The 135,562-nt window shown below is 37.3% G+C and overlaps 14 protein-coding genes, 1 long non-coding RNA gene and 1 pseudogene across 29 annotated transcripts; 8 read left to right on the top strand and 8 right to left on the bottom strand.

The window, feature by feature from the left end:
- Nucleotides 1–14,403: 14,403 nt before the first annotated feature.
- Nucleotides 14,404–20,348, top strand: LOC117613305. 3 transcript variants are annotated; one of them, XM_034341923.1, is made up of 10 exons: nucleotides 14,404–14,518; nucleotides 14,743–14,813; nucleotides 15,098–15,369; nucleotides 15,721–16,381; nucleotides 16,517–16,716; nucleotides 16,809–17,050; nucleotides 17,481–18,349; nucleotides 18,558–18,628; nucleotides 18,826–18,896; nucleotides 20,045–20,348. In XM_034341923.1, the coding sequence occupies exons 2-7, from the start codon at nucleotides 14,793–14,795 to the stop codon at nucleotides 18,170–18,172; spliced, it is 2,088 nt and encodes a 695-aa protein (XP_034197814.1). In that variant the 5' UTR covers nucleotides 14,404–14,518; nucleotides 14,743–14,792; the 3' UTR covers nucleotides 18,173–18,349; nucleotides 18,558–18,628; nucleotides 18,826–18,896; nucleotides 20,045–20,348. The 3 variants fall into 3 exon arrangements, with proteins under 3 accessions (XP_034197814.1, XP_034197825.1, XP_034197818.1); XM_034341927.1 differs by lacking the exon at nucleotides 15,098–15,369 and having other exon boundaries at nucleotides 14,475–14,518; nucleotides 20,045–20,347; XM_034341934.1 differs by lacking the exons at nucleotides 18,558–18,628; nucleotides 18,826–18,896; nucleotides 20,045–20,348 and having other exon boundaries at nucleotides 17,481–17,559; nucleotides 17,738–17,876.
- On the bottom strand, nucleotides 19,761–21,954 carry LOC117613324 (leucine-rich repeat extensin-like protein 3). The gene has a single exon (XM_034341941.1). The coding sequence runs from the start codon at nucleotides 21,832–21,834 to the stop codon at nucleotides 20,176–20,178; it is 1,659 nt and encodes a 552-aa protein (XP_034197832.1). The 5' UTR covers nucleotides 21,835–21,954; the 3' UTR covers nucleotides 19,761–20,175.
- A 2,109-nt stretch (nucleotides 21,955–24,063) lies between these two features.
- On the top strand, nucleotides 24,064–30,180 carry LOC117633995 (probable E3 ubiquitin-protein ligase RZFP34). 4 transcript variants are annotated; one of them, XM_034367911.1, is made up of 13 exons: nucleotides 24,064–24,345; nucleotides 25,915–26,586; nucleotides 26,710–27,264; nucleotides 27,356–27,443; nucleotides 27,571–27,630; nucleotides 27,742–27,774; nucleotides 28,045–28,122; nucleotides 28,261–28,304; nucleotides 28,571–28,611; nucleotides 28,702–28,784; nucleotides 28,899–28,990; nucleotides 29,085–29,196; nucleotides 29,282–30,180. In XM_034367911.1, the coding sequence occupies exons 3-13, from the start codon at nucleotides 27,134–27,136 to the stop codon at nucleotides 29,390–29,392; spliced, it is 873 nt and encodes a 290-aa protein (XP_034223802.1). In that variant the 5' UTR covers nucleotides 24,064–24,345; nucleotides 25,915–26,586; nucleotides 26,710–27,133; the 3' UTR covers nucleotides 29,393–30,180. The 4 variants fall into 4 exon arrangements, with proteins under 4 accessions (XP_034223802.1, XP_034223798.1, XP_034223790.1 ...); XM_034367907.1 differs by having other exon boundaries at nucleotides 25,680–26,586; XM_034367899.1 differs by having other exon boundaries at nucleotides 24,064–25,489; nucleotides 25,680–26,586.
- A 135-nt stretch (nucleotides 30,181–30,315) lies between these two features.
- Nucleotides 30,316–33,001, top strand: LOC117633982 (pentatricopeptide repeat-containing protein At3g62890-like). The gene has a single exon (XM_034367866.1). It carries the CDS (start codon nucleotides 30,419–30,421, stop codon nucleotides 32,975–32,977), a length of 2,559 nt encoding a protein of 852 aa, XP_034223757.1. The 5' UTR covers nucleotides 30,316–30,418; the 3' UTR covers nucleotides 32,978–33,001.
- Nucleotides 33,002–33,089: 88 nt separating this feature from the next.
- LOC117633989 (FCS-Like Zinc finger 11-like) lies at nucleotides 33,090–35,762 on the bottom strand. 2 transcript variants are annotated; one of them, XM_034367873.1, is made up of 3 exons: nucleotides 35,513–35,762; nucleotides 33,715–34,794; nucleotides 33,090–33,614 (listed from the first exon to the last, which is right to left on the bottom strand). In XM_034367873.1, exons 2-3 carry the CDS (start codon nucleotides 34,749–34,751, stop codon nucleotides 33,467–33,469), a joined length of 1,185 nt encoding a protein of 394 aa, XP_034223764.1. In that variant the 5' UTR covers nucleotides 34,752–34,794; nucleotides 35,513–35,762; the 3' UTR covers nucleotides 33,090–33,466. The 2 variants fall into 2 exon arrangements, with proteins under 2 accessions (XP_034223764.1, XP_034223773.1); XM_034367882.1 differs by having other exon boundaries at nucleotides 33,175–33,614; nucleotides 33,715–34,912.
- An 8,300-nt stretch (nucleotides 35,763–44,062) lies between these two features.
- Nucleotides 44,063–47,004, top strand: LOC117614327. Of its 4 annotated transcripts, none has more exons than XM_034343099.1 (4): nucleotides 44,063–44,252; nucleotides 44,387–44,438; nucleotides 44,546–44,699; nucleotides 46,678–47,004. In XM_034343099.1, exons 1-3 carry the CDS (start codon nucleotides 44,168–44,170, stop codon nucleotides 44,694–44,696), a joined length of 288 nt encoding a protein of 95 aa, XP_034198990.1. In that variant the 5' UTR covers nucleotides 44,063–44,167; the 3' UTR covers nucleotides 44,697–44,699; nucleotides 46,678–47,004. The 4 variants fall into 4 exon arrangements, with proteins under 4 accessions (XP_034198990.1, XP_034198988.1, XP_034198989.1 ...); XM_034343097.1 differs by having other exon boundaries at nucleotides 44,546–44,708; XM_034343098.1 differs by having other exon boundaries at nucleotides 44,064–44,252; nucleotides 44,546–44,703.
- Nucleotides 44,534–50,467, bottom strand: LOC117614326 (potassium channel KAT3). Its single transcript, XM_034343094.1, has 13 exons — nucleotides 50,216–50,467; nucleotides 49,889–50,104; nucleotides 48,618–48,779; nucleotides 48,466–48,523; nucleotides 47,925–48,242; nucleotides 47,496–47,735; nucleotides 47,315–47,413; nucleotides 47,172–47,204; nucleotides 46,081–46,266; nucleotides 45,772–45,849; nucleotides 45,508–45,577; nucleotides 45,293–45,427; nucleotides 44,534–44,924 (listed from the first exon to the last, which is right to left on the bottom strand). The coding sequence occupies exons 1-13, from the start codon at nucleotides 50,395–50,397 to the stop codon at nucleotides 44,821–44,823; spliced, it is 1,881 nt and encodes a 626-aa protein (XP_034198985.1). The 5' UTR covers nucleotides 50,398–50,467; the 3' UTR covers nucleotides 44,534–44,820.
- Nucleotides 50,468–52,109: 1,642 nt separating this feature from the next.
- Nucleotides 52,110–75,635, bottom strand: LOC117616720. Of its 2 annotated transcripts, XM_034346154.1 has the most exons (36): nucleotides 74,363–75,634; nucleotides 73,631–73,775; nucleotides 72,683–72,949; nucleotides 72,378–72,545; nucleotides 72,064–72,279; nucleotides 70,920–71,014; nucleotides 70,361–70,535; nucleotides 69,511–69,932; nucleotides 69,078–69,201; nucleotides 68,755–68,853; nucleotides 68,575–68,646; nucleotides 67,482–67,619; nucleotides 67,058–67,211; nucleotides 66,544–66,911; nucleotides 65,018–65,481; nucleotides 64,594–64,935; nucleotides 63,791–64,015; nucleotides 63,267–63,357; nucleotides 63,043–63,120; nucleotides 62,587–62,877; nucleotides 62,259–62,456; nucleotides 61,550–62,038; nucleotides 61,009–61,170; nucleotides 60,505–60,834; nucleotides 60,305–60,387; nucleotides 59,983–60,087; nucleotides 58,906–59,134; nucleotides 57,594–57,959; nucleotides 56,641–56,742; nucleotides 55,961–56,104; nucleotides 55,146–55,234; nucleotides 54,575–54,657; nucleotides 54,362–54,477; nucleotides 53,472–53,557; nucleotides 52,819–52,918; nucleotides 52,110–52,461 (listed from the first exon to the last, which is right to left on the bottom strand). In XM_034346154.1, exons 1-36 carry the CDS (start codon nucleotides 75,301–75,303, stop codon nucleotides 52,396–52,398), a joined length of 7,623 nt encoding a protein of 2,540 aa, XP_034202045.1. In that variant the 5' UTR covers nucleotides 75,304–75,634; the 3' UTR covers nucleotides 52,110–52,395. The 2 variants fall into 2 exon arrangements, 1 of the variants encoding a protein (XP_034202045.1); XR_004584179.1 differs by lacking the exons at nucleotides 52,110–52,461; nucleotides 52,819–52,918; nucleotides 54,575–54,657 and having other exon boundaries at nucleotides 74,363–75,635.
- Nucleotides 75,636–76,874: 1,239 nt separating this feature from the next.
- Nucleotides 76,875–77,593, top strand: LOC117615421 (annotated as a pseudogene).
- A 3,123-nt stretch (nucleotides 77,594–80,716) lies between these two features.
- Nucleotides 80,717–83,578, bottom strand: LOC117620557. Of its 2 annotated transcripts, XR_004584806.1 has the most exons (4): nucleotides 82,536–83,578; nucleotides 82,393–82,466; nucleotides 81,499–81,586; nucleotides 80,717–80,940 (listed from the first exon to the last, which is right to left on the bottom strand). It is a non-coding gene; the product is annotated as an uncharacterized LOC117620557 (long non-coding RNA). The 2 variants fall into 2 exon arrangements; XR_004584805.1 differs by lacking the exon at nucleotides 80,717–80,940 and having other exon boundaries at nucleotides 81,276–81,586; nucleotides 82,536–83,572.
- A 16,834-nt stretch (nucleotides 83,579–100,412) lies between these two features.
- Nucleotides 100,413–104,782, top strand: LOC117614662 (DDT domain-containing protein DDR4). 2 transcript variants are annotated; one of them, XM_034343545.1, is made up of 11 exons: nucleotides 100,413–100,820; nucleotides 100,913–101,023; nucleotides 101,844–101,930; nucleotides 102,029–102,066; nucleotides 102,162–102,243; nucleotides 102,476–102,582; nucleotides 102,662–102,821; nucleotides 102,974–103,066; nucleotides 103,181–103,304; nucleotides 103,601–103,643; nucleotides 103,958–104,782. In XM_034343545.1, the coding sequence occupies exons 1-11, from the start codon at nucleotides 100,635–100,637 to the stop codon at nucleotides 104,529–104,531; spliced, it is 1,605 nt and encodes a 534-aa protein (XP_034199436.1). In that variant the 5' UTR covers nucleotides 100,413–100,634; the 3' UTR covers nucleotides 104,532–104,782. The 2 variants fall into 2 exon arrangements, with proteins under 2 accessions (XP_034199436.1, XP_034199437.1); XM_034343546.1 differs by having other exon boundaries at nucleotides 100,666–100,816.
- A 119-nt stretch (nucleotides 104,783–104,901) lies between these two features.
- On the bottom strand, nucleotides 104,902–106,333 carry LOC117613885 (acetylglutamate kinase, chloroplastic). The gene has a single exon (XM_034342495.1). It carries the CDS (start codon nucleotides 106,023–106,025, stop codon nucleotides 105,039–105,041), a length of 987 nt encoding a protein of 328 aa, XP_034198386.1. The 5' UTR covers nucleotides 106,026–106,333; the 3' UTR covers nucleotides 104,902–105,038.
- An 889-nt stretch (nucleotides 106,334–107,222) lies between these two features.
- Nucleotides 107,223–110,714, top strand: LOC117615128 (aspartate--tRNA ligase 2, cytoplasmic). Of its 2 annotated transcripts, XM_034344139.1 has the most exons (10): nucleotides 107,223–107,807; nucleotides 107,893–108,000; nucleotides 108,151–108,264; nucleotides 108,382–108,672; nucleotides 108,761–108,871; nucleotides 109,062–109,115; nucleotides 109,711–109,790; nucleotides 109,906–110,021; nucleotides 110,106–110,220; nucleotides 110,398–110,714. In XM_034344139.1, the coding sequence occupies exons 1-10, from the start codon at nucleotides 107,301–107,303 to the stop codon at nucleotides 110,522–110,524; spliced, it is 1,623 nt and encodes a 540-aa protein (XP_034200030.1). In that variant the 5' UTR covers nucleotides 107,223–107,300; the 3' UTR covers nucleotides 110,525–110,714. The 2 variants fall into 2 exon arrangements, with proteins under 2 accessions (XP_034200030.1, XP_034200031.1); XM_034344140.1 differs by lacking the exon at nucleotides 109,062–109,115.
- Nucleotides 110,715–111,900: 1,186 nt separating this feature from the next.
- On the bottom strand, nucleotides 111,901–121,445 carry LOC117624870 (DDB1- and CUL4-associated factor homolog 1). The gene is made up of 14 exons (XM_034356368.1): nucleotides 120,826–121,445; nucleotides 119,638–119,716; nucleotides 119,376–119,492; nucleotides 119,086–119,264; nucleotides 118,226–118,994; nucleotides 118,046–118,143; nucleotides 117,466–117,889; nucleotides 116,745–117,347; nucleotides 116,403–116,585; nucleotides 115,807–116,316; nucleotides 114,921–115,031; nucleotides 114,637–114,755; nucleotides 112,909–114,535; nucleotides 111,901–112,752 (listed from the first exon to the last, which is right to left on the bottom strand). Exons 1-14 carry the CDS (start codon nucleotides 121,092–121,094, stop codon nucleotides 112,054–112,056), a joined length of 5,787 nt encoding a protein of 1,928 aa, XP_034212259.1. The 5' UTR covers nucleotides 121,095–121,445; the 3' UTR covers nucleotides 111,901–112,053.
- A 970-nt stretch (nucleotides 121,446–122,415) lies between these two features.
- On the top strand, nucleotides 122,416–125,915 carry LOC117630796 (endonuclease V). 2 transcript variants are annotated; one of them, XM_034363580.1, is made up of 9 exons: nucleotides 122,416–122,688; nucleotides 122,776–123,040; nucleotides 123,199–123,261; nucleotides 123,556–123,595; nucleotides 123,953–124,017; nucleotides 124,117–124,233; nucleotides 124,529–124,657; nucleotides 125,016–125,090; nucleotides 125,261–125,915. In XM_034363580.1, exons 1-8 carry the CDS (start codon nucleotides 122,498–122,500, stop codon nucleotides 125,070–125,072), a joined length of 927 nt encoding a protein of 308 aa, XP_034219471.1. In that variant the 5' UTR covers nucleotides 122,416–122,497; the 3' UTR covers nucleotides 125,073–125,090; nucleotides 125,261–125,915. The 2 variants fall into 2 exon arrangements, with proteins under 2 accessions (XP_034219471.1, XP_034219480.1); XM_034363589.1 differs by having other exon boundaries at nucleotides 125,225–125,915.
- A 27-nt stretch (nucleotides 125,916–125,942) lies between these two features.
- On the bottom strand, nucleotides 125,943–129,010 carry LOC117630789 (glucan endo-1,3-beta-glucosidase 5). Its single transcript, XM_034363568.1, has 2 exons — nucleotides 127,918–129,010; nucleotides 125,943–127,240 (listed from the first exon to the last, which is right to left on the bottom strand). The coding sequence occupies exons 1-2, from the start codon at nucleotides 128,259–128,261 to the stop codon at nucleotides 126,112–126,114; spliced, it is 1,473 nt and encodes a 490-aa protein (XP_034219459.1). The 5' UTR covers nucleotides 128,262–129,010; the 3' UTR covers nucleotides 125,943–126,111.
- Between the last annotated feature and the right edge of the window lie 6,552 nt (nucleotides 129,011–135,562).

The following is a 135,562-nucleotide window of genomic DNA, read 5'->3' as shown; positions in this document are numbered from 1 at the left end:
ATTAGATCTTTGTATAATCTGCTATTTTAGGTGGATGTATCCGTTTGAAAGATATATGAAAGTGCTGAAGGGGTATGTTCAGAATCGTACTCGTCCCGAAGGTTGCATTGCTGAGCAGTATATAGCTGAAGAAGCGGTAGAGTTTTGTAATCAGCATTTATCTGATGTTAGTACAGTTGGAGTGCCTTCAAGCCAAAAGATGGGAGTTTCAAAGCCATTATCAGGTTGCACAGTGAGTGTAGTTGATCAAGACCTGTTGAATCAAGCACATCTATATGTCTTGGAGAATACAGAGGAAGTCCTACCTTATATCGAGTACGTATGAGTTTTATTCTTCAAGTTTCCATTTTAAATTATTTCTTATGTTTATCTTATATATTTGGGACCGTAATGCTTGAATTTTTCGTGTCATGTAGGCAACATATGATCCACATCAAGACTCCTTATCCAAAATTTAGAAAGAGAACAAAGTGGCTGCAGGATAAGCACAATAGCACTTTCATTCAATGGCTACGCTTCAAGGTATATGTTGTTGAATAACATATTTCTTTTTTAATTTTCTTCTTATTTCTATGTTAGATTGAATTAAGATTTGATTAATTTGCAGGTTCAAAGTGAACTTGAGGAAGACAATAATGGCGTACCAGAAAATTTAAGGTGGCTAGCAACTGGTCCAAACATGGCAGTGCCATTATATAGGAGCTATCTTATTAAAGGTATTAAATTCAATATCAAGGCACAAGATGATGTGCGGACAACTCAAAATAGTGGAGTTTATTTACTTGCACAAACCATGCAAGTTGTTAGTGCCAAGGATAAAAACCCAATTCTCTCAAATATGGGTTTCTATGGTGTCATTCAAGAAATTTGGGACCTTGACTACCAAAAGTTTACAATCCCAGCCTTTAGGTGTGATTGGATAGATAGTTCTGGTCTTGTAGTCGACGAACTTGGATTTACCCTTGTAGATTTGAGTAAAATTGGACATAGGAATGACCAATTTGTTTTGGCTTCTCAAGTCAAACAAATATTTTTTTTTGACGACCCGATGCATCGTGGTTGGTCGGTAGTTTTATCAATGCCTAATAGAGAATATAATGATGTTATTGGTGATGAAGTCTTAGGTGATGTGATAATTGAGTGTGAGCCATTTACTAGAGGGATGCCAAATGTTGACACATTTGATGAACTGGTGGGGGAGTTAGGTGGTCAAAATATTCGAGATGGGTGTGAAGATATATGGATTGAATGATGCTTATGTAATTGGCAGTGTATGACATTCATTTTATAATATATTGTAATGTGATTTCTTCACTTTCATTATACAGGTTTTGGCCACAAAACAATCAGTGCAAAAAATACTGGATCCAGATTAAATCATTATATTCTGCATAAAAAACAACTTCTGTTCAAATAAAACACGACGTTATGGTTAACCATTTATTCAGCATATTTACCGACGCCTTAAAGCAACGTAACAATGAAGAACCACGACGCTATTGTGAAGCAATTATCCAGGATCTCACGTCGGGGAAGGATTAAGAACAGCCATGTAATCCAAAATAACACGACTCCAATCCCATAATACCGACGCCTAAAAATGAGATTAAATATCTGAACATTAATTTAGAACCGACGTGGTTTATTAAATGCGTCGTAAATATTGACGTTGTTTAGAAGTTCAACGTCGTCTACATTAATAAGTACGTCGTGAGTACTGAATACATATAAATACAACGCCGACTATATAAATGCCACCGACGTTGTTTCGCATTTCAACGTCAACAACATAAATACATACGTCGTAAATAATGACACAGACAGCTATATCTCCGTCATCTTTTTTAGACCAATCGAAGTGGAAAACTTATTTCACGACGGTCTTTTGTAAATAAGAGACGTAGTAGTTTTCAATAACGTCGCCTTCTCATGTATTTAAAGACGTAGTAGTTTTCAATAAGAGACAGAGTAGTTTTCAATAACGTCGTGAAAATTATATTTAACGGCGTAATGTTTTAAATATCGCCGTTGTATGCCTATCTTGCGGCCTTTTTCTTCTAATATGTCATATTTTTCCTTTTTAACGACGGTGATTTGTTTGTGTTGGTCGTCTATTCTCATCCTCGACTATTTTTAAAAACTTATGCAGACTAAACACGCCTGTTTTTATTTTTTTTCGACGTTGTTTTATTTAACAACGTCTAATTTATCGTCGTTGTTGTTTCTGAAAATAGGACGTAAAAATTTTGTAATACGACTCTCATATATTCGTAACCGACGTTGTTTGTTTTTTTCAACGCCTAATATATAAATACATACGTCGTAAACAATGACACTGACAACTATTTCCACGCCATGTTTTATAGAAAAATCGAAGTGGAAAATGTATTATACGACGGCTGTTTTTATATATTCGACGTAGTAGGAATCAATAACGTCTTCTTCTAATTTTCTTAAAGACGTCATATTTTTTGTTGTCGTGAAAAGTATATTTAACGGCGTATTATTTTAATTTGCGTCGTTGTATGTCTATTTTGCGGCCTTGTTCTGTTAATATGTGTCATATTTTTCCTTTCTAACGACGGTTTTTTTCGAGAGTTTGTCGCCTATTCTCATCCCCGACTGCTTTTTTCGTTCTTTTTGTAGAATAAAGACGTCGTTTTTTATTTGTTGATGACGTTTTATATTTTAACAACGACGGTGATTTAGCGTCGTGGGTTTATGAGGGAAAAGATGACGGTGGATTCCACGACCACTGAAAAACTCAATACACGACGGTGATTTACCGTCGTCTTTTTGCTTATTTGTAGTAGTGCATATTGATACAGTTGATCAATATGATAGTGATGGTAGTTTGAATGATATTAGTGTTGAGGAGTAGGATGAGTGAATTATGTTTTTGTTTTGATGTTGAATAAATATTTTATGTTTTGGGATTGATTATTATGTTTTGAATGACAATTAGTACTTATATTTGATTATATTTAAAAGATTGTTATGGTTGAATAAGAATTAGTTGTACAATTTAATCGTATTGTATTATTCATAAATTTTTCCTATTAAAATAACTTCATGTTCAAAAGGCTTACACCTCAATACTTCAAGGCTTACGCCTCGAGTAGCAGTACTAAAAACGCCTCGCCTTTGAAAACATTGATATTATGTTCTTAGCAATTGGTCGAGTAATCATGACCAACGACCTCACATGTAATACGTTGAATCACATTTTATATCTGTAAGCTAGAAAACTTACCGTGAATATGAAACTATATATAGCCTCGCTCAAGCATTTCTTTGAGAAAGGGAGTTCTCCTTGACATCATGTTGATAAAATCTTGAGACATATACAGTTTCTCAGCCTCAAAATCGGCAGGATCATCTGCTTCGAGCTTGTGGCAGTGAAGGTGGAGAAACTTACAATGTTCGAAAGATGTTTGATCGACCACCAAAAGAAGTTGAGAAATCAAGCCTCAAAGTTGAAAGGTCCCAATCGAGCACTCTTCTTTTCCTTTTTCTTTTTTGGTTTGTGTGAAAATACTTGCCTTATTATGATTCTTGATTTCTTTTGTTTACTAACACATAATGAATAAACAATTCTGGGAGCTTTAGAACATGATATAAATATTACGAGGAATGCTAGCAACCTTCTCTCTAACCTTCTCTTTTGGACCTTCTCCCTTTTACTCATGACAAGTGTCACTTCTCTTTCACTTAAACCAATATTTTAATTACACAAAAGAACATTAATTGTATTTCCGTATTTGGCCTTTTTATTGTTCAAAATAATCAACAATAAAAAAAGGGGTTCTTCAATCACCCGATCCCCACCCCAACTCGCCTTGGCCCCACCTCTTCCTCCTCCTTCTCCTCCTCCGGTAAAACCCAACAGTCAACAGGACGACCACACCCACAACTCATCTCTCCTTCTCCCACCTGCGCAGCCACGCCCACCTCCCACCCCAGCCACTAATTTAGTTTTCCCACCCACCCAACAGCCACATCCATTTTCCAACCCACCCATATTTGATATTTATTTTATTTTATTTTATTTTACAATACCTCCTTCTTCACACATCTCTGCACAAAAATATGAATATGATGATTTTGTCATCTTTGTATTTTGTTATTTTGCAAAAACCCAAAATTCAGGGAGGATGGTGGGCTAGAACCGATACATAGAGATTGGGGATGTAACACCCCGATCCCAAATTTCCCCAAATTTAACCCTTATTTAATTATTTAATTATTTAAGGGTATTTTAGTCACATTTTTAACCGAAGAGAGTTTGGGACCGTGACTGGTATTTTTGGATAGGCCGTACTAAGACGAGTTCGTAGACACGTAGTGGGCCCAATTCGGAGTTGGAACGAAGAAGTTACGAGCAAAACAAGTTCAGTGGCACAATCGTAAATATTTCGAAATGGGATTTTTTTTATAAAAAAATCTGGTTTCTCTCTCTCTCTCTCTCTCCCGCGATCTCTCTCTCTCTCCGTCAGCTCTCTCTCTCTCTCTCCTTGTATCTCCGGCCACCGGCCGCGGCTGCGGTCGGGACCGGTGCCAAAAGAACCGGCTCGGCCTCGGCGTCACGACCCAGCCCTCCCCCGAGATCGGCCGCCGCTCCAGCCGCCGGAAAACGGCGATTTTCGCCCGAATGTCGCCCGAACTTCGCCGCCGCCGATCTCCCTCCTCCGGCCGCCATTTCTGGCGATCAAGGTATGAAAATTCATCCTCTCTGTATGCTCTAGCTGATGGTTGGGTAGGAATTGATCGATTCGTAGCGTAGGCAATTCGATTTTCGAATTGAAAATCGGCCGAACTTCGGCCGCCGTGATCGGCCATTTCCGGCCACTTTTTGGGGGTTGCCCAAGAACAAAAGTGACTCCAAATGGGGTGTTTTACCTAGGGTAGGAGTTTGGAGTCTCGGTTCCAAGATTTTCCGGCGAAGTTTTATCGCTTTGGACACCCGGTCTGCCCGCGCGTGTGGCGGCGCGTGGGCCAGGGTGGTGGCGTGTCTCTGTCCAGTTTTGAGGTCCTCGTGCCGTCACGAGCGCGTAGGATTTCGCGGATCTCAATTCGGACGTCGTTTGATTATCGAACGGATATCGCCTATTGGGCGTTATCCGGGTTCGATAGGTTGGGACCGTTGGATGGCCCCGAAAATAATATATGTTAAACTAGGTATTTCTAGGATCGTGTAGGAATTCACGGATCGTGAATCGGGGCCCCGGATGTCCCTATTTAATATTTTAAAGTTTATATTTTATATTAACCGTTAGATCGTGCGATCGTGAGCGATCCGACCGTCCGATCTGAACCAAACTTGCAGGACGAGTGTCCTATATGTTATAGAACCCATAGGAACTTCCGGATCGGAATTTGGAGGTCGTAGGTCCCGTGGGCCCGTTTGACCAGGGTTAGGGTAGTTTGACCCTTGGTTGACCGTGAGTCTTCCGGAGTAATCTCACCTTCCTAAGGGGATTATCTGGTGCTAGACTATTGTTGGGGTTTACGCAATATTAGAATATTTGTATATTTATAGAATTAGAATTATATGTTTGTACAAGGGTACAACAGAGTCTAGAATACCAGTTGGAGTGCTATATGCACTACTTTAAGTACCTTCCCGGATTTTGGATGTACTACGAGTACCACCAAGTGAAAGTTAGGTCCCACGTGGCGTAGGTTATCCGGCGTTGGGACAGGCCCCATACGTGGCGTTGGTTGTACCGGCGTATGGGGAGATATTGTAGTATTGTGTTGAGGTCGCACGTGGCGTAGGTTATCCGGCGTGTCGACAGGCCCCATACGTGGCGTTGGTTGTACCGGCGTATGGGGAGATTTATGATATAATGTTGAGGTCCCGCGTGGCGTAGGTTATCCGGCGTTGGGACAGGCCCCATACGTGGCGTTGGTTGTACCGGCGTATGGGGAGTTATGTGATATGATGTGTAGGTCTCACGTGGCGTAGGTTATCCGGCGTTGAGACAGACCCCATACGTGGCGTTGGTTGTACCGGCGTATGGGGAGATATGTGATAGTATGGCATGGTCGCGCGTGGCGTAGGTTATCCGGCGTGTTGACAGGCCCCATACGTGGCGTTGGTTGTACCGGCGTATGGGGAGATTATGTGAAATACAGAGAAATGAAATGAGGTATCGCCTAAGTGTGGAATTAGGTTTTATGAGAGAACTACGTGTGGCTTGATCCCTCAAGGAGGGTACGTAGGCAGCCTAAGGTTATTAGGTGCAGCCGCAGACTAATTATTAGTCATAATTTGTATTTGAATTGTTTGGTAGTTGGTTGAGAATTATTGGAAGGCCGAAGGCCATTTATATAAATTGCATGAAATTATATTGTGCATGCTGCCAGTTGGTGATATAAATTGTGTTTTTATGCAGGTTGAAATTTTGGGAAATGTCCAATTTATAGGGGAGACTCTGCCGAAATTTCGGCAGAAAGTCTCGGTCTTTAGTGAAAGGGTCCGGCATCGGGGTGATGTCAGGAATTCCAAAGGATTTGTCTCGAATTATGGGAAAATTCGGGGCGGGTCCTTTCAGGAACCTACCGACTAAGAGACTCCAACGACAAGACCTTCGGCCATCCTTGGAACGTGGAACATCTCAAATACTACTACAAGTGACCTAACCTACGGCATGTCCGAACTGTAACCGCTCACAATGTATTTGTTCTTCAACTGAAATTAAAAGTCTTCGGCACAATTACTTCGGCCTCTCTTTGATTGTTCTACTAGCCCACAGCTGCTAATAGTGTTAACGTCCTACGGCATCTATATTAGCCTACGACAATAAATGATTTTCGAAGTTTTTACCCTACAGATCCCTTCGGGACTTGTCAAAATCGAAGTTAACATTCGACCGCGTCCTTATTAGCATACGGCAATAAGCGATGCTCGATCGACAATTAGCCTACGGCAATTAGCATACGTTATAAGACGATCGGCAATTAGCGTATGGCAATTAGCATACATTAAAAGATGCCCTCGGCATCAAGTTAAAATTCAAATTAAAGGATGCCCTCGGCACCAATGTGTTCGGAATAAAATGAAAATTAAAAACTAAAGTACAAAAGAAATGAGATGCCTTCATGCTTCATCACCGGCGTCAGCCTCGGCGGACCCGGAGCCCTCGGCAGTGTCCTCCCCTTCATAATCCTCGATCATTTCCTCGGTTATTCCCTCCGGAAGGGGAGGAGGATCGGCAGCAAAGTTCAGGTTTAGCTTCTTCCCGGGGTTGTACCGTTTGAACCGGTACAACAGGTCCGCCATTTTTCGAGCCCACTTCCTTATCCAGGAGAGCAGAGAACTCTTCAGACGAGCGGTACCCCTGGATAGCCGACTGAACGGCAGCCTCGATCTCCGCTGCCTTGGCCCGCTCGGAATCCTCCAGAGCAACCTGCACCGCCTCCGAAACCGCCTCGGCATCCCTCGCCGCCGACTGCGCCGCCTCCAAGGCCACCCGCATCTCCTCTACCTTCGCCCCCGAAGCGAGAGCCTGCCGTTCGGCAGCCTCTATCTCCTTGAGCAGGTGGGCGTGGTCCTGGAGTGCCTTGCCCGCTTCGACAACCTTGGCCCTGCTGTCGTCGTAGGCTTTTTCCGCCCGCTCGACAGCAGAGATGGCTCGCTTGACGCAGAGCCACATGTCTATGGATGCCTGCACGAAACAGAGTCAGAAGCGTGCCCCACTTGGGCACAAAAAAAAAATGAAATGGAGGACGAAAGTAGAAGGAAAATCTTACCGAGGCCTGAAGACGGAAGGCGCGTCCGGCCTGCTCCCGAAGAAGCTTCTACGGCAGTTCGTCAATCTCCGACAGCTCCATCTGAGAGCCGAGGATCATGTGATTGACAAACTGCACCGTCTTCGAGGGGCAGGCGATGGTGACGGCCTCGGTAGGTCCGTCCTCGTCCTCCACCGTAAGGAAGGCCCTCGAAGCCTTAAACAGACGGCCTCGCTTGGAAGCCGGCGAGGCTTCCAAATCCACTGTCACCGGCCGCTTCCCGGCAGCTCTGGAGGCGCCGGCTTCGGTATTCGACTGCCTCGGCGCGGAGGCATCGGCAGCAGGCCATGCGATGGGCTCGGCGCCCAGCTGCCACAGGCGCTCCGCGAGGGTCACGTCCTCGGGATCAGCTGCCTGCCGAACGGGAGACGCCACGGGCTGCTTTTTCTTCTTCTTGCCCTCCAGGCCCATCATAAGGCGCCTCCTGGAGAACTCGTTCATCTTCTTGCCCTCGGCAGCCTTCCTTGCATCCGTCACTGGTCAAAAATAATCGGTCAGATGGCATGCCAAAAACAAACAATACAAAAAAAAAGGGGATCAAAGTATACTTACTCTCGGCAGGGTTGACGAGGCCGGCTCTGATAAGATTGTTGGTGAAGAGGAAGCACGGATAAACTCGCTCGGCAGCAGGCACCTTCAGCCTCACTCTGTCGAGCTGCCGAATCTCACTCTGTTTAGGGTTCGGCTGCTTGAGTTTACCTGTTAGAAGAGAGAATTAGTAAAAAAATAAAATAAAATATAAAAAGTGGAGATAATAGTCGGACTACCGATCGGTAACTCGAAAACCTATCGGCAATTTGAAACGTCGTGGGTACCGAAAACCGTGGGGGTACTCCCGATGGCGATTCCTAATCACCGGAGAGTAGCACCCGTCGATTCCTCCACGACTTCTGGGAAGTCGGCACCGAGCTGATGAAGTGCCCTCGCTCGGAAGCCTTCATGCAGTTCGCCTGAACCCAGCCACCGTGATCGGCACTCTTGGATTTGGTGATGCTGTACAGGTATGAGAACTGCTCGTAGGAGGGCTTCCCCTCCCCGGCAATCCCGAACGCAGCTATCACCCCCATCAAGGCCACCCAAAAGTTGGGATTGTACTGGCCTGGGGCGTACCCGATCTGGGCAAGTATCTTCTGCACGGCAGGCTTCAACGGCAACCTAACTCCTTGCAGAAGCACATCGGTGAAGAAGGTGACCTCACCATACCCAGGGTCGCTGAGGGACTCGGTAGGACTCGGAATCCTCATCTTCACCGAGTCCGGGATGAGGTACTCGGCCCTAATCTTCTCCAGCTCCCGTTCGGTCATCTTGTTGGGCTCCAGGTAATCGACCCCGAACAGAGCCTTCTTGGGTACACCCACCGGTATCCTAGACCGCTCCCGGTGGATGATCGTTACCCTCGGTCCAGAAGGGCCGACAACGCCCTCATCACGACCGGAGGTGGAGGCCTCCGGCTGATGCTCAAAGGTACCGACGCGGGTACCGTCCTTATAGACCGCGGCCAAGGGAAGCGGTTGCCCCGTCATAAGTCCCTTGCCGATGCCGTGGGTGGGAACGGAGTTCACCTCCTCACCGAGTATCTCAACATCGGTGTCCTCTCCACCCTCGGCCTCGAGGCTCGCCGCCCCACTAGACGTGTCCCAGCCCGATGACAACTCCTCATCGAACGCATATGGCTCACTGCCGAAGGACGACTCGCTAGCAGACATCTACAAAAAAGGAAAGTAAGGCTAAGGCCGTGTCATAAACTACCATACCGATTCCTATGTCGCTACCTATGGCTCACTAGACCACCAAAGGAAAATCTTACTAACGATCGGCTAGCCTATGCCATGAAAATACGTACAGATAAATAAAGTGAAGGTATTTTTGGGAGTACCGAACGGTACCTTACCTTGGGTAGTAAGGGAAGATTTGACTGCCGAATGGAGATTTCAGAAATCGCCTTGAATGCCGAGAATTTTCTGTGAAAATCGCCTGGATTGCCGTTCACTCTCTTCGAAAATCGCCTGCACAGAGCTCTCGCGTCAACTCTCAAATGCAAAGTGAGCTTTACGCCTGGAGCAGCCTCTATTTATAGGGAGAGGGCTGCAACGGTAAGCCTCGGGAAACCAAACGGCTCATAAATGCGACCGTTAGGCGTCACTTCATTAGCCACATGTCGCCCGGTGGATGGCGATGTGGACTGCACGCCAGGCACGGAAGACGAAGCATCTCTGCATGCCAGGCACGGAAGACGAAGCGTCTCTCTGCCCTCACCCTTCTCAGCATCGGCGACCCTTCGGGTCTCAGGGGAGTCTCTTCCAAACGAGCTTACCGAACGGCAGGGCACCTACGAACTGCCAGGGAGAACCAAATTCCCTTCCGAAGGACCTTCGGAAGAGAACTTGGGGGACTATTGTTTATACCGGAAATAAACGGCCTATGACCACCAAACACGTGGACGGGATCAATATTTTTCACAATGGCCCTTCGGCAAGAGCCGTGCCGAAGCTGTACATCTTGACTCTTCTCTTGCAGGACACGTGTCATGCTCACAATCCGCTTCTACAGTCCCATATCAGAAATATGAGCATAGTGCACGCCTCCCAAGGCCTATATAAGAAGACCCCTATCCTCAAAAGGAAGGAGGAGAAACCAACGGTACGCTACCGCTTGATCTGTAATCTAATATTTACTAAAACCGTACTTACTTAAGCATCGGAGAGTCTTCGGCCGGTACCACACCGGTATCCCAAGGTCTTACCGAACGTGTCCTTTTGCAGGAACTCGATCTCCCGAAGGCAAACGACCTTCCGAAGACATAATATCACTAAGTTGAGCGAGCCACGTGTCGAACCACTTTTTCGCATCAACACTTGCTATGGTGCAAATTTTAGGCCATTGAGTTAATCCAGGTGTACCTTCCTTTTCTCTAGGAAATAAGATGATATTTTCGTCTAAAAATGACCTCTTTCCAAAATGACTTCTTTTCAGTCTTCTGTAACAAGCCATTACAGAGCTTGATTAGCAAGCCTTCCCCTTGTATAAGTTATGTTGTACATAATACAAAGAGAAATAGAATTGTAACTGGAAAACCTTTCTTCTCATACTTTTATTCTTGCATGGTATCAGAGGAATCGATTTTGGTTACCTCTGCATAACGTTGTTCTTGCCTTGTCTCTACTTAACCTTGCGATTACTTTGCTACTACATTGTCCCTACCTCTACCCTTGTCTTTGTTGTGACAATAATCCTTATTTGTGCTCTTATTTGCTTTGCTTGGTTGTGCACTTGTTGCTCTTCTTTGCTGTGTTCTAGCTATCTTCAGCTGTATTTATTTACCTACTTCTCTAATGGGTGACACCAACGACTCAACCAACACCGACTCCACCACGGCCGACTCCACTAAGGCTAACTCCTCAACTCCACCAGTCTGTTCCTCTCACAACTACTTCTCTCAAATTACTCCAGATTAGCATATGGGTCCAACTACTCTACGTGGTCTGGTCTCGTAGTGTTCGTTTGGCCATTACTGCTCGTCGTATGGCTGGTTTCATCAATGGTAAAAACATTGTCCCTGCCATTAATGACTCTAGCTATGATGCTTGGGAAGAAGACAATTTTTTGGTGCAGTCATGGCTCCTTAACTCCATGACTAAGAATGTACGTGTCTTATTTGATCACTGCCCAACTGATTGTGTGGTGTGGAAAACAACTCGGAAAACCTATGCTGTCACTCAAAATAGCTCCAAGTTGTACCAACTCCGTCATTAGTTGGTTACCACCGTTCCAAATGGTGAGCCTGTGACTGTTTTCTATGAAAATAACATTTAATATGGTAGGAAATCGATAGCCTCCATCCCTGCAAGCGTACCAATCCTGATGATGTGGCTCTTCACCAACAAGCACTCAAAAGGGTACAGTAGAGGCCCATGTAAAGGCCTAATTGTAATCAAGGCCGATTATGAGATTTTGAGGGCCCTGTATAAAACTTCAACTGGAGTTCTCACATAATTTAATATTAAAATATTTAAAAAAAAATTGTCATTACTTAATGTCATAAAACAATTTTTTTAATAACTAAAATTCATCATCACTTAACATGTAATAACAATCACAAATCAACGTCATAAATTTTTTAATATTTTTATTTGATAAATTCATAAATGTTAATAAGAGTTAAAGAGAAAAAAGAAGGCATGAATTTTTGTTTTGGTTTTGTTTTGAGTGGAAACTTTTTTTTTAAAGTAGAAATCATATGGGTGTGATATACAGTTGTTAGTTTAGTTGGATCTTTCCCCTTTATTTTTCACGTGCTTCTGTTTTTTAAATTATTTAAATTTTGTTGTTATAATGAAAAAGGAATAAAAATATGAATATGCACTAGAAACCATCTCCATCAAATATACTTTTGTGTCAATGTGTTGCACGCTTGAGTATATATAAAGTTTTTATAAAGTAAAAAAAATTTCAGGGGCCCTCAAAATTAGGGACCTATGCAGTAGCGCCACTTGCACCATATCAGGGCCGCCTCTAATTGTAATAAATAATGCTCTAAGCTATTGATAAACAAAAGAGATACTTAACTGAATTGCTTACCTGGCATTCCCGTGCCAGGAAAGTTTTTCTCATAATGGTGATGGCAAAAGAATCATTCTACAAGAAAATCTCTGGCCTACACGAAACTGGACAATCAATTAACCATTTGTTAGACTTCTTTTTTTTTTTTTTTTTTTTTTTAAATGACGACAAAGGGGGGAAAAACCCCAAAGAACAACCTACACCAGCAAATCAGTAAATGGTTAGACTTTTTTTGGTTGACATCTATTTCATCATTTTTTTTTTTCCTTTCAAAATGATCATGTTGGAACAAACAGCTAGCATAAAGTCTTTATCCGGGCAGAGATCATTTGTGAAGCATTGTATACGTTCCTTTTTTGTTTAAAATATTCTTTTACTTCTACAATATTTAGTATTATATAAATTACTTGGATATGTTTGGGCCTGCGTGCCTCTGCGAGTCTAAATTCTGATGCTTGTTTTGTGAAAAAAAAAACAGAAAGATAATGAAGTTGTACTTGGGTGGGTTAGCACAACTAATCTTATAATTAATGATGATTTCTTCTATCAAGTTCTAGTAGGATGAGCCAAATTGATTATTAATTGTATTTAAATAATGCAATAAAAAACCCTAATGACAGTGATGATTGCTTCAATCAACTTCAAGTAGAATATTTGTACGTGCATAACCTACTTTAAAAAAACCCTTTAAAAAATTATTTTAAAAAAAAAACCCTAATGAAAGAAAAGAAAAGAACCTGAAGTACAATAAAAATTGAAAGATATTGAAGTGTAAAAATACGTCTACGCACATCTGTATCATGTCATGCAGTCTAAACACACTTCTCTGATTAGGGATTAGAGGTTTAAAATAATAAGAAGCCTTAACATGATTTATGTGGTAGTGAATATTTTCTTTATTTAAATATACGATTTTTAAATTTAGTTGGCCCTATTTTTGGAGATCAATGACGAAAATGCAATTTAGGGTACAATCTCATTCTATCGACAAAAATGCAATAGGATGTATATGTGGGTTATAAGTTATAACAGTTAAACAGAGCAATTCGAATTCCTTTTATTTTGGATTATAATAGTTGAAAGTGGTTTAGATTACCTCTTGTATCATACCTAATGACCCGCATACAATCAAAATTTTTTTTTTTTTGTTTCTCCTATCTTATCACGTCATTTGACTCATTTCACACAAAAAGTTTCAAAGTGTGTCACACATACAAAGAGACAAACACAATCAGAACATTTGTTAATTTTGGTGTTTTGAATCTACCTTCACTACCTCACCTAATTGAGTGCTAATTAAAAGGTCATCCTAGCAAATAGGATTATAGGTGGAATTATTGGTGTTGGATTAATTGGATGGAATGCTTATTGGACATTAATAATGTTGGATTTACTTTCGTTTTGCTGGACGACGCATTATCCCTTCTTGGAAAGAAATGGTGGATTAAAAAAGTAGTGAAGTAATGCAAACTTTTTAGAGCCGTGGAAGCCGTACAAGGTGTATAGCTGCATGGACAACCATTCATGCGAGTCCTTAATTTTTATTTTTTATTTTATTTCAAAGATGAGAAGAACGAGAATCAAACTTTGACATGAATAATAATAACGCTACCACAAGTATAATTATAAAACTTTTCAGTGTATGGACCTTTCTTTTATCTTTAAGGAATGCTAAAGACAATAACTAACCAACGTGTACGTAACTTTCAGCTGTTAATGTATGTATGTACTGTTATGAAATTCATTTACATCAATGATTGGAAGTCTCCTGGTGCGTGTAGGAGATTGCCCTAAGCACTGTCCTCTTCTTTAAAACCGAAAAAGGAAATATTATAAGTAGGAGCCAACTTTTGAATGTGAGGCTCGGTTGGGCTGGAATTAACATTTCCATATGAGCTGGGCTAGGCTAGAAAAGATGGGCCCATATTTTTTGATCTGGCCCAAACATACATCTGATCCCTCCAAGCATATGGTTTGGGTTGGACCCATTTTGAGAGCCCAAAAAGGAAAGAACGACAGAAGAACTGAGGTCATTTTGGTAAATTAATAGCTTTGTCCGATGCACAGTGATCACCAGAAGGCAAAAACTCCGACGCTCCACTGAAACTTCGAAGACCTCAAATCACTCTTCCATGGCTTTCCATTCAAATGGCAGCCTCTAGAGGTAGATATCCCTCCTCAATCTTACTATCTGTTTTCCTTAGCTTTACTTATTTCTTTTTTACTCTTTTTTATTTTTATTTTTCACATGGATTTTCTTTGTGTTGATCTTTTTGCATTTTTCTCAGCTGCTCCTTGGTTTTCCTCTTTCCAGGACTCTCTGGAATTTTTTTTATTTATTATTATTTTAGTTTTTATGTAAATCTTAACTTGATAATTCATTTGCAGTATAAAAGTTTCAGAATTTACACTTTTTGAGCTAGTGGAGAAGGAGAAGCATGAAGGGCCATGAACACAAGGTAAATTTTATTCAATTTCTTTTACCTGAGCAATCTTTGAAGTTCCTACTGTACTGTCATCTTAAAATTCCAACCATTTTATTTTGTAATCTCAAGTAGCTTTGCATTTTGCTTGTTTAAGTTGGTAACTTGGTGTTATGTAATGGTAAGTGAAACCTTATTTGATTTTGTAAGGCAGAAAAGGCAGCATGAGATTAGCACAGACCAATTATTCCAAAATCTTAGCTTGGATTTTTGTGCTACAAAAATTAGAAGAGGTGTGATTTGGTTTTATGTGATCACAGATTCCAAGAATGGAGGACATTCTTAACCTTCCAGTACAAGATCCTCCATGTGCGGAGTTTTCTGCGGCTCATATCAAATGGGTAAAAGTAGAAGGCGGTCGCCAAGGTGGCGATGATATTGCCCTAATCCCATTTGCTAGAGTGGGTGATTTTGTGAAAGGAGAATCTTCAAATGCAGAATGCCCTGCTAGCTTCCGCATTGAGTCAAGAAGGAGGAGACCTGAGGGCAGCATCAGCAAGCCAAGGGTTGACGGCTATCTTGAGTATACACTGTGTGTTGTCTTTGCTCTTCAGAATCCACTAGGCCTTCCTTTCTTTTCTGTGTTTGTTGGGGTTCATGGAGTTCTGGTCTTAAATACCTCCTTTTGACCTTTCGAACCTTCGACTGAGTTTCACTGCTTGATTCACTAGTTTCTGCGCACCTTGAAAATTAGGAATTCATTTCACATTTAAGCTCATTAACCATAACTTAGAGTTTATTAATATTCATGAATATAACTATTAAATTAAACTTGCGAATATAGGTAACTGTAATGTGCTCCATAAACAATTAAATTAAATGCATTCAAATGATTTTCAACTTAAATTTGAGAGACATAATTTTGTATATGGTTATTCATCAGATACTGGTGTTCTTATGGTCCTGAGGATTACCGAGAAAATGAATCTGGTTTGGTGGATGGTTCTAGTACAAAGCCTGCATCCGGAAAGGGAAGCAGGCCTGGGAGGCGTCACATGATGAGGGGCTGCATCTGTCATTTTACTGTAAAACGCTTATATACCCGGCCACTCCTAGCTCTCATCATCTATAACCAGAGAAATCATGTAGACAAATCAGGATCACCTTGTCATGGTATACTTGATCAGGATGCTATGGGAACGAGAGCCATGTATGCTCCACGAATTTCAGAGGAGCAACGCCAGAAAGTGATGTCTATGCTTTATATCGGAATACCTTTGGACAGTATAGTTCAGCATCACATGGAGATGGTCGAGGGGCATGGGGGACCTCATAACCGTGATGATTTTCTAAGTCGTAATGATGTTCGTAACATGGAAAGGGTGATTCGCAATTCTTCTCATGAGTTGCATGAAGATGATGAATGCAGTATAAGGATGTGGGTTCAACGCCATCGCAAGAATGTGTTCTATTTTCAAGATAGCTCTGGTTCAGAACCATTTGTTTTGGGGATGCAGACAGATTGGCAGCTGCAGCAGTTGGTCCAATATGGACATAATGGTTACATAGCTTTCCATTCAACATTTGGCTTAAAGAAACTTAAGGTATCATGATTGCTTCTTATGTGAATTTGATATTTCATGCTTTTGTTTTTTTTTTCCTTATTGTTTTTGTCTTCAAGAATTAAACAAAACAATTATGATATCCGTATCCTTATTGTTTTTGTCCTCTCTTAACAGTATCCCTTGTGTACATTACTTGTTTTCAACGCATCACGGGATGCAATACCAGTTGCTTGGGTCATTACCTCGTCTTTTGTCAGTCAAGATATCCATAAATGGATTGGGCTACTGGCTGAAAGAATCCAAACCAAGGATCCAAGATGGAGACTCGATGCCTTTTTAGTGGATGATCCTTCCTTTGAAATTTCTATAATAAGGTAATAATATTAGTGTGGCTATGTAGTTTAGTCTTAGAGTTTTGTTTATAAATTGAATTGAATTTTTGCTGCAATTGTTTCTTTATTTGCAGAGAGGCTTTCCAATGCCGGGTCTTATTATGCATCTGGCGTGCTCGGCATTCTTGGATAAGAAGACTTTTAAAGACATGCTGCAACTTTGATGTGCAGCGAGAAATGTTTAAGCACTTAGGCTGGCTTTTGTATTGCACAAGAAGGCCAAATACTATGGATTCAGTTGAGGAGTTTATGCAAGTATTTGTTGATCAATGTGCCTTTATGGATTATTTTAAGAGTCGATGGTTACCAAATATAGGTATTTTCCCATTTATGATTGAGACCTTTAATGCATAAAATAAAAAGAAGACATATTTTCTCTTACCTGGCCAGAATACCTGTTTCTGTCAAATGAGCTATGCCTTCTCCTCATTGGAGTGTTGGCTTTTGTCTTTAAGCTCCGTTTGATATCATTTTGCATGCCTTGTACTTTATATAGCTGGTCCCAAACCCATTGAGAGGAGGGTTAGTGTAGCCTAGTTGTTAGGTGACACATGTGAACTATGTGGTCTAACTTACAAACATGAATCCTGAAATGTGATATTCTTAATATTCAAACTTCAGTTTTACAAAATGCAGTTGATGTGCTAGAGGTTGTGATTGCTGTTGTAACCATCACAATGGCCACTTCAAACATTGTTATATTGTTCTTTCAAACATTGATATTTGCATATGCTCATGTTGTGCAGAGTTGTGGGCCAATGGCATAAGGTCTCTTCCTGTGGCTGGTCCAGAGCCAAATGCTGCAATCGAGTCCTATCATCTAAGGTTGAAATCCAAGCTTTTCAATGAACAATATGTTAATTCTTGGTCAAGAGTTGACTGGTTAATCCACACACTTACAACTGAATTTCAATCTTCATATTGGTTAGACCAATATAGCATAGAGACTGGGTATTTTGAAAACTTGAGGGACAAATCTTTCTCAACAAATGCTTGGTATCAGGCTTTGCAGATCCTAAATGTTGATGTCATACTGGATGAGCAAAATCTCCAGTATGCAAAAGTCATCTCACAAACAGACAGAAGCCTGGCATACACTATTTGGAACCCTGGTTCTGAGTTCTCATTGTGTGATTGCCCTTGGTCAAGGCTAGGAAATCTCTGCAAGCATGTCATCAAGGTGGCAATCACATGTAAAAGTCGGCAGGTTGCAAGACCATTATTGTCTGCCCAAGTTTATCGGCAGGCCTTGCTTACCCTTCTTCAAAACCCCCCAGATGATCCTGTAGTTCTTGACCATGCCATTTTACATGCAACCCGCTTGCAACAGGACATTAAAGGCTTGGAAGTATTATCTAATAGTGGGTTGCTCCAGCCTTTACCTTCAGAGATTAGTTCTCATGTAGCAGACAATATACTTTTTCCTCGTCTCCACTGATTAGGCCATCAAAAAGGAGATGGAAACATGCACGAGGCTTGAAGTTATGATCTTTGATCTGGCGCATGGTTAAGACTTGATGTACAGTTCAGACTGTACCTCAGTGAGCTTTGAAATGCTTTGGTATTCATGACTCTCCCTGTCTCTTTCACTCAGATGCAGACTTGCATTATGGAGGTATTTATATCTTTCATGCTTCTGATTACAACTCTCCTTTTTCTCCATTTCTCATGTGTTTGTTGAGAATAAAATCAAGGAAAAATAATTTTTTAAATCAAATTCAGCTTTTCACGTAGTTTGATATTTCAATTATTATTTAGACTATGCATTGAATTTTTCCTTTCTCAAGTGAAAATGAAGATTCTTGACTTTCTTTTTCCTGCAGCAAAAGATGGAACGCAGATTTTACAATTTCTTATTCAGAGTCGTAAATATTGAAGCAGAGCATTGTAGAAGGTAATAGTGAGACCTAACTTTTCAAAACGGTATATTTGTAAGCAATACCTGGAAATTTGAAAAGAATCCAGAAAAAGAATTTCCTCTCTCCAGGGTTGGCTGTAAAAAAATGGCTATTTAAATTATACTTTAAAGGCCATTTTTTATCAAAAGTTCATCAAAGAAATTTTTAGCCACAACTTGTGAACTCTGTGCAGTTTGCAGGAAGAAGCAATCAGGTGTAAGGGTGTGATGTGTAGTTTTGAAAAATTTGAAGACCGTGTTGAAGGTAAGAAAAAAATTTCCTACTTGAATATCAGTAACTAGAAAAATCCTTGATTCTCTTTACATATTCATCTTTTTAAGACTCAGGTAGTTCTATAAATGTTTTACATTAAAAACTCTGAAATAATTCTTTAACATGTAATGCTTCAAGAGGTAGAGAAAGAAGGCTAATGTTTACGTTCATATTTTCGTAGGAAACTAGGATTTACGTTTCATTTCTCATCCTTGCTTTCTTTTCCTTTTTTTTTCTTCTTTGTTTTGTTTTTCTGCTGGACTAGATATCAGTTTGTTAGTTTTCCATTAATTGTCTGTTCTCACAGCAAGCAGATGGGACAAATCAGCAGAAAGAGAGCCGCTTTTTTTTTTTTTTTTTTTTTTTTTTGAGGACCTTTCCTATTGAAAGGGGCGATAGCATATTAAACTCACACACACAACACGGATGCTAGGAATCGAACCCAGGATCTTGCCTGAGGGAGTAAATACTCCAAACCACTACACTAGTGGGTCCTTTGCGAAAGAGAGCCGCTTTAAAGATGAGGATGTGACAAAAACTGGGGGAGGAATTCAGTCGCTCCTGACTGTTTTGTTTGGTGGTTGGTCGACCATTTAAGTTTCAAGGCAACACGTAGAATTTTACCTTTTGCCCTTTTACCAGTTTAAACCAGTAATATGACTGGAGAACTCAATGTGCTTGAGGCCATTTTAGTCACCTGATGGAACTTAGTTGCAAGGGTTTCAAGCTTTGTTTGGCTAAATGGTTCTAAGATCTTTAGTTGAAAGAGATTTCAATTGGGACCGGAAGAAATCCAGCATTGCATATTTTATTCAATTTGAGTAGAAGTGTGTGCTTTAATTTACCATTTAGCTCTGAAAATAAGCAAAGGGAAAGCTCTTAATATAACAGAAATGTAAGAATCTAGAGAGCTTTGTAATTACATTCCAAGTAGCCTAGTACTTTATCTTCCAACTTATTATCTACTTTTAAAGACAAGTCCATAACAATGTAAATAAATAGAGATTTTTTTTTTTGGTTGAAAAAAAAAATTAAGAAAAAACCTTCACTATGCACTGTCTCGTTCCTCTTGTGTTCACCTTCACCTTGTAACATGATTTGATGACCTTGTTCTGTATTGCCTGCGTCTCTGGTTGCAGTGGTAGAGATCATGAATTCGTGGCAATTATTTTTAATGTGGAAATTCGTTTCCAAGTCATGGGACTTTAGTCACTCTAGTGTATCAGTCTCTAAGCTGTCTGGGAAGGTGGAGAAGAAATGGAAGGAATCACTAATAAAACAGTGGTGGTGGTGGTGAGGCATAGGAGACACCGATAGTTGGTGGCAACGGGCCATCATACACTGGAGCTGGCGGTGAAGGTGGAGGTGGAGAAGGTCTCATACATGGTGGCGGAGATGGAGGTGGAGAAGGTGAAGCGGGTGGTGGAGAATAAATGGGTGGTGGAGGCGGCGATGGATGAGAATTAGAGGGTGGAGGTGGGGGAGAATGTAGGGGAGGTGGTGGTGACTTGCGATGAGGAGATGGTGGAGGATCAGAGGGTCGAGGTGGTGGTGGGGAATGTGGTGAAGGAGGTGGTGGGGAGGGAAGGCAAGGCTGTGGGGATGGTGGCGGTGGTGGTGGTGGAGGAGGAGGAGGAGGAGGAGGAGGTGATGGCGATGGAGGTGGTGGTGATGGTGATGGAGGTGGTGGTGATGGAGATGGTGGTGGTGGAGGTGGTAATGGTGGGGAGGGAGGAACAGAAGGACGGCATCCAAAAGAACTACAACGAACACCCTTAGACAAGGCCAATTTACAGTGCAACATGGTTCTCTGCTTTGGCCTACGCCGCAAGCAATTCTTGCTGTCATCAAACTTCTCCAATTTCAAACACATTGGTGGCTCACTAGTGAAGAAGTTGTGCTCAAAGCTAAAGTTCCTCAGGTTCTGAAGCTCACAAACGCTCTCAGGTATGTTCCCTCTTAGCATGTTATGAGCCACATTGAGCGTCTCCAAGCTCACCATTTCACCCACTGCCTCTGGCAACTCACCGACAATCCGATTATAGCTCACATCAAAAACAGTCACATCCTTCAGCATCCCTATTTCCTTTGGCAAGCACGAGTGGAAGCCGTTGTTTGTGAGCACCACTTCGTTCAAATTCTTGGACATGTTACCAAGGCTGGCTGGCACACACCCATGGAAGTTGTTGTTTGCAAGAACAATAACTGAGACTGGCGAGTTCCCCAAATTATCCGGCAATTCGAAGGAGAACCTGTTGTGGTTGATGAAGATTGCATCTAGATCTTTATCAAACAGTTCCTTGGGGACCTTACCTTCAAACTCATTGAATCGCAGGTCCAGGAATTTTAGCTTTGGCAGTCGAAGAACAACAAGAGGGAACTTCCCAGCAAAGCGGTTGTTGCTCAGATCAAGCTCAAAAAGCAGCTTCAGTTTGCTGAAACTCTTCGGGACACTGCCGCAAAACCGATTGGAGTTGATGTGGAACAATGCAATATCTGAGAGCAGACCCAGCTCTTCAGGGAGGTACCCTGCAATGCCGCCGTGGTTCAGATCAATGCCGGCCACAGTTTCGACTGACGGGTCGTCTAGGGCTCGGGAGCAGAAGACTCCAGTGTAGCTGCAGACATTGGATCCAACCCAGTTGGATGTTTGGCCCAGAGGGTCTGAGAGCATGGCTTGTTTCCATGCCTGGAGGGCAACGTAGGCACTCCTGAGTCTTGGGTTGTGAAAAACAAGGGAGGATGGGACTGCCACAAGCTCCCCTCTTGACCCATCTTGGTCAGTGTAGAACAAGAGCTGCCTCTGATTAATATGAGAAAGTTTTAACTCTCTCAGGCCTGCATTAGGGTTTTGGGCAGTGGAGCCAAGGCAAAGGATCAGTATCAAGAAAGTAGAGGGTAGAAAAATGTGTTGAATTTCTCTCTTCATCACATACAAGAGATCACATCTATGGGGTTTCAATTTCTTGGTTTTGGTTTGCTCAGCATTTTAAGAGAGAAAAAGAGAAGATTTTGGGGATGGGAAAATGATCAAAATCCACAGTAAAAGCTCAGAGCCACTGAGTTTTTGTAAAACTTTTTGTGTATAACAATTGTGTTCACTGTGCAAGACAAGTATGTCAGAGGAGTGGCAGGTAGGGACGTTGAGATTTTGCTGGAACCGATGAATGCATGATTCTTATTACATCTGTATAAAATGGAACCAGTCAAACGGAAACACCGGTTTTTTCTGGGACGGTTCCCGATTCTAACTCTCTCATCTTGGACTTGATCAAGTTTTTCACACCAATTTAGGGGCCTGAGGGTGTTAGTTGCAGATATAAGAGAATTTTAAGAGGCTCGTAAAGGACCCTTAGTGAGACATAATTAAGAATTTGACTACGCGTATTAGACCTATATGCGGTTGATAATCGTTTACACGCGCGTCTGAGTTAAAGTTAGTGTTAGTTGTAGATATAAGAGAATTTTAAGAGGGATAGTAAAAGACCCTTAGTGAGACATAATTAAGAATTTGACTATGCATATTAGACCTACATACTGCTAATAATCGTCCATAAGCACATAATCAACTGAGTTAAAGTTAGTTATCCATACTCGCAAGAGTTATTTATATTAACACCCCCTGAGGTTTCTTGTGTTTGTACAAAACCCCCTCATGTCTCAAAAATTACACGAACACCCTTGAGGTTTTAGTTTGTTTTCATAAAACCCATTTTCGTTGATTGTTTGTCCAAAAATTGATGATTTCATTGAAAAATAACATATGCAAATGACAAAATTAACCTTAATGAAGTATATGCAATTTAATCTCAAAGGCCTACTTCGACATTTGGAGAATTTTTTGTATAAAATCATCAATCTTTGAATGGAAAATGAATGAAAATGAGTTTTGTGAAAACAATTTAAAACCTCATGGAGTGTTCATGTAATTTCTAAAACTTAAGGAGTTTTGTGAAAAAGTCGAAAACCTTAAGGAGTGTTAGTGTAAATAACTCTACTCGCAAACAATTTTTTTAGTGTAATTATCATTTCCTAACGTTTTCTTTTCTAACTTCAATTTTCACATATCTCGAATTGAATTGGATTGAAACATATCTTTACTACCTATCACAAAGTTAATGGGACTTGTCTTTCATTTTGAATTTAGTTATATTGAAAATTTAGAAGAATATTGGATTTCCAATTGAGTTACAAATCATACTACCAGGATCATTTCATATTATAATATAGACACAATACCATGACAGACCCATAAAATACACCTCTTCTTGAAAAAATAAATAGACGCAATGTGTAATGAGTCTAAAGTATTTCACATTCATAAGGCATTGAGATCGATTGAGAAAGTTAGAAGTCTTGAATTCAAATCTTATTGTTTAAAAAAAAAAAACTATATTAGGTCATGTAATCGTAGATTTGATTTCACAACGATGAGCTAGACGGAACACAAAATATATAATTGAAATTCATCAAACTGATTCACGTTTGGATCCAGTTGAGCAAATCAAGGTGAGCTTAGAATGATTTCCAAGAAACTTGGCATTCCTATGAGAAATCAATATTATAACATTATCATAAAATGTTCTAAATCATAATGGTCTCCCAATTCGCAGGATCACTTCTCTCACCAACATGTCACGATGTCTAATGGAGTTATCACAAATCAATGCTATATAGTATTCATTTTATTGGATAAACATGAATTTGGAGATTTTCTTAAATTAATTAATATTTTTTTAAATATCATTAAATCCATCCACGTCAACCTTAACACGTGGCATGCAATCAGAAATTTTTACCAATTTAAGTAACACGTGTCGTCGTTGCGCTTAGCTCAATCTAAATTCCAGACCAGACGTGTACGCTTCGATCATGACCGTTGAATGGTCAAGTTCTCCTAACGAGAAGAAAGAAACATAATACTATTCAACGTCACCGACATTCAAAGCGAAGCTTTCTAATACATGTGTATGCACGTTAATTAACATACTCTCTCTCTTTGGACCCGTCCGATTTAATACCACGATATCCACACCGCCAGAGTTACGCTACGCACAGTTATACAATGGGCGCGAGTGCTCCGGATAAAATCTGATTATCTTAATTTAGAAAAAACGGAGATATTTTCAGGCAATTTACTGCACAAGCTGTCAATTGAGAAGCAACAGAAAGAAACCGGTGGACCTGACGCTTTCGTTTTCGAAGGCTCTGGAAACGATCATATCTTCAGGGAGGCTATAAATTTGGCTTCGTTTCGAATTCTCTCTCTCATCTTCGTCTCTGCACTCTGTATATCGGTATCTCTCTCCCTCTCTCTCTCACGTACACACACGCACATAGATTCTAAAGGCGAGCCGGAGCTCCGGACTGTCAAGAGGATCCCGCCGTTTGTTATCGGATTCGGATCGGCGACTGCACCGCTTGTCGTTCCCGATTGAAAGTTCGTTATTCTTTAAGAAATCCATATAATTAGTAGTCTGTTTTGATCTGAATGGCTTTAATTTTGCGTTAATTGTTCACATCGTAGGTAATTTGGTGCTGCAGTTTTTTAATTCTGTGTGTTTGTGTTTGTGTGCTTAAGCGTTAGGTGTGTGTGATATGCTATCGTGTTAATGCTGAGCTTTTGATTTCGCAGTAACGTATTTTCAATGAATTGTGTTTATGCTTCATTTTTCTGTTGCTGTATTGTTCATCATGCATTGCGTGGATTGCTGTGGATTTGATTTGGTGAATGGTTTTATGTTCCATCTTGTGCTGTTTGAATTTGTGTTGTTGGTTTTGTGATGATTGTTGACTGGTTGACTGTGACGAATTTGGTTGTTGCTGCTGATGATGATGATGACGATAATCGATATGTTTGGTTTAGCTAATTTTTGAAAGAAATGTGATGGCTGCCTTGGTTACTTCTTCTGGTAGATAATCTTTTCCGTGCATGAAATTTATGTCCAAGATGAAATGCTATGTGAGACCATTGGTTTTCCTTGGGAAAGAAGCCACGTCTAACTTTTTGTTTGTAATTTCTACATTTCGTTTATTTGTGGATTCATCATTAGTATTACAGAGGGAGAGGAGGAAAATAGAAAATGGGTAGCTGTGGAACATGATGCATTTGTTTTGTATCATAGGTGATTCTACTCAACAAGGTCTTTTTTGTTTCTTTTTACTGACGGTGCACTTTTTTTGGTTGAGAAACTAGAAACAAAATTAGGGCGGTGAAATCTCTCTATTACTTGCCAGTTGATTTCAGCCAACTGTTGAATAATAACATACCCAAACGGACACGTGATGTGACTGGGTTATAGTAGGTCTTTTTTTATTTGGACGAGGATTTATAGTAATTGGATAGCAAATAGAGTTCATGCTTGTGGGGTGAAATGAATGGCAATTTGGTCCTTTTGTTGTGGTTGTTCTATATAAGCTTCTGAAATAGGCGTGTGAAGTGAGTATTGTCAGCCATCATTCCCTCTTTATGGCCCGTGCATCTCGTTTGGTGTACCTCAGCCTCTTGTTTCTGAAGCAGCCCTTGTTCATCCAGAAACACCAAGGTTAATGTTGTTGGGCCTTCCTCCGGACCTTGGTTTCAGGTACTGAGCTATAGTAGCTCGTTATAGATAACCGTTAGGGCCTTTAAAGTATAGGGCTTCAGTGTTTTGGGGTGTTAACTACCAGTGCAAGTGGAATACTTAAGGATGCCAGTTCTGGATTTCATAATGCAAATGATAAAAGAAAGTATTACCTGATATATTTTCTGATATTAATTATCGGCCTTTTCAGTTTCTGTTACTGAGGATGGGAAAACATTACAGCTTGTGTTGAGTCTACGGCTTGGTTGCAGCTTGAGGCTTGTGGATATTTGTTAAAATTTAAGGAGACTGCTTTAACAAATTACCTAAGATAATTTTCTTTGTTTTTAATTGGGTTGCATTGAAAGGTAGGGCAGCATACGGGGGGGCTTATTCCTTTGGGTTTTTCTTTTATGTTAATATTGAGTTTCGGCAGTATTCTGCAGGGCTGTTATATCTGTACCAGAGGTGAAATTTCCAACTCCAGAGTGTATATGCTGGTTTATCAGGGTTCTGATTGAGGGGTTTGAACGTCTTACCAGTAAATATGGTTCTTCACATCTCCATCCGAAGATGTCAGCGTATATTTCTAGTTAGATCTTGTGGTCTCCTCTTTCTTGGCGCCTATATCCATGTACTACCCCATTGTGAATATTCCGTACTGAAACTCTTTGTAGCGGAAACATCATTTTCTGAGTTGTCTTATCTGCCCCCTTGTGCTAATCTGAGCATTTGTCTGCTCTTGGTTATGAGTTTCAAAGCTCATACTCCAAGTACATTGTTCATTTCATCCCTAAACCTGTTATTAAAACTCGTCAAGTTGTAAGTAGTTTAGTAGAGACAAGAATGACAAGAATGGTGCTCCACTTATCTGGTTAGGGACTTAGCCTTGCATGGGTGCTGTGGTCCTTGAAGGAGAGTTAATTTTCTCTAAAGGAAATCAAGAGATGAAAGTTGTGATTCTTTTGTAGTTCATAACTCAACTATATAGATGATGAGAGAACTCCACAAGTTTCAAGCAGTGACACTCAAAGTCTGACGGTATAGAGTTTTTAAGATTTTGCCTATTGGGTAAGTTCAGTACTCGAAGCAGACATGGTGGATAATTTCCATTTAAGGTAGGCCTGTCTTCTATGGACAACCAACACAACACATTTCTCCATCTCTCGCACTCTTTCCCCTATTTTGTTACAAACATTTTAAAACGCATTTGATTGTGTGATATATTGCTTTTACCATAGGTTGGGGTGTCAATTCGTCGTGCCCAGTATAGTTGGATTTGGTTCTGGGACTTCTTCAAGGAATCAAGTGATGCAATGTTATCGCTTACTTTCAACAGATGGAAGCTCTGGAGTTCCCCAGCGCTGCATTGTAGTTATTGTTTGGGATGCTTATAGATCTACTTGTTTTGATGAATCCTCCTCTTGGAGAAATGCTGATTGGAGCTGTTCAACCTTGCTTGGATTTTGTTGTTGCTGATTTCAAATGTCTGCAGCATTATAGAAGAAAGCAGAGTTTCATGGGGTGTTTGCCTGGCTTGATCGGGTGACTAATATGCCCTGAGGATTAATCATTGTTGCTAAATATTTTTGTACATGCAGGTGCTTTAGGCCTTCTGCAAGCTTCTAAATATTATCATATCAATTTGGAGATAAGCAACATAGAATGGTTAGACAGAACAAAATGGAGGATGCCCATTTGAATCTATCGTGCATGCTCACTGTAGAATCAAAAGTAGAATCAAGGGATACTGGAAAGGCCACTGAATTGTTGGAGAGAGGACACATGGAGTATGGGTAATGTTCTTATTCATCACTCTGCTTGTTTCATTCCCTCCCCTGTCACGAAGAAACATTATGATATTGGTTTCCTTTTCTTCTTCTGCAGCTGTTCGCACTACAGGCGAAGGTGCCGCATTAGAGCTCCTTGCTGCAATGAGATTTTTGATTGTCGCCATTGTCATAATGAAGCAGAGGTGAGTATTCACTTTGTACAATTTCAGAGAATATTCCAGTAGGAATAATTCTGCCTTTCTTATGTTTTTATTGATAATTCTTTTTTGAGTTGTGCCAACTTGTATTGAATTTCATATTGGTGTACAGAACAATATCAATGTCGATCAGAAGCATAGGCATGACATACCACGTCATCAAGTCAAACAGGTAATCCATGTATGAGTTGGTGTATATCTTCTCCTGTCGTTGTTTGAATTTTAATAGTTAATTTTATTGTTCTGCTTCGGAAGCTGACAAAATACCTGCATGTTACTTCAGATGATATGTTCACTTTGTGGCACTGAGCAAGAGGTGAGTTTTGTTTTATTGACAGATTTATTTACTTATTTATTTATTTGGATTTTGTATTAAGTCATTAAACTTGTGAGATAGGGTTGTGTTTGACGTCAGTATTCTAGTAATTAATTCGTTAATAATTAGGATATAGTGGATATTGTTGATGCATTATGCATTAGCTGAACTTAAGATGTTTTCTCGATTCTATAATTAAGACAAATCTTTAATTCCAAGACATGCTTGCAAGTTTCTGTAGTATCTTATGTTGGTTGCTTTCATTACCAGGTTGGACAAGTTTGTGTTAACTGTGGTGTATGCATGGGGAAATATTTCTGTGGGACTTGCAAGCTATTCGATGATGATGTGAGTGCTCGACTTTCTTTAATTCTGTTCTACGTTATATGTCAGGATTTTTATGTGAGTTTGCCATGGAAGTTCATGATACTTTCTTTCAAGTAATCAGCTTGTGTAGCAAGCTAATCCTATTTGCCTTCTTTGCAGACATCTAAGAGACAGTACCACTGCAATGGATGTGGAATTTGCAGGTAAGATTCTCTTGACCTTGTTAAGGCTGTGTGCAAAAATGTTTTGGTAATCTCCTTTTGGTATTATTTGTTTAGCACTGAACACGATAGGGGACATCCATGTTTCTATTCACTAGAGAAAATATTCTTCCATGCATCAGTTTTTTTCTGGCTCAGCTGCACTTTCTGCTTGTCTGCCTTCACTTCTTTCTTTGTTGTGTTGTGTTTATGTCTTGTTGAGCTTTAATTCTTTAGTGTTTGACTCGATAGTGCACTTTTTGTGACAGAATCGGAGGGCGTGAGAATTTCTTCCACTGCTACAAGTGTGGTAAGCAATGTGTGCTTGTTTTTCTCCAAAGAAACTAAGCATCCTGTTTATTATATTGTACCATGACTGATGTTATTATCTTCTTGTTAGGCTGCTGCTACTCAATTATGTTAAAAAACAGCCACCCTTGTGTGGAGGGAGCAATGCATCACGACTGCCCTGTTTGCTTTGAGGTAAGACTAGCAGTTACAAATTCTTACAACATTCTTACAACAAATATTTAGTTTGTTGTTTTGGGGTTATTGATGCCTGCCTTACTGGAGTATAACATACCTGGTGATCTGCAGTTCTTATTTGAATCAACAAATGATGTTACGGTGATGCTGTGTGGACACACTATTCACAAGGATTGCTTAAAAGAGATGAGGGAGCATTATCAGTAGGTTGCCTGGCAGCTATGTTATTTTGATTCCTTTTGTTTGGCTAGTTGAGTAGAATTATCTAATTCGCCGGTTGATCGTACTTTATGACAGATATGCGTGCCCTCTTTGCTCCAAATCAGTTTGTGATATGTCCAAGGTATGGGAGAAATATGACATGGAGATTGCAGCTACACCAATGCCTGAACCATATAAAAACAAATTGGTACTCTTTCTCCTCTCTCTACACACTTTCCAAGTGTACAATGTGTGGTTAGAAGTCATTCTTATTTCGTGATTCGCTTCAACAGGTCTGGATCCTCTGCAACGACTGCGGGAAAAGCTCACAAGTGCAGTACCATGTTGTGGCCCAGAAATGCCTGAACTGTAAATCCTACAACACTCGCCAAACGAGAGGCTGAGCTAGTTGGCTATGGTTGCATCAGAATTGATTTTGGCTTTGGCTATTATTGTGCAGCTACGTGTGTCACAAGACTCGCAACAAAGGGCTCCGTACACTCTTTTGACCACCTGGCTGTATCAGTGACAAAGGGAATTGTGGTCCTGCGATTGTCCTGTTGGAAACCTGTGGCTGAATGCACCGTTGCGATTCGCTTTTTGTTTCTGCGTTTCTTTTCCTCATCTATTTATTTATTTACTTCTGTATGTGTGGTTTCACCTTGTAATTAAGCCAAGAGTAGCCATGATGATTTCTCGATTTATCATCTGGATGGATGATCTCTTGTTTTCCTCTGTAATCCTCTCGTCATTCTCAATTGCGTTTGGTTATTCGAACAGTATTCCCCACTCCGGCAAATGCATTCAAATGGTATCCACTCCTGCAAAGGCACCGCCCCTGAGCTTCGGTTCACCTGTCTCTGTGGATGGAGGAGTGGGTATTAAGAACGTTGACATGTTTGAGACAAAGTGGAGGGAGTTGATTTGGAAGAGGCACAAGTTCATGTGGAAAAAGACAATCGTACCCCTTTTTAGGCGCAGTTTTATGCATTCAACTCGTACAGCTGGGTCATTGACCATGGTTTTCCTATAAACTAATCTGATTCGTGTAGTGGTTATAGAATTTGGAAATTGATAAGAGGGCGTTGGCCTGCAGGTTTTCCTCACTATGAAGAAGATGATTGTTATTTGAATTAAAGAATATGAAAAGACAAGAAAAGAGGTGCTTGACAGTACAGCATTTTCAGAGGAATTCTGATGAACATTTTCTACTGTAAGATTAGGACAAAGCATTTCTGCTGGTGCTTGTCTCCCTGCTATTGCTATCTAGCTCGGTTGCTAACTTGAACAAAATAATTCGAAGTCCTAATTAATAAATATCATCCAAATGAAGAGCTTGAAACGAATTATGGAAAATAAAATCTTATCCATAAAGTTACCAGTTGCTACAAAATGAAATTTGGAGGGAACCAAGTGCCAAATATTCCAAAATGGCCGCAGCCCTTCCTGCCATTCTCTCAAGCCTGTCTCTCTCCACACAAAAACCAACCAAAAATCAAATCTGTAATCAAGTTCCAAGAACAAACTGCATCATCTCCTTGTTGAAATCCTGTTCAAACCTCAGAGAATTTGCACCGATCCATGCCCGTTTGGTCACCACAAACCTCATCCACGACCCCTTCACCGCCAGCCAGGTTCTCTGGTTCTTCATCACCATCAAAGACTTTGATTATGCTCGACTAGTTTTCAGTCAAACCCATCAGCCAGAGACCATTATTTGGAACACCCTTATGGAAAACAGACTCAAAAATGGTTCTTTTGGAGATGTGCTTTCAACTTACTGTAACATGGTCACTCAAGGTGTGCCTCTGGATGCATCTACTTTCCACTTCTTGATTCATGCTTGTTCTAGACTTTTGGCCGTTCAACAGGGGACTGAGATCCAAGGCCGGATTTTGAAAATTGGGTTGGGGGATAATATGTCTTTGATTAACAATTTGATGGGTTTGTATTCGAAATGTGGGAAATTGGATGAAGTGCGCAAAATGTTTGAGATATTACCTCAGAGAGATGTGATTAGTTGGAACACCATGATATCATGCAATGTCCATAAGGGAATGCTTTACGAGGCTTTGAATCTATTTCTGGAAATGCAGGCTAATGAAGAAGTTGAACCAGATGAAATCACCATGCTGAGCTTAGTTTCGGCTTGTACGAAGCTCAGGGATTTGAAAATGGGGGAGAAGTTGCACCAGTATATTGAGGAAAATGAATTGGAGATTGGTGGGAATCTGTTGAATTGTGTGGTGGATATGTATGTCAAGTGTGGGAAAATGGATAAGGCACTTGAGATTGTGGGTAGATGCAAGCCTGATATTGATGTTGTTTTGGGGACTATTATGGTTGGTGGGTATGTAAAATCTAATGAGATACATGCCGCTAGGTGCCTGTTTGACCAGATGACAGAGAGGAACTTGATTTCATGGATGACGATGATTTCAGGTTATGTTCAAGGAGGTTACTGTTATGAAAGTCTGGAGTTATTCAGGCAAATGAGAAAAACATATTTGAGCCTTGATGAGGTTCTTTTGGTCACGGTACTTTCAGCATGTGCTCATGTGGGAGATTGCAAGTTAGGCAAATCCATTCACAGTCTGATTTTCAAATATGGAATGAATGTTGAAGGGTTTCTTGGGAATGCTCTGATAGACTTGTATGCCAAATGTGAAAAACTGGCTGAGGCTTGCTTAGTTTTTGAGCAGTTGCCTTGCAAGAGTGTTGTGTCTTGGAATTCGATGTTGGATGGGTTCTGCAGAAGTGGAGATATTAAGAAGGCTAGACTCTTCTTCAATGAGATTCCTGAGAAGGATGTGATTTCTTGGAACACCATGATCAACTGCTATTCCATATCTCATCGATTCGGAGAAGTGTTTGAGTTATTTCGTGCAATGCAGAGTTCAAATGTTCAGCCGAACAAGATCACATTGGCCAGTGTTCTGTCTTCCTGTGCTAGTGTTGCAGCCCTGAATTATGGCATTTGGGTGCATGTTTACATAAAAAAGAATCATATTGAGTTGGATATTATGTTAGGAACTGCTTTGATTGACATGTATGGAAAGTGTGGAAGCATTGAAGAAGCCTATGAGATATTCTCAGATATGACTGAAAAAAATGTGTTTGTGTGGACCGCTATGATAGCAGCACGTGCCATGGAAGGGCAAGCCCAGAAAGCTATTGATCTCTACTCAGAAATGGAAGCTCTAGCAATAAAGCCAGATCATGTCACTTTCGTAGCTCTTCTATCTGCTTGTAGCCATGGAGGCTTAGTCAATGAAGGGTACACATACTTCAACAAGATGAGTAGTGTCTACAGTATTGTTCCTAAGATCCAGCACTATGGGTGTATGGTTGATCTCCTAGGTCGAGCCGGACGCTTAGACCAGGCAGTGAGGTTTATTGAAAGCATGCCTATCAAACCAGATATCTCTATATGGAGTTCCTTGTTGAGAGCATGTGGAAGCCATCAGAATCTAGAATTGGCAGAAAAAGTATTTCAAGAGCTCATAAAGATAGACCCCCTAAACGATGCTGCTTATGCTCTTATTTCAAATATATATGCAAAAGCTGGCAGGTGGGATGATGTGAGCTGGGCAAGAAAGAAGTTGCATGAACTAGGAGTGAGGAAGCAACCAGGATGTAGTCTAATAGAACAAAATGGAGCTGTGCATGAATTTACAGCTTGGGATTTCTCAAACCCTCAATCTGCTGAAATTTATGCTATGTTGGATGAGATAAAGGGTAGATTGCAAAAACAGGACCTAGTAGAAACATCATCTCATCATAGTGAAAGATTGGCTGTTGCTTTTGGTCTTTTAAACAACCCCCCAAGAACTCCTATCCGTGTAGTTAATAATCTGCAGATTTGTAGAGATTGCCATTCAGCCATGAAACTAATATCTCAGGCCTACAACAGAGAAATTGTTATCAGGGATAATTACAGATACCATCGGTTTGTAGATGGAAATTGCTCTTGTAAAGATTATTGGTGAATTCAGATCATAATTTGCAACCTATGCTCAATAGTTTTTCATCTTCATCCAAACTCTAAAAATTTACAAAATTAATCAAAATGTTAAAGATGAAGGGAAAGACAAGAAGTTGTATATGTAATAGTACTTTATATTCAGTCAAAAACTGGTTCAAGATTACACAGCAACTCTGGTCGCAACAGAGACTTGAAGTAGGGAGCCAAAAAAGTCGGCTTATCACCCTTCTACATGAATTACAAGGAAATAGCACTTTGATGGCATACATCATCAATGTCTGATTTTATGGAAAGCAAAACTAGTTGAGCTGAAACCAACATTCACCAAGACCATGAAAGCTGAAACACAGTTAACAAACGAGTGAATTTACAAAACGATCATCCATGGCTGCCAAGCGATGCACACAAACAGCTCTTTGTTAACAGATGATCAGCTGCGTCCGCGACGGGCTCATCAATCATGGGCACGGTGGCTGCAGAAGAGAAGTGTCTCTTACTTATCAGCAATGATGCCAGTTTCAAAAAGTTCCTCATCTGACTCAAGAGGTTTCTCAGAAGACTGGTCATTGCATTTTTCCAATTCCTCATCAATTAAAATCTCCTCAGAGCGGCAACTCAAACTGCAAAATGCTTTCTCACCCCTGAAAGAAATCAAATGTTAATAAGTATTTCCAATTCCTCTACAAAATGCTTTGCAGATCATAACATGGCTAGTAGATATGTCTGTTTCATAAACTGTACCTGTATATGTAGATGTCTTTCCCCTCTTCCAATTTCTTGTTACAATAGTAGCAAAAGCTCAAGAAATTGTTTGAGGGGTACTGGACAAAATTCCCCAAGCTCGTGCCCGGGCAGGCAAATCCAATTTCCTTTCCCTCATTCTTACCAAAATTGCTCAAGTCATTAGAGTGACATCCCAAAATGCAGTCACCAAAGATATGAGTTTTTTTGGGATTGGCACCATGAGAAATTACACAAGTATAATCCTCAGAAAGCTCAATCTCACTAGCTGAGAGAGACCCAACTAACCCATTGCTAGACCCAATAGATCCAGTATTCATTTGGGTGGCTAAATTTGGGCTCCCTCCAATAAATGGTTGGGTGGTTAAACTTTCCATACAAAAATTTCCAGAAGTGGAGTTAGGGTTAAGGTTGCTTAAACCTGATAGGGTTGAAAATGCCCTACCAGAATCCAGTGAACAGGACCGGATTTTTCCAAATGACTCAGGCTCTGTTGGGGATTCTCCAATTTCAAAAAGAACATCAGAACTACCCTTCTCTAGAGGAGATTTGATTTTGGAATGAGGGAAAACTGCATAGTTCTTAGGTAGAGATTTAGGTGAAGCAAAAGAATTGGTATTGGACTGAGAATCTGGGGTTTTAATCCTCATTCCAGGTCCAAAAAGAATGTTCTTACTCTCTGATGAACGAGGGACTTTCCCAGAAAACTTCACATCATCATCAAAAGAATCTATGATGCTTAAGCCTACTTTACTGCTACCCCAGCTCCTCTGCTGCCCATCACTGTTAGACCGTGGGGACCTAAAGGGGTTGCCCAAATTTGAAAACACCCTAAAATCTAGAGGAGAAGTTGGGCTCCTAACTGAATCAGAATCTATTAAACCCTTAGAACTCAACCCCACAAACAGACCAGGAACACTGAAAATAGAGTTGCTTTTGGGATTGTGTCCCAAAACATCAGACCCAGCATCAGCAATTGGCAAATGACCCATTTGGTGTTGATCCTTCTGAATTGACCTGCTCCTCTTCCTCAGCATTATCTCAACTATCCCAATTTTGGGAACCAAAAGCCCCCCTTTTCTGTACCAAAAATCAACAAGGTTTAAATCAATACACTATTTTACCATATTCAGAAGTTAATAAAGATTCAACAGTTGATAGTCATCAAGAAAAGAGTATCATCGGCGTAATCCATGAGCTGCATTGGGCAAAAGAAAATATATGAAATATGATTAAACCTCTCAGATACACAGAGAACCTGATGCTTTCAAAGATTGAGATGAAATAATTTTTTGCCTAGTGGTTTTGGATCATCCAAAAAAACATATTATAAGATTTTTTTTCCTATTTTGGGTCGATTAGAGCATTAAAGGAAGTCTGAAATGACAGAGAAATGTCTAATCAAATGTAAGGTCGAGGAAAATAGCCTCCTTGGTAAAACTAAAATGTAGAGGCAAAGAGGGGTTCAATCCCTGAATATCATTAAAGCATTAGCGAATAATAAATAAATAAATCAACTTAATAATATACAACAGATAAAACCCAGATAAAAAAAATCCCAAGAAAGTACAGAGAAAACCCTTAAAAGCCGATTAAACATGCATAAGAAGACGATCAATGCCCAAGAACACTAAAAGCTTGAATCTTTTAGCTCAATCGCGCAAAACCCAGAAGAAAAAAAAAGAAGAAGAAGAAGAAGAGAAAAATATAACAAAAGGATGATCTTGAAGAACCCAACATTGGATTGTAAAAGAATGAGTCACACAGATAAAAATGACATAAAAGAAGAAAAACCCACCTGGGTTCTAGCTCTCTCCTTTCAGCTCTGGAAACTTCAGAGAGATATATGGTTTTCTGAGGGAAAGAAGCCCAAATGTAGTAAAAATAAGAAAGTTTTTTTGTTTGTCACAAGCGGTGTCTCTATGTGAAACTTGTTCTGCACTCCTTTCTCTCTCTCTATTTGGTGCCTCAAAATCAGCGAAGCAGTGAGCTTCTGAAATACTCCTCAGTCTCTCTCTCTCTCTCTCTCTCTCTCTCTCTCTCTCTCTCTCTATGACCTCTATTTCTCTCTCTAGAATAAAACAATGTATGTATGCAATAATGTATTTTGCCCACAGATATGCATTTGTACGTATTTTACCAACTTTTGCCACTACATACATCCTTTCCTCCTCTTCTATTGCCACCTCATCACCAAGTGGTTTTGGGTTTGGACCACATTCTTTATCAATTTTTGACAGAATCCTCAAATGCATGTCACTGACTTATTGAATTATTTGGAACTCAAAATGCCTCTCAAATCTCAATCTAACCAATAATCAACTTGCATTAAATTTTTGTTAAATTTGCAGCTTTCGTGATTAAGAGCATTTATTATTCCGTTCAAAGTCTTAATCCGTATCTTGTCTCTTAATATTGTTTTATTAAAGATGTATCTACATTAGATCCTTAATAATGCGCTAGCTGAAAAAATGATTTCCTAAGAGCTTACCTTTTTTGGTAAAATAACAATTACTGACAAAGTTTAATTCTCGTAGTTTTTCTTTTTTTATGTTATAAAAAGACGATTGAATTTTATTAGATTAATAGAAATAACATAACAAATGACATATTCTGTAAAGGAAGCCATTTCAATAACAATATGACAAACATTGGTAAAATTTCCCCAATTACCTGAGTCATTTGAAAAGCTGAAACGATCTGTGGAGAATTACTCTCGAAAATAACTTTTCTATAACCCCTCTCAACTACCATAATTTCTTTGAATCTAGTCCAATGACATTAAGAACAAAAACTAACCGATAACCAGTATGACTCTTCTAACTAGCAGACATTTTAGATATATTAATTACATCTTAATTGATTTTTTTATATACAAACGAGGAAAATTTATGAGAGGAAGATTTGAACTTAGATACAATGGGGCGGGCTCATTGCCTTAATTAACTGGCTTAATTCATGACTACAATCAAATTTTACATGCGTAATAATTTAAAATTAATTTTAAAAAATATGATAAAACAAAAGTTAAAATTTGTTATTTTTTTGAAGGAGGTGGGTAAGATTTACATCAGTACATGTTTAAGAGAGTTACTGAGGTGGTGAAAGTAAGTGGGGGTGGGGGTGACTTGGCATAATTGGAGGGTAAAGTAGTGGAGAGAGGAGGGTGAAATGGGTCAAAGGGCAATTAAAAAAAGAAGAAATGGTTCAGTACTTTCTTCTTTACCCTTTCTTGCTGAGTCACACGAGACGACAAAAATGACTTGTGACTCGTGGTGCCTTTCTATTATGACTGACTGACAGACCACCACGGCTGTTAACGGGGGGCAGTTTGGCTGATTTGACGGGGTAGTTTTTTATATTTGATAAAATAAATTACAAAAATTTAAGAGCTATAAAATATGGGGAGGGCCAATCTCTATTTACAAAAATTTACACCCTCCTTTCGCTTTTCACAAACATTTTGTTCGTACCTTTCATGCTTTGTGTTTATAGTTGCACTATCGGGCACTCATAGCATGAACGTCTCAATCATGATTTATATTATTCTTGTACAATCTTGATTTGTGTTATAAATTGGCATAGCAAGGTTTTAAATTTTTTGCCATGTCATGTATACTTGTGTACCGATATAAATTATGGAAAAAGTTATATGCCCGGTTGATGTAATAATTTTTATATTCACAACACTTGTTACGTGATTAGATTATTACGTAATGAATAGTGTATATACAAGAGTCGCATCACCGGAGTATGTAAGGTTTTTTGTTGTTGTAATTATGGAGAAAAAATATATAAAGGATATGTCATATACAAAATGTTAAATTTAAATTTAATAGACTATATAGAAATTTGATACTTTGAAAAAAATAGACATAGAGCACGTGAGGATTAAAACTTTAAAAGAAAGTAAATACTTGTGAGATTCACCATGAGAAAATATTAAAATAACACTTAACATCAAAATGTTATGTGATGTCAATTTTAATATGTCTTTGTTGCATGTTGAAACAAATTTCTCCTTTAATGCTTAGCGTTTTATGTTCACACGACAATTTGATATGTCAGTTAAAGATACTTCGGATGTGAAATCTATTTTAACTAATGGGGTGTTTTATTTTTGGGTAAAAAATGGGGTTTTTTTTTAGAGCATCTCCCTTTGAGATGTTAAATCCTATATGGCACTTTTAGAGCATCTCTAACCAATGTGTCAATGCCACATGGACACAAAATAGCAAAATTTGAATGTTAAAGCTGCTCCAACCGAGTAGTCAAATCCTACATGGATTTAAAGGCTAGAAGAGATATGTCAAAAATAACATATCAAAAAGTTTGATGTCAAATATTATTTTAAGATTTTTTTAGTCATAGACCCCACTATCATTTACTCTCTTTTAAAATTTTATGAGTTATATGAGCCCCATTTGCTTTTAAAAAATAAAATAATATGATATTTGGCATTTCGAGTGGAATTAATTTTTTTCCAAAGTGTCAAATTGCCACATAAGTCATCAAATTCAAATTTAACATTTTGCATTTGACATTTCCTTGGGAGATACTCTAGTAGGTATAAAAAATAATTAAGACTCACTCCAACTGAAATGTTAAATCCTATGTGGAATAACATTTCTTTCTATTGCTGTTACTTTTTGTTGTTTGACCTTGTGATGTTATTTTATTATTTTATTATTATTTTTCAATTAATGTGCCTCGATTGAAGTAAATCAATAAACAATATGTAATGAAATAATATTTTAATTTGACATATCGGGTGGAATGTAAAACTCTATAATATGTCAAATTTCCACGTTAGTCATCAAATTCAAAATAATAGCAAGAGAGAAATATTATTCCACGTAGGAACATTTCGGTTGGAGTGAGTATCATCTAATTTTTCTACCTACTAAAAGTGCAACGTTGGATTTAACATCTCCCTTAGAGATGCTCTTAGTTGAATTGGCCCAGACCTTTGGTGTGCTTCCAAGTTAAAACTCACATGATACACGTGTGTGTGAGTTTCATGCCACCCTTTCATAAAGTTGGCAAAAACAAAAAATTCTACTTTAAAAATCAGGCTTCATTTCAATCGTCTTTAAAGAAAACTAATAGAACAATTATTAATGATTTGGTTATTTATTGAAACGATCACTTTTCATTTTATTTGTATTATTGATGCATGTATATGGAAGACAAACTGCAATAAACATGGTTAGTTTGCATTTTCGTGTCTTGTTTCCATTGGCTTTGTAATTAGTATCTTATAACCCCCATAATTACTAATAATTAATACTTCTTGTGCATTATTATTGCAATGTGTTGAAGAACACAAAGACATTTAGTAAATTTAGATTTTAGCCATAAAAAAAATTTTACTTTTAGAAAAGTCAGAATTTTTTTCAAAAAGACAAAAAAATCCCTCAATTTTCAAACAAAAGACATATAAATGTAAAGGATTTCTTAGGAAATCTAAAAAATAAACGAGGGCATTTTTGTCCATTTTGACTTCTTTTAAAAATATTTCTCTCCTCTTTGACTTTTTTCAAAATGTCCAACATGTCCTTTGGCCTTTATTTAATTTGACACGTGGTGGTATGTATCAATGTAATGTGACATGACATCTCTTCCACTCTTTCTCTAGTACTTCATTGGAAGTTAACGGCGGGTTTAGAACTTTAGATGCAACCAAATGAATGAAACCAAACAAATATAATGGAAAAATAAGTAGGACCATTTCCATTCCAAAAAATTATGACATGCCTTTAAAACTAGGGGTGGCATATTAACCAGAAAACCAGGTTACGGGACCCAATTGGTCGTTTCTTCTGTTTATATTAAGAAAAGTCAAATATTCTCACAAACCAATCCAGACTGGTTCATACCAAATTATAACCTCACTTTTGAGTTTCTCTCTAAGTCTCATTAAAGTGACATTTCCTTCATTTTATTGTTTTGGTGTAAGTTTTATTGGCTGTTTTTTTTTTTTTTTAAAAAGATCATGATATATAAATCACATGATCTCTCTCACAGCCCAATGGCCCAGCTTTTAATAACATAATACTAATTATAGCTAGTAAAGTAGCTTAAATTGTTAAAGGCTGTGACTAAATTATTTTCTACCAAAAGCATGTCATATATTAATGCAAAAGAGTTGATTTGGACATTGTACATTGCTTAACTATTTACAACTTGGTCTTTGTTTTCCTTACCATGTTTATTTCATGTGCTAAATTCACCTTTTTTTTAATCTTTTGCTCGATGGGGGAACACATGGGGTAGTTAGGGTAATAATTACACGCATTTGGTCTTTGCTTTTCCTAAATACCCTTTTGAATTTGATGCGAGGTGGAATTCATTTTTTTTTTACCTCTTTGACTATGTCAAGTGCATTTTACCGTCAAAATGATTAAACAAGAAAAAAATTGAGACTTTTTTTAGTTTGCCTTTAATTTCTCGTAGTCTAATAAAAATCTAAAATTCAATTTTGATAAAAAAAAAAGCGATAGAGTTTTATTAGATTAATTTTATATTTAAAAAAAAAGTATAAAGGACATATACTGACTGTAAAGGAAGTCATCCCAATAACAATATCTCAAATTCATTTGAATCATGATGAAGATGTGATTCAATCTTTAGATAAACAATAGTTAATTTTATCAACCCTACTAACCCCTTCGAGAAGTAAGAAATTGTCGGATTTATTAGAGCATACGTTAATGTTGGTATTTCTCAATAGTCAAGAGTGATTTGTAATTAGAGTAAACGTTTTTACTGGACGGAAAGTGCTATGCGACTTACCACCCAAACCCCAAACGAGATAAACAATACGGCAAAATGACCAATTAAATGCCTTGGACCAATATTTGTTTAAAGTTAAATCAGCTAACCCATTCAAGTGGTTTAGAGCTCTTCAATACCGAGTAATTTTTGGACAAGACCATTGCAGTATTATGTGGTGTTTTTTATTTATAAAAATGCGATATAATTTTATTAGATTAATAAAAAAAAAGAGTATAAATAACACAGACCGTAAAGAGAGTCATCTCAATAGCAATATAGTATACACGTGGTGTTATATCCACTAGTGTTATAATATATATTTCATATTTTACGTTATAAAGTATGAATTGGCCACCCTCATATTATAACACATGAAATAATTACATTTTTTTAATAATATTTTAGTAACATACAATAATTTTATTTCTTCGTAAATTATGCACGTTTGAAAATGATATGGTGGGCTCCACATATACATTTGAGATTTGTTGAGTGTTTATAAATTCCATGTTATGATAAAAGGTTACTAATATTGCGATGACTTATAAAAGTCCAACATCAAATTACAAATCCACATGTGGTACAATTTTTATCCATACATAAAATGTTTTGGATTGAAGCCAAGCTTAGCAGTGCCTAGACAATGACTAATTTTTCACATGTTTTTAAAGGTTTTTATGTATCAATAGTGTAATCCAATAATTTCCATGTTGTGTGTGTGTGTGCATATGAGTGAGTTTAAGCTCTTTTTTTCTTTCTGAGATTTGAGAAACATGCCAATAAATACATGGGACCACAAACAAATGCAAAATTATTGTAAATTGGATTATTCACAACCCCCATGAAATAAAACCAAAGCACCTTTGAGTGTTTGGTGGAGCCATTACCTTTGCCCTTTCCCCTCCCTACTCATGCTATGCTATACATTGATTGTAAAAATGTCTTTATCTTATCTAATATTTTCCCAATCAAACTTATTTTCGAACACGAAAAATAAAGAAAAAAAACAGGATTGGGAGCTTAAATAGCGAGGAAGGGTGAGGTAGTGGAGAAATTTTTATATGTTCCAGGTACACCACATGTATGATGTACTATCCAATACATATAGATCATGTGGAATTGTTCTCCAACATATTGCATTGCTTTTTATGATATGTGGCTGACTGCATTGAAAATATTCCACTTGTTTTACTTCTATTGAAACGATGATAATAAATTGATGATTCGGTTTACTCCAATGTTAAAAAAAGGAAAAAGAAAAAGAGGATTGAGAGATGATAGATATTAAAATAGTTGTGAAAATTTATAAGGCTAATTAGGAATTGCATAGACTTTTCCTTCAATCAAAAGTTTTGAATCTTTATTTATTTATTTGTTATAAAAAAAAACATGTTACTTTATACGACAATAAATTTAATATTTTATGTTTGTTTTTGGTCAAGCATAAATTATTAGTACCAAACTTTCGTGGACATTATACTTTATGATGATTTTCATGACTTTTTATTTAGACCTTTTTTTTTTTTTTTCGTTTATGAGTTTTATTTCGGAAATATATACCTTTGCAAGATTTAAGCCCACAACCCAATGCGAACCCAAGGCCCATATTTAATCTACGCCGTATGAGTAAATATACGATGAAATCGTATTTATACGTACAGAGAAAAAATACGAACAGGAAAAACGTATCTGAACCGTCCACCGACTCCTGGGATGGGATGGATGGACCTTGGATGGGGATCTGTGTAAAATCATGCGGGTCCCACGTGAATAAAAGGACTGCAATGAATGTACGTTTCACTTTTTTCTGTGGTGCTTTTACTGCTGCTTCTTCTTATTTTATTTTCCAAACAAAACATAGTAAATGACGTAATACTAAATTACTTAAACAACAAATAAATAATAATAATAAAAGCATACGTGTGTTTTAATAACGGCTAATTGTATGTAATTACAAAGCCTTATATCCTCGAAGTTTCCTACTTACCCAACAAAAAAAAAAAAAAAGATTATATATCACGCTAGCTACCTCCACAAGTTCCAAAAAATTCCAAGTGTAAGGAATAAACAAATATATGAGAGGTTTTTCAAAAATATATTTATTATAATAATATGTTTTTAAATTACCTTTTTCTTCTCCTCGGTAAACGCTACACATAGATATGTTCACGTGGACACAGTGTTGGCCTGTTGGGGGTATTTGCGTCCCTCTTCGAAATTTTATATTCAATTGTTCGGTGAATTTAAATTTTTTTTAAAAAGGGATCCAATATTCAATATCTAGTTGCTTCAATTAAGGAAGGCAATGAAGTGAAGTGCATGTAAACAATCAAGAATTTTGATGTGCTTCCTATTTAGTCCTCGAAATCTCCGGACGGGTCCTTTAAGTATCATATATGATGTTAAAAATTTTAAAATAATCTTAACAAAATTCGCACGGAATGTCACTAGACTAAATCATGAAAGGCGGAGCTAGAATTGTAAAATTAGAGGGGCCGAATTGTAAAATTAGAGGGGCCGAAGTAGAAAATACAAGTATATAAAACACTTAAGTATTCAATACTTACATGTTTAGAGCTAAATATTTTTAATAGGGTCATGCCTAATTTATTTTAAAGAAAATTTTAACTTAAATTTTAAGTTATTTATTACAAATTCTATATATTATATATAATATAATAGATGAGTGATAAAAATATGAGGGGGCCAGGGCCACTCCAGGTCTAGGAGTGGCTTTGCCACTATTTGAATAAGCACAATTTCAAACTCAATAGGTTTTTAGTTCCCTCCATCTTCCTGGTGTATCAATTAGCAATTAGCCCGGTTTAGGCTATAAATCCACATCTCTATAAATAGTTAGCTAACCACTTTTCAATTAAGCCAAACAGCGCACATAAATATTTTTTCTAATTCCATGTCCCAAACATTTGGGACTAGGAAAAAACAAAAACAGAAAGAAGAAGCCTTATCCACAATCTAGAAGAAATGTAGATAAGGTGCAAGGTGTTTTTTTCACTCCACAGTTTTGGTCTAAGCTTTGAAAAAAACTAGTAGTCATGGGCTTGGGCTAGGAGTTTTCAATATGTTTCTTTATTTTGTATTTCTAGTGCTATCTGTTTTGCATTAGGTGTTGGTTGTTTTGGATGTAGCTTCTAGCCTTTGCTTATGCTTTTGTATTTCTATTGTTGGTTTCTCAGTTGTGTTGTGTTTCTTTAACGTATTCATTCTTGCTATGTGTGGTTATGTTGGGAGTTACATTGTTGATGTCGGTGTAGTCTCCTTGGACTAATCTTTGATGGTTAATGTGCCTCCATCTTTGTATTAACCCTAAAAATTAGATATCTATATCCTAAAAATTGGGTATATTCCTTCAGGTTATTTAGGTGAATAATGATGGGTAATAGAGTTCAAGCTTGTATAGAAATATAAGTAAAATTATGTAATTGCAATCTCTTAAAATCATAAATAAAATCATAAGTGAATTAAAATCATAAGTAAAATAATGTAATTATAATTTATTAAAATTATGAGTAAAATCATATAATTACAAATGCGGCTGAAATCCATTACATTAAAATCATGTAATTACAACCTATTAAAATCTCAATTGGATACACCCGCCTTAGCCTTTGCAAAGCTTAAAATTACACACACAAATCCACTCATCTACTGTTCAATGGCGTCTTCTTCACCATCGCAGCCGGATCTTCAGCTCCAACTTCAACCGGAGACCGAGTCTCAGATGTCATCTATCGTCTACGGTTAGTTCATTTCTCCCTCGCACAATTTCATTGTCATTTGCGATTTCTTAGCGCGGTTTGGTTTGAGGTTTTGAGATTTTTGAGTGCCGATGAAATCTATTTGATTTGAAAAAAATTTGGATCAAATCGTGCAGAGATTTCACAAGAAGTCCAGGGCGCAATGGAGAACATGTTGAAGATGATGAGGTTAGTTTTCAAAGGCTTTTCAATTTTGATTTTAATTTCAAGGAGCTGTTTTATCGCTCTGCATATTATGAAGTTCTGATTGCGATCTGTTTTTATTTTTTTGGTAGCGAAATTGATGAGAACTCTGCCGGAATAACCGAAGAGATAGAGAAGTGCAAAGAGCAGAGTCTTGAGAAGAAGAGAGGCTTGGAGGAAGCCAAAGAACAAGTTGAGAAAGCTGCTTATGCCGTTCTAGAGATGCTCAATAACAGAGCATAGCATGTAGGTGCTGTATGTTCTTCTTCCAATCTTCATCTTTGACATGAGTTACGCTATATAATTTCATTGATAAGGTGACTGAAACTGATTAGTGATCATTCATACATCATTTTCATGTTCATGTTCAAAAGATGAACAAGTGATCGTTGTCTCTTAATGCGTCTAATTCTTCGACCTGTGAGCCGTCCCCCATCACAACTGTGCTTCCTCTTTTTCCCAACTTTTTCTCTGCATTCACAAAAACAAAAAACAAAATGCTATCATTGATGTGAATTTATGAATTTGAATTTATCTTCTTTTATGTATGAATTTGAATGGCAGCCCAATAACTCAATTCTGAGATGATTCTCATATTATATATATATTCTATATTGTTTGGCAATGTGTGAAATCATTGAACTCTCTGGCCTTCTAGGGGCTGATTTTAGATTCTCATTCGTTCAAATTTGTAATAGCCACGTATCATCCAAGACCATCTTACAGTATTTTGGAATTGGTTAGCTTAGTCTTCAATAAATATCTTGGTATTGTTTTAGAAAAGAAGCATTAGTAAAAGAAGAGTTTTTTAGAGGTATGGGTATCAGATTTGGTATTACCTGCTAATCTCAGAAGGTCTTCCATTGATTCAGGCAAATGAATGAGTTTTCCATTCGTGTCACCTTCATCTGGATGATGTCCGTGAATTATCACTCTTAGGGTGATTGCCCCTGGAGTAGAAGTTTCGTTTGTCTCTGTACAAATGATAGCAAACCTATTAATACATGCAAAGATTGAATTTAATAGTAAGTGAACATGGCACAAATGCTATTACCTTCCATATTTGTATCTCCATGGAAATTCACCAGCTCATTATATTGTGTATTCTCATTTGCTTGTATATGCTGCAATGAAAATGTAGTCATCATCATTAGCATGAAATGAAACTACTCACTACTGGCTTTTACGTTGGTGAGAATTCATAATATTTTCTTCGATAAACAAATACCTTGTGAAATACAATGCAAGCTAAGGAAAGGCTAGATAAGTAGACTTAGATTTACAGTCTAGGTATTCTGTTAAAAGGGGAGATGTGTACCTCTATATTCAGCTCATCCAGCGATTCTGTTAGAAATGGGATTTCTTGTAGCATCTCTTGTTTTAAGTCTTTCAAGTGCTGAGAAGAAAAGAGTCAGTGTAAACAAATGCCTATGCATGATAGGGTTAGTTATATATCTTAAAAGAAGGAAATGAGAGCAATGGATATTCAGGTTACAGTACAAAGCTAAATTTGCTAGCTGATAATACTCAAGTTATAAGGTGGTATTGTTTAAGAAATTTCTAAATGGTTGAATAACAATGTTATGATAATTATGAGGGGACAAATGAGATAAATAATGTTACGAACCTGAATGAAGTTTTTGATCATTATCATACCGTCTTCATTCTGTGGCTGTACCATTTCCTTGAAATGATGATGGCTGATCCGGATAACCTGAGAAAGCTTTTTTGTTCTCACTGTAAAAGGTTGGGGGGTATTGAAAAATACTCCAATCTCCCCTACCAAGTCTGCAGATCCTAGTTTTGACAAAAACTGAAAAATACAAGCTAGTTTAATCAGGAAAATATATATAAGAAAAGGGTTCAGATAATTAATTCTGCCCATCTGCTTCTCACTGTCAACATTGTTGTAGTAGCTTGTCTCTATGATAGAATCCTTAAATCTTCCGAGAGTTGATTCATACGTCACCAGGTAGTTTGTTTTACATGTTAGGAATCTCCCAATTGACATTCTTTTTTTCCTTTAAAGGTGGGAGAAGAGATAGATATTTCATGGTTTCTGCTTTACCATACCTGTGATTCTGTATTTCAACTCCATATGTATAGCATCCTTTAAATTGTAGAGGAAGTCTGATATGAACCATTTTTAAATGACAACGATCTCCTTTCCTGAATATGGTTTAAAGTTGATATTTCGATAATCATTGTTCATTTGCCTCTGCAGGTTATTGGAAGCTTAACAGACATAACTCAATTTGTGTATAGAGAGACACATTAGGAGCTGTTAGCAGTCTCAGATACTACTTAAGTGAATTTAGTTCAAAATACATGCTTAAGTCATCTGACTATCGGTTTTTTCTTAATTTGATTCTTGGTTTTGACATCCTACAATGCCAAGAGGTGCCCCTTGTTCATAGCTAGCCACTCTATCGCTGCGTTATAACATAGCCCTTATTTTGTTTTGCTACATTACAATAAGTTCTTAAACTCTTCGGTCTTTTGTGTTTACCTGGAGATTACTTCTTCATGTTGAGAAATTACAGTTAAAATACCACGTAGGAACATAGACCCAGTTTCTGTATGAAAGAGGCAACTTACCATCCCCACCGTTTGTTATCGGGGACCTTGAGAGCCGGTAAATTGCATCTTCCATACAGGAGAGGTTATAGACCCCGAAATAGTGTATTGAATAGATCATAATGAAGTGTTTAAAGATACCTGTTCTGTGCCGTTCTTGTATTTCAGCACGTCCTGCAGTTTCAAATATGATGTGCAATTAAATTACGTTTCTTGTGTATATATATATATATATATATATATATATATAGAGAGAGAGAGAGAGAGAGAGAGAGAGAGTATACCAATGCTCCAAATACTAAAATGTAAAAATCTGTTGGAATTTCGTTTTGTAAGATGATATCAAATTTGGGTGGAAAATATTCTGCTTTCATCTCCGACGCCTGCAATAACAATGTCTCTGGTAAATTGGTAAAACAAAATCCTATTCTGGGTTAAGATTCAGAGGGAAGAAAATGGTTATACCAATTGAACAGTGAGGTGCTCAGAGACTCCTTTGAATAGGTACGTTTTCTCGACGGTTCTGCGGAAGAGATGCTGGGAAATGCTGGATCTGATTGCTTTCGGAAGGTCTTCTAGCACTTCTTCTTGCTGTAACTCTGCTGTCTTGAACTTGAGTTGCATGTGTGCCAGCATTTGCTCTTTCAAGCCTTCTGGGAGCCTGTTCTTCCTTGCGTATCTGAATATTTCATTGATTGCATCCCTCTATATATAAACCATAATTCAACAGAATATACAATTAGTCACCCAAGTTAGTCTTGACTATTGAATCTCATTTATTTAAGTGAAATGCTAGCGTTAATCATTTACGTATAGGTAATTTGGAGAGTTGATGTTTGTGGATTTCATGGTGAGTTTTACACACATCAACAGTTCAGAATGAGAAAAATTTACCATGAATAAGGTTCGGACTGCGCTATGGACGATGAGATTGGTCATGTTTCCAACCAAATAGGCAAAGAGGCCAATGTTGAATAGCATATAGAAGATGCTGAAGATCTTCTCCCCAGAGTTGACTGCATGCAAGTCGCCATATCCAACGGTGGTGAGGGTGACAGTGGCCCAGTAGATGGAATAGGTGTAACACAACCAGATGCTTTTGTGCTCAAAGTCATTGACTTGTGTTCCAATCCATGTATTCGATAATGTTTTGTGATGGGTGGCCATCCAAAAGTAGAAGCAACCTGCTGAGTGCACCGCAAATAGTGTAACCTGTGCTCATGCATGGGAAAAGAGAGGTTAAGTATGAAACCTGTTACAATTGATCTAATATGCTATGTTGTCAAACTATTAATCAAGACTGTTGATTATTTAGATTTCGGTCTAAATGTGTGATCAACTTAACATGTTGAATATCAAATTGTATCAAATAAAGCGAAATGTGTGGTGAACATAACATCTTTGATATCTAACTGTGTCGAACGAAACTACTTACACAAATTAGTTTGATGTATCTTATCCAAAAGTAACTAAAGCGTGTGTCCTTCTCTAGCCTGCAGGAAATTAATTAAGAGATAATTCTTGATTAGGATCTAAAATCAAATGTGAATTATGTGTGATTAATACATTATGCAGCTAGTTAGGTACCTTTTGAAGAGTTCACTGACGCGCCTAAGACGCCAGAGACGAAGCAAATTGAGGAAGCCAAAGACCTGGGCATAGTGCGAATTGCCAGTAAACATTCTGTATATGAGCTGAATTGGAAGAGTTGAGACTACATCCATTGCAAAATATATGCTTATCACATACCTGTACCCAACAAAGAGGAGATTGTATTACCATCATCATCATTTCAAATTATCTTTGGAAATTGTTAATTCCTCGTTACATCTTTTTCAGTATCAAGATCACATGGTGTTATCAATTCATTAATATTATAATGTGTATATATATTTTATTAATACTATATCACTATAGGTCCATCAAATATCAACTATATCATTTATTAATTTAATAAAATATATATTAGTAACACCACGTAACGATGTGACTGTCTTACCCAAAAAATTTCCAATGTGGTAGAAAATAGGCTAAGGCCGATTTTGGACAAAAATAAAAAAAATATAACAAAAAGTGCTGTGCCAAATGGTGCTTTGGATTTTGATGGGCTGCCTTACTCAAGTGTCCCCAGATGCTAACCGAATCTTATCACGGGCCGCAAGGCTATGGTCTATAATGGGGTATAGGGCTAGGCTACCCGAGGGACAATTTTTTTTCTTTCTTTTCTTGTAAAAGCATAAAACGGGGCTCAAAGCAAAACGTATTAGGTTAGGGACGGTAATTGTTAATATGGCAAATCATTAATTAACACAAACATAAAAACGGCACGACTTTCTAATATTAAGTAAACCAATTTTATGTTTGTTCTATAAACTTGTCTTAATCTCATATGTTTTGAAGACATTATTTACATTAATTTGTTTCAACTTTTTTAGAATATAATTTTCCTTCCAAATCTCTCATTAATTTGGATTAGTGGATTTAAGCTCAAATTTTTTAAAAACTTTGCATATTAGTTTCCACTTAAATCCAAAATCAAATCTTCTTCTATATCATGTTATAAATGGTATCCAATTTTTGTTGTTGATTCTTTCCTTAAACTGTAATTTCTGTTTGAGTAAAATGCAATTTTGGTCATTGAGTTTTACCCTTAAATGTCTCACCTATTATAACATATATTTTTTTTGAAAAGCCTATGGGACAACGCCAAGAACAGTTTAAAAGAGATTATAAAAAAATAAAAAAAAACTGCCTTTATGACCATGAATCGCTCCTAAACTTTTCACGTTGATATGTTTTTCTAGCAATCAATTTGGAGACAAATGGGAGCAAATTCAGGAGAGGTATATGCATCATACCTCAAAGCAATTTTCTTGTGATCAAGCACCAAAAGGTAAGTTGACTTGTCCAAGTAAGCCACGAAGAACGTTAGGACTATATCAACGGCGAAGAACGCATCCACCACCAAATCAACGGGCATGAGAGCCCCCGTTGCCACTTTCTTGAAGGCTAGCTCAAACGGCGACGCCCATGCTGAGTATATCACCAGTAACACCAAGAACGCCTGCCACCACCTGCGACGTCACATTCAAACATACACATCGAATGATCTTTTGCCAGTTTGTGAATATATATATATATCTTGTCACGTTGTCAGACAGTGAATATATATCTTGATACTTTACCGGTATCTCCTGTCGTAGGGAGCAATAACAAATTTCTTGAGCTGCAAGTGCCCTTCATCGACCACAGTTCCAAAAGCCGGTAACATGCTGCTTGAGACTGAGGCCAAATTTCTGATTTCCCCACTGGACCGCCTTCGGAACAGCAAAGGGAGCGGCGAGGTTGTTTCCGTCCACGACGTCATTGTTGAGAGAGAGAGAGAGAGAGAGAGAGAGAGAGCTCTTTTTGCCTCTTGTTTATGCAAGTCTACGATCTCGTTTAATTAGAATAATAATATAGCCATGTATAGCTTCTAGTATTCTGTGCAAGTGCTAGGCCTAATTATTATATAATAGGGGTAAGGCGGTAGAGAGCTATCAAACCATCTTATATTATTCATTGTTGTAACATAATTCGCGTGAAGACGGCAGATTTAGGGAATTAATTGTATCATATTCCTTTGCTTAAGGCAAATCCTATAAACTATTAGTGTCGTCTTAATGTCTTGCCTTATTTGGTCAATTCGCACCGTCTTCATAACTTCCTATATTGGATTTTTTACCATTGGATTTTTTTTTTTCTTTTTCATATCAATAATATTTTGTCAATTCGCAAAAATTATGGTAAAGTATTGAGATATCATCAAAATTGACTTTATGACCTTCTTTCTTCATATTGAATATCCGGAAGTGTTGGCCTAAGATTCTAATTTTTTGTTAGACTAGTGAGGCTGACTTTGTTTGTATGCACTTATATTATAATACGTGAACATCATCATCTAGATTATAATACGTGAACGTCATCATCTGTTAATTCTTTGACTGAATGAACGCGAATGTCATGCCCGTGGCCAAATCGTCATATATACATATATATAAAATTCGATATTATTCATTGAGCTTAATCTGAAAACCTGTTGTCCCACGTCAGCATCACATGTTTTCGTCCTTTCACACCTAATTTTTGACTTGAGTAAACTAAAGTAGGACGTTTTTAGTTTGATAGGCGGCCTTAGGCTAGGCCTATTGACATTTTGCCTTGCTTTAAGGAAAAAATAAATAATAAAAAATACCTTATGTGTAATCATAAATGGTAGGTTCTAGTGATTTATTCTGTACCTGAAAATAAAAGTCGAGTGGTTTTATTTTTGTTGAAAATGCTGATGTGGTCTTCACGTTTTACCAATTTCAGTCAGATTTCCAATTTTCATTGATTTTGTTAAGGGGTATTCTAGTCAAAATGGCCACAACAGCTCAGCACGTGAATGTGCTTTTTGAAAAAGATAGTCAAACTTCAATGGTCAAATACAATGTCCGAGTCTCACTATTAAATTTTGGATATAAGTAATGGCGTATTATTCATAAACCGATCATAGCGTCTATAAATTATTTTTTATGAACAGTAAAATATAATCTTCATTCTGCATAGCGAGAGAAAGGGAGTCCAAGATTTCTTATAGAAAATAAGAAAAATATGGAATTAAAGATCCAAGATTTTACAAAACATCAAACTCTGACAAATAAAATGAAAAAATAAAAAAACACGGGGCAAAATTTAAAACAAAAACAGAAACATATACAAAGATAAGGCTATTCTTCTTTCCCATCTATCTATAATCTATCTACAGCCGCAGGCACTCCTCTATAATCTATCTATCTACAGCCGCAGGCACTCCTCCCAACTTTGACTCAACCAACTGAAATCAATGATGAAGCAAAGAAACACCGTATCAAGCTAGTTTCAATTCAATTCTACACCACTCTTTCCAATTAGACTAACTTTCATGCCGCATGCGAGAAACTTGTGCACTCATACTTGCACGAATTATTTTCGATATCCGTTCGGCCTTTTCATATGATGTTCCCTATGCATGTTTTCAAACTTGAGCAAAGTTGCCGAACATTCACAATAAGACACAGCTAACTCAATGCGTCAATAGCAGCTTCGGCAATGCCGGTGGGACAATACAAAACAAAAATTTGTGGCAGGAGCAAACGCCAAGGAAGACAAATGCCTTATGTGTTCAAAGTTCATGTATCACCAGTTATCAGATTCAGCACCACGCCGTTCTAGTAGCAACTGGTTCCACTATCTTTGACCAGGCTCCATGGCTTTCAACCTTTCTGAGTGCAGCAAAGTTTGAAAACTAACTAAACAAGGCCAACCCTAATTTGTATTGGTCGTAATTTCCTCAAGCAACATTTCACATGTACTGGGCCAACCATTGTTTACACATATCGAGCACAGGAAGTGCATTAGCATGTAATGCCTGCAAAAAATGTTGGCATAACTATATGAATAAATATAGTATAGGAGCGGGTGAGCTGATTTAACAAGAATCAAAGACGTAAAACCGGGTTTCAATTTTTAGGCAAAATATTTATATTATATTAAAAAAAAAAAACTCAAACTGTAATCCAAATGTAATTGTTTTTGGATTCCAAACCAAAACAGCCCTAAACAAGTAAAAAACATAAACACCTATAATGTCCTTTTTCCATGGATTCTTTTGTGATAGGCGCATTATCATCTTCTCTAATCTCCTATGTCTGCCACATCACAGTTTTAATAGATGAAAAGTATAGTGTGGGAGATATGGGAGATTTTCTGAGGAAAGAAAGGTAACCTGATGAGCTACATATTGGACATCAGCTACACTGCCACTACGAGAAGCAATTTGGAATGCACTTTTTAGACGACCACAAACCACACAAGCCAGAACCTTCCTGCATATACAAGTCAAATACAAAAAAAGCACGGAACAAATTTCTCAGCACCAAAGTTCAACTAATCAAAGTTAACAGTATCCCAGTGCCGTAAAACTAAAGCAGCTAACTCAAGAATGACATTGTTAATTGCTTGGAAAAATTGACCCAAAAAAAACATTATTTCAGCATTCATCCAAAGACTTGTTCTATACAGTAATTATTGAGTGCCGTAAAAAGAGACCACATACGGAAGTATGCAAGTAGAAGCCAACAAAGGATGGGGCAGGCATATATGGTCATAAATGTTGAGGTCTGGATCCATTAATTATTAACTTGATCAATAACCACAATGGTAAAGTGATACTTTTGAACAATAATGGGAACCTAAAGCAGGTCTCAAGCAGCAATGGGTTAATGACACTGACAGATCACCACCAATACTATGAAATGCCTTAAAAAGTAAAAACACATAAAAGTTAATAATTTAATGTCCTCAAAATCTACTTAAAATCACAGATCTTCTGTACAGTTATGAATAATGACAACAAGGAGTACTGAAAGAAACCATTACCTGTGGCTACTGGTCAACATGTCAATGAGACGGTCAGGGCGTTCTTTGTGCTTGTTAGCATATACGTTAATTGCAGCACCCAGGACCTACATCAATTCAAAAATACACTTTTTATTAAATTTAGAAACAAAGAACAGAAATTGAACTAGTTTCCAGCTTCCACAAAGAGTAGGCTGATTGGGAGACACAGAAAACCAGTTTTACAACAAAATTACAGTTTAGAAGTATGCAAGATATAAACCTTAGGCTGAAAACATGTTGCCAGCTAAAATTTTATTTCAAGAATCAGTTTATTATTAATCTACCAATGATCAGAATAATTTAGAGTTATTTCAGCTATCTTTGAATTGTTCCTCTTCCGTTAGTAGAAAGTTTGAAATAATACTGAGGATGACGAAATTCTCACCATTTTCCTCATTTATTGTGGTGATTAGTAGTCACAAGCTACCTTTGAATTGGGATGTCTTATAAGTGAGTTAATCGATAATTGCACCAGATATAGCCAGATAAAACACACACAAATACATATTGCAATACTTGAGTGAAAATAAAATTTTCTTTTCCTTTTGGTCTTACAATACAATAAGAAGTACATGACCAACAACTCCTCATCTAGTTTACTTCAAACTAAATCTACTGAAGAGCATCAATGAATGATGATTCAAACTATATAAACTCTTTCAATTTCAAGACGTTTTTCAGTTCTCCAATTTCCATGCTCTCTTTGTATGTTTAGAATAAAAATTTTGATTAGTCAAAAACCATCTATGTTATAATCATTTCAACTCTTAAGCCAACTAAAACTAACCCAAGAAACTAATAAACTGTAAGTTTTCTAGTCATTTTACAAACAGTACATACAATCTACTAAGAGATGTAGATCACATTACCTGGTCCCAATCATCATCATCAATGGTCCCTTTTATGTTTCTAAAGAATTCAGTCAGTTGACTACCTCTTTTTCTCTCGGCGAGAGATGCAGCTACCCCAGCATATATATCCACAGCTGAAATTTATGAGAAGATGCATTAATCCTAGAAGCTAATCAATTACTTCATGAGAGAAAGGCGGGATTGAAAATGAAATCATTATGCAATGGCTACCTGGAAGATTGAATTCATAAATCACTTGGAAAGCCAAATCAAAGTTCTTTTCCACAAGAGACTCAGCAATTTTGCACCTTCTCCTGCAAAAAGGAGGTGGAGAAGGTGTGACTTTCCTCACCATCATATCAAAATATTTCACAAGTACCATATACCATGGCAGAAGAACATTTTTAAAGAACATGACACCAACAATCGTAATAGAACCCCCAACAGGCCTAAGGTCAACTTTGTGACACATTCGCATTAAGGAAGACAAACTAAAAGACAAATGCATATTAACTACCGACGACACGCTGCTCAATAGTTTTTTCTTTAACTCGCTAACATGAATTGATATTAATTAACTATTTCAGAAAACAAAACTGTTTAAAACCCCTTGTAGAAACAAAAGACATAATGTCTTTATAACTTGGAATTCTAGTCATGCTTGTTGCTTGTGCAATATATACAAATATATGAAAATACAACGCAAAAGAAACAGCTTGGGACAGTGAAGTGATTGGTTTCTTCACTATCATAAAAAACTAAAGAGATCACTAAGCCCAGCAGTAAGTAAAATGACTCGAACCTGAATGTTTCAGGATCATTTGGATTTCCGAAAAGTGAATGTTTCCAATGAGGTCCATCTGAATCGTTATAGGATCTCACAACTTCGACCTGCCATACAATAAACCCACAGGAAACATGAGAGACTAATACCAAACAAGCTGTTTACTGAATTAACTAGATTCTGGATATCAGTTCCAACCAAATAGATACATATTCATAAGTCAGATATTCGTTTGATCCATACAGATTACAATGTACTAAACTACCATGGATTTTTTTTTTTTTTTTTTCTTCATAAAATTAGATACCTTAGGCAGGGCCAAATCATCAACACAGTTCACAGTATTTTAAATTGCCATAGAAAATGTAGTTTCTTCATAACTTATTAAGAAGCAGATAACGGTGCGTCTATTTGGCAACAAGCTCTCTAAGTTTTCTGGTAGTGTGCATGTCTTGGTCAAATGTGCATATATGTGAGCATGCCCTTAAGCATAGGTCAATGAATCTCGTGATGGATTAATTCTCATGTGTATCTCTTCTCCAAATCTAACTTTAGACTGTTTCCATCTCTGCTTTTGAGATTACACATGGCAATTAGATACCCACTTGTCTGTGCATTTTCACTCACAAAATAATGTGCATACAAGTAACTTTAAGAATGCCAGCTGTCTCTGTTTTTCAAAATTACGGGAACCGTCTATCTTTAGAAAAAGGCACAATCTACTTGCCAGTGGATTAATCAACATAGAGTCAAGAAGGGCAGGCCCTGACCTATCAAGAAAAAACTAAGCTTACAGTGTTTAAGAGAGTATAGTATTTGAATCATGTAATCACCTGAATTGCTACCCGAGCCGAAAACTTGACAAGTCCTTCTTCAGTGAGCTTTTCAGAGGCACTTTTTCCTCTAACACCCTTCGTCACAAGCTTAGTAGAATCTCCACCTTTGTATCGTGCTGATAACGCTTCATCAAAGTGCATCTACAACCAACAAAAGATAAATGAACAACATGACAAACATATACAGGCAACTACTACAAATTCAGTACATTTGAAACACTAACATGTTTAGGTAACTAATACGCACACACAAAGGTAATATCATTTTTATACAATGATTGCATCACCAGGCTCTTCAGAAGTGAAACATAATCTGGACGTATTCAACAATTGTTATTATGAACAATTCTAAATTTGTAAGCCAAAGGTGCTATCAGGGTCAAAGCTTTCCTGTGAAACATATACATTTTATCAGCAATTCTCTAAAATGTAATTTACCTGTCAAGCATTAATCGAATGAATTAGGGAAATGTCATCACACTTTGGGAAGCTTGATTGGATAATAAAACTGAATAAAAAACTTCTAACCTACACTTGCCCAATCTACTGCAAACTTAGACCTAATCCCAAACGATAGGGTTGAAATTCCCCTGCCATTATACATCCAAATGCATAGGAACAATCCTGCAAATAGTTCAACAATTAAGGTGGTCCAAAAGCAATAAATAAAAGCATACCTTGGCATTTTCCAAGTGTTTTATAGCTTCCTCTTGCAAAGATGAGTTCATAAACAATTGGATGCAGCAAAGTCCAGCAGCAACGTGGTCCTTCTTAATAACCTGAAAGATGGAGTAAATTTCTGAATTCAACTAAAAGAAAATAAAAATACAAAATGATGAACCTTCAAGCAATAAATTCTAACAGGACATTTATAAGATCAAAACTTCCCCAAGTTAAATGTATACTGCAAACAAATAAACAATTAAGTGAATAAATAGTGAAAAAAAGAAGATGGAACACTGATCAATATGGTTCGTCCTGAAATTTTAGGTAATAAAACCATGCCTTGTTCCTTTTTCCATTAACTATTTTGATGAAGTCTTATGCGGGGTGGTAGACATAGAAGCTTGCCCTCTTTATTCAGCAAGACCATGGTGTTTTACAAGAAGACTGTCCGCCTTGGAGAAAACATCTTTATCTTTTATAACGGTGGATTTAAAAAGGTTCTTGACCCAATTAAGGATGAAGACTTTTCTCAAATCCAAGGAGGGAGACACTTGGGTGCTCAAGAGTTTTTAAAAACTCCGTAGTTAATGGGTTGCAAAATAACCCCACTGTCCATTGCTATAGCACCATGGAAGGATACAAGCATGGACTTTGTGTTGGGATAGTTTACAAGTGGAAGAAAAAATGGACCAGAAGATTGGAATAAATGCTTATGAAGAATTCTTGATAAAACACATGAACAAGCCACGTTTAGTGGGGTTGCACTGAAGAAATATAGGCGCTGATAGTATTTGGGTATCATCAGCCCTCTACTTACTGTGTAAGAGGGGTCGCACTGCTTACTATTTGTGTCATGCAACGAATATTATTAATATGTTGAAGACACAACAAGAAACATCTTTAGTTAAATTGTTATACTATCCTCATTTCAGTACAAGTAAAACCCATTAAGTGAAAACTTTACCTGAAACTTGTATAAATAATTGAAATGCCTATGAGTTTCACAATAGATGCAAATACGGGCAAGGGCTGCAGCAGTATACTGGTTTACTGCTACATCTTTCGGGTTTGCAGATGTCATTCTTTCTGAAATCACTTCTTCCAAAATAGGCATTGTGCCATAACCAATACACAAATCACACAAATCGTCAATAGTCCCATAATCAGTTCCCAAAGGGTCTGGTCTTTGAGGGGATGAGGACGAAGATGCCACCCCCACTGTTGATGGCTGAGGAGGTGGGGCAACAGTATTTGGAGGAAAGAACAGCATGCAAGCATCATTGTAATGGCCATGCCTAAACATGAAATTGAGCAAATGCTGTCGTGCATACTGCAAAGGGTTGCAAAAAGTTACATACAAGAACCTGATTATATGAACAAAAACATAAAGTTTATAATTGGCAATAGAACTGGAGAAGGAAGTAGCAAGAACACTACCATTCATAACACTAAGATACAAACAAATAAAGAAAGAACCACCTAAATATGTAATATCAATTGTGTTACCAAACAAAAACAAATAAAACAGAACTTCTTATGATATGTGTGTCGGGCAACATCAACTGATATTAGTAAAAAAAATCCAAAAAGCAGTTAAGTTTGCACCATTTAAATAAATTTTCAAGATTTTGTTTTTGGTCAATCCTAGTGTTGGATTGAATGCTCTAATCATGAACATAATATTAACCAAATTTAAGCTCAATCCAATACAGGCAACCATCCAATCACGAAGGTTCAACATTGACCTAAAGAGACTCATTCAAATGCAATAATTTTGTTTTAAAGAAAATAGGATTTTAGTGAAGTAGGAAAGCTAATTACAAAGAGTAATCCACAATCTCAAGAGAAAATATAAAAAACAATAAAGAACAACTCAAAATGGTAAGCTAAAAAAAGCTCAAAATTCGAAATATCTAGTCTCACTTCACAGCTGCTAACAAATCCAACATTATAGTCTCACATTCAAATGCAGTATCACCTAAATATTTAGAGATATCAGATAAATCTGAAATTTGGTAATGTGGAGGACATCATTAAACGCAATGGTAAGATAGGCAAAAAGGAAATACTACAAAAATTAGCAAGTAATATAAGTAGCTCATGATGAGATTCCTTAGTCATACTGTTGTTGATGTATGTGACTGAAAACAAAACGTCAAAATGCAAAGTTTAAACATTCAGATGCTTGTCATTTAGAATCTGTAAACTGGGATGCTAGACATAAATGTATCAAACTTGAAACTCTAGCTTGAGCATAGAAGGAAGTTGCAACTTACTTCTTGTAAATAGTTGACACACTCAACATACCGAACGCTGTCTAAGTTGCTGCGTGGTCCATCTTCAAAGTCTGAAATATATGTGGAATTATTATTTGCAGATTCATGAGAACGCCTGGATCTCTCTGAACGAGGAAATGTGGAAGGCAAGTACAACACATTGAGATATGAATCAGCAGAAAGCGAATCATCCAAGATTGTTGGTGCACTTTTAGCCAAATGTTCATACCTGCAGTATAAGTTGCATTTTCAGTTTATACATAATGACTAGCTTCAGAAAAGTGTTTCTTCTCCTGTCCTTTTGTTCATTACATGAGAAAAATTCAAGCATAGATTTACTTATTCAGAATCAAAATTCCAGTGCACAGAATACATAAGGTACCTGATACATAAGCAAAATTCTATTGGAAATGTCATACAGGGTCATGTTCAGAAACTCAATTAAAAAAACCAAGACCTGATACATGAGCAACACTACAGTGCCTCTCATCCCAGGCCCAGGGCCACACAAATAGATGTCAATCTTAAAATATATATATATATATTAAATTAAAGAAAAAATGCCTTTCCCATTCCAGGAAAAGGGCTGCTACATACATCATGCACGCGCAATGGATAAACTCAACTCTTCTTGAACATTACCTCATCTCAAATTTAACAACTTCAGATTGGCAAACAGGCTCAATAGCCTGTAAAGAATCTTGAAGCCTATTACTTTCAGTTTAGTTTAGGACTTTCTGCATAGAGTTGAGTTTCTTCTTTCTCATGCTTATTGTAAACCTTCACATCTACGAAGATCGGATTCTAAAACCTTCAATGATAATGTGTTCTTTTAAGTTGTTATTAAGGCGAAATAGCCTAGTGATAATGTGAACTGCATTTTTTTTAAAACAAAGTCGCAGCACATGTTCAGCAATACTGCCATTAGGAAATAGGAGGAGCTATCAAACTCCTATAGAAACCTTCTAAAACCTAGCCTAGCTTGAAAAAAAACCTGTCTCAAACCCCGGCTCACACAGCATCCCGCTCACAAGTTAAAAATTTAATTTCTGATTTCAAAGCTGTATTGCATCTTACATGGAACGAACAGCTGAAACATCAACCGGCGGACCTCCCTCGATTGTATTGATGATCTCGAGAATGACAGGCGCAGGATCGGCCTTGTATAGCTGAAGAGCTTGCCTAAAAATCAGAAGGGGGAAAATGACATTAATAAGCAACTGTACCATATATATATATATATATATATATATATAGAGAGAGAGAGAGAGAGAGAGAGAGAGAGAGAAGGGGAAACATAGTTCATTTCTATCGATCAATAAAGCCATAGCATTTTTATGCCAAATTCAAAAAAATAAAAATCCTTAGCCTTTTTATGCCAAATATAAACTAAACATACTTGAACTTCACACGAGCTTGTGCATAGTGCTCCATCCGAATCAAAGCATGTCCCCATGCATTCCAAACAGGGACAACATCAATCTGACAGAAGCCCCACATATTCATAAGCTCAACATGCCTTAAATAATCACGCCAAAGGAAAAACATACTCTAAACAAAACAGAAGAATTAACAGCAACTTCCAGCTACGATACTTACCTTGCACTTTTTGCATGTATATACAGCCATGCTGTACCGTTCATCTACAATCAACCTATCACGGAGACAGGCAGATGACTCTTTATCGGCAATATCATCTAGAGAAGCAGCAATTCCGGATCCCAGAAGGCTCTGGAGCAGCTCAGCACGTCCTAGCCAAATGTCTGCCTGCAAGAGAACTTCAGATAGCTCATCTGTGGACTGACTGCCCACACTGGAGCTACCAGCATCAGAGGATGCATCATCAGCGTCCCTACTTCTTTCAGAATTACTCGACAAATCACTACCACCCACAAGCTTTCTCAGCAGGGATTTAGCATAAAGTAGCCCCTGTAAAAGCATGTGGTGAGAACTAGCATTGCAATCTGCATTACCAACTAAACTGCACATAAAGGTGATTGCATAACAAAACCATAACCCTGTCTTTACAAGGCAAAGATACATGATCTGCCTTTGTTGGTTATGGAATTTTAACCATGTTGTAAGAGCTTACTGAAGGTATACCTGTACAAACGTCTCAGTGGCATGATATGCTCGACCAATTATTTCCATAGATGCATTCTCTGGCAATTGTTGGGAGCTCAGCACATTCTTCATCTGATTAACACACAAATCCAATGCACTCTTTGCAGAGACAGAGTCATCAGAACATAGAGAAAGCAGTGCCTACAAAAATAAATACCAAACTGTCAGCCAAGCAGCATGCCTAAACAAGATCCCAGCATGCTGAAGAACCCACTACTTTAACTGGATATACAAGCATAAAATGTTACAAATCAGAGGAAAACGTCATACAGGGAAAGTGTATAATTAAGCTTGCGTGCCCTTATGAAATTGGCAATCCTCAGAAGTTAGAATACCGATGTAAGATTAACCCATGGATTCTCCCATAATATCTACATATGAAATGGAGCAAATGGCAGTATGAAACATTATTAGCTTTATGGACAGCAAGGAACATATTTAGCTTTACTGTCTTTATTATGTATCTAGGGGTGCTTTGCAAATTAAAATGCAAAAGGTATAGCCTATTTCACTAGAATACCTTGAAAAGGGTAATGTCAGGGGCACTTTCATATCGGTGAGATGCACGAACAGCTTCATCCTTCGTTGAATCACCAGTTAGCATCCATTCTTCAGAAATTGAAATAGCAGGAAGCCGTTCTTGCCCATCAACAGAATATGATGAAGCACGATCCTCCTGGATACCAGCCATGGCCTCCCAAGCTACTTTTTCCGATGATGTCAATCCAGAACTCTTTCTTTTACGGTAAACATCTTTTGGGGCGGCCCTGTCTCCAGTATTTCGTGGAGCCCAAGAGAAAGCTCTGCGAGCCTCTTTTTGCAAGTTATTTAGACTGCTAGTGAAAGAAGACCTCACAGGAGCACCTGTTCTTGTTTTCTGCTTTAATCTAGTCCCCGAAACAGATACTCGATATTCTCTTGGAGGTGAGCTAATACTGATAGCAATAGCTTTAGCAGCGTAGGCAATAATGACATTATTGTCTCTCAACAAAGGAAATTCTTTGAGAATCTGTTAAGCAAAAAAATGTTGATTAAGTAACAGCATCAGAGAACTACAAACACAGAAAAACATGCAAAACACCAAACTGGATAAGGAATCGCAATCCAAATTTTATGCCTTTCATGCAGTAAGTAGTGACAAATGATCTTATGGTATTCAAATCTTTCTAAATACAAAATATGCTAGACATTCGTGTGTGACTGAAGGAACTTAAGAAGTGATATCTAACCAATGCAGCAGACTGTAGCTGTTTCCTCATCAGAAGAACCTCAAGTATCAAATGCGGGTGCTCGTGCAAGGAAGAACATCTTTGCTGCCATGGCAACGGCAAGGCAGCCAGAACACGAAGACCTAAGGCCCATGAGTTAAGCCGAGAAACCTCAACATCTGAAAGATTCCCTTCTCTTCGCTTCAGGAAGAAATGAACCTTTACAAAAGTAAAAAATAAAAATAAAAATCACAACTAAGAGGTATATGAAATTCAAAACTCAAATACTATACTTTATGAGATCAAAATAAATTTCCAGCAGAATATTGCCAAAAAGAAAACTAATTACAAGCAGCTGCTTTGACCGCAAATCAGGTAAAAGCTGCATTGCACCCATGGCAACTGGTAGAGCATCATCTGAGTCACGTAGGGAAGAAAGAAATCGTGAAGCTTCTGCTGGACCTCCACCACTGAGAGGATCTGCAGTCAAAAGTTTTACAAGTTGCCGGCCCTGCAGTTCCCTCCTCAATTCTATGGATAATCCTGCACTTTCAGCCACTTCTAAAGCAGCAGAAACAGCTCCTTTTCCAGCTAATCTAAGTGCTAACCCCTCAGGATCTTCCTTACACTCTGCTTCAACCTGACATTGGACAAATAAAAACAAAAAGAGAGAATAAAACCCAAATTAATACGATATCCATGCTACCATGAAATAAATAAATAAATAAAAACTAGCAGAACTATGCTCTTAATATCTCTATCATTTTCACTTCTCATTTTAGTCCACAGAGTCCAGAATTTTAACCTCTTGCCAGCTGCTAAAGTGCTCATCTGCATTTAGAATGTGGCTGTACCTCTGCAAAGCTTGTCTCATATGCATGACCTATGCGTCCAAAAGGAGTACATCATCAACCAAAAATAGTTGAAAAATTAATGCAAAATAGAGAACCCTTATCAAGCTTCAGGTAATCGAGACAGAGATTTAGCAGTAATAGAATATAAGCAACTTATCAAATCAAAAAGCAGTACCTCCTTCCTAATGGGATCATTTTGAGGTAGGTGGCAGCTGCACATTGTGAGAACATCCAAAGCAGCATCCAACTCCCACCTATGCATATACCTGGAATAAAACTTGTAAGACTCTAGAAATTCTATGGAAAGAAGCACGTAATTGTTCCTATATACCATCAGTGCAACAATGGGAAAAGGGTTTAGCTGATTTACAACATGTAATGCTAGGAACCAAGCCGAACCAAAAAAAGAGACTAAGATGGAACGAGTGGGGAATTGACTCTTTCCAACTAACAGGAACACAAGACATTTTCATTAAAGACCGCAATAGATTCATAAACTTCCTGCATCACTTAAAAATTAATAAAAGGCCATGTATATAAATCTGAAATATCAAATAGGAACATTTTTATTACTAGAACCAAGCACTGCTCCACAAATGTAAAAAATAAAGATGATAGATGCCAAAGGAAAATATCTTAATATATTTCATATCAGCTAGCATTCACCAACGGAACTTATAAACCCATGACATTACATACTTGAGAGCAAGTCTAGCAGCCACTTGTTTATCCTTCAACCGCAGGCAATACTGCCAATTATTGCTCCAGATACTATTGCCTCCATAACCCTGAGAGAGTCCAGCGACTGAATGATTTTCTTCCCCACATTCAATGATTAGCTGAAGTAATTGATCTGAAGCTCCATTACGTAGAAAGCGATCAGAAAGTGCAAGAGCATCCATGAGTTTTCCTTCATCTATCAATCTGTTAATTGACAGCAATCAGTGACTGGAAAGAGTAATGCCACCTTCAATTGTCAGCATGATGACAAAATTATCCTAAAAGCAAACAAAAGAAGAACAGAATTGACACCAATAACACACCCTCCCTCCAAAAAAATAAAGGGCAATTCCCGATAAATATGCTCTCCAAAACCAGATAATTTATACACGAAACTCCATAGAAACTAAAGACGCTAATCCAACATATGCATGCATATATTTCTCATAAAATTCCTTATGTCTGAAAAGTCTTCTTTCACTCTGCTTTTTCAGCACTAGAACCAGTCATACGATCATGCTTTCTGTCTAGTGGAAGATTTCTGAGTATGCATCTTAGAAGGTCATACAATTTGAAAAATTGACTTAGCAATGTGAGTCCCACCTTAGAATTCAAAGTAAACATGCCAGAATGTATAGCAAACATTTATACAGAACACCAGCAGAAGACAACAATAAAATCAGCTGAAGAAGTGAACAAGTATTGAGACCCAAAAAGGAAAAAGAAGTGAACGAGTAATTGTTTATTTGAATGAATGTTGAAACAAGACAGAACTACAATACCGCTGTACAGCTTTCTCATATGGTTCTTCATTTTCCCAATCAAAAGAAAGGAAAACTGAAGTGTCAAGCTCAGCAACGTCAGATTTTGAAGAACCATCCCAAGGTTCAGTAGCTGCACCATCTTGGCCACTGGCGTCTGGTAAAGCTGTTGAAACACTACTGCTACCAACAATGTCATCAACTTCTGACTCAGTATCACTATCAATCTCACGTAGTCTCTTGATGGCTCTTGCTTCAGCTCTAGCCTCACCACCATCGGCAGTTTGCTTAATGGTTACAGCAAACTCCGAAACTCGATGAAGGTTAGTTTGCATTTGTATCCATCGGTTTAAAGTTGGGAACCTGCACGTCAAAATAACAAGTAAAAACTAGGAAACCATGATGTAAATGACAAAGGAAAATAATTTACAGGCATGAAAGTAACCTCTCAGATTGATCAAGAGCAAACTCATAAAACAACCGATCAACATCAGGTGCCTGCAGCAATCCACCGTCCAAGGAGCTCGATATAGAAGAATCACTGCCATTGTACAAAATGGTACTCCCAAAAACACATGCTAAGACCGCCCTCACTGGGGATAGTTTAACCAAATGTTTTACTATATCTAACTCTAAAGGGTATAGAGGGATTCCAGGCAATGATGAGGAACGGCAGTAACTATTAGGCTTCGCTTCTTTGAAAGAGGGGGACAATACTTTATTTTCTGAGCCACTTTTAGGGAAGGTGGGAGTGACCGGAATGCAAGCCCACCCATGACCAGATCGTGGGGGATAAACTGGAGGTACACATGCTGAAATTACTTCATGGACAAAATCTGCACACATAATCTCAGCTACCTTACCAGCTGCATCAGTGCTGCCTCGATCAAAGACAAGACGGGTTAAAAGCTGCAAAATACAGTAGCCATACATGAGCATATCAATAATACAGCAGAAATAGAAATTTGCCAACTCCTAACATAAAGAACTTGTCAGCTTTCAAGTTAGTCCAAGTCAAATAGATCATGACACATAATTAAGAACTATGAGACCTTCAACAATCAGATTTCATTGGTATCAAATTAAACAATAAAAACAGACTGGCAAGTCCTGCATCAAACAGAGCTAGTAATACCCCTTTATATATCATTGCTACCATTACATTAACGATCCATAAAAACCATGTATTTCTGAAAATTAAAATTATTACACATATCTATCTAATCAGTTTTTCATGAGACGAATATTATACTTGAATAGGTTCTAACAGAAAAAATATAGTTTTCAAATACCCCTTTATATATCATTGCTACCATTACATTAACGATCCATAAAAACCATGTATTTCTGAAAATTAAAATTATTACACATATCTATCTAATCAGTTTTTCATGAGACGAGTATTATACTTGAATAGGTTCTAACAGAAAAAACATAGTTTTCAACTTGTACAAATATGAGTAACATGGAAAATATAATTTGTATTGCATTTCTTTTTCCTCATTTTCATTAATTATACATTCTCTTCTTCTTTTTTTGTATAAGAAAAAACAATCGTATTCAAGAAAAAGATACTTTTGACAACCAAACAGCAGCATGGGATAAAGTTAAAACTTTTTGTCTTCATCAAGTATACATTTACTGTTTCAGCAAGTGGGACATTCCTGGTAAACAACATGAAATGCTACATACAAAAACTAGCACAACTACTTATCAGTTCCACATTTGCTTCCATTATAGATGTGCCTAAAAGTCAATATAACATAGTACTTCATGTCGCATCTACAATAGTTGTAATTGTATAGTTTGAGGTTCTCTTTTGAAATTAAACCTAAGTATCTACGCAGTTCCTGAAATTAAGATGCTTCCAAAAATATCCGATTGTTTGAACCAAATCTCAATTCCAAAATTTTATTGAAAACAAAACGCAGAAAGCAAAGAATTCTTCAATAACACAGAAAATAATCTTACATCTTTGGGCCACTCATACACGAGTGAAAAAAAGTTGAAATCATGAGTTGTATCAGTTCCATCAACTATGTCACCAATTGCAGCAATATGGAGAATAAACTGTGAAAGATATGTCATGGGTTTGGTACTTAATGAACCAAAAAATCTCTTCCCACTGTCCTTTACATCATAACCAACAGGCTGCACACTTGTTTCTCCAATTGCAGAACTTGAAGGTATCTGCTTGGCAACTCTTAGCCCAAGTCCAAAAACTCCATCCTTGTCAAGATCAGAAAGAACCTTCTGTTCAGCAGATGGGCCTTCTCCTTTATAGAAATTTAGCTCTGTTTCTTCATCAGCCACAGCTCTTGCAAGATTATGGAGCTTACCTGTGTGAAATTAAAGACATGTTTAAGCCATATGAAGCAGAGCAGCCATAGAGCATATTTATGTTTAAGCCATATGAAGCAGAGCAGCCATAGAGCAGATTTCCCCTTCCTTCCACACTACGAAAAAGGGGAACTATAAAATGTACCACTGAGAAACTGCCGCTTGCCCTTGTGAGCATCCTCAATCATATGATGTAGCATATCAAGAACACGTTCCCGTTGTCCTAGTCGGAGGGATTCCTTTGGTGAGGCAATAATAATCTCGCCGGACAAAGTGACCTGAAGGGCTGGAGGATTATCCTAGATGAGCAGATCAAGAAGCCAGGATCAATAACTAACAGTAAGAAGTAAACACCAAGAATGTTTTAATGCAGTAAGCATTCTAAACAGTGAAGCTATTAGGGACAGATAGTAAACACCAAGAAGTAAACAAAAATGGAAGAACCATAGGATGGCAACGAATTATTGTGTTTAAATCCTGATTAAACAACCTTCATAATTAGATAGTGCAGTCTTTAATGGCCAATAAGAACTCTTTATCCCCAAAAAAAAAAAAAATCAAGATCTCACCTGATCCAAGAGCTCATGTAAACGCTTAAGGATTCGTTTTAAAACAGAAATAACTGCCACTTCAAGGATCTGATCCCAGTAAGTGGAGCCTATCTTTGGAGAAACTCCTGGATATATCTCAGACAGCAGAACTTGAGCCTGCACATATAACAAATCATAGCTTTCTGTAAAACCAAACCACTGGAGACCATATGACTCTTGAATTACACCCTAACACAAAAACCGATCTACTGGAAACCATATGGAGGAAAATAAGGGTCCATTTGAATGGAGTAATTTCAAATCTAGGGATTTAGATGACATTATAAGGTTAAATTGTTTTTTTAGACTACTACAATCCATGTATGCCAAAATATTAATAAGAAGGAAATGAGGAAAACAAATGGATTCCAGATGGCTCCTTCCATAAAGTCATTTCAAATATACTACATCTAGTTATTCTAAATACATCCAACATGATGTTTTCTAGTTTTTTAAACATAGCCTTGTTAAATCCAAATCCTATCTTTCAGTTACCTCCATCTAAATGGAGCCTAAGAGAATTTCAAATTAGGGGGAACATGAAATTTCTAGATGTTGTGACACATGGAGAGAGTTTTCTCCAGGAGTGAATAATCAGTACCAGTGGAAAGCCAAAGTAGCAATTGAGGCAAAATTTACTTTCTTCCAAACTCATAATATTTCTCACACATGGCATCAAGTTTTACAACTAAAACTTCGAACAGGGAAAAAGACCATGAAATGACATTTGTTTAGGAGGACCATAATAACAAAAATGTTGGTTTGGTAAAAGTATTTACTGACTGCTTAGGGGTGGAAAAGTAAAATAGTAAAACTGACAGTGAAACTTTCAGATTATCCTCCTCACATCGATTTCTCATAAATGTTGGTTTGGTAAAAGTATTTACTGACTACTTAGAGGTGGCTTGGGCAATTTCTATATCATCAAGAAAACAGTAAAATTTTTAATTGGATTTTTTAACACCACTTATCTTCTGGAAATTAGAAAATTTGAAAACAAAATAATCTAAGACAAGTATATATGAAGACAAAATATCAGTATCTTCATCTTCCGAGTTTATTTGAGCATTGCCTGATCCAAAAGCTGCTGGGATATCTTTGCAGACCGAGCAGAAGTAGCAGCAACGTCAATACAAAGAAGAATCTGCAAGGTTATATTATGAATATCAGCCTAAACCTTAGAGAATTGATTAAATATTCAACCTCACTTGAAGACAAAGGGGAATAGAGACTTAACACTCTAAGCACTTACTGCAGCCAAAGGACCTAACTGGGAGCGCAATGAAGAAAAATCCAGATCATGTATTGTAGAAGTCCCACCATCAGTAGCACGAGAGACTACATCTTCTACCTAGAAAAGCCAGAAAAGTGAGGCCATTTTATGAGAGAATACTGATGAAGGCACCGCAATACAAAACAAAACCACAAAAAAAGTCCACATAGAAAGGAAAGTAAAGTAAATTTGGAACCAAAGACAACAAAGATTCAGCAATATTATTTAAGCAAGATGGTTATAGATAGTTAAAGCTGACAAGCATAAAATAAGCAGTTCAAGGAATTTGATCTGAATCATACAGATTGTCTTCTGACGGCACTATCCACCCACTCAGCTAATTCGAGGGTAGCTTTATCTTCTGCAGACAATGAAAACCGATGCACTGCTTCTTCCCCAATGTCATACTTTGCTCTTTGCATGCAACTGAGACATATAAGAACAACTATAATATTTACCTTCAGAAAATAAGATGTCATCAACTTCATATTAACTGATGATGTACTATCATCTTCAAATATCAGCATCTATTTCTATCATTTGGAAAATGAGGTCATCATATTTTGTTTGGCCTGGGTGGTCAATATAGTTTATAATCGTTATAAACTACCATTTTCTTATAGGATAAACCCCCATTTGCAAACCCTATAACCAATATCCAAAAAGCAATTCATGCACAAGAACCAATTGATCATCATATAAATTCCCAAAGAAGAAAAGGCTTGTAGAACTCACAGGTTAAGTAGTTTAGATGGTGCGGCACGTAATACAGTTAATGCCTCCTTCCACCGCCACTGGCGTTCAGATAAAGGAAGAAGACGCTGCAAAATTGACAACCGCCATTCCCACTCTTCAATGAAATGTTTAGCAATTGATGCTCTCCACTCCAATGCTTGTCTTCCACCCCTACTTACGCCATCACTTAGAGCATGATCTAGTTCAGTTATAGTTGAAGGAAGACAGTGATGTAATATATCAAGTAGTTTCCCCGTGAAAGATACAACCAATTTGTTTCCCTCTTCACGTGTTAGATCAGTTTGTTCTGAAGAACATGTGTAATGTGATTCAGAATAGCTCCCTGGTGAGGCACAATGAGCCAAATTGAGAGAAAGATCATCCATATGTAAAAGCGAAATTATGACATTCGCCATCATGATCTGCATCATTACAGAAGCATTATAAAATAATTACAATGAACAACAGGAAAAAGATGCAGCAAACTAATAAAACTGATGACATCACGAACAAATTGAGAGCATTTAGATTTCAAAGGAAAACATGAAACTTCAAAATAAACTTGAACAAAATACCAAAATGCAATCCATTTAGCAGTTGCTAATTCTCTAGCATCAGAACATGAATGATAAATAATTTCTTTTTCATGCAGTTTTCGGCGATTATATTTTACACAAAACAACTTTCAAAGACAAAATGCAACAGATTTGCCCGAGGAAACATGTTAGACATGTAATTGCAAGTTGTACTTATCAAGCATAAACATGAGAAAATAACAGTTTTAACAACCACAAAAAGAAGTTAGGATTGAAAATGTTGGGCTAAAAAAAACATATTCACAATAGACTACCTTGCGAGGGATGTCATTGACAGCCTCCAAATGGTTCTGCAGATCTTTCAAATGGTCAAATGCAACTTGATGAAGACTTTCTCTTTCACCAGTCATAGTCCTTTCCATCACTCCAACCGCAAGAACAGCTGAATCTAGAGCATACCGCATGTGCATAAGTTCAATATCCTGCATCCTACCATATAATAAAATAGAATGGAGAAACGCGAAAACATCAACATGTTAAGAAAAGCATGTCAAATCCCAAAATGACAAAAATATGAAATACATAGAGTGCACAATTGGTCCCACATCCCCAGCCCCAGCTTCATATACAGATATCTCTATTATCACCACAAAGAAGAAGAAAAAAGGAAAACCAACTAATTTTAGATATCCAAATATATGAGTAAATAAATAAAGTAGCATAAAAGGATGGCAGCATTGTCAACCCCAGCTCACTTCCCACACAAGATGATTTCTTTTCATCCTTGAGTAATACATGATGACAAAATAAATCGTGCACAACAAAGTAACACTAGTTCTAGTACCCACTTAGCTATGATACAAGAATACACACCTCTTCCAGGCTTCTAAAGTAGAAGAAATTGGCTGCATGCTGATCAATTCAATAGCCTCCTGAAACTTTATGCCTGGAACAACATCAAACAATACCTACAGAAAATGCACCCGTCACATTCCAACATTCAATACAAAAGTGTTTTTAAATAAATAAATAAAAAAAAAAAAAAAAGGGTACACTACAATGCTAACTATATCTTTAGCATTTCTAAAGAAATATAATTCAGGGGAAAATGGTAAATGATTGTTCAGTGAAGCTTTCTGAAATAGCAATCATTAGGCATGTCCACAATAAGAATTTGTGATAAATTATTTTTCCTTTTTAGTAAAAATAATTTGTTTAGAATACAACCTTATTGTGCCTGACATGCCAATAATTCTTCAGAGTTCAGATACAGAAAATATTTGGAGTTTCATTTTATAATGTCAACACCATCATCAAGGAACTATGGGTTATTTTTGAAAGTTGAATTTCTCTTTAACAAGCACTGAGTCAATGTTTTTGCATTTTTCATGTGAAGGCAATGATTCATTACTAACTGGCATAGAAAAAGAAAATACCCAGCAAAACCCTTAACATATGAAGGTAAGGTGAAAACTGCGATGGGAATTGAACATGTTCAGAGATCAAAAGACAATTTTTATGCAGAGAAAAATTGCTACAAACTTACGAGTTACAACACAATATAATAGTATTATTATATTAATGTATAACATAATTGTAATGCAAATGCACATAAAAATCAAAAAATAATTTAAAAAAGATGCTAGCATAGACATTTACATAAATCATCACATGGTGTTGGCTTCTATGTGGATTGTTTAATTTGAAAGAAATAATACGTTTTTCATGATATGGTGGAGGAAGTGGATTTACATTGGGATATAATAGAATTACAATTTTAGCTTTTCTTGGAGTGTATTTGTTGAAGCATTTCAAAGACTCTCTCATGTCGATTGGACAGAGTTTTGGGTTGAATGTAAACTGATTTTATATGTCATGCCATGATTGTTGGTCTGATTTTGATGGGATCTAGCCCATCTTTCTTCTTGTTTTTCTTTCTCAGTTTTTAATAAGATATAGTTTTCCTTCTAAAAAGAACAAAGAACTAGGCCACAATAAGATTATTTTGAGGACTTACCCGAAGTGGACTTTGAACCGAAAGCCTTTCCAATACGAAATTCTCAACAAAAGGGTCTAACTGGTGATCTTCACTACTGAATGCTATTTGTTCTTTAGCAGACAACATCAATGATAATTTTGAATTCCATGATTGACCAGAATTGACGCAGGCAACAAAAGAGGCAAGATCAAGCTGATAACATAAAGAATCACAAAGATACTCCACACAAGATACCTGCCAATGAATAACACATACAGTCACATATTTCCTTTGAATAATAACAATGATATCATGCCACAAGAGTATCACAAGGAAGACTTTAAGGGCAGTACCTCATCAGATAGATTACTATAAAGAGAAGATTCTTCCAGCCGAAAAACTTGTGATTTACTTCTCCACAGCAGTTGCATTAATTTCCTTCGTGCTGTAGTTTTTCCAGATAATAAATCCCAACCCATGGTGGCTACCAGGGGCTGAAGGCGGGGAAACAATAAAAGAATCTGCACATATATGGACAAGAAAGGCTTGTAACTATACTAGCAATCCAGCATCAAATAATGCAATAACTGATCCCAAATAATAATTAGAATACCATTTTACTCACATATTCAATTTAAACATAAAACTAGGCACATACATTGCTAGCTTCTTGAAGCTGCTCTCTCTTTACAGCAGACAAAGCAGTGTCCATGACACATTCAAGGACATGTAAACCCGAAACACGAGCATAATGATACATGTCTCTCATGCAAAATCCAACTACAGTGTTGAAGGTAGAAGTTTCTGTATCGGGATTCAATTCTACATGATATCTTTGAAGACGTTCCAGAGGTGGTGGAATCTGGTTGTTATCAAGAGATCTGTACACCTCAATCTCTTTTGAGAGTAAGTCATCTTGAAGAGCCTGCAGGAAGCCACCTACCAAGTCAATATTACCCTCCAAGAATGCATGGCTCAAAAGTAATACAAATACATATTGAATGGGACCCAATGAATGATAAAAAATACAAGATGACTGATTGTTAATGTTCAAATACATCTCAACACAGGTTAAATAATTTATTTTATATAAAAAAATCCCGGCGACCATGATATGTATTAAAAAGAAGAAGAAGAAAAACTGCCATTTATTATAACCATTAGCTTCTTACATCAGAATAACCACCTAATAGATTCGAACAATCTACAGACCTTATGAAACTGGCTGAACTAATCTACCTAGTTCAGACTTAACCAGTTTTCTACATACATATCCATGAATTTATGTGGTTTTGAGATGTGTTTGCTGCAAAACTTCAACAAGGGAAAGCATTCCAACTTCGACCATGCACACAAAAATAAATTTAAAAAAGAAAAAAAGAAAAGGAGATAACTATCCTTTCCAACTAGGTATTGTAGCTTTCCAAACATCCTCAGCTTAGCTTTAACAAGTTATGGTATGCATCGTGTAAGGACCTAACCAGGATCCTTCAGCAAAATCATCTCATAGAAAATTAATTGCAAGACTACTGGCATATTTTAAACAATTTGCTGACAAAGACTTGTACCATGCAAAATCCATTATAAGCAAAATGGCAAACATTACTTGTATCATTTCGACAAGATGTCCACAATTTGATGCAATAGCCGTGCTATAAATCCACAGTAATTTTTCTCGCATGTTACGCCAAGAATCTCCATATCCCTCCTTTCCTGATGACACCATCTTGAGGAGATCTTGCAAAACCATGCTGCAAGGAACATCAAGAGTGAATGGAAAAAAAATTCTAGAAGAAAGTAAGCAGTACATCCTAAGGCCACTTTTGGTATTTCAAGGAGAAGATACCCTAATAATAACTACTTCCTTTTCTGATATTGCCATTCTCAAAATTCATCCAAGATGCAGTAACACATAAACCTAATCTCACATCTGAACACCACAGACACCACTCCTAAGATGGCCCACAATTCATGAAGCATCTTCAAAGTAACATGTATAAAAGCTTTCTTAAACTGACCAATCCTCCTCATACCTATCTATCACATTTATGACAAACCAAACAACTAGGCCCAGAAGCAAAAAAACATAAAATATGTGTCAATCTTCATATTTGCCTACCAACTGTAGAAGACTATTGAACAGAACCACAAACCTTTAATCTTGGTATCAATGGTTTCTTCTTTGAAACGGTTTAGCGCAGGTTTAAATTCTAACTAGATAATGAAACAATTGTGCAAGATAGAGCGTAAGTGGCACTGAGATAAGTACAAACCATAATCTATAAAAACACTACACATATTGTACAAATAATAATCCGTTCAAATTTTATAAACATACCGATACTCAGTCTCCTCCACTCCATAATCAAGGTGAAGAAAATGAATACGCGAAACCACTCCATCCACATCACCATCCTTCATGCACTCTTTCATAGCATCCAAGTGAGCTAACTGAACACTCCTTTGTATCAAACCAAGAACCTTCAAATCCTCCTTGGACATTTCCCCTGCATTTTCATCCCTCCTCAACGTTATTGCTAAACCCGAAGAATCATATCCCTCCCATCCCCTCACTTGGCTCTGTATATTCCAACACAACGCGTCAAAAACATCACGGTTCTCCCAAACTACACTCCTCAAACACATCAATTCGCCTTCCTCAATAGATACAACGCCTGCAGCCCCATTTTCACTCCCATCATCAGTATCAGCAGCACCTACTACTACGGAGTCTGGCTTCAATCTATTTACGCCCAATTCCAAAACCCTATCCAAAATTCTCACACAGCTATCCAATTCACCACTGGCATCTCTCAAATCCTTGCCAGTATCCTCACTCTTACCCAAAAACTCTGCTCGCTCTTCGAAACTCTCGCTCTCGCCTAATCCTTCTTTCTCCTTCTCTTTCTCTATGCTCTCCAAATCAAAATTCTTCCGCATACTCTCCGAGACGCGGTCGATCAAATTCTGAACTAACAACAAGAACTCGGCGCGCAATCGCAGGGTTTCGGGATCGAAGCTCCATACCGACGAAGCGTTATCGAATTGCAACAGTTCAAGGGTCGATAAGTAAGTGAGCAGAGCTGGTGATGGGCATGATTTTGACCAGAGAATGTTCTCGAAGCGACCCGAGTGAGCGACGATGGTTTGGAGCACGGCAAGAGCGAGGTCGGGGTTTCGAGCTCGGAGAGCAACGACAATCGCTCGAAGAGGCTCAAATTGGGCGAGATAGAGATGGTTCGCGGCTAAGCGCGAGAGGATTTCGGTTTCCTTGTCCATTGCAACGCCGAGCCGAGAACCGAGCCCTAGGGTTTTGGATTTCAGTTCATGATGGTGATTTGGGATTCGGTGTGGTTGTGGCTTGTCGGAGTGTTTGGTTCCCGGAAAGTGGTCGAAAATTGTGGTTTTTGTGGATTGGATGAAGTCGACTGTGGACGTGAAAGAGAAAATTTTTGTATTGAGAGTTGAGAGGGAGTTTTCGGTCAGGGATTGGTGCGTGTGGAAGACGCTAAATCTGTATATGGTGGTTTGGTTCTTGGGAATGTAGATCCGAGGAATGACGGAAAAGCGACGTCGAGGTAATGTGTTTCAATGCACGTCACTGGAACTGAAGAAGAACCGTGAAGAAAATGCAATGAGGATGACAAACCGCCAGTGCAACAGTCAGACGGCGTCGTCTTGCATATTATGTTACCGTTAGGTGAAAGTGAAACATAAAAGGGTAAATCTCGGAGCGCAGGACGATTAACAGCTCTCTTTGAAAAGCCTTTTTATCACAAAACGTGCATGACATTTGAGAAACTATCAGATTGTATTATTAAAATTTTTTTGTATCACTCATGGTCCCTAACGTTAATATAAATGCTTTTAAATAGTCTCTCTGTTAAAAAAAATATTATTAAATCCAGATATATAACTGTCAAATCAATCCAAAATTATAAAATATATATCTTTTATTTCCTTTCCTTCACTCTTTCTTGCTTCTTCTTCTTTCTCTCCCTGTGAATATAATATAACCTAGGGGTGGCATTTTAGACCCCAAAACCGCAAAAATCGTAAAAATCAACCGACAATTTACCGCAATTGAACCGCAATCCTGGGAAACCGAACCGCATTTGCAATATGAAGAACCGAACCGCATTTGCGGTTGCAGTTGTGGTATTTGATTTTCAAAACTTGCGGTTACCTCAAACCACGACTATATTTTTTTAATAAAAAAGATTTGCATTTTGTAGATAGCATTTGTGCTCAAATAACACAACAAGGTCCTTCAAATCCACTCACCACCACCAACACTTGAGTTTGTAACTTTAATTTGTAACATTGGTGCATTGCATTTTCCTTTTAGTTTGTAACTTTAATTAACTTTGAATTTGATTTTTCCTGTAACTTTAATTCATTTTGCATTGCATTTTCCTTTTGGTTTGTAACTTTAAAGGATTTGGAATTGGAATGCTTGAGAAGTTGAGGTTGTGAATGCTTGAGAAGTATAACTTTAATTGGAATGCTTGAAATTGTAACTTTAATTTACTTTAGGTTGTGAATGCTTGAGAAGTTGAGGAGGTTGTGAATTTATATATGCTTGAGAAGTTGAGGTTGTGAATTTATATTTTTTGGTTAAAGTATGCTTGAAATCAAAAGGCTTCAAAAGAAGCATCAAAATTAGGCCTAAAATGTAGAAGATTGGATTTTTATGACACAAAAAGAACTAGCGGTTTTAAACTGCTAATTCACGGTAACCGACCGCTTTTTGCGGTTTACCGCATTGGTAAACCGCAAAAAGCGGTCGGTTTGCTGTTTTAAAAATCATCATACCTCAAATAGTTGGTCGGTTTGCGATTTGGGCAAAAATTCGCAGTTACCGAACCGCAACCACCCCTAATATAACCTTTGCTCTCTGGAATTGCAAGTGTTTTCTAATTATTTTCATTTGGGTTTTTTCGTTTTTGTGTTTTGGGATTATTTAGTTTCTAAAGCAACCACAACAACAAGAACAGCAGCAGATTAAAAGGGTTTTGATTAATATTAGGTAGCTTCTAATTTTTCTCGAGATGGAAGGAGAGTATTGCTGTTCTCCATCTTCATCATCTTCAACAACCACAACAACAAGCATAGAGAAGCGCAAGCAGAGGCAAAACCAGCAGCAATAGCAACAAGTAGGAGGCAACCATGATCATCGTCATCAAGAAAAGCAATACAGAGGGATAAGGATGAGGAAGTGGGTGGCTGAGATTAGAGAACCTAACAAAAGGTCTCGAATCTGGCTTGGTTCTTACACGACGCTGGTTGTTGCCGCCAGAGCATATGACACCGCCGTTTTCTACCTCAGATGCCCTTCTGCGCGCCTCAACTTCCCAGAACTTGTGTTCCAAGAAGACGGCAGCAGCTACATGACATGTCGATTGCTTCGATACGAAAGAAGGCTACGGAGGTTGGGGCAAAGGTCGACGCCGTCGAGACTGCTCACCGCTCACCAATATCAAAGTAAAAAACAACGTCGAGCCTGGTGAATTTCTAGAAGCTTGATTTAAATAAGTATCCTGGCCCAGAAAACTCTACTGAAAATTAATTGAAAAAAAAAAGTGGAAGAAAGAAAGAAGGGAAGGAAATTATATATATATATATATTATAATTTTAGATTGATTTTGACAATTATATCCCTGGATTTAACAATTTTTTTGACAGAGGGACTATTTAAGAGCACCTACATTAACGTTATGGACCATGAGTGATACAAAAAAACTTTAAGGATGCAATCTGATAGTTTCGCAAACATCAGGGATGTTTTGTGATAAAAAAGCCCTTTTAAAAATAAACTCTGCCTTTTGCTCTCTATATATACATAAAGATGTGGAGTTTGGTTTTATATCCCTCTTAAATGAAGGGACAGTGTGTTAGGAAATTTTATTGAACACGGACAAATCTATCTTGGCACAAATTCGTCGGTAGATGTCTATTCCGGCAAAAATTCATCGGCACATGTCGACAAAAGAATTTAAAAGAATTAAATGCTATTAAATAAGTAAATTCTGATATTAATTAAAATATTTAAATACTAATTAATATCTTAGCCTCATTTAATTACTAATTAAAGAAATTAAATAACGCTAAGGTATTTCTTAATTACAAACATTACTTAATTAGCTTTCCCGACAAAATTTCAAGTCCTAATTGCCCTATAATAGGTTTAGGGCTAGAGTTCGAGGATTGCGAACAATTTTGGAACAAGTTCGGATAAGTTCTAGAGTGGTGTTTGGTTCGATACTTGAATTTAGGGTTTGGAAATTCATTTTGGGAATACTTTTTTTTTTTATTTTACCTTTAGTCTTTTAGCTAACTTTTTAAGTGTAATTATGAAGAAAATTTGGATACCAATTTATTTGCCAATTCTTAGTTTTGTACCGCTCAAATGCAAGTAGATCAAATTTTTGTTCTGAAAATGCAATGAGAGGATAGAAGTCGGAGTTCAAGGAAATATTAGCCACAATTGGTAAGGACCAGAATGTGGACTTCAAATTTAAATTATAATCATGTGTACAATTTAGCAAATTGGAAGTTCAGTTGAGATTAGATTTTTGCATTGATTTGAAGTGATATATGAGCTTTACGAAACACGTAATACCAAAGATGTGGAGATTAAGATCTTGAGATGGGAAGTGATATTTGTACAAGAGTAGAGAATTTGGTAGGAACTGTATTTGATTGGTACACTTTCCCTTTATACTGCATTTTGATATTTGTCGTATAGTTTTGGTGGTGGACCCATAAAATTATAGTTGATGAATTAAGCTGTACCTCTCCGAGTATATGTAAATCATGAACACTAATATAAATACATGATAAACACTCATCGACATAGCAAGTCGATGAAACTATGATGCTTCTGCCATGGCATTGGCAGCCCTCTAGCTTTTATTTATTTATTTATTTATTTATTGAGAAAGACACACTATATAGTTTACTAATTTGGAAAATAGGAATTCAATTTCACCTGATTAGGATAAAGCCAAAGACAAAAAAGTAGTACCTAATTTTACAACAATGTAATTGAAAACAACAAAATTACACACAATGTTACTCCATCTAAGTCAAGCACACTATGTCACATGTCCACCTCCCGCAATCTCTCTATTGTCATGCGGCTTTACTGGGGTCTTTTTTTTAAAAAACAATTTATAAATAGTATAGCCAAGTGGCTATAATGAGTATAGCCGTGTGGCTATAATGCGTATAGCCGATCGGTTATACACTTTAAGTGTATTAAAATTACAAGGCGCATAGCCGCGCGGCTATTCTATTTATTAACAAAAATTAAAAGAAAAGGACCCTTCTAGTTGCATTAGTTTATATTTTATGGATATTAATTTTCAATCAATAATATGTGAAAATTTTTGTGTATACACACGTGACTTTTGTGTGTATTGTTGAAAATTTGGTAAAAAATAATTATATTAAACATGAAAAATACCTTCATCCATATACAATACGAGTATTAAACATGAAAATATGTACGTGTACAAAACAAGTATTAAAAAATATGTACGTATACTCATCATAGCCGTGAACCACTTGGCGCAAGGCGGTCCTCTTTTTTTTTGTATAAATTGTGTAGCCGTGCGGCTATATTGGGATTTTTAAAAAAAATAAACAACCGTATATACAGTTTTTTGAATTATTAAAAAATCGTATAGCCGCACGGCTATACTCTTTTTACACTTGGGAACAAATTGGAAGGCGCTAGACAGTCTTTTATATATATAAATAGTATAGCCGGGCGGCTATACGCGGGATTTTTTTAAAAGTAAACAAGCGTATAGCCGGAAGGCCATACTGCTTTTTATGATTATTTTAAAAAAGTATAGCCGCGCAGCTATACTTTTTTTGCCACGTAGGAGAGAATCGATAGGCGCTACCAGGCGCTAGGCGGTCCTTTTTTTAAAAATAAATAGTATAGGCGCGCAGCTATACTTAGAATTTTTTATAACATACACTAGTATAGCTGAACGGCTATACTGCTTTTTTTTAATTATTAAACAAGAGTATAGCGGCCCAGCTATACTGGGTTCCTTTTTTTATATATATATTTTTTTATATAAATAGTATAGCCAAACGGCTATACTCTTTACTTTTTTCTTTTTTTTAATAACGTCCTCCACTACCCCTCCCCAACCCCTGATTAAGCTATCCAGCTTCGTTTTGTTCCACGAAGGCTGCCTTCCTCTCTAATCTTTTTTTGAATTGTTTTTCCCGGATTTTTGTTTATTGATAATAGTAGTTTCGAATATTATCCATTAGTATTAGTTTTTATACAAGATAGGTACATTATTTACCTATATACACCTATATTTTTATATTTAACTGTCATTTAGGTGGTCTAGCAACTTCACACAATGTTTGTCCGCAACACTAAGAGCATCTCCAACCGATGTGTCAAAAGTGCCACATAGACATTTAATAACTAGAAATAACATCTCATATCACTCCAACCGATGTGTCAAAGCTGATATGGAATGAGTGCTGGAGGTTGAGATGTTATTTTTGACATCCCAAAAGCAAGATGTCAAATGAATATTTTATTATTTTTTAAAAATAGCTGGCTATTACTTTAATTTATTATTTTATTATTATTATTTTTTCTTCTTTATCTTAAATGATTTGACTGTTACAATAATTATTTATTTAACATATCAGGTGGAGTGTAAAACTGTGTAAATGTCAAATTGCCATATCAGCCATCAAATTTAAATTTAATGTTTGGTATTTGACATCTCCCTTAGAGATACTCTAATACACCATAAAGCGATGTGCCCATAATCGGATTCCAATCCAATTACGGATTAACAAGCATGCTCAATTTGATTCCTCGAGACCATAAACCAAACTCCTTCCAGATCCTCAATATTATTTAATTGAACCCTGCATTGAGAGAGAAAGATACCGGTCAACCATGGCAATTATTAGGCCTACTAGATGATGATTCTCAAGCCTCCTTTAAATGTTCAAGGTTGTGTGTTGATAAATTGTAAAGTGAAGAGATATGAAAGATGATGAAAAAAGAAAGATAGGTGACAGTCATGGCAGGCTGTGGGGGTGGGGGGCTTCGACGGCGAGGAATGGTTGTGGCTGCTTTTTTTCTCCTCTAATTTCTCCACTATGTATATCAATCAATCAAGCCAAACAGGATACGAATAATAAACCGATTTGGTTAATATTGAGTCCTACAAGTAATTAATTAATGGTGGACTAATATATGACCTGAAAACGAATGTCATGATTTCAATGCATGAAAATTTTGAGCAACCAGAAACAAGTAGCATAAAAGGGTTTGACATCATTAACTTGCTTTGGATGCATGTCATGGTTTTTGTCATTAAAGATGACAATTAATTCACCAATGCTCTTCTTAGAGTAATTAAAATTACACAACTCAACATAAGATCTTCTCAGAAATCATATAAAGTCCTTGTGACAAACCGGCTTAATTCAACCAGAAGATCTTCATTCGAAGTGCTTTCATAAAACATTACACCCCCAAAAACAGCATAGTCAATGTCATCACGCCCTGCAATTCCAGAGCAGAAGACTCTGTATCCTTCCCACATAAAAGAAATTTCTCTGCCCTGCCTCTACTTTGATGTCTACGTTTTTTATCATAATTCTTCAACACCCATATATCAAATTTGTTAGCTTTTGGTATTGAAGAAACATATATAAATTGATAGTAGCAGTATTTTGTAAATGCATGTCAGCAAAAGATGGACAGTGAGTCCAACTGGAACCCCAAATCATGTTACACAAGGTGAACCTAAAATTTGACCAAACGATCAGCTCTATAGCGGACCTGCTCAAATGCAAGGCAATGCAGACAATAGTGGTGAACATTGTCAATTTATTCATCAATTGGCAGATGGAAACAAAGAATCTGTATCTTGAAAAGAAGTTATGCATTCATGTGAAACTTCATCAGTTGAAGAGCACCAGCAGAAATGCGTCACTAGGCTACACAAGGTTTTAGAGACACAATGCAAACAAAAAATTGATTTTGTTGGCACTTTCGATGTAGACAATTATGGTTAGACTATTTCGTTGTTGGCAATCTTAGTATGAGTCAAATAAAAAATCAAGAACAATTAGTGGGTATGAAACTGGATCGTCAGGCTACTAGACCGACCTCTATCAAACAAATAGTTTAACTGTTACTGCTCAATTTTACTTAGACATTTGATCGAACACTTGGTGGGTATTTTGTAAGTGAAAACACAACCCAACTTTATTTAGGCATTTGATCGAACACTTGGTGGGCATGCGAGCAAAACCATAATTCACTTTTCATCAAATATTATCGAGAGAAAGAGCAAGAAACGATACCGATGAATATTACTCATGATCCGCGCCGGCCGTTTTGATGATTTGCACAAACACATGCTAAGAACCTAACCGGCCTGCAATTCACCACTCATGACTATTAATTTTGCAAATACATCAGCAAGAGCCAGAGAGAGATGATTTACCTCATGCGGCGGATTCCGGACATCTCTTCTGGCTCATCCACCAGTTGTTGGTTATGTAGCCGAAAGACGACCCGTCCGTAGGCAGCGAAATACTGCGCTGCAAAGATCAACGTGGTGGTACCAGCAGCAAGTATCGCAGTGACATGAATGCTTCTGGGGCCCAAATCAGCCATTCGATCCAAAAATCTCATCCCCCTGATAACTGTGCGATCCCCAATTTGCAGCGTAGCAAATAGTTCGCCTTTCCCATCATCATCACCCTCGACCTCTCGTATCTGAACAACTACTCCCGTGTCGTTTACGAGATCAGTCATTCGAGCAAACAAACACGCCATTAATCAGACAGGCAGCTGCCCAAGGGCTCTGGAAGCGGTATCTACAGTCTTCTTTACAGGGTTTTAGTACTTTTAGCCATGGATCAAAATAAAAAATAAAAATAAAAATAAAAATCTTTCTAGATCCCCAGATGAAGAAAAATTCAACGCCCATCACTCCGTAGATGTCAACCGCGGCGGCGAAGACCTTTCAAACTTCTGGGCTTTCTTCAACCACTCCCCTTCTAATTTATTTAAAATAATGCTCAGTCAAAAGACCCAGTCCCGTTTCACAGTCAAAACAAACTTGATGAATATTTTCAGAAAAGATTGATCCCAACGGGATTTGAACTCCGAATATCCTACAAACTAGGAATTGTAAATCAATCCCACTACGGCAACGATTGCTGTAATGTCATGAATGTACAACGTTATATTTAACTCTCACATCAAATAAATGCATACGGATATCAAAGCAACAGCAATTGCCACAAGGCCCACAACAGTGAGAATGACAGTCCGATATCAAATTCTGGAGCTGAACTTTCCACAATGGTTACTGGGCAAATCTGGTGTGCTCTGAGCAAGTCCATGTATCCTTTGATTCGAATTCGAAACGTTTGAGCTTCTTGCTGCATGCTTTCTATGTTACTTGAGTAACGTAGCATGCATTTTTCGTCGTAGAAAAGGGCTGCTCATGAGTCACAGAATGAAAAAAGGAACAACAGAAATCTTGGCGAAAGCATTGTATTGTTTGCACCATGCACTCTTTAATATATAGGAACATTTGTCTCGACAAATGAGCCCTCGTGCTGTGACCACAATTTTGTCGTTTATTGTAATTGTTGATTTATAGTGTGTTGGTCAAAAAAATGAAGGGAACTGCTTTGTAAGTTTGTGTTTAAAAAATACAACCTGTTTGACACGTTTTCATTCCTTGATCAACCCATACGAACATGGCATTAACAAATGAAATTGCTTGTAAAGACATCATTAATTTCAAACTTCGTTTTCCCTGTTTTGCTTTTGCTTTGGACCAAATATCATGAGTTCACTACACACGCTTGGATATGATCAACCGCAGCTGGCAAACCTCAACTATTTAGCTGAGGAGCTGACCAGCGTTTTTCCTTTGGACATAAGCAGGCAAGACGGCCGTTTATAGCCTCTAAATGAGGAGGACCCCCAATTTATATAAATTTCTAAGCATCTAGGCAAATTATACTTTGTAATATGGTTCATACAACTTGTTGTAACAGGTTCCAACTCAAAAAAACTACTTCTAAGCAAATTACCTAGTTGAATAAAATCAATGCAAATTACCTAGTTGAATAAAATCAATAAATAAAAACCAATTTTCAAGTTTCTTAATTCTGCAAAAGCAACTCGCGACAAAAAAAACTTATTGGATTTACCCTTTTTTTCTCAATGATTCAATGAAGTCTGAAGTCTGAAGTCTGAATTATTTAACAAGTATGGTGATGACCATTTCCCTTTTATTAATTTTATGCCATTAACAAGAGGGGTTTGGAAAAGAAGCAAAATCATCAAGAATAAGTTAGGAAGGTTGTGAATCAATATCTTAGGAATAACTTGGGCATGGCTTACACTTACACAAGCAACATCATCATCCACAAAATTAACTTCTCTAAGAGCACTTCCAATAGTTTGCCCTTTATCATGGTAAGGGAGGGGTGGAGGGGCTAGGGCAGCTACTATTCACTTGAATAGTGGCTGCCCTTGCCATATTAAGCAATGTGTGTTTCCAGCAGTTGCCCTTTGCCATGGCAAATACTATTCATTTTATAATTTTTTTCACAACTTTTTTTACCCAAACAATTAATTTGGATAATATTTTCAGATAAGATTTTATTTTATTAGTTGTATTGGTTGGTATTTATAAATATAAAAAAAAAAGTATGAGGATTTGGTGTTAAAAGTGAAGAGTATTGGTTGATATTTATAGACAGTGGCGGACCCATAATTTTTTTAGCGAAGGTGCAATATTGACTAAGTATGCAAAATGGTTTTTCGGAATAATCATTTTCTCAAAATAATTTTTAGCGGCTTTTATTCCTTACACATCAAATAAGAAAACTTGATTTTATGGGATTTTAGTATGAAGTATATATTGACTTCATGAGCCATCATTTTTAGCCTAAATTGTATTTTCCACTAAAACCGATTTTTCATATTTTGATTTGGTAGGAATTTGATTTTCTAGTATTTTTATTTGAATCCAAATGTGGGGTACTTCCTTATTTAGATTGTAAACTTAAGTAAATGGAGTAATATAAAAATAAATTAAAGTAAAAGGACAAAGACATTTTGAAAATAAGGTGTAGAGAAAAAAAAAATCAGTAATTTTTTGGTTTTTTTTTTCATTTTTTTATTGCACAAAAATTGGCTGCCATTTGATTGCTGGAAAAAATATGATCGGAGAGCCCAGCGCACGCCACGTGGACTAAGGCACTGTAGGGCTGACCTCAGCCTTGCCCTCGGGCTAGCCCAGTCTGCTGGGTCCCACCATCTGCCTGGCTTGCTTTTGTTGCTGAAAACCACTTTTTGGCCCAAACCATCCCCCAGCCCGAGTCCAACCTTCGCTATTGGAAATGCTCTAAGGATATGCTGAAAGAAGAAAAAACACACAAACGATAAGGCTCGATGATGAATATCCTTGATAATAGTATGATTATTCCGTGATATAGAACATGGACCAACAATGCAGTCAATAAAGAGCTAAAATGACCTTTAATCCGGATTTTGTTTTATCCAACACGCAAAGCATTGAGAAGAGTGTCCTTTTTTTTGTGTGTGGAGCAGACGCTCTACAAAATAGAAGTACTTTTAAAAAGTATAAAGATAGCAAGAAAACTATCCTGATTTTGTTGTATCACAAAGCATTGAGAAGAGCATCCTTATTAAGCAATTCTCTTATTTGGTCATTTTATAAGTATTTACCCCTTTTTAATAGTTAGACCAATATATATTATTCATATTTTAATCAATTTAAAATTAAAAAGGAAAAAAGAAAATGTGGGAACACATAGTGACATATAGGTAACGAACGGAGAGATCTGATGGAAACCTAACATTGGAACCACCTTGTAACAAATTTAAAAAACCGGGGTGTGTTATAGTAAAAATAAAAAAGGTAGGGACTAATATATCTTAAGGGTGAAACCATAGGGTACTAAACTGTAATTGACATGACTTAAGGGTCTTAAAGTTATATTCTAGTAGTATAGCCGGGTGGCTATACTCTATAAATAGAATTTTAATGGTACAACCGCACGACTGTACTATTTAAATAGAATGTTTTAAAAGTTTAGCCCATACTCTATAAATAGAGTATTTTAAACGTAGAGCCGCACCAATATACCCTTTAAATAGCATAATTTTGATTTCTTATTTCGTCGAGAGAGGACTAATTCGACAAATTTCACCGAGATAGACCTATGCCGACAGAATGTCATCCGGAGCTCGCTTTTTACTTTTAAACAAATTTAATTTTAAACATATAAAATTAGTTTCTTTCCTCTTTTTTTTTTTTGGCCAACTTCTTTAGTTTAATATATGTAATTAAGTAATATTTTAGTCTTTCTTAATTACTTTAATTAATAATTATGTTTTAAATTATTATTTCTTTAGGGTATTTTTAAATATTTTACACATTTCGTAAATTACTTAATAAATAGAAATTAATTATTTTAAATTATTTTGTCGACTTTTTTTTTAATACATTTTTTATATAGAAAATTAGTTTGGGTAAATCCAAGTCTTGAATAAAAAACCCTAGCTTTCGAACTTGTTCCAAAACCTTTCCCGAGCCTCAAACCGTAATCTTAATCCAACTAAGGAGTAGATACTTTCTTTTCTTTTTCAATGTGGGACTCAAGTTCATATATTTCAATCAAACTCCAACAAGTAGTTGATATTATCGAATCACGTTGTGACTTGAATTTAAGTTTTGAAGCTAAAATCCATTCTTGGGATAATAAAATATTTGGGTACCAAAACCAAATTTCTAGGATTTGTATTGAAATATTTAATACTAATTATTCACTAAAGAAATAATAATTAAAACATAATTACTAATGAAAGTATTTAAATAAAGATAAGATATATTGTAGCTGTATAGCCCCGCGGCTATACTCTATACATAGAATTTTAAAAGTACAGCAAAATATAACCAAATACAACAATAACAGATCCGCACGATCAAGATCTGATCTTGCAGTCATAAGATCTGCTAGATATGTGATGGTGAAAGAAATTGAGAGATAAACAACACAGAGAAGAGAGGGAGAAATATGAAAGAAAAAGAGGAGAAGTCGGAGAGGAAGAAGAGAGAAGGAGAACCAATAAGAAGAAAAAAAAAATGTCTGTAAGAGAAGGAAAAGGGTCACCACAAAAAAGAGGAGAGAAAGATAATGTGGACTTGGGCTTTTTAGTTGGTGAAATGGGCCAGTGAACTTGGGATAAGGGTTTTTTTTTCGCCTGAAACTTGGGATAGGGCTTTAAGCATTGGGTATTTGGTATATTAAAAAAAATATTAAGACAACGGGTCCAGTTTAGCCCAGTTCGATTTTTTCATTACAAGAATCCTCGGACCAAATCAGTTTGGTTTGGTTTTTGATCAACTCGGTCCATTTTTTGGTCAACCTAATTTTTTCAATCCCAATTCAGCTCAGTTTTTTTGTTTGAATGCCCACCTCTACTTAGTGCCTATTTGACATTGTTTATTTGGGTTGATAAGTGATTTTTAAAAAAAATTTGGGAAGCTCAACCCGTTTGGTAAACTATGAGAAAATCACTTACTATTAAAAATTGTTATGAGAGAAAACTATAAGGGAAAGCATATAATTAGGTGCTTTCATTTTCTGATTATGCATGAATCAGTTTTGAAAGGGCATTAGGTTTAATGATAATGGGTGAATCATTTTCTCAATATGCGGGAATCAGTACCAACAACACTTTTGACAAAAAATTTACCAAAAGCTAAATTGCTTTCTCTCACAAGCTCACAGCTGATTTCTCTTACAGCAAATCTGACAGTGATTATTTTTACAGCACAGCAGTGCCAAACTGACCCTTAAAATCACATAAAGTGATTATATAGAGAAGTGATTCTCCATAGAAATAATTTTTGGTCTATCTATAATCATTCCTAAACGAGCCTTTAATCAGCTAAGGCATTTTTACTTCTCCATATAAATGATTATTGGTCTATCTATAATCATTCCTAAACGAACCTTTAATCAACTAAGGCATTTTTAGATATTTTGAATGTTTCACCATTCTTTGTCTATACACCTTTATATATAGATAAATGAAAAAAATATTAAATAAGTAAACAAGTTAATGGGTCAGATTTGTGTTTAAAATAATTTCACGTGATTACTTTAAAACGCAACACATCATCAAATATGACTTTATATGAAAATACATGCATTCATATCAAATTAAATACTTTACAATTGAAAAATCAAACCAACATTAGTATAATATATTATTGGATTGGTATCTGTTCCTCGACTTGACTTTTCTTCTTCACATAGTATTTTATTTTTATTTTATCTAATAAAGAAAAAAAGTATTCTTCCAAAAAACACTCTTGAGTCGTTTTCACTTAAAGGGGAGAAAACCAATGTTCTTCCTCCTTTTTCCCCCATTTTCAGAGATAGAAGGTTTCCCTGATTTATTTTCATTTTGTGACGATTTTCCTCCACCCATTACAGGTGGTTGCATCTCGATGTCGGATCTTCACCTGCGTTTCGGTGCCATATGGTGGTGTCATCATCCTTTTTACGGTTTCTTTATGTTTGGAATAAGTCGTAGAGACTCTTTGGGTCTTCTATATAGTTTTCATCTCTCATTTTGTGAGAGTTTTTACCTCTCCTTTTGTGAGAGTTTTCCACTTCTTTTTTGTGAAAGTTTTATTTGTATTGTTACAGTTTGCTTTTTTCAAGTGTTGTCTCTATTTGGTTGTTCTGAATTTACAATCTTATGCCAGAGTTTCTTCAATCATGCGTGATCGTTAGTGAAATTGTATTAGATTGTCTTAATTTTGATGTTGGATCACTCCATTATTATAATGACCTTTTATGGCTAGTTTGTATTGACCTTTTGTGGCTAGTGGCTTTTTTTGTTGAATTATGAATGCAATTCTAGAATTTATCAACAGACAAAAAACTAGAAGTATGTTCATTTATCAGGAATGAGTATTGGAATGATTACAATTCTTATTTCTCATTTGCTTATGGACACACGAATATTGGAACGATTCCAATTCTTGACTTCCCATACGTTTACTGACATATAAAGATAAAATTTATATATATGGGTTTCATGTAAAATCCATAATCAACTACTCAAAATCATAAATGGGATCAACTAAGGGGGAATAGTTGATCCGATTCCCATACCTTGGTTATCGTACCTAAGTAAACAAGTTAACACGACTCACATATAAATAAATGAAACCTAAATATAAACCATAAAAGCCAAACGCAATGACTAAATGTTAAATTTGACATATGGCACCATTTGTTTTTACCTCCTGTTGGCTTTCAAAGTTTTTCTAAGCATACGTCTCCCAAAATCTCATTATTTCTCCCACTTTAACTGTCACGCACAATATAATTTCAAATTACTACTTTGTAACAAAAGTACAGATGTGTAGCATAAAAATCAGTCTCATATTTGAGAATTTATGTGTTTTGAAGAAAACTCAGGTTGTATAACCATCACATCTTGATCTTAAGAAAGTATGATGGCTACAATTTTGAAAAATCATACCGAAATTCTAAACAACTATTATATGCCAATACTTAGACGTTGTCCATTATGAACTAATTCATCTATGTCTATGCGGTTAATAAGTTATATTAATTTCAACATAAAATTGGGATACCAATTTGAAATAACCCTCAAACTTCGGAGGATTATATATAGTTGATCTTGTTTTTTTCAAACATTTTATAAGCCTATAAGTTCTTTTCGTTTGGACATTTTTTGGGGGTAACATGTTTAGACATTTGTTTGTTAAATAGACTAGCTAGATATGAATTTTTATTGTTGTCACATCTCGGGATTGGCTCCGCCATAGCACGATATTGTCCGCTTTGGGCCCCCCTCTCTGCCCGCACGGTTTTGTTTCTGGGAGCTCACGAGCAACTTCCCAGTGGGTCACCCATCCTGGGATTGCTCTAGCCCCCAACTCGCTTAACTTCGAAGTTCCCATGACTCCGAAGCCAGTGAGCTCCCAAAAGGCCTCGTGCTAGATGGATGCGGGTGTGCACATATAAGGCACATCACTCCCTCTCCGTTGGTTGATGTGGGATCTTACAATTGTATTATCAAATTGTAGCTTATATTGTTTGTAACTTTTTATATTCTATATATATGTATATATAAAATAGGTTAATGGGTCAGATTTGTGTTTGAAATAATTTCACATGATATATATATTTTTTAATATAAATGATAATCTGAAACAATATAAATTAATCTAATTTACAAAGACATGAATTCAAACTTGAGTATAACTTATAAGGGTCCGGAGTCACTGTCCTGCCAATTGGCCTAACCCATGTAATTACACTTGCTTTAAAACACAACAAGTGGTCAAATCTGACTTTATATGAAAATACATGAATTCATATCAAATTAAATAATTTACAAGAGAAACAAATAATAATAATAATTTACAAGCGAACACAAAAAGATGAACTTCAGAATACTCAAATGACGAGGGTTTTTTTCATGTCAAATTAGCACAATGTATCGGCTTTTTTTTTTTTTTTTTCTTCCTTCCTTTTAAGTTTTGGCTTGGGGTATGGGGCGTTAAAGCCAAATTAACCACAAAGCAAAGTAACTTTGTAAGGGTTAATATTACATCAGCAACGAAGCACCAAGGAAAGTTTGGAGAACAGCATTGCCGCCGTGGCTTTATTTGGTACCGTCCAGCGCGTTCTCAGTCACACTAAAGAATGCATAAAGAAAGTGGTAATTAGTATAACAATATTATTTGGTATCTCACATCCTCTAATTTAACTTTTCTATAGCACCTCATTTATATTTCATCCAATAAACCAAAAATTCAACACGTCACACTTAAAAAAATAAATAAAAGATAATACACCACGCAACTATAAATAAATAAAACTTAAAAGGTAAGGACCAGACGTTAAATTTGACGTCTGGCACCATTTGTTCTTACCTCCTTTTGTTTTTCAAAGCATCTATCTCCAAAAATCTCATTCTTTCTCCCACTTTAACTGTATTATTGGTGATTTATATTTCTTTTGTAACAAAAGTTCAGATATGTAGGAGATAAAGGGTTGGTAAGCATTTAGGCCACAAACACCTACAAAGATGGCTTATAGATTTTTATTAGTTTTCGTTAACCATTTGCGATAAAAAGCCTTTCCAATAAGCAGTTCCATATTTGAGAATTTTATGTTGTCTTAAGATTTCTTAATCTTAAGAGAAAGTTTGATGGGTGTGGTAAGATAAAGTGCAAGGGTTTAAAGGGGGAAACTGTGAGATGAAAGCTAACATAGTTGTCGTAATTCGGGGGAATTGGCAAGGGCTAGTTTTCATAGGGAAAGAGGATAGATTGTGAGTTGGGAAGAGAGGTGTTTACACAAGTTTTAGGAAAAAGGGAGATGCGGAGATTGAAACAAGAGAGAAGAGAGACTGACGGCTACAACAATGCTTTGAGGTTAGATCGATAAGGTAATATTTTTTTTTTTTTTGTTCTTCCTTAATTAAAGTAAAATTTCCATGCAACATACATATTTCTCTTGGGCCAGAGAAAGACTTTTATGAAACGGTGATAATACTATTTTGTTATTTCATTCAATAACGCTATGACATATATGATAACTCTTCCACATGACATAACATTATTGACCGAGATAGCAAAACATGATATCGCCGTTGCAACTGAGTTTTCTCCTCAAGCAGGACCTAAGAGAAGCAAACTTTACTACAAATATAGGCCATCATGAATTCACCTCACGTTTGGGTATATGGTGTACCTCGAGAAGCCCTCCAGGCATTGAACTCTGTCTGATGTTACTGGTGGGGCTGTGCTCGTGGTTTTGACCTGTAACTCTTGTGTCTTACCCCAAAAAGAAAAAATAAATTTTCTTTAGGCTTACCCTAAAATAAAACTGTGAAGTGCCATGTGGTGTGGAGAAGAGAAGGTAGCAGAGAAAAGCTAAACAGAGGATCCGCATATATGAATAATACAGCTTTACATGTCAAATGAATGGATTAGTGGGAGAAGTTACCGTATGTATATATGTCTAAGGTGTAGCATCTCCGTGGCAGGGAATGGATCCGCATGCCTTCAAAATGAGGATGGTGTAGGCCAGAAGGGCTAAAGAAACCAGGTATATGAATGCGTTTCTCTGGTAAACTTGTGCCCTATCGCTCTTCAATATTCCCTGCGGCTGCGGCGGCGGCTGCGACTGCGGCTGATCATACATCCTGGTTTCGACTGAGGAGGAAGTGACCATCTTGTGGTTAAGCAAATCTTGCTTTAGAAAGGCCGAGGAGTGATGATGTTTTGTTCGCTCCCAATTTGTGACATAAGACTGAAATGGGATGGCGAAGATAACGCAAATCAGACAGGAGAGGGTGAAAGGAATCCACCAATACTCGCACGACATGTTGCTGGGATTGTGGAAAACAGACGCGAATATGGCGCCTTGGAAGAAAATATAACCCATGACCAGCAGCATCATAGCTGTTTCCAGATCCGTCACTGTTTTGCCTAGTTTTTCGATCCTCTCTTTCAGCTTATTCGATTCACTCTCTTGTTCTTTTGATTGAAAATCCATTTTCGGTTTTCTGAAGCTTTGGTGTTGATGAAATCTGGCCTTCCTGCAGATGAGATACCAGTAATATAACTAAGCGGTGGTGGTTGGGTTTCTCGAAGGAAAAAGGCCTACTGCATTTCGTCCAAAGTGATTGAATAATTTTTAATTTTAATGGATGTAGAATTTAAAACTTGTTTCCTTTTTTTAATACCACTAGCTTTCAATCTTCTTAAATATCTTTCAAACGTGCTATTATTTAATGGCGACAGCGTGAGCTGTACTACTAGAACCCCACAAATCACCGCCCGTTAGGTCAACTCTTAGCGGCCCACGTCGAGCTTTTTGTCGGGTAACAAGTGTTTGAACCCGCCTCGGCCATTTCATTTGTTTCCGTTGAAAATATGACAAACAAAAGGCCATTTCAGATGATGACGAAGAATAAACCAAAGGCCATTTCAGGGCACGTCCGGTAACGCATCTCAACCCTAAACAAACATCCCCTCATTGTCGTAACTTCCCTTCTTCTTTTTCACTGTGTGCAAAACTGACCACTAATTACCACCAACGCCTATCATCCTTATACTACCATCAGCTTCACACACACAAACAAACTCTATCTCTCTCTCGCCGCCGCCGTGGTACCAAGCCTCTCTCTGATCTCAGATTTCTACCTCTCTCAAACTCTCTCTAAGTCTCCCGGGGAAAGTCAAATTGTGGCGGTGGCAGTGGTGGCTGAGAGTTTGATGGTGGAGGCTGTTTCAGGTTTGCAGGTGGTGGTGGTGGGTTTGATTATGGCGTGGGGTTTTGATGGTGGAGGCTGTGTCATGTTTGACGGTGGTGATGGGTTTTACAGGGAGCAGCTACTTTTCTTGGTAAAGTGGCGGGCCATAAAACCAAATCTCTATCAAACTTTGGACTCTGCCGAATTATTTTAAGGATTTTCTGGATCAGGATTCAGGATGGCCTTCTTTGACACGACAAATGGCGTGCAAAATGGAACTTTAATATAATGTGTTAATTTTTTATTGAAAGAAATATTATAATAAGGTGAAGGAAATATGATTGACGTTGGATAATTTCAAACTTCGCATGTGAACATTGTCAAGTTCTCAATTTTAAATATATACTATGCTTTAGTTAAAATTGTACCCAACAAATAATTAATTAATTAAAATTGCACGTCTTTTTCTTCAGAAACTAAACAGTTTAATTTATTACTCATTGTCAAGTTCTCAATTTTAAATATATACTATGCTTTAGTTAAAATTGTACCCAACAAATAGTTAATTAATTAAAATTGCACGTCTTTTTCTTCAGAAACTAAACAGTTTAATTTATTACTAGTATTTTCATACGCGCTTTCGTACTTGTAAGAGGTTTTTTTAAAAAAAATTTAAAATTTATTTTAGAATTAAAAAGATAATGGGTAGTTGTGTTCCATAAAATATGATCAATTATCTGATTTTTCTATTAATTTTAATTTTTTAATATGAAAAAGTGTGAATTTACCATGTTATCATTATTTAATTAATAATTTCAATTCTTAAACCAAGGGTATTTTATGGTATTTTGAATGTTTCACCATTCTCTGCCTTTTGCTTTATATATCTATATATATAAAGCAAAAGGCAGAGAATGGTGAAACATTCAAAATACCAAAAAATGCCCTTGGTTAATGCAAACATTACAAATTAAAATTATTAATTAAATGAGGATAATATGGTAAATTCAAAATTTTTCGTATTAAAAAATTTAAAAAAAAAGAAAATTCAGATAATGGATCCTATTTTTATGGAACACAACTATCCATTATCTTTTTTAATTCTAAAATAAATTTAATTTTTTTTTTAAAAAGCCTCTTGCAGGCGCGGAAGCGCGTGCAGAGAGGCTAGTATAGATTAAGAATATACAAATTTTGTATCACCCAACTTAATTTTTTATTTTCAAATTGTATATTATGTTTTTAAAGTTCAATATTTTAAAATGTGAAGTGAATTGTCTGATTTATCCCTATTATTTTCAACAACAACAAAATCAACAAAACGGTAAGTAAGAACAAAAGTGATGCATAAATAAAAGTAGAAACATGAAAATTTAAAAACTAAATTATATTACTAAAACAAAACTCATGTAAACCTTACTATAATTTGGAAATATTTTGCTCACTATTTTAACCCAAGGTGTATCTTTATCATCTTTCTCAACACTTGATATGAATTCATAAAATAGTTATGATCATGAACACGTGTCAAGTGTTGAGAAGGGTAGTGATGATAGCGATGATGCATCTTAGGTTAAAGTGGTGAGCAAAAATAATCATCTATATTTTAACCCTTATGTTATATATATCTTTCTTTGTTAAAAGTGAAAGTTAAATTTCAAAGAGACGGGTCAGTGGCCCACTACTAGCAACACCGATATTGTTAATAACTTAACCACCTACAAAGTCCAATAGGTATGGAATTTTATCACAAAAGGTCTCGGTGCTATTAGAAGTTGAACCATTCATTATAAATTTGTATTTTATTTAGTCAAATTTTCAACGTGATATCATACTTATATTCTTTACCAAGTACAAGTAAACTTAGTAAACAAACTCTTTTGTAGTTTTTCGTAAATACATGACATTTCAAAAAAAATAAAGAAAAATTAGAAATTAAATGTGTATTTTTTTCTTCTTAATAATAAAAAAATGATTTCAAATGGAATTAAAAGCCATAGAATACCCATAATTACAAGAAATGGTGGTTGGCCCAGGTGGTGGCGTAGACGTGGGCCTTCTACCAGATACGCCATGGAATCTCAAACAGCTGTAGGTGATTTATATAGAAAAAAAACTTGTCCAAGCTGTATGTATAAAGAAAATATTAAGTAACTGTGGGTTTAGTTAAGCATTTATTTATAAATAGATTATTTTGTAATTAAAAAAGACTGTTAAATATATGGTTATTCTTTACGCAATGTCAAATTTGATATTTTTCTTTTGTTGTTCTACCTACTAGTTTTTTTAAGTTGGACACAATACCATGCCTGCAATTTTTTATTTGTTTCATTAAATATGAACAAGAGGAGCATTTTTTATTAATTATAAAATTATAAATTTGTCTTCTCTACCTCAGAGACGGAGACAATAATTTAGATATCCCTAGGAATCCTATAAAACTATGGCCTTTTTTTTTCTTCGGGTCCAAAAGTATTTTTCTGTATTCAAGAACTTCAAGTTAATAGAATCAGTACATGTATCGATGGATACAAAAAGGCTTAGGCCATTGCACTCCAAAGTATAACAATAATATTCACTTGAATGAAAAACAAAGAGAGGGGGCGGGGCATGTACCACCGTCGCCATTGGGCTATCTCATTAGGGTAACGAGAGACATAGACACAAATTGATTGTATGCAAGAATATCTGCAGAATACGAACGTTTATAACAAACAAAAAGAAAACTTTTATTATGACGTGTATTTTGATGGTCAAAATCTTCTAAAATGCAGGGAAGGAGAAAAGGTAGATTAATTTAAATAATGCAGATGATGAAGAACAAGACTCGTATACGTAGTCATTCTGGTACATAATGATAGGTATAAAATTCACTAGCAATTTCCAATTTCACAAATGTGCGGAAGGAAAAATTAAAACCATACAAAGCATTAATTATAAGCTTTATTTTGATCCCAAACAAACAATCGACGAAAAGCTGAAAGGAAACACTAGCTAGCATCCAGTACTGCATATATATATCTATCATTCAGCTTTGTTTGTGCTTACATTTAGTCCCTGGTTTGCGAAGAGTTTTCATGCAAACCAAAACCACGACGACGAAAACGCCCAGAAAACAAGCCATGCAAATGACGAAGCAGAATATACGTACATGCCTTCTCAAACTATCAACACGTTTTCCAACGGTAACCTTTTGAGGGTTTCCTGTCTTGAGAATGGCTAATTCGTTATTGTCCGTATCGCACCGAATCGAGATATCGTCTCGCTGGGTGATGATTTTTATATATTCCTCTCCAATTAAATACAATGCAAACAAATTAGGAAGGGTTGCTAATGCAGAAACGCTGATGAGCAGGCTACGGTCTAAACATCTGAACACTGAGTCACCACTTGCAATTGCCGTCAGAATAACTCCTTGAAACACCAAGTAGAAGTTTCCAAGTTCGAAGCCTTTTGATTGAAGATAACTCAGACGACTATCATGTTCCTTAAGTAAAATATTTCTCTCTTTTATTTTATTCTCTAGGGCTTCCATTTGTTGTTGTTCACGTTCAGGAGTGGTAGCCAGCAAAAATGTTTGTGTGTAATCAATCACAGCCGAGAAAGCCCGCAAAATTGTTTGTGCATTGTAACAGCAGAGAGAGAGAGAGAGAGAGAGAGAGAGCCAATACTAAGCGATAGTGATCTTCTGATATACACAACTTTATATATATAGCAGTTTTTCTATGTTCAGGATGTCTTAAATATATGTATTAGTTTGCATTGTTGTGCTATGAAAATAATTGCTGCTAGATTTGCAATGAGAGAAATCAGCTGTGAGAGAAAGTAATTTGGCATTTGATAAACTTTTTGTTAAAAGTGTTGTTGATACTGATTCCCGCATAATTAGAAAATGATTGCGGCATAATCATTAAACCCAACGCCCCTTCAAAATTGTTCTTGCATAATCAGAAAATGAAAGCACCTCATTAGCTCTCACAACAATTTTTAACAATAAGTGATTTTCTCATAGTTTACCAAACGGGTTGAGCTTCCCAAAATTTTTCACTTATCATCCTAAATAAGCAATGCCAAACGGGCACTAAATGTACACATCTTTTTTTAAAGGTTATCCAACAATGCATATTTCAACAATTGGAATCTTTTATACCTTTTTATCCTGCTTTTTTAAGGGTCATCCCTTCTAAAAAAATCCAAATTATAAATTGTTTAGTTATTTAAAATATTTTTTTAAAAAAAAAAACACACAATTTGTTAGATAAAACGGAAAAGATCATTTAAGCTTCTCACATTCACCAAGTTGATGAAGTTTTCTTGTCTATTCAGAAAAATTGAAATACTTACTATATGTCGTTTTGTTTATATATATATATATATATATATATATATATATAAAGAGTAAGCAAAGGAAAAAACTTTAGCTTCTTACATATAAGGATGTTCCTCCTTACAGATAAATCACAGTCATAAATGTGAGGACTTAAAATTGAACCATTCAAGTAGCATAAATTTTAATCTAGTCATATATTAAATTGTTTATGATATGAACCATTCAATTTTAAGTCCTCAATGCATAAATTTTTTTTTAAATTTTTATAAAGGTAACTGGTTTGACCATTTTATTATCATTGCTATTATTTTCATTATTTATCAAAAATATTGTGCTTTTCTATTTATTTAATCCCAATTAGATGGCATACCAAATGTTTTTCGATTTGCCTTTTTTTGCATAAAGAAAATATCTGAATGACAATATAAAAATATGAATAGTTGAATTCATAAGATCGATCACATCATGGATTTGGATACAAACGAGTGATTGATTACTATAAAGTAACATTGATCAGCAACAAAAATTTATCATTAGATTATAATGAATACCCAACAGACAATAATTTTGGATTAGGTGGATGTTTTTTTATTTGTTTGTTAGAAGGAGCCTCCTCAACTTTGTCTAAATTTTAGTTTGAAGGGTCTCTGAAAACCATGCTCCCTAACAGACAATAATTTTCTTGGTATGTCTGTAACACTAGGTTAGTTTAAATTTGTGTAATTTCGTCCTATGCTAAGCGCGTAGGCCGTCTTCCAGAAGGTTGAGCCACGAATGTCAAGCAGCTGTAGGTGATTTCTATGAACGAAAGCTTGTTCTTATGTGTAACGTGTGAAGGAAATATTAAGTTTATATATTTGTAGGTACTTCGAAAGTTTTTAAGCAACAATATTTTTAATAGAATAGTTTTTAATTAAGAAAGACTTATTTTTTGGTCGAAATTTAGAAAGACTTATCTTCCTTTTCATTACGCAAGATTTTTTTTTTTTACTAATTGTTTTCAGCTTCTTGTTGTTTATTTTAAACAAAAACTTGTTAACAGGATTTTAAGGTCATAAAATATGAGACAGCATTTCTGGGTGGAAATGTCGCGGCACATTCTTCTCTTCCCTGGATTTTCCATGTGTTGGCTTCAGAAAGTCATCACTGCAAGCTAGCACTAAAAAAATGGATGATGCGCGCAACATTGGAACCATTACATGCAAAAACGACGTTCTTTATTATATTACATTTCCAATAAGCTGGCATTATTGCTTGCTTTCCACGGTCATGGTCTTTTTATAATGTCTTTAAAGTTTAATCCAAACTAGTCATTGCGCTACTTTTGGTCAAAAGACTAACCCAAAACTAATAATATTATGTTTTCAAATAAATTATATGGACTACAGCTCTTGAGATTTATCATATTTACATATAAACCCCCTGAAGCTATATATGTTTACCCCCTGAAGCTATATATGTTTTCACATTTTTTTTGGGGTTTTATAAACTACAAGAGATCCCGTGATATCTTAACATGCTTTCACATAATCCGTTACTTTTTTATTTTTTCGGTTGCCACATTTACACACACGGTGTAATTGAGAGGGGCTATTCTTACGCGCACACACACGGTGCAATGAAAAACCAAAATTAAACTCGCATACCACCAGCATCCACGACAACAACTCTACCACTGAGCTAAGACCACTTTTGCCACAATCTCCACTTCTATACTGAGATCAGTCTCTCTGCAACTTGGAAGGGTAGATAATACAGGCCCCTCATTTTAGGGGCTCCTTGGTATCATTGGACCAAAAGGGAGAAGGGCATACCCTAGAAGAACGGATAAGACAAAAGCTTAGGCCCAAGCCAATATAAACCAAATAGCCCAACTTAACTAGCAATACTAAATCCAAATAGGACAAAATACAAGCTAGCAACGAACGAGGAACATAAAGAAACACACGTTTCACAACAGCGAAAATCTCAAAACAGAACAACGAATCCATCTAAAGCATTGGTGAAAATTAAAAAAATTCGAAATTTCATCCAACAACCACAGAAGATTAGTGAAGAAGCACCATACCATTGCACACACGCAAGAACATTATAAAGGAGCAGAAGAACCCGTAAAAAGAAGATAGTTTTCTTCAACACGATGAAAACACCATCACTATTTCTGTCACCACTACTATCTTTATTCTATCACATGTTTAGCACATAATACTTCCCATTATGTATATTTTAATATTTATCCACACGTCTCTGTATATTTTACCAAACGATTTAACATTTTTTGATACTCAAAACACTTTAAAAATATTATTTATCAAACATGTTATTTTAAAAAGAAAATTAGCAATAAAAGCGATTTTGATAGTGTTTAGTAGAAAAATTATAAAGTGTTCATGGGTCATAAAATTTTAGATTAGTACCTAGAAAGAGCTTATTCAAAAATCACTTTCACGTACTTTTCCAAAAGAACGCTTTGATTTGCCATTAAAATTTTGATACTCTTTTAATGTTACTTTTAAAAAAATGCTTATTAGCGAAAGTGCTTCTTAACAAAATAATTCCCAAACGAGCCTTTCATAAGTTTTATAATTCTAATTCTAATTCTAATTCTAATTCTAATTCTAATTTAATCAGAAATTGTGTTGCAACGCAGCGTTCCGTCTCGGACAGAGAGACCTAACATTGGAGAGAGGGGGAGAGTCGAAAAGTCGGTCTTCAAATTAACCCTAGAAATGTAACCTTAACCACGATCTCTGGTAAAAAAAGATTTAGGCGGGAAAACCCTCGAAACAACATTTCACCCCAACTTTAATTGCCCACAACTCTCCCTCCCTTTTCATTGAATTTCATCATCCGCTTCGTTTCTTCTCCGTCTCTCTCTAAGCATATCTTTGTCCGTGCGGTATGGCTGGGGGTCGCCGGAGGCGGGAGGCGAACGACGTCGTCAAAGAAGAAAAGAGGTCAGCGAAGGAAGACGTGGAAGTGATGGTTTTGGAGGAAGAAGAGGAAAAAGAGGAAGATTCTCTAAAGGCTCAGGTCGCGAAGCTTCGTCAGCGATGGGAACTGGCCTCCGTCCTCGACTTCTTGTTCGTAAGATCCTATTTTGTTGGTTTCACAGAGAGAGGTCGCATTTTTTGTTCTGCATTTGTTTTCGTTTTGTAATGTTGGTGTTGTTTTGGTAGGTTTTTGAGCCAGTGGTTGGGAAGGCTTCGAAAATATCAGCTGAAGAGATCGAGATGGGTTTGATAAACCCAGGCGGTGCACTTGCTCAGCTTCACATTGCCCTGTTGAAGGTTAAAAATTTCTTTGATCATATATATTAGTTTGTTTGATTTTACTATATGCTTCTTAAGTTGTTTACAACTTTATATGAAACACCATGGCCTCTGGAGCGATTAGAATGTGTGAGCAAAGGCTTATAGTTGTTGGTGCATTAATGTGTTTTACATTTTGCTATTACTCATTGACATTGAATGGGCATCTGTTTTGGTGTTTGGTGTTTGGTGTTTTCATTTAACGAGATATGTGATTGTTGCTAATATATGGAATATTGTTAGATGATGACAAGGGTGAGAAATGGTGTCTAATGGTTTCTTTTGCTTTGTTTATTTTTGGGGGATTAGGCAGAATTGTGCCTTAATGGATTTTCTTAAGTCATGGATTTGTAGAATGTAATACATATGGTAAATATAAGAATTTAATTATTTAAGTGATATATTACTATATATGTTCAGTCTAGTAATGCTGTTTTGCCTAAGCTTAACTTAAGAATCTAACAGTTGAACTGTGTCATATTCTTTACCCAAGTTTAAATATCTTAGCTGATTCTTTCTCTGTTTAGACTATGTTAGATGATTGACTGAATAATAGGTTTTGGGGAAGACAAAAATGAAGTCAGTTTTATTACTGATTACGGAGAGTTTTTGGACTAAGAAACAAACAGGATAGTCTTGGTAGGATTACATCGATTTCAAAAATCATAAAGAAAACAATTTGATTTGTTTAAAGCTGGGTCTGAAATCCCTACCTATACAAAATATTCGTCTTTTCTTGTTTTCTTTCCTTTTCCACATATGATCATCTTCATCTCATTCTAACCTGTGTTCTTTCCAGGGAATACCACCTGCAAGTAAAGCATTGGATGGCTCTGATGCATGGGTGACTGTGCTTTGTAAGAAACTTGCAACATGGTGGCCATGGGTGAGTTGTTTTAGAATCTAGGAGTTTGACTCCTTTTGCCCCCTTTCTTTATATAGCCTGTGTATAACCTGCAGCAATATATTTTCTCTTTACTGCAGGTTGCTAAGGGGGAGATTCCGCTAGTGGCAGCTAAAGGGTATTGACAATGTGTTAGTTTGACTGTATTTAATCTGATTTAGTTTTTATAAAAAAAATCAACTATAATTTTTGCCATTTGTGCTGTTTTTGCAGAGAAGAGATATCTCGTTACAAGGAACTCGATCCAACAAAACGCTTACTACTCTTAAAAGCACTTTGTGAACTCAGAGCTGATGTACTAAGTCCTACCAATTTTTCCTGTATTTGTTTCTATATGTCTAGGTGGTTTACATGCTTTTTAACCATTGGATCACCTAACTTTATGTTACAATTGCATTATACCTGAACATGTGATTATATGTTGGAAGTATATATGGGAGTTTGATATAAGTAAATTTTTTTGTTGTTGTTGAAAGATGGTGTGATATAAATAACTCTTTTTTTTTTTTTTTTGTTTTGGTTCCCAGCAAGATGATGCATTAGCTTATATTAATGATGCTCTGAAACAAGGAACTGAAGTTTCTTTCTTTCGCAAAAATAAGATAGGAGGAGATGGAAATGGAACTTCTTATTGGTAATATTTTGATATGTTATTAATTTTATGCCTTTGATAGCACAATCAGTTGTAATACCAGTTACTGCATTCATTTCAGGTACGAGGGAACTACGATTACTGGTCATAGATTATACAAGGAAGTAACTGCCCTTGAGTCAAAGGCAAAGGGCAGGGGAAAAGGATGTTTAAACCTAGCAAATATTAGTCTCCAGTGGGAAACACTGGCAACCAATCTTGAGGAATTTCGTAAAGTTGTAGTAAGTCAAAGTTTTTGTTTATCACAAGACTAAAATCAGTATTCAATTGTTGGTAGGCTTCTTGTTCACCGGGGTTTTGTACTTTGTTTTATGAGTATTATTACTAAAATTTGTTTCTCATAAAAGAAATTATCCCTTCCCTGTCATGGTAGGATGAACTCTCATCAAGCAAAGTTGTAGCAGATGTTTCTGTTGCTAAGATTATTGAAACCAATGCTATTCCTGTTCTTGAGAAACTTCAGAAGGTAAACTTTTGCAGTGGCTGTTAATTTTGAAATTGTGGGTACCGTCTTTAGCAGTGAACCTTATGCAACAGCTTAGGCTTGTGTTGTTTATACTAAAACTGTTGTATTCTACAGAAGAAAGAAAGGGCACTAAAGCAGAAAGAAAGGCAGGAGAGGCATCTGAATACTTTGAGAAATTCTTGTGGTGCTGGAACTACTCGTTCCTGTCGCAACCGTAGGCCTGTCAGCTACACATTTGGTATGATGAAAATTTTGTTTGGCTACCTCCTTCCCAACATGTGACATTGCTCCAATAATTTTGATTGCATCAAACACTGGCCCTAACTCTAGCTGATTGTTTATAAATGATGTCTGGGAAATTAGAGTAGTTTCAGGGTAAGCTTTGAACTTGAGAACAGATATTTTATTTCTTTATCCGTTATAATCAATGATTGTTAATTTATTGTGTATGTATCCTGTTATCACTCTGTACTTCCTTATCTACTTATTTTTTATCCTTACATTCTAAGAGATTTTGTTTTGGATAATGTGCAGATGAGTACGATCGGGCTATTCATGAGGCTATTAAAGTAACAAAGTAAGACTTCTGTAATAGTTTTGGATATTTTGCATAGTCCCCATTTTTTGTGACCCTCCTTGCATATTGCATGGTTTCAAGTACATTTTGTATTCTTGGAAAATGATTTTCATCGGCATATGAAGGTTACTACTGAAAGGATGTTATTGTTCTGGATGTATGCAACATTTTTTTCACAATTTTCTTTCATGTCTGTTCGTTACTCTAAAACTTGTTCTTGATTCTTTATGTGGCCTCTTTGTGGCCAAGTCTGCTAGTTTGTTTCCACATTATATTACTTTTCTCACCAATTGTAAATCTTACTTGGGGTCCAGCGGGAAGAGAACTGCCGACGAGAAAAGGCAAGAGGGTAAGCGTAGAAGAAGAAATGGCACTGACACTAATGGTGCCCCGCAGAGAGACACAAACTCAGAAGACAATTCAGGTAAAAAAGGTGATTCCAATGACAGTGACGCCAATGATTCTGGTAATAAGGATGACTCTGCGGGCAGTGACACCTCGAGCGACAGGATTGAAGAAGTTGCTAGTGATGACGATGATAACAATTGGGATGATGGTGGAACAAAGGATGAAGATAAGGGTGACCATAGTGACTCAGGCAAATCTGAGACAGACAAGAACCATGCTCAAACTGATAGTATTGCCCTAAAGCCTATGGGTGTGCGCTGGAGTAAAAGACTAGCTGGAGACACTAGCCATCCAGTTCTGGAAAACAGAAACTTGGGCACCAAGAATAGGTCGAGACAAAGACCCATCTGTAACTCTGCTCTTGATTCTGTTGTAAGACAAGACTCTGATGACGAGAACTCATCAGAACATGCAAACAGTGAGATAGCAGGGCACGACGAATTGCCAGTTACTGATCCAGAAGAGGTCAGTGAAAGCTGAAAGCATTCTAAAGCAGAACCACTCAGGACATTATACAGTGTAAGTTGATTTTCCTCAAACTTTGTATTCAGGAGGAAACTTTTGGAACAATCGTTTGTAAATGCAATAGGACTTCTTTTTGTTTCCCATGGCATCCATCATGTCTCAGTTTCAGAAATTGATCTGTTCATGCCGCGTAGTCCCTGCTAAATCCCTTTTGTTTGTATTTACTGGGACACCATTGTTAATTTATGCCAGATGATTTATACTAATTCATCTGCTAATTTCTGGGGATGTGAAGCTTGATTATTTATGCATCATTTAATGTCACTTAAAATGTTCTTCATGACATCAAGTTATGCAGATATTGAAATTGGGTAACAGTAGAAACTCACCAAAGCATAAATTTATAGTAAAATTTTAGAGCAGCTGATAATTATTGCAAATTATGGGATGACAAGGAGCTCTCAATATTCTCTCTCAAATTCATAAACAATTACACTCTTAATCAAAGCAATTAGCATTTAACTATCCACTAATCATGGTCCCAGCTCCTTCATCAGTCAAAATCTCAAGCAACAAAGAATGGGGCACTCTCCCATCAACAATGCTAGCAGTCTTCACCCCCTGAGCCAAAGACCTTACACAGCAATTCACTTTTGGTATCATACCCCCACCAATTGTCCCCTCCTCCACCATCTTCTTCACTCCCTTGATGTCAATCTCCTTCACCAAGCTAAACGTGTCGTTTCGATCGCTCAAGATCCCCGCCACGTCCGTCAGCAGAATCAGCTTCTCCGCCCCCAGCGCCGCCGCCAGCTCCCCCGCCACCGTGTCCGCATTGATGTTGTACTGCTGCCCCGTCTCGTCCGCCGCCACCGACGCGATCACGGGGATGTGGCCGTCGTTCACGATCGACCACAGCACAGTGGGGTCCACCCGAGCAACCTCCCCGACGAACCCGAGCTTAGCCGCGTTCGGGGCGGGTCGGGCGGTGACGAGGCGCCCGTCGAAGCCGCAGAGCCCGATGGCCTTGACTCCGGCGCGGTCGATGAGCGAGACTAGGTTTTTGTTGACCTTTCCGGCGAGGACCATGGAGACGATCTCCATTGTGGCGGCGTCGGTGACTCGGAGGCCGTCGTGGAAGCTGACCTCGATGTTGAGGCGCTTGAGCCAGTGGTTGATCTCGGGCCCACCGCCGTGGACAAGGACGGGCCTGAGGCCGACGCATGAGAGGAGGACGAGGTCGTTGACCACGGAGGCCTGGAGGGACTCTGATTTCATGGCGGCGCCGCCATACTTGACTACGATGGTCTTGCCTCGGAATTTTTGGATAAAGGGGAGAGACTCGGAGAGGATGTCGACTCGGAGCTGACCCGGAGTGGTTGGGGCTTGTGAGTCAGAGAGCGAGTTGCGGATTGAGAGAGAGAATGGGGGTTTGGGACGACGGAGGGTGAGTTTGGGCGGGAGATTGAGGGGCGGAGACGGGTTTATTAGGGTTTTAGCTGCCAACATTTTTGAGTGAGGCAGTAGAAGCAAGCAGCAGGGAAAGGGTTTGGGGAGGGAGAGTGAGAGTGAGCTTTTCAGAGACTGAAAAAGCAGGGAGGAAGGAGAAGGAGAAAACGAAAACCCACGATTTTATTCTAGTTTTTTTAATCAAGGGTTTAAGTTGAAGGTAGCAATCGAATCAAATCACGAGCGAAAGCAGCATCTTTGCCTCCTCAAAATTGTTCCAGGTAGCAATCGAATCAGATTCTGTGATGGTAAAGAATTTCACAGGGAGATTTTCTTACCTGTTTACCTCTCTCACGGGTTAGGCTGTAAATAAACTTTCCTAATCTTTGAAAAAAAAAATAAAAACACTTTCTTAAGAGATGAGAATGTAGGATGTTAATTCCCATGTTTGATAAATTAAAGCACTAGTAGAGTATTATGAATGAAAAGTTGTTTAATTTTTTAATAATAATTTTTATTTTTTTATTATTAAAAGTTATTATTATAAAGAGTTTTTTAAGGGTCAAAAGTGATATTTAAAAATAATAACATGGACAAAGGACTCACTAGTGTAGTGGTTTGGAGTATTTACTCTTTCAGGCAAGGTCCTGGGTTCAGGTCCTAGCATTAATGTTGTGTTGTGTGTGGTTTGGACAGTGACTCGAGAGTTGTTCAATATCACTGCCCGACACCATTCCCAAACTCGACCCAAAAATATGTATATGTTTATGTTTAAATAAACAAATATATAATTATAATATTTTTGTTAATCCTAAGTTAACATCCCTCTCCTAATTTTTCCTAATTTTTTTTGGAATTTCATATTGATGTGATTTCGAATAGTTGAGTTGAACTTTATAGTATGTGGACGCGTTGAATGATAATTTAATATGAAACATAATGTTAAAATATATTATAAATATTTTTTATGCAAAAAAAATCAGGAATTCGGGGCAAGTATGGGGAATAGTCCCCCGACGAGAACGGGGATTGGGATTTCCCGAAACCTATTAAATGGGGATGGATTCGGGGACGAGGATGGGGATAAAGAGTGAAAACGAGGATGATATTGTCATACTCGGCCCTTACCCGACCCGTTGCCACCCTTAGGCTAGATTCCTCTATAGCCTAAATTGTACTGGTATTGTTACCCCAAAAAAATAAAATAAAAATTGTACTCGTTTATATATCATCCTACAATACAAAACGCACACAACATTTCCAAATATTTTAGCAGTTTTGTTTGTCCAGACATTTCAGTCCACCACTCTATTCTGAACGCGACCCGACCCGACAATGTCCACACCCGAATCGCAACCCCCTTCCGAGGACGCAGCCTCGGTCAGCAAAAAGGCCGCCAAGAAGGAAGCCGCCAAGCAAGAGAAGCTTCGCCGCCGCCAAGAGCAAGAAGCCCTAGCCGCCGCCACTCGCTCTCTCGCCGTCGATGACGAGCAGGACCCGCTGGCCGCCAACTATGGAGACGTCCCGCTCAACGAGATACAATCGAAGACGGTGGAGGACGTCAGCCGATGGACCGAGGTCGGCGCTCTGACGAACACATCGGAGAACCGCTCGGTGCTGATTCGAGGCCGAGCGCAGACGATCCGAGCCGTGGGGAAGAACATGGCGTTTGTGGTCGTCAGAGAGAGAGGCTTCACCGTGCAGTGTGTTGCCACGGTCCAGCCTGATACCGTGAGCCGCCAGATGGTGAAGTACGTTGCCGGTTTGAGCCGCGAATCGATTATTGATATTGAAGGAGTTGTTTCTGTTCCTAGTGTTGAGATAAAAGGCACCACACAGCAGGTAATTTTTTATTTCAATTTTTTTTATTTTATGAATTCACTGCTTAGTTAATGCGTGATATAATTGAAATGTTGATTTTAATTAGGTGGAGGTTCAAGTGAGGAAATTGTACTGTGTGAGTAAAGCTGCTGTGCTACCTATTAATATTGAGGATGCTGCTCGAAGCGATGCTGAAATCGAAAAAGCTTTGCAGGTACAATGATTATTTAAGAGAGTAAGATGAGAGGTTTTTTTTTGTTTTTGTTAATTGGATTCTTGAAATTTTGTCAAGGATTTGGATTATTATTATTATTATTTTTTTTTTTTTGTATGTAAATTTATTGGATCGTTTGGTGGGTTTTAGGCTGGAGAAAAGCTTGTTCGTGTTAATCAGGATACACGCTTGAACAATAGAGTTCTTGACTTGCGAACACCAGCGAATCAGGGGATCTTCAGGATCCAGAGCCAAGTTGGAACTGTAAGTTTTGTTTGTAGCATTTGCAGATATATGCTTTGTGTTTGTTTCTCTTTGTAAATTTGTAGAAAATTTGTTGTTAGTTTAGTTCTGTATGTAATTGGTTGTGTTATTGTGTAGATCTTTAGGCAGTTTCTGTTATCTGAAGGCTTTTTTGAAATCCACACGCCAAAACTGATTGCTGGTTCAAGCGAAGGTGGTGCTGCTGTGTTTAGACTCGACTACAAGGGTCAACCTGCCTGCCTTGCCCAATCACCTCAGCTTCACAAGCAGATGGCTATCTGTGGTGACTTTGGCCGTGTTTTTGAGATTGGTGGTGTTTATAGAGCTGAGGATTCCTATACCCATAGGCATTTGTGTGAGTTTATTGGTCTTGATCTTGAAATGGAGATCAAGAGTCACTATTCTGAGGTAAAGTTTGAATTTCTAAGGTTTTCTCTTAGCACCCAATATTATCATGGATGTGAATTTCTGAGTAGTTATATGCTTGTTCGTGCAGGTGATGGATATTGTTGGCCGTTTATTTGTTACAATATTCGACACTTTGAACAAGACTTGTGAGAAGGAGCTTGAAGCTGTAGGGAGGCAATATCCCTTCGAACCATTGAAGGTCATGATTCTTATTTGTTTTTTTATTGACATTATAATTGTAATGTGATATGTTTGGTGTGCTGCATGATCTTTTCCTAATAAACTCATTTATATTCCTGTCAGTTATAGAATAAACTGTTACCAAATATTTCAGGCCTGTGCACATAAATTTTTTGGATTCTGATTGTTGACATGTCATAAATTTGCAGTACTTGCCAGAGACTCTACGCCTTACATTTGAAGAAGGTATTCAAATGCTCAAGGTGAATACTATGCTAATTTTATTTATTTACTTATTTTCATTGGTTCATGTTTTGCACTGAATAAAATAGAGAAATTAAATGAATGATTGTAGATTTTGATAGGGCTGTATCACAGTTCACAAGTCACATAGTTCTTGAGGAAGCATGACTTTTAAGAAATCTTGAAGCTGAAGAGGGGATAGAATACTATCATACTAGTTTGATCTTTCATGCAGTGGTTATGATTAGGAGAGCTTCAGATGGAGTGGCAAGCTCCATGTAGGCAATTGCTGGTAATTCAGAAACTTGTGTTCATAAGCCGTAGAAAACAACCCAACAAATTAGGTAGTCTGGAGTTATCTTGCAGAGTGGGCAACAAATGAAAACAATGGATGCACAAATGCATGGATCCGTGTGCAGGCCATTGAGGGAGAGGAGTGCCTTGGAATTTATAACTTGTGCATAAATGAGCTGAATATTTCTTTGTTTTATTTATTTCGACTAGACTTTTATGTATATGATTTTTTTGCATGCATGGAAGGCTAAAACATGCACGACCTGCTTTCAATTGCAGAGTTTTCTTTCTTTTTATTGTAAGTTTGACCTCCTTGTACAGGATGCTGGCGTTGAAGTGGATCCTATGGGGGACCTAAACACTGAGGCTGAGAGAAAACTGGGGCAACTGGTTCTGGAGAAGTAATTTTTAATTTTCTTGTTCTATATCTTCGTAGTATATATTTTAGTTTGCGCTCGTTTAATATAGATTCTGTTGTTATTATAAATGTTTGACCTGGATTTTACTTGATCATAGGTACGGCACTGAGTTCTACATACTCCACCGCTATCCTTTGGCTGTGAGGCCATTCTATACGATGCCTTGCCACGATAATCTTGCCTACAGTAATTCATTTGATGTTTTTATTCGAGGTAAATCATCAATGGCTGGATCAGCATTGTTGTTTTGGTTTTAAATATCAACGAAAATCTAATTATCTATTTCCCATCCCTCAGGTGAGGAGATAATTTCTGGTGCCCAACGTGTGCACGTGCCAGAATTACTGGCTGAACGTGCACAAGCATGTGGGATTGAACTGAAGACAATTTCAACATATATCGATGCTTTCAGGTATTCTTATTTTTTCTTCCCTTGTTATTATTGATATCATTTTTTTAAAATATTCCAAGTCAAAAGCTCTTTACAAATTTTGCTTTTTACCATGCTATACACCTCTGTGCCGCTCAGTATGTTTGGCATGAGTTTTTTTGGCCCAGCTCTTGTTAACCCTTGTGATGGCTCTTACAGATATGGTGCACCTCCGCACGGTGGGTTCGGGGTAGGGCTGGAGCGCGTTGTCATGCTTTTCTGCGGTTTGAACAACATCCGCAAAACTTCTCTGTTCCCTCGTGATCCACTTAGGATTGCCCCTTAGTGTATTATTCATTTTGGCAGAATTCGATCTTTAGAGATCTTAAAACATACTTAATTTCGTTTCTGTTCTTTAGTTTGTGAAACTATCAATTCTTACAAGCGATAAATGCACATTGTCAGATGATTGCGTCGTTTTTATTGATGTTCAGACGATTTGAAGTGAATGGATGGATGGATGGGTTAGAAGGCAAGTAGATGGTATACATGTTTATCTATATGGCAAGTAGATAGTAGATGGAATGCATGATAGCTCGCCACCTAATAGACAAAAAATTCTTATGTGGACAAACCTAAGAATTAGGAGTTCAATTTTCTTTAACAAAGTTATTTTTCAGTCTAACCACTAACAAAGTGAAAGAAGAGCAAAATCCATAATGTTTATTTTGTTCTCTCTATATGCTGTCATATTCTCTCTGTGTTAGTAGTTTTTTGTATTTTTCAGTTTGTATCGTGTGGGTTTCTGTTGAGTATTGATCTACTGATTCTTGATCTGCTTTGTTTGGATACGTTTGTGCTGAAAATCTTTATAACGAAGGGGAATATTTTTACTCACCACTTTAGATAAACAAAAGAAAAATAAAATAATGTTGTAAAATGAACTGGAATATGTGCGAATATTGAGCTGCACGTAAAGTAGATGAGACACAGCATTTAACGAGGTTCGGCTATACCTACGTCCTCGGAGAGCAGCAGCAGTAACCTTTCATTCATAACATAATAGGGCTACAACTTTAGTATTTACAATATGTATGCTCACTGAATTTTCTCTCTAGGAGAATTTCTCTTTGCTCTCTTTCTCTTCACACACTCACCCTCTTTCTTCCTTCCCTTCATCTTCTCTCATTTCATCCTACATTACAAGCAAATATAATGCCTATTTATAGGCAAAGCAAATGGTTTGGTTTGGTGGGTGTGTGATTTAGTTTAGTAGGTGTGTGGTTTGACTTGGTGGGTGTGTGATTTGATTTTGTGTTGAACTTGAATGTTAGAGCATGTGGGCTTCAACCATTCTTCTTTACAACAAATAAAAAGAATTTGGACCCCTATGAAGGCAATGCAGGCAGGAACGCAAGAGAGAAGTCTTCTTCATAGACAACTTGCAGAGTTTGGAGGTCCAAAACTACAAGAACCCCCACATGCCATTGAATTGATGGGGTTTTTTTTTTTTTGTTTTGTTTAAGGGGATGTCTTTTCCAGGTTAGGTTACGATTATGAAATTGCATACCACCAAAACGGTGCGTTTAATGGCTTAAAAATAAAATTTCTAAAATCTCCCAAAAGAATTGAATTATTGCATTCCCATAAGTTTCAGAACAATTAATTATGGTGTAATCACTGAACCCAGCAAGCGAAAAAACATACGAAGGAAGGCGCGGGTGAAAAATCTACTTGTAAACTAATGAATGAAACTAGCCTTCTTCTCATTGGTAAATAATGCATCAAGGAAAAACCAAAAAGAAAACAATTAATTACACTATCTGGTCAACTACTAACACCAATCTAATCGGGTTTAAGAAAATTATGTTACAGTTAATATCCAAAACCACCCACATAATCCTCATCACCACTGCTAAAGGATTCCATAAATTGACTATCGTCGTCGTCGTCGTCCTCGCCATCTGTCACAATCTCCAGTATTCCACCTCCTCCCTCAAAGTCATCCATAATAAAATCTCCGTCCTCGTCATCATCGTCGAGGTCACTCACGCTGTCATCCTCATCATTGCTCATATCATCAACATCACTGTCAGAATCCCCATCAAGATCTGGGCCCAGTATAGGGTCCACATCATCGTCATCATCCTCATCCTCGTCATCTTCATCTTCTTCACTCTCAGCATCATCAGGATCAGAATCATCATCAGTCGGCCTCCGGCGACCAATTTCATAAACCCTAGCAGAAGCTAACATATCATCTTGGTCATCCATTGTGATCAACCCAACAAAGGAATCAGTTGGCTCTGTTGCAAAGTCAAGGACACAACGATCAACTGGAATAGTGGCAATGTCAGAGTAGTTAACTGCATCCACCGTGCGGAATGCAGCGAAGAGGGGATGCTTTACACGTCGGGTGTGAACCGCTGACATTACATCCTCCAGATTTCGCCGGAGGATTGCATAAATTACATCGCCGCGTGCATTGAAAGTTATTGTTGTCTGGTCTAATGAAGGTACACTCCGAAGGAGTCTGAATTTCCGGAGATCCCAGACCTCAGAGTTTATAATCACCTATTGAAAAGAAAAAGAAAAAAGAAAAAGATTAGAATGACCAAAAGAGGAGAATACAAAGCTTGCGAGGCAGAATGCAGATGACTGCTTTGGAAAGAAAAAGAATACAATAAGAATTAGCCTACTGTGGTAGACGCAAGGTTTCTTTCTACATACCTCATTCCCAGCAGGATGGAAGCCACCGCCCCCATAATCTGTAAACTGATCAAAACGATGAACAGGGATAGGAACCCGTCTGTCCCATAGGACTCCATTCCAAAGCAGCATTGTGTCTGAAGGGTTGAAGTGTATATGAGAATAAGAATGTCCCCGACCTGTAGAGCTAGCAGATGTATCTGACAGTTTCGATTCCAACTGGCTAGTTTGGATGTCATACAGGAGAATCTCTCGCCGGGCCAGCTCTGATGGAAGAGCTGCAAAAATATCCCCAAAATTGCTAAATCTTGCAGCCTTACACCCTTCATAGGAATGCATGGGCCCAGAAGAGACTGAAGATGCTTCCCACAACCTCACATCCTGGGAGCTTGAAGAAAGCACCAGCTGGGTCTCACCGGAAAGATGTGACTGAACAAGCGTTATAGGAGACTGGTGGCTTGCGCAACTCTCCAGTACATTGCTGCTATTGGAGTCAAAAATTTTGAGCTCACCCCCATGGCCGCCTACTGCAATATGAGCGGAATCACTAAGAAAAGAGATGCATGTCAAAGGGGCACCAGAATCATCCCGACAAGTTCGCCATGGTCGGAATCTACTGTAAACAAACTGACGATCCCTGCGATTTCCGTGGACCCCACCATACATGCTTTTGAACTCGCGAGTACCGAGCCGGGCTGTAACATTCGATGGGGCATCAAGGCTTCGTCTTGGTTCAGGGCAAACATGTGGGTGTAAAAGAGAGAGTGGTGGAAGAGTGGTTATAGGGGCGGGACATTGCCGGTGCTGGTGCTTCAAATACTGAACAACCACAGAGTCTAGAGTTAATCGCTCTGCATTGCTTGGCTGAGGGTCACTCTGCAGCCCAAATTGGGAGGATGGTGTTGTCAGGCCCATGCTAGAATTACCATACTGGTTATCATCAGGATACTCTAATGGAAAACAAGCTGGTGTTGATCGACCATATTGATCTCTTAAGTTAGCAGTTGGTGTAGAGAATCCACCAGCATCAGTTAGTAGGCTGGTCTTCCGCATGGTAGTGGGTGTAGGACCAACTGGAGATCGAAGCCCTTGGTCACCAGTGTGAAGACGTTTCCCTGATGATAGCAAACACCCAGGATCCTTTAACTCAGATAATTTCCGTTTCATTGGCAAGACAATGGGCGTCTTGCATTGGGACTCTGTATCAAAAGTAGGCTTTGGCAGGGATGCCGATGGAGTTTCTGATGCATTTGCAGATGCAGAAAACTGTTTTGAAGCACCAAAGACTTTCCTGGCTGATGCCCAGTGAGAATCATGGGACTGAGATTGATTCCTCGACTGTAGAGCAAAATTAGGAGAGAAAACTAAAGGTTTTTTCTTTGAATACGAGAAAGCAGAATCAAATTTCACACTTGGTTCCTCATCCCTTGCAGTAATCTTTGATTTGTTTGTCAGAAATCCACTAGGTGTGCGACCAGAGGGCCACTGAAGTTGTACAGAGGGAGCTTCCTGTGTGGCCTGATGAACAAGAGATGAGGGGGCAGCCAAGGATGGCAAAGGCATCAACTGAGCCTCTTTTAGCAGTGAAGCAGCTGTTGTGGCCAAACCAGATGCCTGAAGGTGTTCGTGTATCAAGAGCAATAGTTCCCTGACATTTCAAGTACACATAAAGAGGGAAAAAGTCAACAGAAGAATCAAAAGCAACAAATTTCAACAAATACTGGCACTATACGAGGAATCACTCAATACCTGGAATGGTAAGTAATAGGAGTGGCAGCAGCTATAGCTGCCCTTTCTATGCGCCTCAAAGTTGGCATAGCAGCATCAGTGGCTGCCAATGTACTAGCTCGTCCAGAATTTGTCACAATCTACAACAAAAATAATATCGCATGAGTTTTGACCATGAAGTACAAAGCAGGTTGAGGGAAAGGGAAAAGGGTGCGGGCAAAAGGCCATGGAATAACCCTATCTCAACTGATTCTGTTAAATAAACATTATTTCTAAGCAACTTCTAATTGTAAACAAATGCTTACCGCAATGAGCTCAATTGCTGCCTGTGAAAGTTCAGCTTGCCACCTGCCTTGCTCAGTTGCATTTGTCTGGCTCCCTGAATCTCGAATTAGTTCTGAAAGTTTCTTTCCAACCTAGAACATCATGTTGCACTCAGTAGCAGGAAAAGATTGACTAATATAACATAAGGTCCTATCTTTAGACAATGACAAAAAAAAAAAAAAAACCATGATTAAGAATTTAATGACTTAGAACTTGATGGAAACAGTGAAGAATAACAATAAAAGGCAGTAAACTATGTTTGAAACAAAATCAAAAGTTGAATGTAGAAAAATTAGCCAGCGACAAAGTTATGTCTGAGGCAAAGGGCCAACTAAACCTTCAACTTGAACTAGCGGAGCAGCATAAAATAAAAGAAGACAGCATAACACTTCTCAGTCTTCTCTGCAACTGATGCTAAACCCTCTCGTCTGTAAACAAAGAGATTTGAATGTAGCTTCTATAGGAATACTGAATTCCAGAATGCCTTAAAACGTTTACTTTGAAAGTATTTCTTTCTCCAGAATATTTAAAGTTCTGGATGAAACTGTACTCATCTCCTAAAGGAAATTTTTAGTCTCGCATTCTCTTGCCCCCCATTTTGGATGCGGAAGTACATTTCCTTAAGGCCCACTAACAGAGGCGACTTATTAAAAACAGGAATCCCTGGTGTAAAATAACTGAGCATGCCCTAATTTCCCTGTACTTTATTTCTTTTTAAAAAAAGTCTGATGTTTTGCAACATCATTTAAACCGAATGAGCCGAAGGAGAAAAGATAGGGGTCAACCACATCCAAGGGAAGAAAGTATAAAATAAAATTTTGATTCTGTAAAGCTGTCATGTCAGTATTGCGTATAAAAGTCATGTACCTGGAGCTTTGTCAATATATGGGCAATAGTATCATCTCTGGCTAAACCAAGGAGGACTCGACAAGCAAGTGCACGGAGACAGTCAAGTGCCGCAGGAGGTGAATATATGCGTGGTTGGAGGAGATGCAGGAGAACCTTTATCCCGTTGTTGGCGCGAACAGCCTCCCTTGCTTGGCGATAGCCTTGCTCTAATTGTGCAGCCAGGCCGGCACCACCTGCAGCAGGTCCTAAAGATATTCGGCGATCCCCCACCAATCCTGACGTTGCTGTGGCAGCAGGTGCTTGTGAATTGCTACTGTTGGACTGTGTACCAGGTGCTGCTGCACTACCTCGATCTACTACATCTGAGATATTACGTTCTGTGTTTCTATCTCTAGTCTCTGTAGCAGGACCGTTTGAGGTTTGGGCAGAAACAGACTGCTGACCTTGAGCATGCAAAGGCGGTTTATTACTGATTGAAGGTGGAGGACAGACAAGATTGACCAACACATTTAGTGCAGGCTGAATGATCTGGAAAAACACAAATAGATAATTAGAATAAATCCAATGATAAAGGCAAAGCAAGATGGACATCCAGTTATAAACAAAGTCTCTACCTCAGGGTCCACATAACTACCACCAACACTTGCTGCATCCAAAATGACCGCTATACCAACACGATTATTGCTTAATGTAGAATTCACGATCATCTTGCGGCTGCTAGGGACCAACGTAACAATATGCAGAACACCCAATGCATATTGAAGTAAATCATGTAAATAACGCTCAACTGGCGGAGCCTGCGGAAATCAAAATTCAGCATATCCAGAGAAGGCAGAAAGTGAAAAGTGAGTGAGCATATTGAAAGTTCATGTGGTAAGGGTATAGGAATACAGTACAACATTGGCCTGAATAATTTCACACACAGAGAGAAAGAACTTTAATGTAATATATTATACCTGGCATAACTCCAACATAGTAATATGTCCATTAAAACGCAAGAACTCATCGACTGCAGGCCAACGAGTTCTCACAAATGCAGGACCCAACTTCCGGTCCTTCTGTAACTGCAGAAATACTGCATCCAAAGCTTCATTGCTGATGTCAAGTGGCTTGTAAGCAGCCCTTACACTTGGAAGATTCCGAGCCGCACTTCGATTGTTTTTAATTGGACGAATAGAATCCACGAGCAACAGAAGATGGGCTCTGAAGTATTGCCGCAAAGCAACACAAGTGTGGTAAGCTATCTGTTTCTCCGATGAAGTCAGTACCTCTGCAGGTGACCTTTCATTTCGAAGTGATCCTGAACCAGCGAGTCCTAATGCCCCAGAATTTACTCCAGATCTGACTGATGCAGCATCATTTAAAAGGCCCAGTAATTTATGTAAGCCTTCCTGAGTATCAAAAGCATCAAGAACTGCCCGGAAAACAAATGCAGCAGCAAAAAATAAGGCTGCATTTTTCCTGGCTTGATCCTGTGAGCACTCAAGAAGTTGAAGAGCTAACTTAACCACCTGGTTGACCACATCTGAAGGAAGAGCACAAACACGCTCCATAATTCCCTGAAAAAAGATTAATTGGTCATCACAAAAGATGAAGACTAGATGGATATTATTATCATGATACAAGTAAATGGGAAATTAGTCTCTAACAGCTCAACTTCACACCACGTGTGATTACCTGGAGAGAACCAATAGTAAATAAGCAAGAAGAAAGGCCAAAGAAGGTTTGAGCAACCCTAGGGACAGTAAGCAGTTTCTGCATGCCACCCCTATCCACAAACAAGGCAGCAAATTTCCGATGAGCAGCCAAAGCACAAATGAGCTTCATTATATCAGGCAAGAGCATTGCAACCTTTGATGCCTCTTTATGTCTAGAATATCGTTGCAATAATGCAAGACATACGTCTACCCCCTTTTCATGCAGTACAGGTCCAAGAACTTCGACATATTCTCCAAGAGTCTCAAGACATTGAATACAGTATTTTTCTCTCAACTGTGCAAGGGACTCGGCATCAAGAATGAAGTATTCTTCAGCATCTTCATGGATTTCTGGTTCTGTGCTGCTCGATGTCATTGATTCAGCATTGATGCTACTCGAGCTCCTGCCACCAATCCATAGGAAGAATTATAACCCGCAGTAAAGAAGTATTATTCTAAGGCAGTACAGCCATAAAAAAAAGTTGATAACACAGCGTGTGATTCATCAAGTATCTGTACTATATACCTCTTCTTTGCATTTAAAAAAATGAAATACCTACCTTGAAACTTCAACTGAATTGGCAGCATCAATGACAGTAGATGCTGCTCTTGAAGCAGCCAAAACTGCAGCTTCTTCATTATTTGTCATTTTGAATTCCTGCATAATTAAGCGGCAAACAACTGAGAAGTGAAAACTAAACAAAAACCATTACAGAGAGTGAGAATAACAGCTTTTGTACCTCTAAAGCTGCAGTTTTGACAACTTCAGCAGCAGCATCACCAGCAGCTTTGATGGCTTCTGCAGGTGCATTAGCTGCTCTGGCTTCAGCTTCTGCGGATCTAACTGCTTTCTTTACTAAGTCAGAGATATCTTTACATCCAACTCTGCAGTCCTGGAAGCAGTCATCGTTATCCTCCCTTTCCAGATAGAAAACATCTGTATTCCTGTCCAAACACTTCCTAGAATCTGGTATTTTTTTCACATCGGAATTTTTCAATGCAGCTCTGTCTCTAAAGCTCCGTCCCTGCCCCAACCTACTACCAGATCCTGGAGAGGTCAAGAGCTGTTCATTCTCTACAGCACCTTCATTTGCCCTTCCCTTCCCTCTAGATCTTGTCCATCCACGGTTGGGTCTGCGCCTTGAGGAGTCGTCTCTCACATTTTCATCAAAATCTCCAAGTTTCATCTTTCCATCTGCATCATAGATCTCAACCCCCTCAGCCAATCCATCAGGTGGTTCTCCCCCATCAACATTCTGGTCATCTAAACATCTCTCATCTGTTATCCTTGGATCATCAAAATGAGTTGTTTCCAGAACCTGCCGAACCCTACCCCGACCTTCATCTCTACCTCTTACACAAACAGCATTCAAGGTATTTTTGATCTCTGTTAAATGATTAGAATCCTTTTGAGTAATACTTGACTCCCCCAAAACACGCACACGAAGATAACGCATAAGTTTGGCAGACAATCCAGACGTCAACACATCTTCCACTACTTGACCACCACTATTTTCAATAAAAATTAAGATATGTGAACCAAACTAGTCAATAAGAATAAAATGAGAAGGGAAAATAAAGATACAAAGAAGGAGCATACCCAGCCAAACATACAGCAAGAAGTCCTGTAGCATAGGTCTTTAGCATTTCAAAATCTGAGACCTCCTTGCCCCCCAAATCATGCTTCCAATTCTGGTATTCAACAGATGAGCTGGAAGTCTCATCCATCACCCAATCTTTTATTTTCTCCAAAACAGCTTCTTCAAAAACATGAGGATACTGTATCACATTCACGCTTGTCAGATTGATAATAAGCCGTAATAATCATCTTCATTAAGGAACAAATAAAATAAATGAAACTCGATGGTATCAGAAAAACAACAATCTTACAATCCAGGTTAGTGAACAGCTTAAAAGCAGCCTTCCAGCAGCTGCCTGGACGGCAACAGAGTATCTTGTTTCCGACAGATACTTTGAAGATATTAATTCAAAGAAATCATCATGTTCCTGGCAAAAAGAGAAAAAAAATTAGAACAAAAGCTTGGTCCCTGCAAACAAGATATAATCCACATATATGAATCCATTTTAGCAACCATCCCAAAAATAAATACATAAAAATTACAAAAGGTAACCACACGCCAAAACCAGTTACCCGGACTAAGTTCCCTAGCCGTCCAATGTTATGTGAAGCACGAGCATTGCTGGATGAATGACCATTCTCTTCCATGTATCTGCATTAAAAGATGGTTTTTTCTTCTTTAGGTAAGGTTCAGAGTTTATTTACCAGAACAAAGTTTAACAATGTAAATAAATAATCGGCCACATATATATAAGATCACAGACTTGTGCAACGAAACAAACAGTGAAAAGTCAACTTACAGTACATATATAACCAAACAAAGCATTCTAAATAAACAAGAACAATCATAATGCCCACCAAAAAAGATATTAGAACTTCAGATTCTGAAGTATTATTACCTAGCTATTAGAAGTAGCCGCCATTCAGCCAAAATCCATATGTAAACCACTCAAGCACACCCCAAAGTTACTTCCAAAATCAACAGTTAATACATCTAGTGAACTGACTGCTAACTCTTTCCTATGCTAAGAATAATAATTCCCGTACACCAGAAAAATTTTAAAATCATCGACTCGGCATCCTAAGACAGTTGCTTGAACACATCCATCGCCTTGGCCATTGAAAAATCCTAACCTCATGATATAACTACAATGACATTCCATGTCGTCCTTAAACCCTACCTTTGACTACAGCAACTCAAAGTCCAAACAAAGTCTTCAAACCAAATTTACATTTTCTGTGATCTTCTGCCCTACATGACCTATCAAGATTACATATCAAGTATCGATACCTAATCCTACCAGAATATCATACCACCAGAAAGCCATGCATTACTAAGTAAAGAGGAAGAAGTATTGCTTACAAGGAAATGAAACGTCAACTGTGTAAATGAGAGTCACCAAGAGCATTCCAAAAATTCACATTATCACCAATTTCAACACAATAAGCAAATATATAATTATACAATTGCCAACAAAGCCATAAAATTCACACACAATACCTTTGAAATCATTAATCTAAAACCTCTTAATTTGTAAGTTTATCGTCATTAATCGAGTCACAATTTTTTTTAAAAAAAAACTCAATATTGAAAGGAAAAGAAAAATAAGAAGAAAATGCAAATGATGAAAACACAAAGCACAGCATTACAACAATAACTCGCACTGAGTGGCATCTCACACTCAATTCTTGAATAAATTCGCATCAATTTACATAAAAAAGCTTCAAAAACAAAAGTTCAAAAGAAGAAACGGTTCGAACCGAGACTCTTGAGTTTCAAGAAGGGAGGCAAGTGCGTGAAGAACAGTAGGATTAGGGTTATCCGGCGCGGAAGTGATCTTGTCCATAAGCTTCTGGGCCTTGGCAACCAATTCGTCGTCTTCATTCTTAACCTCCTCTTCTTCATCGTCGTCTTCGTCCTCGCCTCCTTGAGATTGGGATTCGGGCGCTGGCGGAGGCGGTGGAGGTGGCGCTGGTGGCTGGGCTTGCCCTTGCCCTAAGGTTTGCTGCTCATCCATGGCCGCCTCCATATGCTATCGAATACAGAGACAGATGAATTGGTATAGAGAAAGAGAGAGTCGCGAATGGAGTAACAATTGAAATTGAATATTTCTGTGTTTGTGTGTTTTATGTACGTTAATGTTTTTGAATTGGATTTTCAGGGTTTGTGTTATTTAAAATTTTATAGGTTTTTGGAGTTTGCAGAGCGAAAGAGATAGAGAGGAAACAAAAAAAAAAAATTGAAAGAGGAACAAAAGTTGTTCTTGCGCAGTGTGCGTTCGATTTTATAGTGGAGGAGAAAAGAGTGCGAAAAAGAAAGGTCGAATCGGAAAGTTCCGGAACAACCCGACCCGGTAATTTGGAACCCTACCCTACCGGCGTTCACTTGAACCGGGCGTCATCTGACCCCTTTTGTGATTGCTTTATTTTTATAGGAGCATTTTTTTTCTTTTACTATTATTTTTAACAGAAAACAAAATTTACCACATCACTTACGACATGTTTTAACTGACCAAAAATTTACCACAACACTTTACGAATTTGAATATTATCAATTTCTCACTTATTTTTTTGTCCATATACACTCTCTTTTGTTTTTTAATACTTTTGTAATCTATTATATATATACAGTCCCGATCTCTTGGACCACAGGAGTCCAAGAGATTGTGGTCACCCACCGTTGGATATTAATCTAATGGTTCAAAATGATATATATATAAATGCAATATGACATAAATGATTATTACCCGATTCAAGTCAACCGTTGAATTTACATCCAACGGTGAGTGACCATAAATCTCTTGGACTCCTGTGGTCCAAGAGATCGGGACTGTATATATATATATATATATATAAAGCAAAAAGTAGAGAATTGTGAAACATTCAAAATACCAACAAATGTCCTTGGTTAATTCAAACATTAAGAATTAAAATTTCACATTTTTTATTTAAAAAAATTAAAATTAAAAACAAAATTAAATAATAAGTTCTGCTTTCATAAAACACAACTACCCATATTATTTTTTCTTAATTCTAAAAATAAAAGAAAATCAATTGGCACATGCGTGAGCATGTGCCAAGGGGCTAGTTACCATTAAGAGAGAGAATAAGTGGACAAGAGGAAGTGGAAAAATCAATACCCTAATCAAATTGCAGGTTTTTAAAATTAGTTTCAATGGAATTTTGACAGAGTGAACACAGAGATTAATTAATTGATACAAAACACATGAACTAAATTGGTCAAATTGATCATATTGGACTAAATTGACCGATGACGTAAAAACACGTTCTATTTTGACAGTTACGCCTAGAATATAATATAAGAAAGGGTCCAGGCCCAAAAACTAAAACTTGAGATCTCTAAGTGGGCTCAAATTTGTCCCCAAAAAACAAAGTGGGCTCAATTTTAGCATATCATGAAACCTTTTGGATAATGAAGGCCATATCTCAGTCCAAAGGTTCCATCTTGCCGGTGATCAGTGGAGCTCCAGAGAGCCATAAACGCACAGCAAGGTTGTGTGCCCTGCAAATCCGTAATACTCACATGGAAGAGCAATCCCATGAACAAGCCTCGATAGAGACATCACCTTCTTCTTCTTCACTAGACCATAAAACTTGGATAGAGTAAGCAGAACGATAAGCTCATCACAACTTCTACACACACATTCTCATTTCAATTCAATTTTGACAAGATCGCGGTGAAAATTTCAGGACCCAGGATTTTCTGAAGAAAAAGTTGATTGCAGAAGATGATTTCACATGGAGATTAGCTGTTACAGGAAGGTCAATGGAGAAAGAGGAGGAGGTGTTGAAGTATGTGGGTGGAGTTGATATAAGCTATTCAAAGGAAGACCCATCAATGGCATGTGGGATTCTTGTAGTTTTGGACCTCCAAACTCTCCAAGTTGTCTATGAAGACTTCTCTATTGTCACCCTCCATGTCCCTTATCTTCCTGGCTTCCTTGCTTTCAGAGAGGTCCATTTCTTTTTTCTTTGGTTTATCTTGATGTTCATTTTTCAACAATATTTTGATCACAGAAGCTGAGAAAAGTAATAAGAAAGAGGCAAGGATTTGAATTTGATATGCCAGTGATTTGACTGTTTGATGTATTTGATTGTTCTATGTTGATGTAGGCCCCAGTGCTTCTTGAGCTTTTGGAGAACATGAAAGCCAATGCTAATCCTTTATATCCTCAGGTGATCCTAATACTTGTATTGGTTCCTACTACATTTGTTTTTGGTTCCCTTTCACTGCGCTTCATCTCTCTACATGAATATTTTTATGTTCTTGAAAGCTTTAATATTTGATTTTGGTTTTTCATATTTACGTATAAACTTTTCTCAACTTACCTTAGATATATTAGAGAATATTAACCTTATGCCAAATCTGGCAAGTTGGTGACTTGCAAACTGTTCTGTGTGTTTTGTAATTTTAATCTGCTTTATTTTAGAGTTCGAGTAAATAACAATAATTATCTTTAATGATAACAGCTGCTAATGGTAGATGGAAATGGAATACTTCATCCTCGAGGCAAGTCCTTTGACAGAAATCCCCATAGAATAGATGCTTGCCCTTTGTAAATGAAGCCTTTTCCTGTTAATTTACTTTTATTTTTAATGTAATTTGAGGTCTATGATGGGACTGAAGGTCTGGAGTTGCTGAAAATATGGGTAGGTTACACTCTTAGGTCTAGTGAATCTAGTGAATCTTTTGCTCACTTCACAATTGGAAAGCTTCTACACTCTCAAGAGATCATTTTGGAACCTGTTAGTTCCATTTTCATAACGTAGACGATACGTTCTGTCCTTAGCTTGAGCTGTGATTAAAAGCATTTAGCTTCCTTACTCAACTGGAGAATATTTTTAAAATGTAGAGTTTCTTTTGTAGGTTTTGGCTTGGCTTGTCACCTTGGCATTCTGGCAAATCTACCTACTGTTGGGATTGGAAAAAATGTAAATACGGACAGTAACTACATCCATCAACTTTGATGATTTGGGCTGTCCCTGCTTGCCTGACTTTTAGAAATTTCTCTTGATATATATTCAATTCAGCTTCACCATGTGGATGGCGTAACACTATCTGGTGTGATGCAACTTCTTAAAGCCAAGGAAGACTACGCTCAAGATTTTGTTACTTTGAAAGGATGCTCTGGGCGTATATGGGGAGTGGTAAGCATCTTATGAGCTTCATTTCTCCTCTCAAGACTGTTTAAATCTTTTAACAATGTGGTGTGGTATTTAAACTGTGATGGGAATCTTCAGAGGCTGGCATGCAATAATATAAGGAAGTTAAAGATCATTTTGCAGCACTTTTTAGTTTATCCAAACAATATGGACATATACTCTGATTAAAAAGTGGGCAATAAACATGTAATTGTGCCCTTTGCTGGAAGTTCTTTTGCACTTTGTCTTGTGTTATCTGTTTCAATTGATTCCATGTCTCCATTATGTTTCTGTTTTCCAGGCAGTGAGATCTACTGGTGGCTCATTGAAGCCTATATTTATTTCAGTTGGTCACCGTATAGCACTTGATACTGCCATCAGGATTGTAAAAATGACTTGCAAATTTCGTGTCCCGGAGCCTATTCGGCAGGTGAAAACTTGAACTGTTCAAGTGCTCTGAGTGGCTTCATATTCATTATGGCCACTCCCCAGTAATATTTTGGACTGTTAATTGAACTTGAGCATATAAACTAAGTAGGGATATAATGGCCTTCTCTCGATGCTTAGATGCCCTGTGTCTCTAATCTCTAATATAGTTCTTCGGTTAGTTATTAGATGTGAAATGAATATTTTCTATATAGTGAAGTTACAGGCAGTCTAGGGAGGGCCTGCTGTGTTATCTGTCTGTTTGCTACAATCTTTTGTTGGCCATTTAGCGATGTTGACATTTTCCGTGGTAAGGGGAGATTATATTAAAGCTCCAATTTTTCCTTCTGATATGGAGGCAGGCTGACATAAGATCCAGAGACTATGTTCGGAAGCATCAAATGAGAATGTCCAAATGATTCAATTTCAAGAATCTGGTAGGTTCACCTTTTCGACCCTTTTATTTATTTATCATATATACATAATATACATGCGAGGGCAGAATTAACAATGCTACATATGAGGGTATTTCCAACTTTGGTGTTGCTTCGTTTTATTGGGAAAACTGCAGTTGTTAGTTAACAAGGCAAAATTTGTGAGATTTCAGGGCCTGCAGTATTTTTGCCACACCAATATATAGAGTGTTAGAATGCGCATTGGGTCCCATTTTAATGCTTCTCCTCGGCACCCAAAAACTCAAGGCCGGCCCTGATTACACCACCAGGCTTTTCAAGAGACCCGGGTCTGCCATCCACTTTCGAAGAAAATGTTCAGATCACGATCCGTAACTTCAGTCTCCAGCTGATGGCTCTTTATTCTTACTAACAAAGGTTTGGGACTTAAAGCCACTCTCCAGTTGAATATCTATCTGATGGGCTACCGTGGTACACCATACATGCATAGGAAGTGTTTCCACGAGCATCCAAATTCCACATGAATCCAAATGGAGGGTGACATTATGGAGGTCCATGTGAAATCCTCGTCAACAAATTATCTAAACTCGATTTGAATGGTGTTGGCAGTTTACCAGATGGTGTAATTTGTTTCTTTTGTTTGGGGTTTTATGAATTATTCACCAATGAGACGAGGCTAGTTTCATCAATTTATAGGTAGATTTTTTACTTGCGCCTTTTTTTTATTCTTGTTTGTTGGCTTCAGTGATTACGCCACAATTTTTTTGTATATATATGAAATAGAAACTTCATCAGGTAAACTGTTCTAAAACCTAATGAGAAATGTGAGCTTGTCAGCAATTATTGATATTTTCCTTCTGATTTTGAGGCAGGCTATGAATAAAGAAATTGGAGTACATAAATTGTCCAAGTCCAAACTTGCTGTCTCTATAAATATTTACTTCCCATATAAAGATCAAGCTCACACAGCCCAAACAATGCTTGAAAACCTTGAGTAGTGAATACATTATTTGAGACTAATAATGTACAAAAAAAGCCTAAAAAATCACAGAATTGTAAAGACGAACACGGACACTAACACAAACAGAATTAAACAACTAGGCTTTTCAACAGAACCAGCTCCGGCATTCAAAGCAGATGAAGAAGATGATCGGATCATGATCCTAAACTTGCAGTCTCCCGATGATGGATCACTCGTGGTGATGACCGAAAGGTTTGGAAACTTACAGGCAGTGTCCAGTTGATTATTTATCTGATAGTAACTGTTAAATGCATAGGAAATGTTTCCACGAATATCCAAATTTCCACATGAAGTTCCATATCCAAGACTGGTGCAGTCAGCATTTGCACAAGCATAGCTCACACTTAGTGCCACTTGTGGATCGTCAAGACTCGCCGATGGTGACATAACACACCATTTCTTGTCCAGATATTGTACACTGCTTGCTGCTACTAATCCATTCGAGCTTGTCGTGCCTAGACTGAGCTGATATTTAGGTGTTCCATCAAGGAAAAATAGCCCCCAATGGCGTTCAAAGTTACCTGGCTGAATGCTCTTGGCATCTTCATCAACAAGGCTAAATAAGTAGGCATCTACAGGGCCAGGTCTCATTGGGGTGCCTGCATTGTTCTTGATATGGGACATAAACCCCTGGTTGAACCTTTGAGCATACTGTAAGTTTGCATTTCTGTCCCCATCTGTAGGCCAACCGATCTCTCCTACTATTATGGACAAGTTTCCAAATCCATTTTTCTGTAAGGCCCATACAAGGGTGTCATGGTTTGCATCAAATACGTTGTTGTAGATTTTTCCGTTGTCATTAATGGAACTTGAGTATCCATTGAAAAAGGCATAGTCAGCAGGGAAGTTGGCATCATTGTAGAGGCTTATGAAGGGGTAGATATTGACTGTGAATGCAGCGCCGTTGTCACTCAAGAACTTGACGATTTCCACCATGAGATTCTTGGTGTCTGGTCGGAAGTCGCCATTAGAAGGCATATCCGAGCCACCGCTGTCATAGACATCGGCATTGAGGGGAATAGTGACCTTAACCTGATTGCTCACACCAGCTTTTATGAGAGCTGACTGGACATTCTGAAGGGCAGGAAATATTGTTGGAAGAAAGGTTCCATTGTACGTTGACAACAATGGTTCATTTCCCACTGCAGCATACCTTGCAGAGAATGTATGAAATAGGTAAGATATAAATTAGACGTAGATTGCGCATCTGATCAGAACTGGAAAACTAGTATGACAAAAACAGTAACAACTAACAATGAAGCAGAAAAACACCTTCTAGTTAAGAGAAGTCCTACTTTTGATAACATGTCAAGCATTTCAGAATACTCTTCTGAAAGACTTCTGAAAGAAGTTGGAAACTTTGCTGAAGTTTCAATACAAGCTTGTTTGCTAACATGTGATACAGATCTACTTTCACATGGAGATGCAAATGAACTGAACCACATTATCAGAAACGGTAGAAAAAAATTCACACTCAATGCCAAGGACAAATCAAAGAGGACTCTAGCTAGACGAAATGAACAAGGTTGTCGCTTTTCCAGATCATCTTTTGATCAAGAAGAGTGAATTAAATAGCAGCTGAAGAATTTGAATTTCCAGTTTGGGCATATATTGGCCAGAGTACACCAAGAAGTGAATAGCTTCAAAATAACACTCTCTCTCTCTCTCTCTCTCTCTCTCTCTCTCTCTCTCTCTCTCTCTCCCCCCAAAACAAATATCAATACATAGATTCATTAACCACTTGTTTTAATCATTCACATGTTTGGAAAATAAACTTAAATCTGTAAATATGCAGCATAGATAAGGACGAGAGAAAGATGGGCTATTTACCTAATATCTACACCATTGGAGACATGTGAGGAGACATTCTTGGAAACCCAATTCTCTGCTGCTTGCACACTATTAGCCAAAGCATAGAGCATTTCATTGGGAATTCCGACCATTACCTGAATCGCAGACTTGCTCAGAGCATTCAATATCGAAGAATCGGCGTCGAAAAGCTTAACCTTTTGAATCCCGTTGTCCTTTAACATCTTCACCACTGTTGCTGGTGGGAGAGGGTGTGTTAACTGAGTTCCCCAGTTCACTCCAATGCCAACCGCTAAACCCACAAGCAGATTGAAGAACAAGGCAACAGTAAGGCCTCTAAAGCCCACAGCTTTCAACAACCCCATAAAACCCTTCAGCAGAACACTTGCAGAGACTTGCTCTTGGAGCTTAAAAAGGAGGGTACGAGTTGAAAACCGGTTTTGAAGCAAAGAAGTGGCTTTAACAGATGGGTTTGATGCTAAAGTTGGATACTTTCAGCTGCTGAAGCTTGAAAATATCGACCCAACTTCTAAACTTGGAAGAAACTGTTCTTCTTTACTAGCCAATAAACAATTTTTTTTGTTTAAACAAGGGATCTGGAAAACAGAATCAAATATAAACTAAGCAAAACAGAGACTTGGGGAGCAGAAAGAACAAAATCAAAGACTGCACCGAAATTGAACTATAAGAATACAGAAGAAGAAAGCAAAGCACAAAGGCACAGACCCAGAAGAGGTTTCAATGCTAAACAACTAATATTTGGGAATACAAGTTATTTACACAAAGCAGAAACAATGATTGATAGGAAGGAAGAGAATGATCAAACTGGTTTTCGCATAAAGTACCCAACATTTGCTACAAAATCCTCAAAAAAAAAAAAATTATGATTTCAATGAGTGATGTATAAATAAAATGCAAGATATTGCAAGTTACAACACGACAGGGCTTGCTTTCTTACAAACAAAGAAAGAGGAAAAAGAAGACGAATAAGAATGTTTCTTTTTGTTTGGGTGTGGGATGAGCATTGAACTTCATTGATTGGGCCATTATAAAAATGAATTATGAATAAGAGTGGTGATCGAGAAGAATAATTAAAGAAGTTTCTTGAATCTTTGCACCATAAAAAAAAAAAGGGTCATATATCGGTGGGGATAATTTAGACTTCTCACTTTCATGACTGATTGTGTAAAGAAAAGGTTCAGTCGAGGTAAGTTTACCTTTGGTTACTAGTGGCTAATATCGCTGTGTCTGTTTGTTCCTGTGAGTTCAGTACAGTGGCTGCCAGCCTGCCAGTATATCTAACTTCCCCTTTAAGAAATTGTATTGTAGACAATGCTAGATGGTCCTAACTTTTTCTTTAACTTTATTTTCTTTTATCCTATACTCCATTTTCACTTTGAATTGTACAAAATCATGCTGCTATTTGAGAGCATTTCTGTGCATAGATGGCAGCCTAGCTTAAGTGAATTTTATCACTGGCATCCATCACGCACAGATGAGTCAAAAAAAAATCAAAGGGATCTCTTTTAAAATAAAAAGTCCTACATCATACAAGTAAACCCCAGACCCAGGTTTTCTATTTATCTATTGATTATTTTTACTAAAAACCATGAGTGACTAGGTGGTTTGCCTTTTAAAGAAGTGAAGAACTTTGTGGTCTAATTATATGTTTATTATCGCTTAGCCAAGCTAGAGGGAATGTGCTCTCCTACTTTATGTCGAGTTCAAATATCCATCCCGATAATTTAGATTAATATTGCTTGTATTAAAAAAAAAAAAAAAGTAGGTTTATTATCATTTCTAGTTGTATCCTTGTATGCACCATAAGACAATGCGTTTTGACCAACAATAGATTATGGCACCACACTTAAAAAAATTGCCAATTATGGGATGCATTGTGCTGTTTTCTTTAGTGTTGAAGTATTGCATTTTGCATTTACCGCATCCCGCATTCATTCCCACGTTCGTAGTCGGTCGGTATACGTAACGCCCCAACCTAATTTGGCTGGCACTTTCTTTATTTTTACAGAAAACAAAACATTAAACTTAAAATGCAAAAATAAAAATAAAAATTCCAAATGAAAATTATGGAAGAACCAAATATGAGAGAATAAATAAAAATGATATTTTTTGTTTATTTTCTTAGATTTACTAAATAAGGGAAATGGATCATTTCCCATAATAAAAATAATAAAAAGACATAAGAATTAATTTCTCATAAATTCTTTCCCGCAATCCAAATGCGTTCTAGTAAGCTGGGTGTTTTCGCCACCTCCCACCCATGTCACTACAGAAAACGAAAAAAAAAAGGTACTATATGTGCCGATTAAGTTAGGAATTTGGCAAAGAAAAAAAAAATTATGTTATGTAACTTCTCTGTTATGTTTTTTTTTTTTAAATGTATTATTTCAATTTATTTTATTAGATTAGGCCCAACCCACCGTATCAATTTTTTTTAAAAAAGTTTCGCTCGATCCAACATTTCCAAATAGAAAAACGCTTACATTCAAATGCAGGTAATTTTCGATTCTTTCGGCCTGTTTCTTGCAATTTACCTGATTCTTCATGTTATGTGCATGGGCCTCTAGATGGACTTTTGGTTTTGTTGATCCTTAGTTAATATAGTGAGGTACTTATATATGGCTCATAGGTAATGTCTTATTTCTGAATTATTAGATTAGACTAATCAATTTGATCCAACGGTTAAGATATAAGGCCTCACATAAGAATTATATATAAGGTCCTCACTATAGAATTCTTGTTGGTTGCTAAAGCTTGACGCCACCACCCCTATTCTTGGTGCATAAGAGTATCATTTCCACACAACAATTGTCTAGTTCAGTGGCGAATTCAGGATTTGAAAGTTGGCTAGGCAAAACTTACATACTAAACTCGACAGCACCGATTAATTTCATTAATAAACATGAAAATATACGCCTAGTCACGAGGAAATAATGAGTCTTACCCTCAAATGATCCATTTTAGGTTCTGTCAATTTTATAACAATTATCTCAAACATGCGTGGACCTAGAATGACTATGCATAGATCACCCCTATTTGTGTGGTTCGTTCTAGTGACAACATTCCTACTTTTATTATCGCTTCTGGTCCTGGCCGGGGCATCTCTATAAATAAATAAATGCTTAACAAAACAAAAGTCACAAATTCTTTGTTCTCTTGGGATTCAATTGTGATACGACATAATAAAAGATAATCTATAAATAATATGTAGAAAATATTTTAATCAAACATACCAACAAAAAATCAAACACATTTTCAATGGATTGTTTGGTATATTATATTTGTCAATTTATATGGTTTCTTCTTTGTTCATATATCTGTGTTATGCTAAAACTAATTGCACATAAAAATTGAATTAAATCTATCTATCCAAAAATAAACCCAAACATATGCTTAATAGTTTTATGTCATACAATTTATCTCTCTCATCAATTAACCCGTCGGAATGTTGGAGACCTCTACTAAAAATAACCAAAACTGAACGAATGTGTTACTTTTTGAGATACTTAGTCATATATCCATTCTTAGCACTAATAATATAAATAAACCCGACACCATTTAATTTCTACAAACAAACCCAAAAAATGACAGTTGGCCATATTGAATTTAATTTTGATTATTAAATTACTTTGATGTCCTATTGAGTGTTTTGGATTTTTTTATGAGGTTTTGGAGTTTGGTTTGTTTAAAAAAATTAATGGCAACTTTGTAATTTAAAAGAAGGTAAAAGTATTTTTGTTATGTTGTAAATAGGCTTTGGATGTATTTTTAAAGTCCATTTTATATAAGTTTAAAAAATAATAATAATAATTTGGGCTCCTATATTTGGTATAATAGTGAATCCCCCTTAATTTTTAGGTGCAATTTAGATAGTTTGGCCCCAAAAATTAAAAATAAAATTCTTGTACTTCTCAGTTGCAAGCAGTTAAGAATTTAACTTCAACATATTTGTGATATATATATGGCGTAAATTGGTTTGCTCAATGGACTTGTACTATTCATAAATCATATTGAGGTATTTGTTTTTTATAACTTGGCAATATCGTAGTTTCCTTGACATTCCTTTTATATTGAAGTTGTGATTCAAAGGACATCAGTGCAAATATGACGTGGAGTGTCACAACAACACTTGTCATATTGTGAGTTCAATTTTCCTGTGACCAAACTCTCTGTGCCACTTTGTGACCTTCTTATTCTTTTGACATGTGTTTGTTCACTTAACATAAAATTAACACTGTTCACTTCATCTTTTTGGTCCGTGCCCAAATATTCACTATGAGTGACAAATTATCAAGCAAAAATTTTCCACAACAATAAAGTGGTAAATTTGCATGTGTATTTTTGTCCCGTCATCAACATCAATGATCCCATCTTAAATTCACAAGATTTTCTTTGTTGTGTTTTTTTCATTGATCAAATCATCAGATTGTTGATACCACTGAGGTGACGGCCGTTTGCATGGTTAATTTCCGACAACAGCACATCAATTGGTGACACCCATGGGCTCTGATCTATGGAACCCAGATGAAACCACCGTTATCCAACACCTGAAAGTTGTCCAACTCGCCATAGAAATATCTGCCGAAACTGCAATTTGCGGACCAGCCGAGCTTCTACTCGAGTTGTCGAGGGCCAGCAATAAAGCCGCCATGCTTTGACATACAAAACCCCGTTAGCCTTTTAACCACCTTACACTAGAAAATTGTTTTCCTTGTCCCTTCATCTTTCCTGCGCTCTCATATGAAAACTCAATTTCGTTCCTAAAAAAAATCTGAAAACTCAGCTAGTTCTTAAAAAACAAACCTTTAATGTAATTATATTAATTATTATTTTGATATAAATTAGAGACTTAACATAGTTAAATTTTGGTTGAGTGAAGGGACACATGTCAAAAGAATAAGAAGGTCACAAGATGGGCACAGAGAGTTCGATCACAGAAAAATTGAACTCTCATATTGCAACCTAAGATCTTCGTGAGAAATTTGCCAGACAACTGCCATTAACTTTTTTTCTTCAAGATTAGAAAAGCCTTTTCTTTTAGCATAGCAAAAGAAATGGACGAGATAAGGTGAAAATGATTGATGAAAGGAATTAATTACTTGTTTGTATTACTTAATTTACTCCAATACCTCATTCAACCAATGTGACTTTCAAAAAAAAAAAAAAAACCACATTTAACCAATTGAAATCAAAAGTGCAAAAACACAAAATTTAAAATATATAGTCTTTAAAGTACTACCATTTACATGCACACCAAATCCTTTATAATTCATAATTCATGAATGAGATTCGCACTTATTTTGAACCATGTAATCTTTGTGAAGGCATAAAATAACTTCATGACCTTAACAGTGGTGCATTTGACCAATTTTAGGATGAGTCTTGTGACAAATTTCCACAGACATGCTAATATTATTTATTTGTGACCACAAATTTAAGATGAGCTGGACCCATATTTTATGTCTTTTAGCAGCAAAGGTTCAATAGCTTCTTGACGCCGTAGCATAAGGGACTTCAAGTTAGTCGTGGATTGCAAAGGTCTGCAATTACATGTTGTTTCGGATTCTAGTTGGTCCATTACACTCATATGTCCCTCTTTGTCTAAAATTCCAAATGAGAATGCAATGTGAACGTATTGACAAATAAACAAAAAAATAATCACATTGAAACTAATTCCTGGATTTAGATTGACTATGACTGTCATATGTAGGATGATGATCACACACTACCTACTCCTCCCATACCATAAGAGAGAGAATCTTATAAAACACTATCACGATTATTTGACTATACTGAACCACTTGCTACATTATCTAACCAACTGTTATCATTAATATATGAGTATAATCAACCAACTATAATCTAAAACAACATGTTTATATACAAATGTCTTACCGCAAGTAGAATATGAAACAACACGAATCAACAATTCAATCTTATCTGTTTGGTTCGCATAAAAGATTTGATGGAAAATCGTTTTTCATGTCTTTCAAATGGGTGGGAAATGGAAGATTCATTTCCTATGTTTGATAATCCTGAGAAAGTAACAACGAAATATCACTTTATTTCCTTTTACATGTAAGATCCCACATCAACCAACGGAGAGGGGGGATGTGCCTTATATGTGCACACCCGCATCCATCTAGCACGAGGCATTTTGGGAGCTCACTGGCTTCGGAGTCGTAGGAACTCCGAAATTAAGCGAGTTGGAGGCTAGAGCAATCCCAGGATGGGTGACCCACTGGGAAGTTGGTCGTGAGCTTCCAGAAACAAAACCGTGAGGGCAGAGAGGGGGGCCCAAAGCGGACAATATCATGCTACGGCGGAGCCTATCCCGGGATGTGACATTACATGTTTTGTTTGTGTAGGAATGTAAAACAAAGTTTGTTTAATTTTTCAATTATACCTATATAAAATCAAATTTAAAAAATTGCATTTAATGCTATATTGTAATTTTAAATTGTTAATGAGGACGAAATGGTCATGAAAAATGTGCATTTATTATTGGCTAATTTTCCCAAACTTTCCCATGAGGAGGAAAACAAAACCCAAGGGGAGAGGATGGCTTCACTTTCCCGTTACTTTCCCATGTGTAAAACAACCATTTCCTATGCCTGGACTTGCTAAACATGGGAAAGCAATTGATTTCCTATCCCCAAGCCTACTTTCCCATGAACCAAATGGGAGCATCTACAAGACTCCCTAAAACACCTAATTAGACAAATTTTATGGAGGAATTGAAAAAAATACAACTTCAATCATGCTCCATATCCACCTCCTAAATAGGAAGACCTCTAGGAGCTCATAAATCTAAGGAGATAGAAAGGACTCCTGGTGGCTTCCTATAATTTAATGCTCTTTTATTTGAATAGTATTTAAATTATTTATTTAATGCCAACTATTTTTTTGTTGTTGCTTTTGTGTCAACACTTTATTGAAAAAATATAAAAATATATTTATGACTTTTTTAACTAGGGAGTATGGTTGGAGTTGAAATTTTATAGATAGCTCCTAAAATAGCTTTCTAGTGTTTTTGGCGAATTTTTAACTAAAAAATAGATAGTATGATTGTGGACGTTATAATCTCATAAAAAATTATTCAAAATTTATTATTTCAAGGTTTTTATCACATATGGTCCCTAAAATTTTCAAAAGTCCTTATCTGAATCCTCAAATTTTCAAATCAATCAATGTGGTCATTAATCTTTTGGCCCATTGTCCATTTCTTTGCATTTCATCAACATCTTCATTGAAATTGGTCACATGACCAACATAAGGCATATTTTTGTCAAAATGCAACCTATCCACACATAACACATTGTAAGTCTCACGAATTTTGCTCGACAAGACTATTTACTCTCCTTAATAGACCCCAAATGTGATAGCCTTGTTAAGCAAAAATGTGAGTTATATAACTAAAATGAGCTATATTTTTATGATAATGTATCTATAAAGTTGGTCACGCGATTACACGTGAACAATTTTACAAATTTTTTGTCGTAATGTGATAATATTGACCAAATTGTTGTGTAGACAAAAAAACTGAAAGACCACATTGATTGGCTTGAGAATTTGGTGACCAAAATGAGAAATTTTAATGAAGTTAAAAACCGTTTGTGATAAAAACCCTTTAACCATAACCAAT

Source organism: Prunus dulcis, chromosome 1 (genome assembly GCF_902201215.1).
Source record: "Prunus dulcis chromosome 1, ALMONDv2, whole genome shotgun sequence".
Classification (NCBI taxonomy): domain Eukaryota; kingdom Viridiplantae; phylum Streptophyta; class Magnoliopsida; order Rosales; family Rosaceae; genus Prunus; species Prunus dulcis.
The sequence above is the reverse complement of the archived record's forward strand: the minus strand, read 5'-3'. Positions and strand labels throughout refer to the sequence as shown.

Excerpts from the sequence above, each read along its gene's own strand:
- LOC117613305 (XM_034341923.1), top strand. The coding sequence starts at position 14,793 with ATGAAGGGCCATGAACACAAG. Across the intron at positions 15,370-15,720 it reads GGCTATCTTGAGTATACACT|ATACTGGTGTTCTTATGGTC; the intron begins GTGTGTTGTCTT and ends GTTATTCATCAG. Across the intron at positions 17,051-17,480 it reads TCGATGGTTACCAAATATAG|AGTTGTGGGCCAATGGCATA; the intron begins GTATTTTCCCAT and ends CATGTTGTGCAG.
- LOC117613324 (XM_034341941.1), bottom strand. The coding sequence starts at position 21,834 with ATGAAGAGAGAAATTCAACACATTTTTCTACCCTCTACTTTCTTGATA.
- LOC117633995 (XM_034367911.1), top strand. The coding sequence starts at position 27,134 with ATGGTTAGACAGAACAAAATGGAGGATGCCCATTTGAATCTATCGTGC. Across the intron at positions 28,612-28,701 it reads CTTCCACTGCTACAAGTGTG|GCTGCTGCTACTCAATTATG; the intron begins GTAAGCAATGTG and ends TCTTCTTGTTAG. Across the intron at positions 28,785-28,898 it reads ACTGCCCTGTTTGCTTTGAG|TTCTTATTTGAATCAACAAA; the intron begins GTAAGACTAGCA and ends GGTGATCTGCAG.
- LOC117633982 (XM_034367866.1), top strand. The coding sequence starts at position 30,419 with ATGGCCGCAGCCCTTCCTGCCATTCTCTCAAGCCTGTCTCTCTCCACA.
- LOC117633989 (XM_034367873.1), bottom strand. The coding sequence starts at position 34,751 with ATGCTGAGGAAGAGGAGCAGGTCAATTCAGAAGGATCAACACCAAATG. Across the intron at positions 33,615-33,714 it reads AAAGACATCTACATATACAG|GGGTGAGAAAGCATTTTGCA; the intron begins GTACAGTTTATG and ends GATTTCTTTCAG.
- LOC117614327 (XM_034343099.1), top strand. The coding sequence starts at position 44,168 with ATGGCGTCTTCTTCACCATCGCAGCCGGATCTTCAGCTCCAACTTCAA. Across the intron at positions 44,253-44,386 it reads GATGTCATCTATCGTCTACG|AGATTTCACAAGAAGTCCAG; the intron begins GTTAGTTCATTT and ends CAAATCGTGCAG. Across the intron at positions 44,439-44,545 it reads AACATGTTGAAGATGATGAG|CGAAATTGATGAGAACTCTG; the intron begins GTTAGTTTTCAA and ends TTTTTTTGGTAG.
- LOC117614326 (XM_034343094.1), bottom strand. The coding sequence starts at position 50,397 with ATGACGTCGTGGACGGAAACAACCTCGCCGCTCCCTTTGCTGTTCCGA. Across the intron at positions 50,105-50,215 it reads CCCTACGACAGGAGATACCG|GTGGTGGCAGGCGTTCTTGG; the intron begins GTAAAGTATCAA and ends GTGACGTCGCAG. Across the intron at positions 44,925-45,292 it reads AGACCTTCTGAGATTAGCAG|AGAAAAAGTTGGGAAAAAGA; the intron begins GTAATACCAAAT and ends TTGTGAATGCAG.
- LOC117616720 (XM_034346154.1), bottom strand. The coding sequence starts at position 75,303 with ATGGACAAGGAAACCGAAATCCTCTCGCGCTTAGCCGCGAACCATCTC. Across the intron at positions 66,912-67,057 it reads CAAGCGGCAGTTTCTCAGTG|GTAAGCTCCATAATCTTGCA; the intron begins GTACATTTTATA and ends AATTTCACACAG. Across the intron at positions 55,235-55,960 it reads CGGCTCGGGTAGCAATTCAG|GTCGAAGTTGTGAGATCCTA; the intron begins GTGATTACATGA and ends ATTGTATGGCAG.
- LOC117614662 (XM_034343545.1), top strand. The coding sequence starts at position 100,635 with ATGGCTGGGGGTCGCCGGAGGCGGGAGGCGAACGACGTCGTCAAAGAA. Across the intron at positions 102,244-102,475 it reads TTTGTGAACTCAGAGCTGAT|CAAGATGATGCATTAGCTTA; the intron begins GTACTAAGTCCT and ends TTTGGTTCCCAG. Across the intron at positions 103,305-103,600 it reads GCCTGTCAGCTACACATTTG|ATGAGTACGATCGGGCTATT; the intron begins GTATGATGAAAA and ends GATAATGTGCAG.
- LOC117613885 (XM_034342495.1), bottom strand. The coding sequence starts at position 106,025 with ATGTTGGCAGCTAAAACCCTAATAAACCCGTCTCCGCCCCTCAATCTC.
- LOC117615128 (XM_034344139.1), top strand. The coding sequence starts at position 107,301 with ATGTCCACACCCGAATCGCAACCCCCTTCCGAGGACGCAGCCTCGGTC. Across the intron at positions 108,001-108,150 it reads AAATCGAAAAAGCTTTGCAG|GCTGGAGAAAAGCTTGTTCG; the intron begins GTACAATGATTA and ends GGTGGGTTTTAG. Across the intron at positions 109,116-109,710 it reads AAGGTATTCAAATGCTCAAG|GATGCTGGCGTTGAAGTGGA; the intron begins GTGAATACTATG and ends CTCCTTGTACAG.
- LOC117624870 (XM_034356368.1), bottom strand. The coding sequence starts at position 121,094 with ATGGAGGCGGCCATGGATGAGCAGCAAACCTTAGGGCAAGGGCAAGCC. Across the intron at positions 114,756-114,920 it reads CAGCAATTGAGCTCATTGCG|ATTGTGACAAATTCTGGACG; the intron begins GTAAGCATTTGT and ends TTTTTGTTGTAG. Across the intron at positions 112,753-112,908 it reads TCCATCCTGCTGGGAATGAG|GTGATTATAAACTCTGAGGT; the intron begins GTATGTAGAAAG and ends TCTTTTCAATAG.
- LOC117630796 (XM_034363580.1), top strand. The coding sequence starts at position 122,498 with ATGAAGGCCATATCTCAGTCCAAAGGTTCCATCTTGCCGGTGATCAGT. Across the intron at positions 123,041-123,198 it reads GCTTCCTTGCTTTCAGAGAG|GCCCCAGTGCTTCTTGAGCT; the intron begins GTCCATTTCTTT and ends ATGTTGATGTAG. Across the intron at positions 124,658-125,015 it reads TCCCGGAGCCTATTCGGCAG|GCTGACATAAGATCCAGAGA; the intron begins GTGAAAACTTGA and ends ATATGGAGGCAG.
- LOC117630789 (XM_034363568.1), bottom strand. The coding sequence starts at position 128,261 with ATGGGGTTGTTGAAAGCTGTGGGCTTTAGAGGCCTTACTGTTGCCTTG. Across the intron at positions 127,241-127,917 it reads TCCAATGGTGTAGATATTAG|GTATGCTGCAGTGGGAAATG; the intron begins GTAAATAGCCCA and ends ATTCTCTGCAAG.